Source organism: Canis lupus, chromosome 22, assembly GCF_003254725.2.
Source record: "Canis lupus dingo isolate Sandy chromosome 22, ASM325472v2, whole genome shotgun sequence".
NCBI classification, from domain to species: domain Eukaryota; kingdom Metazoa; phylum Chordata; class Mammalia; order Carnivora; family Canidae; genus Canis; species Canis lupus.
The window spans coordinates 979,034-1,123,212 of NC_064264.1; the positions used below are offsets into that span (position 1 = coordinate 979,034).

Here is a 144,179-nt window from a genome sequence, read left to right on the forward strand (position 1 = left end):
GCAGTTTGTAGTCTGCTGTTTCTGATAGCGTGCTTTTCACAACATCCCTCTAAATAGAGGAATGGCATTCCCATTTTATGGACACGTCCAGGGTGGAGGATTGTGACGGGTCTGGGGAAGGGATCTGGGCTCCCTCGTAGGGCCCCGCACCAGGCACCTTTGGGGAGAGTGGTCTGCTGTAGTTCATTAAAGTGAGAAGGCCCCATCACAGAAAGCTGGGAAAAGCTCTTTTTTCAGCGCTCTCCGCAGGGGGCCTCAGGCATGGGGTATTCAGGGGGGAGCAAGAAAGGAAAATGTGAGAAGAAACGAGTCTGCAGAGGCCATTGTGAGGGAATAGAGCTCAAGGTGTGACTGTTTGGAAAAGAATGAAGTTATTTTAAGGTCAGAGGTTAAGGGGATATGAACTGATTTATAGTTTATGTAGATCGAGGGGTGATTTTGAAGGTGATGAGGGAGGAAAACAACCAAAAATCTTCCTTGTGGATTGTTTGAGAGTTATCTGCATTGTAGAGCCTATGAAGTCGTATTGCATCTTCGACTTTATTATCCATCGCTGTTGGGTTCAGAAAATAAGCTTTGAAATTGACGGTCGGTGCCAGATTCTCTTTTGCCTTCAAGACCTCAGTTTTGATGGGAGTGTTTATTTTCAGTACAAAGCTGAAAAAAAAAAAAGTCAGCTTTTCTTCCCTTTTTGGACTTTGCAGGTGTATTTGCCGTTGCTCAAGGATTCCAGATGTGTGCCTTCCTAATACACACAATGCAGAAAAGTGCAAGCGTGGCAGTTTTTCTGAGAGACTTCCCTTATCCTGGGAAGAGAACAGAGCAGAGGAAGAGAGAGCTCCAGCCAGGAGGTCTCTGACTCGCTAGGGGTTGGCTTTCCATGGGGTGCAGAAGGTTCCATGCCTTGGCTACCTTCCAAGACAGCCAAACCCTCTCAATTATGTTGCAGGGAAGAGGGGCCAACAGACCAATCTGCAGTTTGGATGTGACCAACGCCAATTGGAGCTTCATGACAAGAAAAACAGTGCAAATATGGCCAAAAAAGAAACATTCACTTGTAGACATTTTTGTTCCATCTCAAATCGAGTTTGGTGCCTCCCTTGCTTGCCTTCGTGGTATCCCTGCTCTTCCCACCGAGGCAGCCGAGGTTCCGTCATCCCAGTTCTCCAGTGTGTCTCCGGCCCTGGGTCTCTCGGAGTCATCGTACCCAGCCCAGGCCTAATTTGGGGAGGATCTTCGAAGAACATTTGAGTTTGGGAAGAGAGGGTAATTCCAGCTCTGCCCCTCATTCACTGTGTGCCCCGGGTGTGGCTGGGTTATCTGTCGAGGCCACATGTCTGCATCTGGCATTCACGGACCCTTGTGGGGCCAGACCAGGAGCCTTGCATTGGATCCTGCACCCAGCAGGTTAGGCCAGACCAGCGTCTTTCGAATGCTGGTTTGCCGTGACATGCCCACACTGGGAAGCGCCCATGGACTTTACTGGGGGCACTCGAGGCTCCCACACTAGTTTGCATCCTGGTTCCCATCACTGAGCTCTGCTCTTTGTGGACTGGCCTCGTCCCAGGCTCAGCCCCCACTTGACTCAGGCCTCTGCTTGTGTTAGTCCTTGCCATCGCGAGGGCCATCTCTTCCCAGAGAGGCAAATCCCGCATTCCCAAGCCCCAGCTGTCTCATAACATCTGTACAGCCTTCCCTGATGCCTCATCCTAACCTCCATTCCCTTTTGCAAAGGCTGGTAGCACTTTGATGGTCTTGACCACTTTTTTAAAAAAATTATATAGTGGTTAAGAAAAAGTGCATAACATAAAACTGACCTCTTTTAGCGTATAGTTCAACAGTATTGCGAGCCCTCGCATTATTGTGCGACCGACCTCCGTGATATTTTCATCTCATAAATCTGAAACTCTGTACACGTGGAATTGCTGGAGCATATGATAATTCCATTTTTAAGCTTTTTGAGGAGCGTTTTCCAGAGTAGCTGCAAGATCGTACATTCCTACCAGCAGCACACAAGGGTCCCAGGTTCTCCACATCCTCGCCAACACTTGTTATTTTTTTTAATTTACTGATAGCAGTCATCCTAATGGATATGAAGTGAGCTCGACCATTCTTTTTGATCCTTAATCCTATTCTGTGTGACATCTCTCCTGAACAGCTTAAATAGTTTAATCTCCCCAATTAGATACCCAGCTTCTGTAGAGCATATTTTTCTTTTCTCTTCTGTCCTTCGTTTCCCTTGTCTCCTTCTTCCTGACCTCCCATCTAGCAGAGTACTTTATGCATGACCTTAGATTGATGGAGTGCCTTATAAATTCAGAGTTTGCATGACCATGAGCTTATTTGACCTTCCCAGTCTCTCTCTCCATGTGGTAGCTATTTGTTTCCATTTTACACATTAGAAAATGGAATATTCCATAGGTAAAAGGTCTTATCCACAGATGGCCTGCCAAAGGGGCAGAACCAGGGCCCTGATGGGAAGCCCAGTGCTCAGGAAGGAATAACCCCAGCCTCCGAGGGGTCTTCGTAGGTGCCCGGAGGGCTGCCCATCCTGACTAACATCTGGAAAGTGCCTTTTGCCATATAGGGTAACGTGCTCACAGGTTTTGGGGATTAAGACATGGGCATCTTTGGGAGGCCATTATTCTATCTACTCCAGGGCAGATTTTGGCTAAGAATTAAGACAAAGTGTTCTGGAAACTAGAGCCATGGGTGGTGTCCTAAGCACATGGGTTTCTCCAGTGTGGCAAATAGTGTGTCACCAGGTATGCTCTAGAAAGAGCCTTGTGTGAACCCTCTACAGAGTCTAAATGTCTGTTCTTCTGTAAAATTGTGTTTTTACCATAGCCTTCATTCCATTTCACTGGACATTTGGCCATAGGCTCTATGGTGGCTCCATCCTCCTACTAGGTCATAAGCTTTATAGAGACTGGGTACCCATGTCTTACTGGTTTTTACCCAGTGTGGTCCATCACGTAGTAGGGACTTCACACATTTGAAGTAACTAACTGTTTCATCCACTGAGTCCAACAGGCTGAGGCCATTATCCCAGTAGATTAGTTGAGTCACTACAAAGTGCAAACGCTGGCTATCAATTTGTAGCCATCAGACTGCTGCAATCAATACATTTCATAATGAGTCTGAAATCATACAAGTCTTTGGAAGTTCCAAAACCCATCTTTAGATCACTCACTCATAGTGTTGTAACGCTGACCGTGTGCTCGAAACCCCACATAGGATATTACATCATTTCTGGAAGCATCTGGGGCCTACTAAATAAAAGCTGCTGGGACGATGTGCTCTGTCATTGAATGGAAGGCACCGTATATGAAATCATCATGAATATCGATCATGTGATTTTCTACTGAAAGCCCACGAGCCATTCAACATGCCGCTGCCTCAACACTGAGTTTTGGGCCTCTGCCCGTGCAACAGCATCGGCAGGGGTGTGGTTGGAGGCCATGATCGCTGGATCCACAGTTGGCCTTCAGGCCTTTCAGAAGGAAGGGAAGCAACCACCAGTTTTATTTTTCCATCCCCAGGCTTAAGAGTCCCATGGAAAGCCTCTGCCTATTAATTTGTTTCCTTTGACTGTTAATATATTTGAGAAAGGATTAAAAAGAAATACCGTACTAAAAGAGTAAAATAAAGAGACTTTGCAAAGCTTGCCAGAGATTTGAAGTTTACCCAGGGCCTCAGGGACCAGTACAGCCCAGCAGTGGAATTTTATTATATGTATACTTTCCCCAAACGATGCCTTCTTTGATTCTTTACAGTAAACGTGAAATTGACTTCAGATTTTAGGCCCACAAACATATTTTTAAAGGCATTTTAATCTTATTTGGGTGATGAATGCCTTTGCAGACTGGCTAATAGGCACACGTCAGCACACATTTCAGTGGTTCCCTCAATTTTGAATTTCCCTTAGCATGTTGTCTTTGATCCTTCCACTTTGTACTTAGAGTTGGATTACTTCTATAAAGCAAGCAGACAATTTCCCTTGATGTGGATCTAGGGGAAGTAGTCCAGAGGCATTTTTTTTCCTTCTACTTTCCCGTTCCCAAGCAATCTGCTCCAGGAATATAGGTTACTCCATAAACCATGGGACAGACCATCTAAGTAGCCCCTTGATACCGTCCGAGCAGAAATGAGCAACACACGAGGGCGGGGACCGAGAGTGCCATGAAGGGAAGGAAAACCAGGAGGCTGGTGGCCTGGGAGTGCTTGGGAAGAGAACTGTGGCGCGTTGTGTTGCTCTTTCTACCCCAGCGCCTCACGCGCGGGTCCTGCGGCCTTTGTTGGACGAACTGAATAGACCAGTGTTTGTTTTGTTTCCCAGAAGATGTTCTCGAATAAACACTTTGCCAGAAGCCCAGGTCCTCTGACCCAAGTGCCAGAGTTTTTTGTTAGGGACAAGAATAGCTTCCCTTTCTGTACAGAATTAGGATGAACACTCTGTTCCTAAGCTCTAGTTCAGCTTTTAGTTCTTTCATTTTCTTTTGGATTATCTGTTTTTTTTTTTCCTAAAGTTATTGAGTTGATTTCTTAGCTCACACTTTTTCAGTGATTATTTTCCTTACATAGCATTAAGTGTGTGAATTTCTCAATTCAGCTGCAGCCCGCAAATTTGTAATATAGCAGTGCCATCATTCTTGATCATAAAGTATTGTAAAATTTCAATTATTTTTTCATTGATCCATGAATTATTTAGAGGTAGGTCTTTAAGTCATCCATGTATTGGGAAGGTTATGCTACCGACTTCTAATTTACTTGCTTTGTGATTTGTGTGATATAGATTTCTAGGTATTCATTAAGAATTTGCTTTTGGCAAAAAAAGAAAAAAAGAATTTGCTTTTGGCATATCATAATATAGTCAGCTTTCATAAACATTCCATATATCTTTGGGAATAATTTGTATTTGCTTATCTTTATTGGACCAAGCCTGTGATTCCTGTTTCAGTCTTTCTCTCCATGCTGATCATTTTGTTATTTGATTTATTAGATTCTGAGGAAGCTGGGTAAAAAATCAGTTTTTATGTTTGTAGATTGAATGTAAATTAAGATTATCATGGGCAGCCCGGGTAGCTCAGCAGTTTAGCGCTGCCTTCGGCCCAGGGCCTGATCCTGGAGAACCAGGCTTCCTAGTTTAAAGCAGATGAATCTGCTCTGAGACATTGGCTCATTTTTTCTCCAAAGGTGAAACTAGTTTTTTAAAAAAGAACCAGTGGCAGCCCGGGTGGCTCAGTGGTTCAGCATCTGCCTTTGGCCCTGGGTGTGATCCTGGAGACCCGGAATCGAGTCCCACATCGGGCTCCCTGCATGGAGTCTGTCTCTCTCATGAATAGGTAAATAAAATCTCTAAAAGAAAAGAAAAAGATTATCATATAGGGCACACACAAGTACAAAATTTTTGTATCTTCTTGGGGAATAAAAATAGTTCCTTTAATAATTGTAATTTATTTTATCCCTCATAATGATTTTTCTGGCTTTGTTTTGGCTTCTTTGCTTGCTTTGTATATTATGTTAGCATTCATTTAAGTTTTTAGGTGTTTTTTAGTTTTGAGTGTGTTTCTTGTAAGGAATTTATCAATAGATTTTTTAAAAAAAATCCAATCTGGTAACCATTATATTTCAAAAGGTGTTTTATTTGATACCTTCTATTCACCTGGATTTATGTTTGTATATTTCTTCATTTTTACCTTCTGAAGAATGGATCAATTAAGTTTTAATATTCCTGTTCTGTCTGCTGATTTTGAAGTTTTACATTTTATTTCCGTATTTGAATGATAACTCTTACATGTCTCACATGCATACTTAACCAGTCTGAAATTTATCAGTTTTGCCACCTTTCTGAATTGGTGCAATGACTTAGGATGCTGCTCCTTCCTCTGTGTTTACTCTTCAGCATTCTGGAACCAATCTACTTTCGTAAGCCCCAAGTTAATTGTGATAATTTTAGTTTTGAGCAATAAGTTCTTTAGATTTACATCATACTTCTAAGTTTCTTGGTTCATTACTGATTCCTGATTCTCATTCTTTCCTTTCAAATTGAATTTCTCCTTTCTGAATTATATCTCTAGGAAGATATGACAGTGAGGGTAGCAACCCCTGTTGTCCATTTAAATGAAGCCCTATTTATTTTTCCCTGATGTTTAAATAATAGTTTAGTTGGATTTAAAAAAATTCTGTTGACAATTATTTGAAAAATTATCCCTTTCTTTTCTGTCTTCAATCGTTGCAGCTTAGTCGTTGGCTGTCTGTCCTGTCATCCCTTGAAAGCCATTGTTCCCACACCCACCCAGCTGCTTTTAAGAGTAGTTTTGCCTTAATAAATTTAGATTTGAATCTCATTTAACTTATTCTGTTCTGGGCTCATTTTACTTCCTGACTCTATGTTCATGAACCTGTACTCATGTTTTTGATCAATTTTGAATAATTTTTATCCATTATTCTCTTTGAATATCGTCTCCCTTCCCTTCCCCCAGCCTCTTTCTTCTGCTTCTTTCATCCATATTGTTTAACTTTTCATTCCTATTTCCTATGCCTGGCTTTTTTTTTTTTTTTTTTTTTTATCTTGCATTCTGAGTAGTTTTCTCATAGTCATCATCCAGTTTACTGTTCCTCATTTCGAATGCATTTATTCGGTGTTTAATTTAAATCACAATAGTTATCATTTCTAGAAATGGTAAGCCTGTTCTTACTTAAAATGTTTTTGATTACTTCTTTTATATTTTTAATCACTTTGAACATATTTTATAGTTTCTAGCTGAAATACTTGGAGTTTATTCCTACCAAGTATTGGTATCTGCTGTATCATGGTGGATTGTATTTTAAATTTCATATTCTGAGTTTGTCTTTGACAGAGGGTTATAGGAATACTGCTGTGGGGCAGAGGGGGTTGTGGACGTGTCCCATGGAATAGGCTTTTGTTTGCTTTTACCACGTATCCATGGATATTTCAGCCCAGTTCCAATTTTTAAAATTAACTTCTTAGCATGAATGTTCCCAGAACATGTATATGGCCTAGAGGGCAGCTCCCAACTTAAGCTGTTGGGTAGTACAGGTCCACAGTTCCACATGCTTGGGGCAACTTTATCCTCTACCCCAAACCCAGCTCTAGAGTAAATTTTTTTTAATGAATATTGGTGGGTAGCTAAAATAATCTACTTTTTCTTCATCTTTGGCCCTTAGGGATTTCCATTGCTTTCTTGCAACATCAGAAAGGATGCTTGTTCTATTTTATTTATTTATTCATGAGAGACACAAAGAAAGAGGCAGAAACACAGACAGAGGGAGAAGCAGGCTCCCTGCAGGGAGCCCGATGTGGGACTCGATCCCAGGACCTGGGGTCACGCCCTGAGCTGAAGGCAGATGCTCAACCGCTGAGGCACCCAGGCACCCCTGTTCTATTTTATTTAAAACTCAGTTTCCCCTTTGGGGAAACTAAATGTGCCATGTTACCAGAACCAGAAGTCTATGGAAAGTCATTTACAGTATTTAAAATAAGTTATATATTCAACATTGTCTCTGATATGGAATAATTTTGTTTGTTTCTTGGAATAATCTTAATGTGCCATTTCTATACAATGGATTTTAGAATGTGAAACATTTGGGGATTAAATATCTATTTAATTATTTCATTCTTTTAAACTGCCTGGGAACTCTTCTTTCTAAATTTGCTTTGGAAAGTTCTTGAAACTATGTTCGTTAAATACCAAATCCTGTGTTGGAATTTCGAAGACAGTGAGTATGGAATAATAGGAACAGAGCTATTTGTGTATTCTTAAAGCTCTGTTAGGAACCAATAACAGAAACTCAACTCCAAATGGCTTAAGTAAAAAGGCATATTTACCGACTCAGATACCCAAAAAATCCTGGGGTTTATTGTTCAGGGATAGCTGGATCAGTATGCTTAGCGAATGTAATTAGAATCAAGCTCTTTTAAACCCTTGGTTCTGCTACCACCCCCCCCCCCCCACCCCCCCCCCCCGTGCTGGCTTGTTCTCATTGGATTCTCCCCTTATGGTGGCAGGATGCTTTCCCAAAGCCCCAGTTACAGAGAGCTTCTCTTTTCCAGTCTAACACATTCTAGACCTGTGGCTTATTGGTCTGTATTAGATCATCTGTTCATTCAAACCAGTTCAAGGTGATTGAGGGCTGGTAGTCTCTGATTGGCCCGGTCCCTGAGAGGTCGAGTGGGTGGGGTCAGCTTTGGTCAAATCACAGAGGCTGAAAATGGAGGAGAGTAGTTCTCTGAGAGAAAAATTGAGGTCCTGTGATGAGAAGAGATGGGAATGGAAGCTGGATACACAAAACACGACAAATGTCCCCATAACCTATCTAATTGCTGTTGTTTGCTGTGTATTTCAGGATAGTGTTGAGTTTAGGAACATCTGCAGTCGCTTGGCTCTACAAATTCAAGGACAATAGTTTGACAGAGACCTGAATGCTGCCCATCAGTGTTTGAAGACAATAGTCAAGAAGCTGATTCAGTCACTTGCTAATCTCCCTTCAGACACCCACGTGGTGGCCTGTGCTTCTTTGAGACAGAGCTTACAGGATCTCCCAGACCTATGAATGTTTAAGACACCGGCATCAAAACCACTGCCAGTACGGCTAAGAGAACTGGGTATCTTACGTTCCTTATTGAATCAGCAGACAATGGATGCTTTTATTCCCAGTAAGGAGAGACTCGATGACCTACATAGCAGTCCGACTAGTGGCATCTGTACCCTTTAGAATTATAGCACGTTGGTGAAAAAATTTTAAAGCATACATTTGTAAGTATGTTGACCTATTTGCTTGCTTTTTGATTGGAATATATTCTACTTTGTGGAACTGATTGGATTATATGTGTATATATATTTACTAATTCATATTAAGTATTAGTTTTGATCAAATGATACATTAATCTATACTTATATTAATGTAGGCCAATGAGGCTTAATAGGGTTATTTAATATGGTTATTTATATATGGTTATATGATTAAAGCTTCATGGTTCTTGAAATTATCTTGAATAAATAGGATATTTGATAATTGATATGTTCTACTTACTGAGCATTTCATTTTATGTTATGAAAGTGATCTTTAGATGTCGAAGGACCACATGTGTCAGTAATTATGAGTTCCAGTCCTGGCATTAATAACTTACTGTTGGACGGGAAAAGAGTTGCTTCTAAGCCTTGCGCTTTCATATACTGATTTGTAAATTTATAATGATAATGAGCTATGAAGTATCAAGGATATATGATATGTAAATACAAAGTACAGTATTATTAAAGTCTCATGTGGAAACATGTAGCTCTTCTTACTGTTTCTAAATATTCCAATTGAAGTAGAAGATTCTTGTGAAAAACAGGAGAGAGTGGATATACTGGCAGGTTTCCCTAAATATTTAGAGCTGGGAAAAGAGAAGCTTTTTTTTTTTTTTTTTTTTGCAACAGTGATCTGAACATACTTAGGAAAAACTAAATTTCCTGTTGTTTCATAATGATGATATTGAGAACCAAACGAAATTGAAATGCTAACTTTTCCTTAAAATTTTAATAAAAATGGCATCAGATTTAGGAAAAAAAGAGTATATTTTTTGCAGCTTATTTTCTGAAGGACTTAAAAACTAGATCTGTATGGTGGAAGTAGATCTGCTTTTAAGAAATAAAGTGTTAGTAGTAATCAAAGCCTTTTTAATCCCACATATTCTGATCCTACTTGGTTATAAAGCTTTATTCCAGGATATAATGATGAAAGGTATATATAGTGTTTCTCTCTTTAGATGTAATTGACCATTCCATAGAAGAGAATTACATTTTTGAGACTGAATTCTAAAGGAAAGATGAAAGGTGTTTGTGTGTGTGTGTAAGAGTGAGACAGGCCAGAAAAGAAGGGCATTTATTACTTGGAAACAGTATTTGGTACTTGGTTGTTTCATTCCTAGGAAATGGTGTGTTCTGGGACTATCAATATATTTTATAGTGAAGTCTTTCTTTCCCCAGGGAAGTTACCCCAGGGATGTTCTCTAAAGACCTATCATTATTTATGGGCTGCCTTCCCCACTGTAATCAATAGTCCTCTCAATCAATATTAACATTAAAGCTTTTTTAAAACTATCATCCCCAAGAAATACTGAATATTTTTCCTTCTATCTATTCTTGTGTGTTTTCCTCCCTCATTTTGCAATGTGCTTCCCATCTACCAATTAAAACCGTATTTCATCCTTCAGGTCCTGAATTACTGACCAACTCCTCCTTGAACTCTCCTGGATCATCCTAGTAGGACATGGGTTCTTATTCCTCCAAACTCATATAAAACATATTTTGTGCTACTGCGCTGCTGTTATCACACACCATATTATAGCAAAGCTCTTGGTGTCCCTGTAACCAGCCTCAGCTTGCTGAGGGCAGGGATGGTTTTAAACATATTAGTATATTGCACAGCAACTACAATTCTAAAACTTCTTTGACCCTACTAGAACTTCCGTTGTCTCTACCACCTTTTCACACTGCCCCTGTCTCTTACTTCTGTGGCTTATGATTCTCTGCTTAATTTGTATAATCATTTGGTCGTACGTACGTGCCCTCAGTTCCCTTCTTTTCTTTTCCTTTGGTTGCTGCAGACAGAACTCCATTCTTGGTCCAGACCACCTCTCTGCCTATTGCACATCTCCATATGAGTTCCGAAGGTAGCCTAAGAACAACACATAGCCATGCAAATCTCACTTCAATTCATGGCTCCCAATCTCAAGGGACCTTCATGTTACCCGTTAGCACTACTTCATTTCCTAGACCTGCAATATCCAGTGATAGCCATTGGCTGCACAAGGCCATTGAGCACTTGAATATGGCTAGTCTGAACTAAGATAGGGTTGAAAAGGTAAAATGCACACTGACTTTTAGAAACTTAACACCAGAAAAAAGAATGTAAAAGATCTCAATGTTTTTACACTGATACATGCTGAAATGATAATACTTTGAATATATTTGGTGAAATAAAATATATATCATTACAATTAATTTTACTAGTTTTATTTTACCCTTTTAAGGTGATTACTAGAAAGTCTGAAATTCCATACATGGCTTGCATTGTATTTCTATGGATAACGACATTCTAGAAAATTCACTAGACAATTCAATGCTGTGCTTGACAATTTACTGTCTCAGGAAGGTTGTTCCACACATTTTCACACTTGTCCCTTCTCCATTCTCCTCATTCGCAGGGGATGGCCTTGTTTACCATTGTATAGGGAAAATAAAAGCCTCAAGAACATGTTCATCTTCACCATATACCCTGAGATCAACTATATACCCTGAGTTCCTCCTTTGTTATAAGAAAGACATGTCCTACTGCTACCCAAAGCTCACTGACCACGTAGGGACTGGACCATGTTTCCTCTCAATTATTTGAGCTCTTCCCTCTTGAACTCATTCCTTTGCTTGCAGTATCAATTTTTGCTTCTGAATAGGAGCATTTCTATCGGCAGGCTATTATCTTATAATATCTCCCCCAATGTTTAAAAAAACAATTCCCCCAGCTACTACTTTATTTCTCTCCTCCCCGTATGAGCAAAATTCATTGCAATTGTCCCACTTAGTAGTCTACAGTTCTTTTGTTCCAATTTCCTTCTGAATCCACCCTACCAAAAATGTTCTTGTCACGACTCTCATAAATGTTTTCTTGGTTTAAATGAAGGCCTTTGGAGAATAGAAAACTATAAGATACTTCTTGCATACAAAGCACAGGACTGTGAGGATCAAGGTTTTCACATCTAAAAATTCCCTCCAACAGCCAAGCCAGCACCATTTCCCATTGTCCTTCATGCACCAGTGACTTCCCACTGATAAATTCAATGGTAAATTCTCAATCCTCATCTTACTTGATCTATCAACAGCTTTTGGCACAGCTGACTACTCCCTCTTGAGTCATTTTCTTATTTTGATTTTCAGATCAGCAGACTTTCATGGTTTTACTTCACTAAGTCACTCACAGAATTGTTTCTTATTTTTTCCACATCGCCCATATCCATATTGACTTTTTAATTTTAGAGTTCTTCAGTCTTGGTCTTGGCCCTTTTTCTGTATTATACTTAGTCCACAGTCATGTGATTTTAAATACCAGTGATTCACCAATGATACCAAGACATGTGTCTTTTACTCTAAACTCCAGATTCCTGTAGTCAAATCACCACCAGAGTACCTCTGCTTGAATGTTTGAAAGGCTTTTTCAATTCCAGAACAGAATTCTTGATCCTCAAATCTGCTTCTCCTCCATCTTCAAACTCTTATTGGGTGGTGGCTTAGATCCCTCCAGACATATAGGCAAAAAGATCATTGAAATAATCCCTGACTCTTCTTCTTTTTTTAAGATTTTATTTATTTATTCTCGAGAGACACACAGAGAGAGGCAGAGACACAGGTAGAGGCAGAAGCAGGCTCCCTGTGGGGAGCCCAATGTGGGACTTTTTCCCAGGACCTCAGGATCATGACCTGAGTCGAAGGCAGATGCTCAATCACTGAGCCACCCAGGTGTCTTCATCCTTAACTCTTCTATTACCCTCACATATAGCCACTCAACCAGCAAATCCTAATGGCTCAACCTTCAAAATATATCCCCAATCATATTACTTCTCACCACTTCCATAGCCATTACCCTAGTCCTATTCCCACCTGGAGTACTGCAGTACCTTCCTAAATGGTCACACCACTTTACTGCCCTCTCCTTAGTCTCTATCAGCCACAGTAATACAAATCGACTGATTACTCCTCTACTCTCAATCCACCAATGGCTTCCTGTTTTACTCAGAATAAAATTCAAATTGTCTCTGACCCATCTCCTACCACACTTCTACTCTAACAACATCAATCTCTCTGCTGTTCTCACCTCTTCAAACATAACTAGTTTTGTGTTTGATCTTTGTGTTACTCTTTCCTCTGCCTGAAAGACTCCTCTCTCATCTGCTTCAAGTAGGTCTCCTCTCCAGTGCCCCTCATTAAAGAGGCCCTCTCTCACCCTTATCAAACTTAGCATCCCTGTCACTGTCTTACCCCTTTTCCTTGCTCTGTTGTCTTCATAAGGACATCTTGTAATGGCAAATTTATGTGTTTATTGACTATTGTAGTGGATTGAATGGTGGCCCCCAAAGGGTATGTCCATGTCCTGATCAATAGAATATGTGAATATTACTGTATATCCCCAAAAGGTGAATATGATCTTAGATAGTAACAAAGGTGAGTACATTACAGATCATGAGATTAAATTTTTTCTGAGGTTATCTGAGTGGACCCTAAATGCCATGAGAAATGGCATTTTACTGAGTGATTTGATCCCTCCAGTGTTCTTGAAGTCTTATATCTTTCAGTAACTATCTAAACTCAAAGCAAAAAGTTAAAAAGGACAATTTTAAGGCTTAAATTATTCAGAAAATTTTGGTTAAGTGTTGGGTTAAAAATAGTCATGTAGCTATTATTCAATAAATGCTCATTGTAACAATGATGGGGCCCGTCTAAGTCACCCTGAAGAGTAGTCCTTTGCTCCTCAGCTTTTCCTTACAGCCCTTTTCCTCTTCTCTTTTACCTGAAGTGCTACGTAAGTGTCTGTTTAAAAAGGCACATTTTAAACTTTATGATTGTGGGCTATCTTCTTCCATAGCTATATCATCATCATCATCATCATCATCATCATCATCATCATCATCAACAACAACAACAACAATAATCTTAATAAAAATTCCCACATTTTTGTGGCTCCAGCAATGTTTGGAGAGATTTGGGCATCTTGGAGTTAGGCTATAGTTGTTTGTTGTTTAAGACCATCTAGTGCCTTGAGCAGTATGTGATTCTTGGGTAAGGACAGGTTCTGGATGTCTCTTCAAAATGTTGAGAAAAAGTTGAGTCAGCTGATATTTTCTCTGTTGGCTTTCCTTGGATAATTCTAGACTCATGTTTCAGTGCTCCATAACAGTGGATTTCTGGATGGTGGAAACACATTTGTTTATGGAGTAAAAATAGGGCCATACTGGGAACTTCCTAAGCAGGGGTGGACAAACAATGACAAGATGGTACCTACACACCTTTTATTCCCTTAGATGGTCTCCTCACTGCCTTCTCTACTTCTCTGAAAGTTCCACGAGCTGCCTGATCAATCTCCTCCTACATCTTTTGACTGCATATCTCAGGCTGACATAGAAACTATCTTTAGGTTCCTTTGGCTGTGTTCCATTTTCTTTTGCCTCTTCAGAATCAGTTCTTTTCCCCCGTAGAAGTGCTCTCTCACTCTTCTAACTGGTATGGTTTCTTCCCAAAGTAGATTAATTTTCTTGGTTTAAATGAAGGCCTTTGGAGAGTAGAAAACTGTAAGATACTTCTTGCATACAAGGCACAGGACTGTGAGGATCAAGGTTTTCACATCTAAAAATTCCCTCCAACAGCCAGCACCATTTTCCATTGTCCTTCATGCTCCAGTGCCAGATACTTATGTAATAAATCTATCTGAGAGAAGTATAAATTCCTTGGACCCATGAGTTTCAAGACACATTTAATTCAGCAGAACTTCAAATAAGAAGTGTTCCATATAATCTGAGTAACCGCATCAAGGATCCCAGTATTCCGTTCTACAGCCAAAAAATTTACCACAGTCCTGGTTGCACTTAAATACACAGAAGAACCGAAGGTCTGGGCTGTTAGAGCCCTGGCATGTGTTCCCAGAGAGCTAACCTTTGTCCGAAGTGACTTGTTTACTGCTATGCTCAATATAAGTGATATTTAAAGCTGAGCCATAGTTTATAAGTTTCTCTTCTTCTAGACAAGCTCATATCTGAGCTTTGTCATAAGTCAAGAGACACTTTCAAGGTTGGCAGAAATTTTTCCATTGCAGAAGTAACACTAATTGTTTCCTTTGCCTGGGTGAAGACTTTGATAATCATTATGGCTTCATTTTCCTTTTTCCTTAAAAAAGCATTAGGAAGCGTCTGTGGAGCATAGTGTCTGGTACAGAAGTAAATTCACAGTGATCCTAGAAACAAGTCACAGAAAACCATGTTGACTTAAGTTTGATTCAAAGAGAAAAAAAGAAGTTCTACAGAATCTGCTTCTGTTTCCTGCATGTGTCACTGTAGCTCTGAATGTAGCGTAAGAGTACAGGATATACTTGGAACGATCTGATGTGTGCATTTGTGTGTGTGTGTGTGTGTGACTGGGTTAGTGGGAAGGCAAGGAAGTACACTTGAGGCAAGTTAATCAAATGAATTTGGTTCCTTGCTGATTTGCATAAATGAAAAATACAGTGATTCTCATACATGAAGTGGTTCATGTCACCCTGATAGTTTGGGTGGTGCTGATGTGGTATGGTGTCAGAGAATTCCTTGGTGGTGTGGGGAACCCCTCCCCGCCAAACATACACACATATTGGAATTGGTGCTCAGAATTGTGTAATTTCTCTTGCACTTTTGCTTAATTAAATTTAAATGGTTGCTATGTTCCCTATATTATTCTGTATTATGAAGTTCTGCATTCTATACAGCCACTTTAACAATACTTTCTGTTCTCAAAACCACATTTTTGAGTTTTTTTATAAAAAGGTATTTTTGCTATTTAGTAGTATCAGGAGCTATAAAGTCAATGGGGCCGGAATTACTGTTATGAAGTTGCATTGTTTTGCTCCTGTTCTCAAGGCCTGCTTCAACATTAAGTCACAAAACATTCATAAACTCACATGCAGCCTAAGTGGGCCTGTGGGCAGTTTATTTTAAATTTATTCAACTTGAGTCTAACTCTGTGCAAAACATCATCTGTTCTAGTTGCAAACTGTAGCTGTTCCACTATTCCAAAATGTTTTGATGACTGAACCTGCTCAGTGAGTTGATCTGGTTAGTATGGGAATAACTAAAAAATAATTGACAACAAATCCAATCACGGTCAGTAAGAGTGTTTATGTATGAGTGTATGTGTAGTTTTCTAAATCAATATGCACATAATTTTTCTCATTTTCCTTTACTCATTTCAGTAGGCTAAAAAGAACTTTAAGTGGAGACATTTCTCTATTAGCAATGGGAAACCAATAAAAAAAGAAATTCCAGAGTGATGTCCAGTTCTAAGCAACGGTTACATATCTAACACGTTCCCAAATGAAATTTTTGAGCATTAATTATTACATCACATTTCCCCAAGGTCCCTTAGCTACAGGTTTTTAAACTGTTTATTACAAATAAAATGAGCTCCTGGGAAAATGAGAGGCCCCTAGCAAATCAGTATCACTAGTGAAGAAAAGAATTTGCCAAATAGCTCGGGTGTTTTTATATGTATCCAGGTAACTCTTTGTCTATGCATCTATTTATTTGTTAATCTTTTACTTTGAAATAATTATAGACCTATAGGTTATATTCATAGCTTACCCAGAGACTATAGATTCATAGGAAGCTGCAAAATAAAGCACCTGGGTTTTTGTGAACTCTTCACCCAACTTTCCCCTGTGATGCCATCTTACATGACTGTGGTACAACAGCAAAACTAGGAAACTGCCATTGGTACGATAGTGCTAAAAAGATTACAGAACGTACTCAGTTTATACATATACTCCTGTGTGTGTGTGTGCAGTTCTATGCAATTTGATTCTGTTATAAATTTCTGTCACCATCATCACAATCAAGATACAGAGCTGTTCCATCACTCTCTTGGGCTACCCTTTTATAGTTGAATCCACCCTCTCCACCCACCATATCTCTGTCCTCTGACAATCACTTATCTATTCTCCAACTCTATAATTTTGCCTCTCAAGAATCTTATAAAAATGGAATCATACAGTATGTCATCTTTTGAGACTGGCTTTTTATACTAAACATAATGTCCCTGAGACCCATCCAAACTGTTGCATGTACCAATAGTTTGTTCCTTTAAATTACTGAACAGCATTCCATTTGTATTTATTTTTAATATTGATTTTTGCCACAGTACATTCCAAAAATGGGATGTAAGGGCTCGCTAAGATAGATGCAGTACAGCAAAATAAAAATATGCAAGGAGAAAATCAGAATCAGGAATAAAAAATTAATATGCTCATGGATTGGAAGAATTATTATCATTAAAATGTCCATATTGGCCAAAGCAATCTACAGATTCAATGTAGTCCCTAGAACAAATAATCCTAAAATCTGCAGGAAGCCATTAAAAAACTCAAATGGCCAAAGCAATCTTGAGAAAGAAACACAAAGCTGAAGGTATCAAAATCCCAGATTGTGATATAGAGATACAGAGATATAGAAATCAAAACAGTATGGTATTAGCACAGAAGTAGATAGATCAACAGAACACAATTGATACCTGAAAAATAAACCCATGCCTATATGGCCAATTAATATATGATAAAGGAGGCAAGAATATACAATGTGAAAAGACAGTCTTCTCAGTAAGTATCCAAAATATATAAAGAACATATACAACTAAAAAAAAAAAAAAAAACCTGATTAAAAAGTGGGAAGAGAACCTGAATAGAGATACTTCCAGAGAAGACATCCAGATGGCCAACAGACACATGAAAAGATGTTCAACATCACTCATCATCAGAGAAATGCAAATTGAAACCACAATGAGATATCTCTTACAGCTATCAGAATGGCCAGTGTCCAAAAGATAAGAAATAACAAGTGTTGGCGAGAATGTGGAGAAAAGGGAACCCTCATGCACTATTGGTGGGAGTGTAAATTATTGCAAGCACTGTGGAAAACAGTATGGAGATTCCTCAAAGAATTAAAACTAGAAATACTATATGATCTAATAATTCCTCTACTGGGTATTTACTCAAAGAAAATGAAAACATGAATTCAAAAAGAAATACGTACCCCTGTGTTTATTGCAGCATTATTTATAAGAGCCAAGATATAGAAGAAACCCAAGTGTCTATTCATGGATGAATGGATAAAGAAAATGTGGTGTCTATGTATATACACAATGGGCTATTACTTGGCCATAAAAAAGAAGAAATCTTGCCATTTGTGACACCGTGGATGGCCCTAGAGAGTATTATGCTAAGTGAGGTAAGTTGATCAGAGAGAGACAAATACCAGATGCTTTCACTTAAATGTAAAATATAAAAAACAAAACAAATGAACATACGTACAAACAGACTCTCAAATACGAAGAGCAAAGTGGTGGTTGCCAGATGGAGGGGGGTGGGGGGATGGGTAAAATAGATAAAGGGCATTAAGAGGTACAACCTTCTAGTTATAAGCTATGAGAATGGAAAGAAGAGCATAGGAAATATAGTCAATAATACTGTAATAATTTTGAGCTGTGACAGACGGTGATCATACTTACGCTAGCATCATGGTGAACTTTGAATCATGCACAGAATTGTTAAATCAATACGCCGTACACCTGAAACTGTATGTCAATTATATTTCAGTAATAAACTTACAATTTTACAAGAAAATTAGTACGAAGGCAGGACTGCGTAAGGTAAGCACGCAAAATGCATGTAAACGGTTGCCAGACCATGTGGCTTTCAGCTTCCCGGCCGCCACTGTGGAGAAACAGCCGGTTATGCAGCTCATAGTCTAAAGATGCAGGCAAACAAGTTTCTCAGGGTCGGCTTGGCCACTCCCACTCCTCCAGCTGGAAGGAAGATTCTTTCCCAGGGAGTCCGTCAGGCGACTGTGGCCAGCAGACACTGAATTTAGAAATAAGTTAAGATTCCATCAAAGGATGCGTGTTAATAGCACAAGGAATTTTCTCGCACGATTCAAGAATCTGATCACCCAGCTTTCTCACTCCGCGACCTCAGGGCAGTAAGACTGCAGCTATTCTGTTCTGTGTTCAGAAAAAGCCCTCCGTGTGATTGGATGTGAACTGAAAAGCCGTTATGCTCTCCTCTGAAATCCAGGGTCATTTCCCTTCCCTGGAGGTGCAGAGGAGAGTCCCAAATCATGGTCTGGGTGCCCAGGGTGGATGGTTTCATGGGACCCAGAGAGGGTGTCCGCCACATTTACACACTGAGAGAGTTCACATAACCAGGGCTTCCAGCTTCTTTTGAGACACCGAGGTGGAAACACTGCCCATGCCTTCTGCCCTCCCCACCAACCCCCTCCCGGTCTCCTGCCTTTCAGGGTTGCTCCCTCCTTCCAAGAGGCGAGTGCTTTACATTTTCCCACGGTCAACCCTCAGCCTGCTTCTTTCATTTAATTTATGAGGTTGGCTCCAGAGCTTGCAACTTCTGGTCTAGACAGTGTTGAGTGTTCACCTTATGTTGCTGGGGCCGTGTTACGGGCACTGTAGGCCGTGGGCCCTTCCTTGGGCTGGCAGACTGGCCTTACTACGTCATGCAAGGGGTCTAGAGACCACAAGCCCGGGATTCTCATGAGACAGTCGACAGAGGTCAGTAACTGGGCGACTTTACATCAATGTTTATAGTAGAGTCTAGTTTGAAGCTGACTCAATCTTTTCCTTTATTAACAAAAAATATCTCCCATTATTCACTTGTTATTCACGACGTGCCAGAAACTATGTGCATGGTTTTTAAAAAAATTGTATTTATTTGAGAAGAGATAGGGAGAGACAGAGAGAGCATGAGTGGGGAGGAGGCATGGGGTGGGGGGAGGGAGATGCAGACTTTCCCCTGAGTAGGGAGCCTGACATGGGGCTCGATCCCAGGATCCCGAGATCATGACCTGAGCCGAGGGCAGACACTTAACCGACTGAGCCACCCAGGTGCCCCGAAACTATGTGTATGTTATAAGCACCTCGTTTAGTTATCACTTAAAAGCCTGCAAAAATAGTATTACTATTCTCATTTTAAAGATGGGGAAACTGAGGCTCAGAGAGGTGTAGGAACTTGCCCAAAGTCCTGCTGAAAGCAGTGTTGACACTAAGATAGAAACCTTTTCCTGCCTGGTTCCAATGCTTATGGTCTTCCGACCATGTCATATTGTTTTGCTCATAATGATCCATGGTTAACTTTTCTCCCTCCTCACAAGAGGGCGTAGGAGAGATGACATGGCTTCTTCTGTCTCCCTGAAGTAAAGATAGAAGCCAGGAATCAAAGTAAGAAGTAGACAGTGCCAGGTGTCAGAAAACATGAGTTCTAGCTCTGACTCTAGGGCTGACTTGTAGAGTGACTGTTGATATGTTCCCATAGCTTTTGGCTTTTCAATCTTGTCTGCACAAGGGGATGATAATCACTCCATTTCATTTTATTTTTTTAAGATTTTATTTATTTATTAATGAGAGACACACACACACAGAGAGGTGCAGAGACACAGGCAGAGGGAGAGGCAGGCTCCATGCAGGGAGTCCCATGTGGGACTCGATCCCGGGTCTCCAGGATCACGCCTTGGGCTGAAGGTGGTGCTAAACTGTTGAGCTACCCAGGCTGCCCTAATCACTCCATTTTAGATCCCACTGACACCAAGCATGGATTAGCTGGGATGAGTAGGACCAAAGGCCTTTGAAAAGCCAGCTGTGATTTATTTATATATGTGAGGTATGATTATTCATTATTATTAGTTTGTTGTAATTACAACAACAACCTAATTTGTGGGAATATACATCGTATCAATAAATATTCATTTACTAAATATCACATAATTTATATGAATAAATTAAAACCGAATTCAGTCACCATATTCATTCTCTCAAAAATATTAGCGGATGATTGGATGGTTGGATGGATGGATGGATCCAATGGATGGGGGGATGGATGGAGAATCTGGGTTGCTCAGTGTTCCATCAACGTCAGGCCTAGCTTTTTTTTTTTTTTCTTTTTTTTTAGGCCTAGCTTTTTCTAGGCTGAGTCTAAATTGGGTTGTAGAGGAGATCGAAGGACTCTTGGAGTCAAAAGTGTTTGAAAACACTTTCTTGTTTTCAAAATTAATTCTTAAATGAAAGAGCTTTGTAAAATCCATATAATGCTCCTATCTGGAAATTCTGCTAAGTTGGTAAATCCTGGGTGACAAAAATGACTGCCATCACAATCCTCATCAAAATCGTTAGAGTGAAAGTGTTTTCTTTTCTTGGGCTGGTAGAATGAATTTCCACATGTGGACCACTCTCCCAAAACCCATATGACACATATCATGAACTAAATATTTCCAAGTGTGGCTCTGTCATTTTAAGTGATTTCCCACGTTTTCACTTCACAAGAGACCTCTTAAAATATTATAGTGGTGACAATGACCTTGCTCAAATAGATGCAGAGCCAGCCTTTTACATTTCTAATGCTTTTTTCTGGAGTTTAAATTCAATGGTAAAATACTGCCTGTTTGATCTTACCAGGTGTGGCTGGTAATACTTTGCTAATTTAAAAGCTTTCCATGTTGAGGCTCTATTCAATTTAAAAATACATATTGCTTAAAATGCCATTTTTGTGTTTGTGTTATTCTAGCCATGGAATATAAAAGCTCAGGCTCTTAAGTCGGTATTTCAAAGATCAAAATATGGCATTTGCAATTTCACTGTAAAATAGGTAAGAATGCCTTTATAGACAGAAATACCTTGGAGAAAATGTATTTCAACCTAATCAGAGGGAAATTTGGTGTAATTTATATAAAGTAAGTATATCATGGAAAATAAATGGAACTTACATAAAATAATGTGTATTATCTCATAAGATGGCTGAGCCATAAAACGTAGCACTTGTTTATTTTACCAAAATTCCAGAATCACCACTTTAATATTTAAACTAAAGATTACTATTATTTACCTTAAAATGTTTATATATTGGATATAAAAAATTTCCAAAGAAATTACAGAGACATTTTAGTCATTTAAAGAAAGAATATTTAAACTCTTACTTATCCTTCTTCCTGAGGTTAACAACATTTTTGGTAAAACCCAGATGCAGGGATCCCTGGGTGGCGCAGCGGTTTGGCGCCTGCCTTTGGCCCAGGGCGCGATCCTGGAGACCCTGGATCGAATCCCATATCAGGCTCCCGATGCATGGAGCCTGCTTCTCTCTCTGCCTCTCTCTCTCTCTCTCTCTCTCTGTGACTATCATAAGTAAATAAATAAAAATTAAAAAAAAAAAAAAACCCAGATGCATAAATTTAAGTGTGTATTTTACCTGACCCAGCTATCACATCATCATACTGAAGAGTTCTGATATCTGTAGATGACTCAGGGAAAAGGAGAATAATTTACATCATTTTTATCTTTTCAGAGAATTTGCATATTAAACTTAGAACAGAAGTTTTCATTTTAGACATATTGTTTTTCCATTCATTCTATAGCTTCTATTACATTCCTATCCAGCTTTTCCTCATTACTCTAAATATCTAGATTTATCGACAAAGTAGATTTATGCACATAAAACTAAATATAACTGTTCAGATGTGTCAACAAGTTGCACTCTGAACCCCAACTGTGGTTGATTGAGAGGCATCTTTTACTCAGTAGACTGAAATTTATGCCTTTCTACTGATGTGACTTGTGGTTTGGTCTGTGCTAGGCCTCAGGACCTTCATAACTGTCTTTCTTATGATTATTCAGGAGTAAGCTGTTGCTTTTGCATGGTCTTTCTTGCCCTTTACCCTACATCTCTATGTATGGACTAAAACTCATTTTTGAAACATTAACCACACACACGCGTGCACGCCCCCGCCCCCAAATGGATTCGGCAAACGGAGCATAGCATCAGCTGCCATGGGGGCTGGAAGGATGTCAGACTCCATCCACCCCACAATTTCAACAAGACTTTCTCAGAACGATAAATGGGCTAAGCCCACAGGGGTGCCTCAGATCTGGTTTCCAGAGCCCATCCCCGTGCCATTCTCCACATTATCAGGTTGGCTTCACGGTTATTTCTTTACATCACTTTTCAAATAGCATTTCTAGTGAAAACAGGATTCTGCTACTGAAAAAAAAAAGGGACAGAATAAATACTGTAAATTAATAAAACCCAAACCACTGACAAACACCAGCTTTCTTTGTCTTACAGATTTTTGAACCCAAGCCTAGGGAATTTAAGTGACTTTTCAGAGAGGACGGAGACGGATCCAGCTCTTGTGAGCCCCAATCCAGCCTTCCCTCTGGTAGACCCTATAACCCAAGCCCGTCAGGCTGTCAAGGTGGCTAGTCTCTCCTCACTCAGCGCAGCTTCCTGGCCCCAAGCTGGTGGTGGAAAAGCTGGCCACGGGCAGAAGGGAGCATTAATGTTAACCCCGTCGGATGGGTCCATTTTCTCCCTGGGCCTGACCACAGGGGTCTTTGCTGGGAAATTTTGGTAGATGAGCAGATTTCCCTCTCAGAAACGCCAACCATTACAATCCTTTCTGGGACAGAAGTTTCCGAACAATTATTAGCATTTCTGTTAAACAGGAGTCCTATGTAAAGGCCAGAACTCATGGGGCTCGCCCAGCATAGCCACGCGTCCACGGAGGCCTGCGGACTCAACGCGCGAAGCCTGATGTAGGGTCCACTTCCCCTCGGTGTTCCTCCTCCGTGCACATCTCTGGTTACTTCTTCTAGCTGCTGTCTCTGGGTCCTTAACATTCAGTTTCTGCCTTCACTCCTCCCATCTGCCTCTCCTCTTTCTGTTCAGATGCCTCCGATAAAGGACCAAAAGCAGGGACTTAGTCTACTACGATCGTGGCAACAAGTTTCTGGGGCCTTGACAAAAAAGAACAGAGCACCCCCTGGCAGGTGCTTCCAGCTGCCACACATCTATGCACACACACACACACATACTCACCCTCACACACCTTCCTGTATGAAACCACCAGGAAGTCCATGTCTATCACGGGTACCACAAGTTATCCTAAAAATGTTCAGATCCATTTTCATAGTCATACTACTTTAAAAATTCATTTTCTCAGGTCCAGTCATTAAAAAGAAAACATCTTGATTTAAGTTCTTTGGACTTCCACTGGACTTTAAAGATTTAAAATTTGGGGGGTGTTTAATATACATTTTGCCTTACCTCTACATAAACTAAAAAATTCACGACAGTTGAATCCCCCAAGCTCCCTTCAAACACGTATAAATTGCTGAGATATGGGGGAATGATGGATGACCATGAAAGGGCCAGGTGTGGGCAGCACGCAAGCAAACACCTTCCCTTCCTATAGCACTTGGCACTAGAAGGAGTTCTTTGCGGCCTTTCCCTCACGTAGTGATGTCCAGATGCCAGTCATGGCCTGGGGCCAGTTGTTGACACGGTCTTCAACTTCCAGTAGTGAAACGAGAAGGATCAGGAAAATAGATTGAGTGGTCTCATATAGTTAAATGTATTCGGTGAGAGGCTCCGTCTTTCGTTTTGAGATTTTTTATGCTTGCTTTTCTTGCCTTTCTCTTTCGGTATTAAAGTGTTCATTTCTTAATAAAAAGTGAGGGTTATAGATGATAGAAATATTCAGTTTTGTTTAAATGACCTTTCTTTACAAAATTAAAAGATGGAAACTCGGTATTGGTTTTAAAACCAATTTTAAATCCCCATGAAATTTAGTCTGGAAAATATTGCTCTAAGTCTGGGTCAAATCCCCAGACCAGGAGTGAATGCCTACAACCACTGAAATTCTTAAGAGAATTTTTTTTAAGGAGAACTTCTATTTCAGAAAGTATAGAGAAGGAGGATCGAGAAGGACCCATTACCCTACTCTACTCCCTCTTCCCAACATCCATAGAAGTGTAGGTCTTCTTGAAATGTGAAATAGAAAATGGGTAGGATTAGAAAAAAAAATGCTGCTCCAAAACATTATGAGAAAGTTGTCTCCATTGTTGATGTGTTTCTTGTGTTGGCTGGCTCGAAGGATCACAAAGTGTGACACTGTCACAAACAGTCCCCAACGTGTTTATTTTCTCCTGACAAATACTATAAATTTTCTTCTTGTAGTGAACAAACATTGTTTATGCAGCTGTGCTTTCTTAAGTGAAAACTGACTTTCTACCCAATGTATCTTTGTTTTAAAGACACTTAAAGAGAGCTCTCTCCTGGCATTTGGGGAGGACTTTTCAAGTAAGACCACCTAATTAGGAACAATCACTGTGCATTAGATCCACCAGAAAGAAAGAAAGAAAAAAAAACTTGGCCTCGTTAAGTGTTTCCATCTTGGGTTACAGACCTCATCTAAAGCGGCTTCTCCCTCGGCCCGCGTAGTCTTTGCTGTGGGGACTGAAGGTAAGAGCCAGTGCTGGCTGGCCGGCTGAGATCTAGAACAAACCCACAGGAAATCTCGGCCCCTCTCCTCTGAGACCGGCTGAGATTATTTTACTTCATTTAACTAACCAGATGATAGGTTGACTGATGGGGTCATTATGTCCAGTGCAAGCAATTTTAGAATGAAAATTATGCAACAGGATAGACCGCAGCTCAATTTTTATCACCCCAAATGCATGCTGTGTTCCTAATGTGATTGCCTTTGGGCCAAAACTGAAAGAAATGTTCAGTCTCAAGGTGCCTATATTTTCTGAAATAGATTGAGTGAAACCTCTGTCTCTCTCTCTCTTTTTTATTCAACATGCAAGTGAATTTCTTAGGTTTTACTTTTAAAATATTGGATACAAGATAAAAACTGCAGTGATTAATATTTCCTTCGGGGCCAGCAGTTGGCAAGGAAAAGTCACCAAGTTTTATCTGTCCGTCAAGTCGTTACTATCATTTTCATGCTTGGGTCAGTCAGTCGAGTAAGGGGGGAAGCTTCCTGACATGCAGAATTGCCTGGGAAACTGGAAATTGATTTTTTTTTTTTTAATGTCCTCACAGAAAGGACATTTTGCTTAAGTGCCTCCTAATTGCAAATGCACCTCCAGATACTGTAGTAGTTTCTCTTTGTGGCTTTTGTATTTCCCTTGTTGTTCCTATTGACTTTTCTTTTCTTTCTTTATTTTTTGTTTTGAAATGAAGAAAGAATTTGAATTTTATGATTTGATAGAAAAGCTCAGTTTGCAAAGAATATCAGCAATTTCTCATTTGAATACCTCATGCTATTCCCAGTTGCTAGAGCTTAACCTTTGACTCCTAAACCCAACTTGTAAATCAGTCACTCCTATCCATCCCAAATTGCCTCCTTTTCCTGGAGTTTTTATCTTTTGTCATCCCTACCTACTCACTAGCAAGACCTTGTAGCCGGGGGCTTGCCTTTCCACTTCTTCACTCTGCACACGGATAGTGGGTGCCTACTATGTGCCAGACACTGCTCTTGGTACCGGAGATACAGTTGCGTACAAGCCGAGGTGCATCCCTGTTCTAATACCAATCACGTTCACGTTACAATTCCTCTGGAAATATTCTCACCTTTCATGGACGCCCCCCAACCTCATATAAATGTATATATTTAAATATAAAATGATTCTATCACAGAAATACTAAATTAAGGAGGAAAAAAATCTACATAAATCTAGCACAAAAACATTTAGTACATTAGGATCTCTCTGCATTGACCAAAAACCAACCAACCAAAGGAGCAAAAAACAAAACAAGTCAAAAAACCAATTTCTTGGAATATCATCCGAGAACTTCTAATTTTAATATACAGAGTGAAGTGAGCATTTTCTCATTCGTGTCTCAGAAAAACCACCCAAAAAGCATAAAGGAAAGCAAGAAAAAACAGTAACGCAAACCTATCCTTTATAAATCTAGGAAACAACAGAGACCCCCCAAAACAAAAATGACTTGCAAAATCAGTGAAGGTTGAACAGAAACATAGCAAGCTCCCCAGTGAGGGTGTCCGTGGAAGCCGAGCACAGAAAACGCTGTAAGAGTTTGTAAGGGACACACACTGAAATGTAAACCCAGCTTTTTACAACAGGGGCCAGCAAACTTTCTCTTAAACAGCCAAATAGTAAATATTTTAGGCTTTGTAGACATATGGTCTCTGTCTCAACTACTCAACTCTGCCACTGTGGAGCTCAGACAGCCATGGATAGTATGTGAACACACGGGCATGGCCAAGTTTCAACAAAACTTTATAAAAATGGGCAGCTGGCTTGAGGGATGCTGTTTGCTGATCCTTGTTTTATAGTAATAAAAGTATATCAGCTAGAGTGAGAGCTCCTTTGGTCTGGATCTCAAGGAGGTGAGGTGTCTAGAAAGAAGGAGAAGAGATGGAGCTGCATGAAAAGTTGTACAAAAAAGCCATCCTTGCTGAAAGCCATCTACTGGTGTGCCAGCATGGAGGAAAGTGGCTTTGCTTTATAAATGCTCCAAATCTGCTGGTATCAATTGGCTGGACAAAGTGAAAGTCTAAAATAACCCACTTTTTCATAAGAAAAACTTGCTGGTTGGAACATGGCCCACACCTCTCTCTCTCACAGAAGACTTTTGAAAATAGCTGATTCAGAAAAACTTGCTTTCTTCCAATGTGGTTAATCAAAAAGGAATCAACTCAGGATCTATAAAAAGATACTAAGAGAAGGGGGGTGGGAAGCAGGAGGAAAAAAGGAAAACTAAATGAGGCTCAAGAAATACTAATGAGAGAGATGAAAATTGTGACCAAATATACTCCTGATTATTTAAAACCAAGTGAGCAATCACCTATGTGCAATTTCATGGGAAACAACAACAAAGCAGCAGAAGTGGACTATACATGCAGCGCCAGAATTAAGGGAAGATAGGAGAAATATCTCAGGATGCAGGTCGAGTGCAGCTTGGAAGCTGCACAAAGGTTGGTCACTGATGAAAGCATAGCTAGGGATGGGGAAGACAGGACCAGAAAAAAAGGAGTACAAAGAATCAACACATAAGAAGTTAAAGGGATGATGTGATGATATGGAATATGGTTTCAAAATAAATTAAATCTATACATAATCGATGTCCCTAAAGAAGAAAACCAAAATAATAGACACCATTCTAAGGAGTAATACACAAAAATAATCAATACAAAACATTATTAAACAAGACCCAGTAGCACATTAGAAAACTAACACACCATGACCAAGTGTGATTTATTCCAGGGAGGCAAGGATAGTTCAATATTAGAAAACCTATTAATTTGTTTTCACCATACTGAGATTAAAAGTTAGCTTCTAAGATACCAAGAGGCATTTGATACAAAACCCAACATCTTTCTTCTTTTTTTAAAAAAACTACCAGTAAAATGGCAGTTGATACTTCCTTAACATAATTAAATACATTTATCTCAAGCCAAAGCCTAGTATCATGTTAAGTGAGAAACCTCAGAACTATTCATATTAAACTCGGGAACAGGACAAGGATGTTTCCTATCACAACTACTAGTAAACACTAACCTAGAGATTCTGGCCAATTCAATTACATAAAAGAAAGAAAGAAAATGTATACAATTTAGAAAAGAAAGAGACAAATCATACTTGTTTGTAGATTATAAGATTTAGTATTGAATTACAATAGAAAGCAACCCCACTGAAAAATATTAACAAAAAATAGTGGAATGTAGTTAGGCCCCTGATTACAAAATTAATAGATAAAATCATCATCCTTCATATGTTAAAATAAAATAAGTATTAATAGAATAAAAACTTTCCTTTTAATAGCAATATGACTAGAAAATATTTAGAAATAAGTTTATAGGATGTGGAAGATCTATATGAAGAAACTTTCACCGTGCTATTCATGAACACAAAAAAGCTCTAGCCTGAATGTAAAGACATACAAAATTCTTGGCAAGGGAAACTCAATATCTTGCAGCTTTCATCTCTCTCCAAATTAATGTAAACATTTAATACAGTTACTATAACAATGGAATTTGAAATCTACATATGACTCTAAAGTTCATATAGGAAAATAAACAAGCAAGAATAACCAGGAAAATTCAGAAAAAAAAAAAAGAGAAGATACGTAGTACTAGTCCTACCAGATGCTAACATATAAAGGATATGATAAGTGTGGCATTTCACTTATTCTGATTCAGTTATTCTGCTGGATTGTCTTCCGTACAAAAGTAATATTGGATTATAACTTCACACCTTGCATCAAAATAATTTTCTGATGAATAAAAGATTTCTGTGTAAATAATAAAAATATTATTAAAATTATTATTGATTAAAATTATTAAAAGTGCTAGGACACTCCATGAGAAAGTTTTTACAAAAGTACTACAGTGGAGGAAATCTTTCGAAGTGTATCACAAAACTCAGAAGCCATATCAAACAAGACTGATAAATCTGACAACTTTGAAAGTAGAACTCGGCAAAACTTTGCAACTCCTAATTAGCACTTTCCAATCGAGATACAACACAGAATACCTTTGTGATTTTAAGTTTTCTAGTAGTTATGTCAAAAAAGTAAAAAGAAATGGGTGAAAGTAATTTTCATAGTTTATTACATTTAACTTGACTTTTCCAAAGTATTTTCATTCAATAGTCTATAATAAAATATTATAAATGAGATAATTTCTAATCTTTTTATTTTTATACTGATATATCTGATGTGTATTTTATAACCTATTGTACTTCGTAGTCAATGAGCCACATCAGGGGCTCAAGAGTCACATGTAGCTCTTGGCTATCATATTTGTCAGCATCGCAGTGAGTTAATTTCCTCCACATAGAAAATCTTTTTTTTTTCTTTTTTTTTCCACATAGAAAATCTTAACATAGAAAGAGATCTCAGGGCGTCTGGGGGGCTCAGGGGTTGAGCCTCTGCCTTGGGTTCTGGGATCCAGTCTGGCATCGGACTCCCCACAGGGAGCCAAGCCTGCTTCTCCCTCTGCCTGTGTCTCTGCCTCCCTCTGTGTGTCTCTCATGAATAAATAAATAAAACCTTAAAAAAAATTCTCATAAATCTGTAAGAAAAAGTCTAACAACTTAATTTTTAAAAGGACGGAACACTATTAATTAATTAAAAGAGAATTTCAAGTTAAAATACTGTTAGAAAATAATAGTCCACGGCCCCTGGCTGGCTCAGTAAAGCGTGTGACTTACTTGATCTCAGGGTTGTAAGATCGAGCCTCATGTTGGGTGTAGAGATCACTTAAAAAAAAAAAAAAAAAGAATAATATTCCATTTCGTCTCAGATTGGCAAAGATCAATAAATTTTGTAACATGCTGGGTCCATGAGGAAGAGGAGAATCAGCCATGTTGCACGTTGTTACAGGTTGACGGTAAGAGGGTAAGTCGGTGCAATCTCAGTGGAGGGAGGTTTGACCATAGGTATCGAAATGACCAGTGCATGTACCTTTGGCCTATCGACTCCAATTCCAGGATCTTTTCCTACAGATGGACTTGCAAATGTGACAAGATATTTATGTACCAATGATTTATTGAGATATTGTTTATAAATGTAAAAAATTTCAAAACTGCCTGGACGTTTATCAGTAGAGTACAGGTTAAACACATCATGGAATATTATAAATGAAACACTATGCTGTCAAAACTAAGAAGGAAGTGTTTCCTGGAATCACATGGGAGCCATTCCAGCTGTACGCTTACGTGATCGGGAGTCCCGCGTCGGGCTCCCTGCGTGGAGCCTGCTTCTCCCTCTGCCTGTGGCTCTGCCTCTCTCTCTGAGTCTCTCACGAACAAATAAATAAAATCTTTTTTTTCTTTTTTTTAAAAAAGGTAACTCACCTTTTTTTTTTAAGCACTTAAAAAAAGATTTTATTTATTTATTCGTGAGAATACACAGAGAGAGAGGCAGAGACACAGGCAGAGGGAGAAGCAGGCTCCATGCAGAGAGCCTGATGTGGGACTCGATCCCAGGACCCTGGGGTTGTGCCCTGAGCTGAAGGCAGGTACCCAACCGCCCCAAGAGTTACCTTTTATTGTATATTCTTTTATGGCTTTTAATTCCGTACCACTAATATGTATTTCCTGTTCAACCTTTATATAAAATATTTAAATCTATTAAAAGGAATTGAAGCAATCAGAATATTCACTGAAGCCATTCCACTCAATTTTGTGTGTCTACTGCAAGTGGAGGTTTTCAAATTTTTGGTTAACACTCACCTCAACATAGCAGTTTTAAGGCGACATCCTGTCCCCAAATGCAGGCCCTAACCCGAGTGACACAGTTTAGTCTCTGACAGTTACATTTTTTGGCTCTGGTTTTCTCAACAGTCCCGAACACCTGCTGTCCTGTTTACGCAGAGCCTTCTGTTCAGCGGGACCAAATGGCAGGTGCTTCCGAGTCAGAGTCTCCTCCGCCACTTGCTTCCCTGCCCTTACTGGGAGCTTCTGAGTGGGGAGCTGCCCCAGCTGGGCTTCCCAGTCGCCAGCAAGCACCCACATTTCTGAAGGAACGTTCTGGATTTGAAGGGTTTACAGTAAATATTTCCTGATGTATTTCCAGGAAAGGCGATGAGCTTGCACTGTTTTCAGGGTGCAGAGGCCCCCTTCCCGCGAGGAGGTCACCGCCCGCCCTCGGTGGCACTGGTCCAAGCCGGCCTTCCTTCCACCTCCAGCAGACAGCCAGGCACCTGCGACACCGCACCCGGCGTGGCTTGGCTTCGCAGGTGAGGTCATCACACCAATGGAAAATGGGGTTACAGTGGCCAATCTGAGTTTAAGGCATTTGGAAGGAAAAAAAATACATCCATTGGCAATTGAGGCGTCGTTGAAGGCACCTGGAGAGAGGCTGCCTGCATGTCCCACGTCCCTGTGAATCCCACCTCGAGCCCCCAAACCTGGTGTGGGCGAAGCGGTGGCACGTCCTGTCTGGGTTTGGGCAGACTCCCAAGGTCTGCGGCCCCAGAGCCCGGCGCTGGCCAGGGGGGCCCAGAATCCGCACACATCCCCCTGGGCCGGCGGGGCCTGCAATCCTGCCCGGCTTCGGTCCCGGGAAGCGCCCGCGTCTGGCGCCGGCTCCGTGTCCCGGTCTGGGCGGGAGGGGCTCAGGCTTCCGCGGGCGGCCAGTGGAGGTCAGTGTTGAGTCACCGATCCCGCGCCCCTGGCCGCAGGCCCTCCCGGGTTCCTGCCCTAGAGGAGGCGGGGAAGGGCAGCCCTGGGGCAGGACCCAGTGCCTGTGACCCAATGCAGGTGTGACCCTGTGTGCACTGTGACCCAGTGCAGGTGAGACCCAGGGAGGGTGTGACCCAGTAGGTGTGTGACCCAGAGCAGGTGGGACCCCGTGCACAATGTGACCCAGGGCGGGTGTGACCCTGTGTGTGCTATGACCCAGTGCAGGTGTGACCCCAGTGTGGGTGTGAGCCTGTGTGCACAGTGACCCAGTGCAGGTGTGACCCCCCTTGCACAATGTGACCCAGTGCAGGTGTGACCCTGTGTGCACTGTGACCCAGGGCAGGTGTGACCCAGTGGGTGTGACCCCGGGTGCACTGTGACCCAGTGGGTGCATGACCCCGTATGTACTGTGACCCTGTGTGCATTGTGACCCAGGGTGGATGTGATCCAGGGCAGGTGTGACCCCAGTGTGGGTGTGATTCTGTGTGCACTGTGACCCAGAGCAAGTGTGACCCCAGTGTGGGTGTGACCCAGTGGGTGTGTGACCCCGGGCACGTGTGAGCAGTCCCAGAGCACCAGGAGCCTCTGCCCAGGCCCAGTACCTGAGGCTTCTGGGATCGCCCCCAGCTCTGCGGCACGGTCTCCAGGCCCGTGGTGACCTGGCGGGGGCTCCCAGGGTGCTGGGTGGGGTGGGAGCTATTAATCCCCGCGGAGGACTTTGCAGGATGCCCGTTAGGCCACAGGCCATGCGACTCCCCCTCAAAACTCTGGTGGGCGAGGGGTAGGGTTTTTTTTTTTAAGATGTTATTTACTTATTCCTGAGAGACCCAGAGAGGGAGGCCGAGACCCAGGCGGGGGAGCAGCAGGCTCCTGCGGGGCGCCCGATGAGGGGCTCGACCCCAGGACCTGGGGTCACAGCCTGGGCCAGAGGCAGGCGCTGCACCCCTGGGCTCCCGGGCGCCCCATTTCTTTCAGAATAGCTGGGACAGCGGGGCTTTTACACGGCCGTGTTGGGCAGTGTCTTTCCACACTCAGGTGTTTATGGTTCTTGGAGGGCCCGTCGACCTTCTGCACCTGCCAGCAGGGCCTCGGGGCCGGGGGCTGCTCTTCTTCCCGAGCCCCAGCTCACAGTGCATCCGCGTGTCGCCGCCCCGAGGTTGCCGCGGTGGGCACCCCCCCCCCCCCCGACCTTCCCTGGCCGGTAACTGTCCCGCCTTATCAGGCCTCGCTCGGGGACTTCGACCTCCCCTGCCCCAGGCCAGAGTGTGGCACACGGCTGGGCTTCTGCACACATGAGAGTACTTATGCACACACGGCTGGGCTTGTGCACACATGAGAGTGCTTCTGCACACACCAGAGTGCTTTTGCACACATGGCTGGGTTTGTGCACACACAGCTGGGCTTGTGTACACACGGCTGGGCTTGTGCACACACGAGAGTGCTTCTGCACACATGGCTGGGCTTATGCACACACAAGAGTGTGCACACATGGCTGGGCTTGTGCACACACAGCTAGGCTTCTGCATACACAAGAATGCTTATGCACACACAGCTCGGCTTGTGCACACATGAGAGTGCTTGTGCACACACGGCTGGGCTTCAAACAGTGAAGTGACAGGACTTCTGCTGCCCTCAGGGTGCCCCGACGGCCGACCAGGGAGTGGGCGACTGCAGGGGAGCGCAGGCAGGAGGAGGCGGCCTTGCCAACCGCCTCTAAACAGAGCACCTTCCACTGCCACGCAGGTCCCACCTGCCAGGATGCCGCTGCCAGGGCCCGCCGTGCCGCAGTCGCGCTGGGAGATGGCACATTTTGGTGCAATTGTTCCACAAAATCTGTTTTGGAGGAGACTTGGGCCTCCAGCTTCTGCACTGGCCCCTATCTGTGCAGTGTAGACCCGGACTGCAGCTAGCTGCGTGCTGCAGAAACGGGGTTGTTCAAGACTCTAACGTTCAGAGCCTAAACTGTAAAGTCAGAACATTTTAGTCTTGTGGAGATGTGGAATTCTCTGCAGTTACCAAGAGCCCAGACAATGGCTGGCCTGGCCAACCCGCCGGGTTAAGACCCGACACAGACTGAAGCAGAATGGAGAACAGCGTTGGCAAATAACGCAAAACACAGTAAAACCAAATACAAGACTACAGCCTGGGATGAGGCAAAGTGTCTGGCACAGGCATCTGGGGTGCAGGTTGTGTCCCTGCGCTGTGGAAGCGGGGTGTTCAGAGTCCAGATGGCCGTCATGGCTGTGCTGTTAGGAGGCTGGGTGTGTGTACCTGGCACAAGTTTGCAGTGAATTTTATGGTTACATCTTGACCTGTTTGCTGTCCTACCCCCAATCAAGGAAAGCTGTTTGTGGATTACTGACTTAGGGAAAGGAAGTGTGAGCCAGAAGCAGAGAAAGAGGAGCCTCTTTTGACTTTGAGTCTCCAAAACCAAAGGCCAGAAAAACGCCAGGAAAATGAAAAGCAAGAGCAAAGTTTCTGGGAGAAAGATAAAGCTTTCCCAGCCTGGGTGGAGGAGAAGAGGTGGGGGAGAAGCAAGGAGTACTTGGGGGGTGGGGGATGGCATCTTTTCTAAAAGTGAGGTGAGACCCAAGATCTAACAGGGACCCAGGATCCCAGGATGCAGGACGACTCCAGGGAACCAACGGCCACGTGGCACCAGTGATGGTTCTGCAGAGTGCCCGGCCCTCCTGCACCCAGAGGGAGCCCTAGAATTGTCCCGCTCCCGAGTTCTGCCATGACCTGGGGGTACAGAAGCACTGGATGGCCTCCGAGAGTTTTCATGCCGTGGTGCATATTGGGAGTAGCCAAATATTTCTCAGGAGCTCAAGAAAGGCCCAGACCCAGTGCGAAGGGATCCCGGGCTGGAGGAGACTTTGCATCAGGACAGATGGATGGTGATCATGTTGGTGGAAGCCAGCACCAGGTGTGCTGGTAGAGACCCAGATGGTCCATGCGAGCCCTAACGTTGCACTGGACCCCCTGGCACCACCCGCCCTTGCTGCCCTGACCTTATATGAAATAATGATTTGCTGAGATTTCAGTGCATGTCTCACTGGCTGAAAGGGGACTTAATGTATAAAGAGAGGAGTAAAAAATATAAAAAGTTTTAGTTTTTGCCCAGCTGAGTTTGTGGTGAGGTTTGTGGAGTTTTGTTTTGTTTTGTACAATTGCATAATTCTTCCTCTACTTACCCCATAGACTGAACTTCTTAGTCATCCGTGTTTCCGTAAGCCTGATGAGGGGCTTCATATATTCACTAAGTGAATTAAAGAATCTTCCTAATGATGGGGGCAGCGATTCATCCTGACAATTCTTCTGCACTCACTCAGATTCTGGCAGGTTTGGGGACACGGGATCAGGGCTCAATATTTGTCTAGTGAATGAATAGCTAATTTAAAAAAAAGAGATAAAATATGTGGCACAAAAAGACAACATATTTGGCATCCTCGGCACTTTTCAAAGGAGAGCGAATCGGAAGCTCTGTCCGTTTTGCTTAGTTACAGATCTACAGGTCTCTTCCTGTCTTTTCCTGCCCTGAGGGTAAACAGTTGTTATTGAACTCAAGACCCAACAAGACAAGAAACTGACACTTTATCTTGTTCCATCTCCCATTCCTACTTCAAAATTTTTCTGATTCTTTTTTTGAAATACAAAAACTTGCAAAGAAAACATGCCTACTTAAGAATTGCTCTGCGACTAAAGCCTTGAAAGCCTGATACAAGGCTCCTATGTCTGGAACCCTTACTATATTAGCATCTTTCAGAGAAGGATTAGATTTCTCTCAAGATTGACTTTGGCTGAGTTTCCTCCCCCAAGTCCTACTCCCCCAGCGACCCAGCTTCCTGTCCTGGACTCCAGCCTGGGATTCTCACTACAAAGCCCCAGTTTCCGGGAGGATGAATCCTAGCCCTCTGTTTAATGCCAACGACTTCCCTTGGTTCAAATCTGGGTTCTAGGCCTACTGTCTGGGCCCAGCTTGTCCCAGAGCAACCAGCTCCATCTAATGTGCTCTATGCTTAGGCCTTACGTCTTCTCAAAGCTGATCATGCGTCAGGTCTATATCCAAGCCCCGAATGGATCCCACTGTCAATGGCAGAACTTTCCTTCTGCATGTCCATAGCATGTTGCGGTCAGTGTGTGAGCCAGCGTAGGCTAACTGCATTAGCAACACATCCCACATCCGTAGTGGCTGAACACAGAAAATTTCACTTCTTGCTCACAACACTGTTCGATGCAGGTCAGAAGGAGGGTTGGGGCTCTGCTCCATGTGGTCTCCTGATGACCCACTTCCCCTTCATCCCGCGGCTCTTCTCTGCTGTAGATCTTTACAGATCTCACCACTCGACCAGCAGATGGTGGAAGAACAAGGACCGGACACTGGAGGCTGTCAGCGGCACTCCTCACTTCTACTCAGGTCCACTGACAAGAACTTGGTTATGTAACCACTCTCAAACGGAAGAGGTGTTAATCTGGTTGTACACTGAGAAAGGAGAGGAAAGCCCACGTTGGTGAGTACACGTGGATGCAGTCACAACCGTATAATTTTCACTACAAAAGGCACATAGCTCCAAAACCTTTTAGGCCAAAAGTGTCTATTAATGAATAAGACAAATTGTACCCTACCTGGATGGCTCGGTGATCTAACCTAACTCTTACTTGTAGCCCCCCCACTTTTTTTAACTGTAAGAGTAGAGACATGAGTGAGCACAGATCAATGACAGGAATCCTATCTTCAATTTCCAGTTTATGTATTTGATCTCAATTCTGTAACTTGCTTTAAAATAATTTCAATATGAGTTAACATTTTAGATTGCTGATAACAGCGTGTCAGCGCCATTTGCTGTTCATTAATGAATTTAACAGAAACCCAAATATGTGCAACCTTCTTAGAGAATTGAGTGGTTCAAAGTGGAGAATTTCAGTATTTTAACTATAATTTGAATTAAGAAATACTGAATAAAATCAGGATAAACATTATGCTCCTTTTTAATGTAGCCTCATCACACTTTTCCGCTCTCCCTTCACCGTCAAGCTACATTTGTTGACTAGGAGATCAGGCGTGTTGCTGGGCACCAGTGGAGGGCCCAGGGCAGTATGTGCATAACTTTGAGGTCAATTTTCTTCTTTTATCTCACTGTAGTCCCTACCTTCATAGTCAAGATTCTTGGGAGAAGGCTGCTGGAGCCCAAAAGGATTTTGTTCAAAAAATACACAACCCGTTGACCAGAAGCTGGTTTTCCGACGTAAGCCCCCTTCTCTAGGAGAGCATGTGTCGATAGGTGATATGAGCTCTATCTTTAACTTCAAGTTAACAATGGTAATTCACAAAGAAGCCAATCAAACCACAGGTTGGGACCACTTTGTATTTTTTTGAAGCTAGATCCATGGGTGATAAAATGCTTAATTCTTAATTTGATGGAGATCCTATGTCAGCCGAGCTTTCAACAAATAATTTTATTGTATTTGATAACCATATACTTAATTCCCAACTGAGCCGGTCGGCTGGTAGATGTAGGCTTTTCATCTCAGAGGGGCTCTGTGTGTGAGAGTCATTTGTGGGGGGTAAATCTGAGTTTGAAGTCTATCTGTGACTTCTATCATGTTGTGCAGCAAAGTCACCAATTTGAATCTCAATGAGATGAGACTACGACATAGGATCCACACCAAAGGTCGTAATGGGTTTGGATGAGGACAGTAAGGGACAGCTGCTCTTTCTTTTTGAGCACAAATCCACCACTCTCATCAATTCCTCCTGCAACTCCAGGTACAATTCCAGCTGGTAGCAAGGCAATGCCGTGATCCTTATATAAAAAGAATTAAACATCTTTACCACGTGTCAATGGTAGGTGGGCGGCCTGATGTGGTGGATAAAACACAGGAATAGGGTCAAAATCCCGGGGTTCTGCACCAAACGTGGGTTCCATTCAATTGTGTGCATTTGGGGAAGTCAACCCTTTAGCTCCTCATTTGTAAAACGAAGACCATAATCCCTGCTCCAGTCACCTCCCAGTCACCTCCCAGGGCTTATATAAGACTCAGTGCTTGTAGCTCTGTCATTATCACCGGCCGCCTCATGTTAAACCGGGTCCTTTGAGGCAGCTTTTCAAAACACCCAAACTCTTTTTTTTTTTTAAAGATTTTATTTATTTATTTATTCATGAGAGACACACAGAGAGAGAGGCAGAGACACAGGCAGAGGGAGAAGCAGGCTCCATGCAGGAGCCCAATGTGGGACTCGATCCCAGGACCCTGGGGTCACACCCTGAGCCCAAGGCTCTGTCGCTGAGCCCCCCAGACATCCCCCAAACACCCAAACCATTATGATGAGGGCTGGGGCCATGTAATGTGTTCATTCAACAAATACCCCCTAGCCTAGCTGTGCTGAGTGCCACTGAGACGCTGGGACACTGGTGAACATGCGAGGTGGGTGGAAGTACAGGAACAAAGAGCAGCTAAACAAATGAGTAAGCTCGATGATTTCAAATAGTGATACGCTCAAGGACTGAGCAGTGTGAAGGGTGATTAGGGAGAGAGGGCCCAGCCTACACTGGCGGGTTCAGGAAGACCTTTCCCAGGAGGTGACAGTGAAGCTGAGGTACAAAGGACATAGTTGGGTTTTGGACCTTTATACACAACAGAAGGACAGAAAGTGATTGTGCAAGCACCAGTCACAAACTTTAGTTACCTTCTCTTCTTGGACACAGACAGAGAAGCAGAGTGGGAAAGTGAAGGGAAAAATGGACCGAGGAAGAGGGCAGGAGGGCCAGCGGCAGGGAGGCTGTGGGCCAAGCTCTGAGACTGGGTCCCCCATGTCTTCCTGTGAGATGCAGGCATTTGGAATTGTAGAAGGAGGCCCGGCTCAGCGTCACATTCTGCTGGTTGGGAGAAGGACCCTCCAGGGTTGGTGTGTTCACCCCAGCTCCGCCCAGACAGGCCCTCCACCTGTCAGTGGCCGCTGAGCAAGGGGCCTTGTTTCAGGAGGGGTCCCCCCAACCCAGGCTGTCTGTGCAGCCCAGGTGATGCTTTGCCCAAGACTGTCTCCTCCACCGTATGTGCTAAGCCAGGGAGCCTGCACCCCAAGGCCGCCCAGACAGGGCACGTCCAAGACCTGGGAGGCGGACCCGTGTTCACAGGCTCTTACGTGTGAGTTGAATTTGCAGAGCACCAGCTGCAAGGTGGCCAGTGGAGACCGCCATCCGTCCCCGGGGTGTCTCCCCAACAATTGCTCCATGCCCAGGGCAGCTGCGGCGGCTGTGGAAGCTCCGGGCGGCAGCCAAGGGAAGGAACTCCGGGGATTTGTTAACTTCAGGTTCCGTGAGGTTCAGCGATCTGCACTCGGCTGCTTCCCCGCGTACTTATTGAGCCCGTACGTGTCCTGTGTAGAAATATCCCACAGGATGAACTCTAAACAGAAGTGATGGGCGGATACTTGTATTATTTGATAATTCAGTTAACGAAGAGGAGTAAATCGTTGGTGCGATTTCTCAGGCACATTGTAAAGGTTTTCATTTCTTGCCTATTCAACGTAAAATATGGACACTGATGAAGAAAACAGGAAACGTAGGCACCACCGCGACAGGATGTACAATACCCGGGTTAATGAGTGTTATAGTCGAAGGATATTTAGGATTAGCCACTGTGCAAGAAGCCTCGAAATGACCTTAAATCCTGCGGCTCACACAGGAAAGAAACTGAATGGATGTTTCCCCACATTTGGCAATTCTAAACACAAAACAAAACAAAACAAAAATGCAAGACACTGCCAATAAGTTGAAGTTTTCAGCTAGAAAGGAAAGGTTACAACTGAATCATCTTTCCTTCCTCTGCACAGAAAACGCTATTACAATGTCGTTGTCATTGGAAAAAGGGATCCAACAGCAGCCGAGAAAATGCAGGAGGTGTCAGGCTGTTAACTAATATCTGTTTCTAGGTTTTGTGACGTTTCCGGTGTGGTCAGATGTTTACACTTGACATCTGTTGTAATTTTGTTTCTCATGCTCAATAAATACTTATTTGCAAACAAATTGCTATTCGTGATATTGTATTTCTTCTTAATGAGAGCCCCCCACCGCCATTGTGTAAATTGTAGGCTCCGCAGAGCTTGAATCCACCCCTGCAGCTGGGCCCCTGGGGCGTTCAGGGGAGATTCAGGGGTGCCTGGGGCGGCCGAGCAAGGACACACACTCCCTAGCACTCACACGTGCGCCCTGCTCCAGCCTGTCCCAGCCATCCCCTAGGTGGCCCTGGGGTTGCTTCTTCCAGGAGGTACAGGCTCACTGCCCATGTGCCCTGGACCCCACGAGGTCACCTCCTGTGGGGAGCTGGGGTGGGCTGGGAGCCCAGGGCAGGTGCTGGCTATGTGATGGAAGAGAGCGTAGGTGCTCCTGGGTATGCGCAGCCTGCTGGTCCCCACCGACGGCTCAGGGGGGAGCCTGGCCAAGCCCGAGATGTGTCTGTGTGGCTGACATTGTCTTGAATCCCAATGGAACTCGTATGTTGACTTAATAAAAAGAGTGACTCACGGGGGTGCCTGATGATTCCGCTGGTTGATCAGCTGATTCTTGGTTTTGGCTTAAGTCATGATCTCAGGGTCTCGAGATGGAACACGTCGGGCTCTGCGCTGAGGGTGGAGCCTGCTTAGGATCCTTTCGCTCCCTCCGCCCCTTCCCCCTTCCCCACGACTCCTGGGTGTGTGCTCTATGGCATTCTTTCTGAATGAATGAATGACTGTGAGTGGGTGAGGGAACCAGAGGTTGGGGACACTGCTCGTGAAAGTTATTGCTGAGGCCCTAGAGCCACGGCACCCGCCCGGTTCTCCTTCTGTGTCCTTGCTCCCCACCTGTTCCCTGCTCTCCTCCCACTCGCAGGCCAGGGTCCAGAGCCACTAACTCAGGGGGCGGCCCGCCTCCACCATCTCTCATGCTTGTCCTCATGCACAGCACAGATCAGTGTGTCAGGTTGGCCCTAACATGCTAAACAATCCTTTTTTTTTTTTTTAATTTTTTTATTTATTTATGTTAGTCACAGAGAGAGAGAGAGGCGCAGAGACACAGGCAGAGGGAGAAGCAGGCTCCACGCAAGGAGCCCGATGTGGGACTTGATCCCGGGACTCCAGGATCGTGCCCTGGGCCAAAGGCAGGCGCCAAACCGCTGCACCACCCAGGGATCCCCAATCCGTTTTTTTTGACTTGTGAAGGGAACACCTTTTTTCTGCTAAGTACAGAGGGCCAGGCCTGGCCACTCCTCCCAGGATGCAGCACGACCTAGAGAGCTCATCTGTTGCAGATCTCTGTGGGTGGCCTCTTGGGCTGCGATGGCCTCATCTGTAACCTGGGGGTGGTGACAGTGTCCCCCTGGTTAGCTGAACAACGGGGGGCAGAGTCCACTTCTTCCCCTAGCCGGCAGGCCTACACCCCGACGCCGACCACCCCGGCCCCACCACAGCCTGGCCGCCCCAATTTTCCACACTCCCTGCCATTCCCAATTTTCCCCAAATGCGTTTCCTTCCCACCAATGTCTGCAAGGCCCAAACTCTGTCAGAGCTGAGTCCGAATGAGAATGACAGCAGACTTCATGGCCAATACCTCAGAGACAAGAACAAGCAGCAGGGGGCTCCGTAAAGGAGGAGGTGATTGGGTTCGCAGGCCATCCCTGTGGGCTGCTGAGGGACCCTCGACGTCCACACTGCGTAGAAGCAACAAAAGAGGATCTGAAAGGAGAAAACCCAACTTCCCTCCCAAATCGCTCCAAATCGCCCCCCATTCGGACCTTGACTTTTTTTCTTCCAGCAAAAGGAAGAGATAGTAATGGTAGTGGACACACAAGAGTCGTGGAAGAGAGTTCTGGAAAACAGATCGAAAGGAGCGCTTGCTCCTCCACGTCGCGTGTGTCAGCGCCTCTTGGCAGCGGGGTGACAGTGACGAACGTCGTGAAGGACTCCGTATACGCGCGTGTCCTGAGACACCAGACTGGGCCGTGAGTCACCCTCCAGGGTTTCGGTTTCCTGGGCTGCCGAGAGCTCCTAGAATCACAGGGCGCCCCAGGCCTTTCCGGGGCTCACACCCCGAGGTCTCCTGGTAAGAACCGTCATGTCGTCTCTGTATTTGGCTGACGCTCCTTCTGTTTTCTTATTTTCAAGCACCTTCTAGTCGAGGCACCAGGCGCTGATTGGGCACTAACGGGGCCCATAACTCAGAAGAAGTGCTTTTCTGTAGGAGACGCTCGTGCTCTGGAAAATGTGAGTGAAGCGTGTATTTTAAAAGGCTGAACCTCGCTGTTGTGCGTCGGGCTTTCCGCTCTCCACCATCTCAGGCTGAAACTCTGCATCATTTGTCCAGCAGGTCAGGCTCCGTTCCCGTCCTGGGTGGGGCACCACACTGCCTGGCGCTTCCTGAGATGGGGACAGGGACAGATGGGGACACGGATGGGGACGGGGACGGATGGGGACAGACGGAGATGGGGATGGACAGGGACGGACAGAGACTGGGACAGACGGGGAAGGGGACAGACGGGAACGGGGATGGGGACAGATAGGGATGGGTGAGGACGGGGACTGGGACAGACGGTGATGGAGACAGGGATGGATGGGGATGGGGATGGGGATGGGGATGGGGATGGGGACAGACGGGGACTAGGAGAGATGGGGACGGGGACAGGAACGGGGACGGGGACAGATGGGTACTGACGGGGACTGGGACAGACAGGGAAGGGGAAAGGGATGGTTATGGGGACGGATGGGGAGGTGACGGATAGGGACGGATGGGGACGGGGACGGGGACGGACAGGGATGGATGGGGATGAACGGGGACGGACGGGGATGGATGGGGACAGGGACTGATGGGTTGGGAACGGGGACGGTCGGGAATGGGGACGGCTGGGAATGGGGACGGCCGGGGATGGGGACGGACGGGGCCGGCCGCAGCTGAGGCTCAGGGAGGGCAGTGGGAGGCCGCGAGCAGGGGCAGCTCTGAATCTGGAGCGGCTCCGACAGCTCCTGGCCCCACACTGTGTCCCCAACACCCGATGAGCCCCCGCCCCCGCCTCCCAGAGATGAGGCGTCCAGGTGCCCTCGGCAGCCCCTGCCCGGCCAGCTCTGGGCACCAACCGCACCGAGAAGCCCCCTCCCTGCCCCTCCGGATGCCAGGCTTGCGTGGTGACAGGGCCCCGTCTGCTGCCGGTGGCCGGCGCTCCAGGCGTGTGGCCCCCAGGGGAGACCATTTACCCAAAGACGGCCGCCGGGGTCACGGGGTCCTCTGCTGCGGCCCCTGGGTAGCGCCCTACTCCCACAGCGGCCATCACCCCCACCCCCTCCAGCTGACCTGGGATCCGAGAGGGCTTGGGCCGCCCCCCCCCCCCAGCGGGTCCTCAGCGTCACAAGAGGTGCGGATCCCCCACTCGGCATCACCCCCGAGGGGGTACCCCTGCCCCCCTCCGCCCTCTCTCCCCCCTCCCCTCCCCAGGGCATTCTGTTTCCACGTCTGGAAAACCAGTCCCAGGGCCCTTGATGCTCTCCTCTCAGGAGGTGAGTCTTCCTTTACCCTGTTTGCACTGCTGGGCCCCTGGAAAGTGCAGCAGCAGTGGCCGAGCCCCTGGGTTGGGGTGGGGAGCAGCTCTGGGGCTGCAGGAGTCGGACTCTTTCTTTTCTTTTTAAAAATTTTATTTATTTATTCCTGAGTGACCCAGAAAGAGAGGCAGAGATCCAGGCGGAGGGAGAAGCAGGCTCCATGCAGGGAGCCCGGTGCAGGACTCGATCTCAGGACCCGGGGTCATGGCTTGGGCCGCAGGCAGGCGCCCCACCGCAGAGCCCCTGGGCCCCTAGGCTTCCTCTTCAAGGCCTCGGCCTCCCTTCCCCCCGCTTTGCTATTACTAGGTTCCAGCACCTTCTCAAGCACAGCCCCTGGGGGGCCCAAGGGCGAAGCAGACGCCATGGACACTCATCTGTGCTGGTGCTGCCTGGGGAGCCAGGCGCCCCGAAAGGGGATGGAGGAGGGGCGCTAAGCCTGCCCCCACACCCCCCAAGGTGCGGGAACTGAGCGCCAGCTGCTGGGTCAGTGAGCCCCTACCGTGGGCCGCGGGCGCCCCTGGGCCGTGAGTGGAGGCAGAGTCGGGGCTGGGGGCGTGTGCTGGGGAAGTGAGCCCCTACTGTGGGCCGCGGGCGCCCCTGGGCCACGGGCGGAGGCAGAGTCGGGGCTGGGATGGGTGCTCGGCGGCAGAGGACCACCCTACTCCTGGGCCCAGCGAGGGGTCCCCAGGGGAGCTTTCCTGCGAGTCCCCGCGGGGTGACAGCACAGGAGGAGAGGAGGGCGGGCCTGCAGCCGCAGGTGGGTGCGCGGGGCGCCCGGGGTTGGGCCGGGGCGGGGTGGCGGGGTGGCGGGATGCGCGCCGTGGGCAGAGTTTGGGGTCTTGTGGGGGGGGTGGAGGGCAGGTGGGAGGGGCAGCGGGCCCGGGGCTTGGGGGACCGCACAGCCCTCGGGCCAGGGCCTCGGAGCGTGGGCCAGCCGCCCTTCCACACTCCTCCCGGGATCTGCTGGCAGAGGCCTTGCCCTTTGATTCTCTAGGTTGGGCCCCTCCCTGCTCACCCTCCACACCCCCTGGTGCTCTGTTTCAGTCCCGCCTCTAAAATGCTAATTTTAATATCGGTAATTAGGATGGATAATGCCATCCCTTGCTCCTCTGATTCAGCAGTGGGGAGTCTCTCGGGTGAAGGGAAGGCGCTATAGCCACTGATAAGGCGCTGTAGCCACTGATAAAGTTCGGAGCTTTGCGCTAAGTGCCGTCCAGGGCCTTATTCAGTGAACCTAACTTAAGGGGGCAAACGCATAGTTAGAATAACTTTAACAGCTGCGTAAATGCCAGGCACTGTTTCAAGGACTGCACGTATATTAACTCATTTAATCCCCTCAAACTTCTGATCCTAATAACCCAATAAAGGAGGTGCTGTCAGAAAAATTATCCAAACGTTAGAATGAAGGCAAAAAGATGGACGACACATCCTTTCAGTGTTAGAGTGAAAAGGCTACCCACAGATTTTTTTTTTTTTTTTCCAGGAATGTCCTTAGTTTGCCCCATTGCTTCATCTCAATTAAAGTTCCCAGACTTAGGGAAGTCGTTTGTTCATTTGAAGACTTCAATCCAGGAGATTTCCAAGTAATTTATCATGAGTGAAACTCATAACCCCATGATTTATGATATGTTGGGCATTACTCAGGTCATATCTAATCCAACGAACTTATCCTAATATCTCTGCATTAAATTCTAAGTATCCTCGCTTCTTAGCTGCTCATTGAACTGATCTTAACGGCTTATTATTATTTCATTATTAATGAATGTAAAATAATGATTTTATATTTTTTGAAGACTACTTTTTGAAAATCGTCATCACCATTTTACAGATGATTAAACTGAGGCACAGAAAAGTTATGGAATGTGCCCAAGGTTAATGAGATATAAGTACTAGAGTTGAGATTTAAGCTCAGGTAATCTAGTTCCAGAAACATCTCCTTATTCACTCCCCATGTATTTAGTGAACACTTTTCTCCATTCTTGACTTTTTGCAGATTTCCCCTCCTACTGAATCCAAGGGTTCTTTATTTCATTTAGCAAATATTTATGGAGCTGCTTCTATGTGGCAGGTTCTGAATTGATCCACTTCATAGTATATTGTATTCATATACTTGTTTTCAAGCACAAGCTTAAAAACAACCTCTGGCACAAGCCAGGCAAGGAGTCTTCTGGGCATTCATGTGATTTGCATTGTCCTCTGTTGGCATTTTATGGTTGTCCCTGCAGATGGGGAGTATCATTGCCATTGGTAGAGGGAGGAGCCAGAAGAAGTAAAAACCAGGCTCCCTGGTGATGGGACGAGTGCCTATGAAAATGTCAAGAACTAGGTGTCTTCCAGAACTCTGGGCCCACAGAATTCATACCCATAAAGCTGGACATGCAAAATGATGTTATATCAAGATTCCCTTTTGCCAATTCCTGCATCCATGCTCTCCTTCAAAACCACCTAGTAGCCGGCTTCCGTTGCCTCACCGGACTCTTGTAGTAATGGTGGGCCTCAGGCTACAATCTTTCCAAGCAATTATAATTGGTAGTTTCCTTCTATTTCAGCTGTCAGTATGTTCTGTTGAGGTTTCAACTGTGTTTTAACCTTTAGGCTATGGAAGCATGGGGTAAAGGGACGTGGGATAGCTGTGGCCATGCCTAAACTGCCAGCAGACTGTCCCCCGAAAACTTCCAGCAAGTGTTGGTGATACATGTTCTGCTCTTGGAGAAAATAGGTTCTTCCCACTTGGACTTTGAGACGCTTATCTCCATTTCAAGGTTGACAACTTAAACTCAAAGTCAGAAAATTCACCTGTAGCCCAGAGAGGAAAAAAGTGATGCTTCAGGGGTGTTTCCCTGCTCAGCCTGTCTGACAGGGACAAAACGCCTAATTTGCTATTTAGCTTTGCAGCCTCCTGGTCAAGTTGCCGGAAGTGATCCTTTCTACGGCTGGAGGTGGAGGAGGAGGAGGAGCTGTAATGACTCTTCAGCACTCTGATCTCCAGATTCCAATTTCCAGTGTCCAGTGGGTTATGTTGAGGGAAGCACTTACTGCCATATTTGGCTTCTAACACAGCAAAACTCTAGGAGACCTCCACCAACAAATGATCAATAACATTTAAGGAAACAATAACATTACAATAGCTGCTATTATTATTAACTGTCACCTCTTCTGACTTGAGCTATATTCTTCAGATGCTCACTAACAGAAATGCTAGTGAGTGAGTGTCTCGTTCCTGATTCCTGGTGCCTCCCTCTTTGTGTCTCACTTGTTCCAATCTAAAGCACCCAGGGAATGTGAGTTTCCTCCAAATCGTCCGCTATCACATCTGGATGAGTGATTCCCCACCTTGAGTCAGCGGGAGGAGTGTTAGCCCAGGCTACCTGGGAGACTACCCCCTGGCAAACTGTGGCTACAGTGAACCAAATGGTGTGCTGGTGACATCAAAGGGTCATGCACTTCTATTGTGTAGGATGTTAACTGAGGGATCGTTCCTTCTCCTCCTGTAACTGGTCTAAGTAGAAGCACATCATGTTAAATGTGGAGAAGAACAAGGAATCCCAGACTGTCCTCCACTAAGGAAGTGCCGCCGATCTGCACATCTGAAGACTGCCAGCTTCAGGTCGGGGACTGACAGCTCTAGGGGGACAATGGTTTACCCAGAGCTACAGGGCAGGTAGGAATATGAATCCCTTTCTTTTATAGAGCGCTTAACTGTTTACACAGATAACAAGGGAGGAATTATATGGCAGGGATCCAGGGAGGGATGCTGAACAGTGAGGTTGGTGCCCTGCTGCATATCAGAGAAAAGAAGTTCAGATGACTCAAGTGGTTTATCTGAGGTCCCCTCTAGGGAGAATGGGGCAGATCAGGGATGAATGTGCAGGTTCTCAAATGCTTTGGTGATCTAATCTAGCTGTGAGCATCCACAGGACTGGCCGCCATTTGTGCCCATATGAAAATATCCCTGCACACTTCTCTGGGTTGTGACATGCTCTGTGGAAGGAAATGCCCATTATCTACTTGGGGCACACATGTCTTTCTTGAAGAAAATGTGCTTGAAAATTCCCATTGCTCCTCCTCCTTTGAGATGGAAAGAAGCTAAGGGAGACTAGCAAAGGTGTGAGGTAAGCACCTCAAGAGAATCAATAACCAGGCTAAATTAAGGCACATATGCAAATGGAATTCCAGTATGTCTGATTTCCATGTGAGATGCCCAGCTGCATTTTTCCATCACCCCTGAAAGGCCTCCAAGGAGCTGTGAAAAGCACCTGGTCTATAGGGAACAATATTCTAAAGCAAGCAGCTAGGAAAAATCCTTCCTTAATGCGTCTTGAAATGAACTCATGATTGGACCAGAAATATATCTTCATTCAACACAAGCACATCGATAAACCAGAAAGCAGAGGTGCTTCCAAAGCACTTAAAGTGGGTGTTTGATTAATATCTCAGAGCCCACAGCAGCTCAAGAGCATGTTTGGAAATTCTCTGGGTCCAATTTGGACAGAAATCCACATGCTGGGCGACATGAGAGTGGGTCTCTGAACTGCGGTTGAAGCTATGGCTTCGCAAGGAGACTTGACAGCAGGGGGTGGCAATTTCTGAAAAGCAAGGAGTGGTAGGTGTGTGATGCAATCCTTATTCTGGCAGGGACAGTTATGGCAGAGGCCCAGGGGCCTCCAATGCCTGCACACGGGCTCACTTGGGCAAAGTCTGGGCCAGCATCAGGAGGGGCCTATGGCACAGAACAGGGAGGTGGCCAGTGGGGATGGGCCTGGGTCTGTAGGCACCTAAAAGGTGCCCGTTCCTGTTATAAAGTCAGTTACTTGCCTCAGCCCACTCATGCATCTCCATCATCTTGTCCTGAATTTGGTGACCACCTATTTTCTTTCCATTCTCCCTTCCTGCTACCTGTTCAGGGCAGACACTATCAACTGTTGACCCATCAGTGATCACCTCCATTTTCTTTTGCCTTTAGGACCACAGGAGTTTACCCTCCTCTGAGAGCCCCCCTTTCCGAGAGGCTGGGGAGAGAAGCTCTATTGGCCCAATGGAATCGTAGTGACCTCAGTCCATTACTGATGAATGAAAGCGTAGAATGAATACAACTTGGAGGAAGACAGTTCGGGAACACTTGGGCCAGGGGATGGCTTGTGTGTAGAGGGTAGATGACGTAGCCTACACAGGTAGGTTAGAATCAAGGTGCGCGATGTTTTCAATGGCAGGCAAGAAGCTTAAATTTTGTTCAGTGTCATTGTTTGGATTTAGATAGTTTATCTGGAAGGCGTTAATAAGAGGCATAGAGGAAGGAGGGCGGTGAGACCAGGAAGGGAGAGAAGCCAATGAAATGTTTGTTAGTGACTGATTTAGTGCTGTGCCAACTGGAGCTCAGTTCTGCTGGAGAAGCTGAGGAGCATGCTTTAGAGTTGACCTATTGAACGATGGGGAGAATAAGACATTTAGGCAGTGACCCCACAAATCATGTTGGCTAAGGGTTGCCCCAGGGGTGTCAAGTTTTCCCAAATCTTGGTTTATACCTTTAGCGGCACAAACACCCTTGATGCTGAAGAAAACTTCAGGGAAAATAAGAGATGAAGCCTTTAAGGTAGAGAATTATCCTGGGAAATGTACCCCATGGGTCCAGGAGACCTCGAGGGTGAGGGGGTGTGGGCCTAGGAAGTCAACAGTATCCCCTACATTGGGTCATTAATGGAATCCACAGAAAAATTTTAAATTGGTAAAAGACATAATTAGAAGTTTCTTTGGAAAGGTTTTTTTTTTTTTTTTTTTTTTTTTTTTTTTTTTTTTTTTTTTTTTTTTTTCCCATGGAGACAGTGTATACGGTAGGTGGGATTTCACATTTTATTCAAAAGACATTTCAAAAATGTGCAAAATGCCAAGAGTATGTTAAAGAATTAAATCTTCTGCCCTCAAGAAGCTCCCTGTTGGGAAGCCGGGGTGGCTCAGCTGGTTAAGCATCTGCCTTTGGCTCAGGTCATAATCTCAGAGTCCTGGGATGAAGCCAGGTGATGAGGACTCCCTACTCAGGGAGGAGTCTGCTTCTCCCTCTCACTCTGCCCGTCCCTCAGCTCCTCCTCTCCCTCTCTCAAATAAATAAGTAAAATCTTAAAGAAAAAAAACAAAACAAAAACTCATTGTCTGGGAACTGTGGCTATTGCTGGCAGAAGACAAGGAAGCTATGCTACGGGTCAAGTGAGATCATGAGGATGTAAATGGAGCCAGTTCAGAGGAGACAATGGTCATAGGAGACACGACAGGTAAACTGAAGAGGTCTCAGGAGTTAACTGGATGAAAGTGTTGAGAGAAGAAGGATTCACAGACGACCCAAGTTTTGGTAATAACTCTTGGAGAGCACTGTGTTGCTGGGAACAGGATGTGGATATGAAGGAGCAGAGCGGTGTTGGAAGATGGCACGGCGGCGGGAATAGGACCGCCACGGACAACTCATTTCAGGGCTGACTTCCGTTAGCCGTTTGTCACCCAGCATGTTTCAAGAGTATCGGGGCCAGGCCAGTCACTATGGGGAAGTCAAGTTGCAGGGACGAATGAAAAATGCCTTCAAGGGGCTGACAGACTGGACCCTTTGGGAAGGAGGCCAACTAGACCCCATGGGTATGTGAGCAGCTCGTGGGAAGACTCCCTGAGGGAGGGGAAGACATTGGAAGAAGGCGTCAGATGACAGTTGGGTGAAGGGTGTTTTTGGTTTTGGGACAGATATCAGGCTTTCACCCTAGAAGGAAGCCGTATGGACGTAAATACAACCACTGTTTGGATGTATATGGAGGAGGACTGACCGAAGGCTAAAGGGTACAGAGGTCTGACGGGGTCTTAAGTGGAAGTACATAATGGGCATCTGGTGTCAAATTTAGAAGCTTTCTGACCCCGATAAAAAATCTTCACAACAAACCCATCCATTTCTTTTTTTTTTTTATAATAAATTTATTTTTTATTGGTGTTCAATTTGCCAACATACAGAATAACACCCAGTGCTCATCCCGTCAGGTGCCCCCCTCAGTGCCCGTCACCCACTCACCCACACCCCCCGCCCTCCTCCCCTTCCACCACCCCTAGTTCGTTTGCCAGAGTTAGGAGTCTTTATGTTCCGTCTCCCTTTCTGATATTTCCTACCCATTTCTTCTCCCTTCCCTTATATTCCCTTTCACTATTATTTATATTCCCCAAATGAATGAGAACATACACTGTTTGTCCTTCTCCGATTGACTCATTTCACTCAGCATAATACCCTCCAGTTCCATCCACGTTGAAGCAAATGGTGGTAAACCCATCCATTTCTTATGCTCAAAGCATCTGCACCTAAAACAGTTATCATGATTTCCTAGTCATCTGAGCTGAGACTTCAAGAACAGGTCGGAGTTTTTGAGGCAAAACAGGCCTGGCCCGGATCAAGGTTGCTGTTGTTTACCAAGCTTAGGCTTCTGATTGATCCTCTAGATGATGAGAAGCTATAAAAAGAACTGTAGGCAGGGAAGAGTCCCGATGTGATGTGTGTTTTAGGAAGATTAGTGAGGCCATTGCGGGGGAACGGGGTCCCAGGGAGGGAGGCAGGAAGGTCATTTGCAGATGCTGTAGAGAAATAGTTTTCAAAGTGTCTGGGGATCCTGGGAGTCTCCACGACCTTCCTGGAGATCTTTGAGGACAGAACTGGACTCCTAGTAACATTAAGATGGTATTTTCCTCCTCGCTCTTATTTTGTCACTCCTGCACCTTGGAGTTCCCAGAAACGAAAAGATATGTCGTGAGATACTTTCTCAGGGGCAGGCAAAATGTGCTTTTTAATTCTTGTGTTTTAAAACATTTCTTTTGGGAGACGCCTGGGTGACTCAGCAGTTGAGTGTCTGCCTTTCGCTCAGGGTGTGATCCCAGGTCCTGGGATGGAGTCCCGCATCGGGATCCCCACAGGGCGCCTGCTTCTCCCTCTGTCTGTGTCTCTGCCTCTCTGTGTGTCTCTCATGAATAAATAAATAAAATCTTTAAAACAAAGAAAAACAAAACAAAACATTTCTTTTGGGCCACCACGGTGGCTCAGTTGGTTAAGCATCTGCCTTCAGTTCAGGTCATTATCTTGGGGGTCCTGGGATCGAGCCCCGTTGGGCTCCCTGCTCATTGGGGAGCCAGCTTCTCATTCTCCCTCTGCTGCTTTCCCTGCTTGTTCTCTTTCTCTCTCTCAAATAGATGAATAAGATCTTTTTGAATTTTTTTTAAGTTAAAAAAAATTTAAAGATCTTTTTTAAAAAAATTCTTTCTTCTAATTAATTTCTAAGATGGTATATATACTATATGATAAATATTTATTGGTATAGCCCACATAAACAAAAAATTTGTGGGATTCTCAACAATTATTAAGAGTATATAGAAGTCCTGGGAGCAAAAAGTATGAGAATCATTGCTTTGTAGATATTTATTGACTTGATTGGGAAAATACAGCCAAAGAACGTGCATTAGGAACGTAGTTAAATGTCCCAATTATTTGGAGAAGGAAACTAATGCAGAAATCAGAGCATGATTAATTGAGTGACAATCTCAAGGTGGAAAAATGGATGGCCTGGGAAATCATTTGAAGAAATCCAGCTTTGGGTGCTGTATTAGTCAGGGCTCTCTAGAGAAACAGAGCCAACCACGTGAAAGAGAGGGTGTTCTCCTTTCCTCAGCCTTTTTACTCTGTTCAAGCTTTCAACGGTTAGGATAAGGCCCACCCACACTGGGGAGAACGATCTGGTTTATTCGGTGCACTGATTCAAATGTTAACCTCATCCAAAAACACCCTCACAGACACACCCAGAATAATGTCTGACCAAGTGTCCACGGAGCCAAGTGGCCCAGTCAGGTGCTGACTCCGGGTGGGGAACTAGAGAACCAACAGCAAGAACACGGGAGGGCTAGAGTGGAGAGGAAGCCAAGGCACCGCGTCCACGCACCCACTGACTCGCTCACTATTTTCTGCCTGGCCGCAGATTTTCATTGCTCTGTCTTCATGCTCACAGATTCCATTTTCATGAGGTCACCCTTCTCAGCCTCCCCGTCTTGTGTCTTATCTCTTTCCTGCAAAGAGTCCTTTTGGGCGAGGATCAAGGCTAATTCTACTTTTTGGACTGAGCTTACTTTATCTCAGCAACCCTGAAGCATCAAGATGGTGTTCTCCCCCCACCCCAAACCCACATAAAGCCTATCACCTCATCCTTACAGACGCAAAGAACACATACATTTCTCCAGAAATGTAGTAAATGCTAAAGCTTGTTTTATGAGGGAATCCTTAGCTGGAATCAGATCCCTATATGATAATGTATCGCAAATGACCAGTAAATGCTCTTGTCAGTAATCTGAGCGCTAATGCTGGCTTTCAACAAGTGAGTCATTGGTAGAAAAGAGAATGACCCTTCACACCTGGGAGTGCCATTTAAATAAAAAAGTACTTTATGGAATACATTTGGTGGACTCAACTCACTCATCCTCACAGAGCAATAATTCACGGTGTGCAGAAACCGCTACCTGGGAACGACAAAGCCCACGTCCGCCTTTATCCCCAGGAAACACAACTGGGTCATATTGTCCTGGGTGACCCAGAGCTGCTCGGAGTCCCCACCACGGCTGAACGCCCAAGTCCACCCTCTCGAAGACCCTACCCGCCTAGTCCTCCTCGCTGTCTGTCAAAATCCACCAAGGCCTCAGGCCTTCGCAGGGAAGTGGTTGTTGCCACCAACAGACAAACTCATAGTAGATGTACTATTGGCATAACTGTGTTCCACGGAACATGCTAGCTCTGGAAGGTTAGATAAAAGTGTTTTATGGTAACATACCCTAAAAACAAAACCTTCTTTGGAGAGTCAGAATAATACTAGCATTTTAAAAGCTCTGAGAAGACTTCCGCAAAGATGGCTATTTAGCATAAACTAATTTGATCCGGTGGCAGATACTGTGGGTTGGCTCACTCACCTCCCGCCCCACTGCCCCTTTCGGTGTGCACGCCTCCGTCTCCTAGGAATTATATTTCCCAGGACCCCCCTGGAGATCGGTTGCAGGCACATAACCTAGGTGTGACCAATGAGATGCGTGCCTGTGGGACACCTGCTAGAAGAAGTCAGCACAGTAGAAGAAAATTGCATCTCTTGACGAGCACAGAGCTGCAAATGTCTGGTTTTCCTGAGAGGGTCGTGGTACAGCGCCTGGGGGCTGCCTCAAGTGTGCCGTTGGCAGGCGGTAGCAATAGGAGTGGTGTTTGTGCTAGAAAACTGCCACGGTGTGGCTGGGCATTGTCCTCTGTCTGGTGTTGGCCACGGCTGCATGGTTTCTGGCCGAGTAACTACCAGTCTGGCTGCCCAGGGCATAGTAATAACAATAGGAATCATAATAATTATTCTGCTACTTAAGCTAGCTAGAGTGAATCCAGGTTGCAAGTAAACCCTGCCTGTTCCAACCACAGAAACTACTGAATACTTAAGAATATCCCGTAAAACTAGTGGTTCAAGGAATACACGTTTGGAAATGCGATTTTTGGAAGAGAACTTGGGGAGATTCCAACGTGAATCCAAGGGAATTTCACCCCAAGGCTGGGAACTTCAGGTACTGGGCCAGGCGCCGTCTGTCATGGGGCTAGGGTCGCTGTGTGGGCTCTGTTACTTGGCGTCTCTGGGCCAGAAGCTCTTGAGGGAACTTCCGACACGAGATCTACAGTTTCACGGAAACATTGCCCGGACTAAGCATCTGTTCTCTATCTCACATCCTGCTGGGTCCTCGTGAGGAAAAACAAATAAGTGAATGGCTGGATTTCCCACTGGGACTAACAAAACACTGAAGATTTATGTATGAAATCATTAGGGAATGTAACATGGAGCACAACATTTTGAGGTTTAATGCATCCAACTTATTAAACACATAAATTATAAAGCGATTCTCCCATTATTTAGGGTTTCCTTCTCTAAATTAGTCACTCACAAGCCAAACTGGGTTCATAGAAATGTTTTACTTTGCCCACGCAAAGTAGTGGCGTTTATTTAAGTGAATTCATTGACAATATTTACAAAACTGGGAGGTTTTCTTACCTTAAAAGTTAAAAATGCTGGCAACGAAGGGCAGAGGTAATTGTGCTATTTTCTGATACGAACACTGGTTTTTGTCTGTTCAGTTGTCTGATCTCTAGAATTATTCCTTACAAGGAACATTGGCAATCTGGTTAGTTTTTCTGATTTTGTAAGTCCCCTAAATGCAATTGTGGCCTAGAAAGAAATTCAGTGGATTGACGGAAGATCACCCACTGGGTTTCCCGTACATGTAGGATGGAAGGAAGAAAGAGGCAGCACGTGGATGATGAAGTCAGCGGTGGACCCTGAGAGATTGGGCTTGTCCCTTGGTCTTTCTGGGAACAATGTCCCCATCTAGCAAAAAAACGGGTGTTCCAATTGCCAGGGTGGTGGTCTATATGCTACAATATTGCCTAATACATGAAAGGCAAAAGGTTAGAAGAGTAAAGGCAGGTCCATGGAATGATGGAGGTTGCAAAGACTAAAAAGCTCCCTCCTTGCTCAAAACTCTGTGACACCTCATTGCTTCTTGGGGACATCTTCAGACTTCCAGTTCTGTTAGGTAACAAGAAGAGGGGACTTTCAAGAATGGATTATGGGCTTGACGAAAAAAAAAAGGCTTCTTAAAAGAAGAAATTATTTACTTGGTTGCCACACATACAAATCTGATAGAGTGCTTTCAGTCCTGTGGTTGTAAACTTTAATAATTTTAGAAGCCAGGAATGCAAGACAGGGCACTTGTTTGTGTGTCAGGTACTGTGGTGACTGTGGCAATATCCCAAGAGCAGTTATCCTATCTCAGAGGGGAGGTCACTACTTAGCTTCAGCTTGCCACCACCAGCTAAGAATGTTGCCCAATATGGTTCAAGATTCCAAATTTCCAAGAGAAGATGGAAACCTGGCATTTTTTGTGAAATGTCCAGATAAGAAACAAACAAAATAAAATGTGTAAGCCACTAATTTGCAGCCTTTGTTTAAAATCCTCTCTTGACTCGGCTTCTTATGAACAAACATAAAAATAACAGAAACTTCCCTTTAACAAAACATCTAGTAAATGTAGATAAAATGTGGAAGAAAATCATGTTTAAATGTGTAGTTAAGCTCTTTAAAGAGTAAATCAATAAGGTAGCGAGCACTTGAGCTGACAGTGTGCCTCCCCTCGATCTGGGAGTAGGTTCCAGTCCTAGAAGCAAAGAGACTTGATTTTTTAAAAATGTTACTGTGGTAAAATATAAATAACATGAATTTTACCATCTTTTATCACGTGAAGTGTGTGATTCAGTAGTGCTAAGTACCTGCGACCATCACCACCGCCTATCTCTAGACCTTCTTCATCATCCCAAACTGAACCTTTGTCCCATTAAACAATGACTCCTCCTCCTCCTCCCCTTGCCCAGACCTGGGCAACCACCATTCTACTTTCCATCTTCAGGTACTTCACATACGTGGAATCATGTAGTATTTTTCTTGTTGTGACTGATTGGCTGTTTTCACTCCGCATAAAATCTTCAAAGTTCATCCATGTTGGAGCATGTGCCAGAGTTTCATTTCCTTTTAAAGGCTAGATCACATTTTCTTTATGCATTCACCCATCAGTGGACATCTGGATGGTTTCTACCTTTTGGGCCTTGTGAATGCCGCTGCTATAAATGAATATAGGTGTACAAATATCACTTCAACTCTCTGGTTTCAACTATTTTGGGTATATGCTCAGAGAGGGAATTGCTGGACTAAGTGGTAATTCTATTTTTAATTTGTTGAGGAACGACCATACTGCTTTCTACAGTAGCTGCATTATTTTACATTCTCACCAATAATGCATGAGGTTCCCAGTTTCTATGCATCCATGTCAACACTTGCTATTTTCTGTTTTGGTTGTGACAGTCACCTTAATGGATGTGAAATGAAGAGGCTTGAGTTTTAATGATCACTTAGGAACAGGAATTGAGATCTTGTACCCATAAGAGGCTCAAAACCTTCTATAGAACCAGCATTCTTAAACGGCTAATCCCTTCTTAAGAAGGAAAGCTATAAATTAATCTACCCATCCACATAAGGCTATGTCAAGGAAAATCGTCTATTTCTCTTTGGTTGGAAAAAGCTTTGCTAACGTATAAGAGCCCTGAAGCTTAGGAATGAGTTTAAAAGTGTACCTAGGCCAGCAATAGCTCTGGGATATCTGGCAATTCAGTAGAAAATCTCTTTGCATGGATATACCCTTTACCAAGGATTGTTTCCACAGATGAAACTCAGCTGAACATAAATTCAAAAGCCAAATTTGAGCCAAAAACTCAAGTACATAATGATGCAATCCACCATGAATAGAAGTCAACGGATCAAATGAGTAACTTGATTTGATCCCCCATGATATGCAGATAATACAACTCCCAGATAGAGGTTATAAAACAAGTATGGTTGAAATGACGAGGAACTTAAAAAGGAATTAAAAACATAAGAAAGAACAAGGCCCTTGGGAAAAAAAAAGGGCTGATGTAAAAAAGATAGAATTTCTATAAATGAAAAACACAGTCATCGAAATTAAAAACTCAATTGACAGATTAAATAGTCACTGAAACAAAGCCAGAGAGAAATTTAATGCATGGAAAGATATATGTGATGAAATTACCCAGACCATAACCCAGAGAGAAAACAGATGAAAAGTATGAAAGAGAGAGAGTAATGGCAGAGTGGAACATTCAGACACCCTCCTGCCCGTCGCAGTTAGACACTCTGGGGGAAAAAAGCAAACAGACAACTGGGAGAAGAACAAAAGCTGGCAGGAACTGATGAGGATTTGATCCTTACAGAGTGAGACACACATCTATATGGTTCTTGTCTCTAAGGCACTCCCACGCCCCTTCGAGTGTGGCAGCCCGAGAGGGAGCAGAGAGAGGTCAGCTCACGGGACCACGGGATCGGAAGATGGAGTTTGGGGCCCCTGGAGAGGCCTGCAATTGAGGGCGAGGGTAGGCTTCTAGAAAGGAGGACGTCACGTAGGACAGACCAAAAAAATCCATGTGGAAATTCCACTCAGATCATTGGGCAACCCCTGGACTACCCATGCCTGGGAGGAAACTCAGGTGTCCAGGGAGACGCAACAGTGGGGAGGCCGAGAGCCGAGTAGAGATTTCGGAGTCACCTGCTAACAGATACCGCTTGGAATTCAAGTTACACAGATGTGAAAAATGTCTCTAGCTTTTAAAACTAAAACCCAGAAGCCAGGCCTTAGGTCTTAAGACTGAAGATTCACCCTAGGCTAGTCGCAAAACTGAAACAGAACCGCTTTGCCAAAACCTAAAGCCAAGCCTTCGTAAATCAAGGTCACTGCCAGTAACTTCACTGGCTTCTAAAACAAAGTCAATACTTTTCAAAGGAAAATGAATCCAGAGTCTCTATAAAGTGTCATTTATTTCACCTACTAAAAAATAAGAATTTACTGGTCGTGCAAAGATACGGGGAAATGTGCCACATAGTCCAGAGAAAAGTTAGTCATAAAAAGGCCCACAGGGCAACTAACTGGTGAAATTAACAGACAAGAATTTTAACGTAATTATAGTAGGTATGTTAATGAATTTCAAAAAAAAAAAAAAAACATGGTTATAATGAGTGAAGAGATGGGAAGTTGTCAGCAGTGATATGTAAATTGAAGAAGGAATCAGATTTAAGTCCTAAAGTGGAAAAACACAATATCTGAAAAAAAAAATCATTTCCTAGGATTGACAGTATCTTAAACACAACAAAAGAAATGAGTAGTGATCATGAAGAACAGTCACTAGAGGTCATCTAAGCTGAACGACAGAGACAGAGACTTTTTTTAAATGAGTTGATCTTCATTGAGCTGAGGATCTGTCTCAGGAAATCTAAAACAGGGCGCCTGGATGGCTCCGTTGCTTGGGCATCTCCTTCAGCTCAGGTCATGATCTCCGGGTCATGGGATCGCGTCTGCATCAGGCTCTCTGCTCCGCGGGGAGTCTGCTTCTCCCTTGGCCCCTCTTCCCAGTTTGTGCTCTCTCTCTCAAATAAATGAATAAAATCCTAAAAAAAAAAGAAAAGAAAAAAATCTAATGCATATGTAAGAAGGAGAGGAGAGAGAGACTGCACAGGAAAAAAAAATTGCAACCCAACTGCCTGAAAATTTTGAAAATTTGATTCAAAACAGCAACCCAGATATCCATAAGCCCAGCAAACCCCAAACAGGTAAGTGCAAATAAAACCGTGCCTAATCACGTCACGGCCAAACTGCTGGAAACCAAAGAGCAAACCTTAAAAGCATCCAAATAAAGAAGATACATTATATAAGAGAGAATAAATATACTTATGATGCCTAACTTCCTGTAAGAAAAAAATGGGGCTAGGAGAAATAGAACTCTATCTTTTTAAAGTGATGAAAGAAAAACAGTGCCAACGTGACATTCTATACATAGCAAAAATATTTTTCTTAAATGCAAGTGAAATAAAGACATTTTTAGATAAACAAAAGCTGAAAGAATTTGTTGCCAGCAGACCTCACACTGTATGAAATTCTCAAATATGTTCTTCCGGCTAAAGAAAAATAATACCAGATGGAAATTCAGAGCTGCAGGAAGAAATGAAGAACATTACAAATGATAAATATTTGAGTAAATATGAAGGATATAGAGGATCTTGTCACAACGCTTGTCCTTTAAAAACACACCAGCAGGAAAATGGGAGCGGGTCACAGAAGGGCAGAGGCAGCTGCACTGTGGGGCCTCCTGCTGCGACCTGCGTGTCCCCCCCACTGGAGGGCCAGCTCGGGCTTGGCCAGGGCTGGGGTAGAAGGGGGGAAAGCACGGGGGCGTGCTCTCAGGAACTGCCTTTCCCGCTCTTCAAGTGGCCCACGGGTGTCCGCGGGGCTCTGTGTGCATCCTGGCTCCTGCTTCCAGCTTGGCGGGTGCGGGACGTGCAGGACAAATGGGAAACTGGCCCTGCCTCAGTGGCGCTCTGGGTTCTGGTCGTTCCCAGCCACCTGCTTCTCCGTGGAGTCCCCAGGGAGCTGGTGCAGGGTTTAGAGCCGTGGTAGCAAGAGAGCCGGGTGGGGGGACTGGGGACCCGCTGCCCAGGGTCATCAGGCCCACGCCACTGCTGGGCACCCTGTGCAGGACACAGGACTGAGCCCGCTCGGGCCCCTGGAGAAGCGTCCTGGACTCGGCCGGCAGGTGCACAGGTCCAGCCAGCTGGCGCTGCCCAGCGCGGTCCCGGGCTTCTTAGCAACCTGGGGGCTTCGGCCTCCCTCAGCGTCTGCCTGCCTTTGGGGTGCAGTCGCCGGGGAGCACTGAGGCTGCCCATCAGCTGCCCTGTCAGATCCCCAGGAGCAAAACCCACGAGTTGCCTTTTGAGCGAGGTACCCGTGGGGCAACTAAGGCAAAAATCTGTCTGAAGCCCTGAAGCGAGGTCCAGGCGAGAACAACTGTCCCAATCTTGGGCTGCAGATGCCGGCGGCGGGCTGCGGAGAGCCTCCCAGGGGGAGCACAAAGTAGGCCAGTGGGACCAAGAACAGAGCCCCGGACCAGCGACGGCCACCAGGCGGCGGGAAGGGGGGCTACCGCACAGGGTCCCACCCGGGGCTGCAAATCCAGTGGAGTCCTGACCCGCCCTGTCCCCGTCTGTGCAAAGCCGCAGAGCCCAGGGTGCTGCCAGTGTTCCCACCTGTGTCAGCATCACCTGGGGTAAGGGGTGGGGGCGGGGGTGTTAAACACGCTGGTTCTCAGGCCATAGGCCACACTCATTCAATTAGAAGCACACGTGGTGGGGCCTGCCCGCCTGAGTTTTTAATTAGCTTCCCAGGGATTTCTCATGAACAGTTAGAGAACCCGGGCCTGGGGCCTAAAGGATGTGGGAACCTCTGCGTCTGTCCTCGGCATAAGGACCAGGCGCTGAACAAGGGGAAAGGTAGGAGAAAAGGGGGAGAGGGGAAAGAGAGAGATTGCCAAAGTTTGTAGGTGATGTGGGAGGAGGAGGAGGGGGAAGAAGGAGGAGGGAGGAGGAGGAAGGAGGGGGAGGGAGGAGGGAGGAGGGGGAGGGCGGAAGGAAGAGGAGGGAGGAGGGATGGAGAGGGAGGAAGAGGAGGGAGGAGGGAGGGGAGAGGAGGGAAAGAGGGGGAGGGAGGGGGTGGGAGGAGGAGGAGGGATGAGGGGGAGGGAGGGGGGTGGGAGGAGGGAGATCTTTCCCGGTCACCATCCAAGGCCCAGGCGGCCCCGTGGAGCAGCGCGTGGGGCCCACCCCCGGCCCTGCGAGGCCCCGAGGCCCCGGGAGCCCCAACGCTGCGGCGGGCGGGCCTGTCCCCTCGCAGCGGGGCCCGCAGCCGATGCAGCCGCTGGATACTCTGACTCAGCCGGCCTGGCTCACGTGGCCCAGGTGGCGCGGAAGCCCCTTGTCCTGGTTCCTTCCGTGCTGGACGCCAGGTGTGGGGGTGCAGGTGCGGGCCCCGTGTAAGGAGGAGCACACGCAAGCTCCTCTGAAACCCACGGGAAGGCGCTGGCATGGAGCCACCGGAGGGGCCGTCCCGCCACGGCCCGGGGAGGGCGCACAGCACCTGTCTCGGCTTTGGGGTCGCTCCGCCAGGTACTCCTCCAGGTGCCCACCAGGTGCCCGCCAGGGGCCCCACTAGGTGCTCCTCCAGGTGCCCGCCAGGTGCCCCGCCAGGTGTCCTTCCAGGTGCCCGCCAGGTGCCCCAGGTGCCCGCCAGGTGCCCCACAGCCTCTCCGAGCGACGATCCTTCGGGCCGAGAGCTGCCGGCAGCCGGAGCCAGAGCCGGGAGCCGCCCCAGAGCAAGGCTGAGCCTCACCCCTGCGGCCCCGCCGCTGCCGTCGCGGGCGGCTCTTAGGTGCGAGACGCTCCCCGGCGGGTCCTCGGCTGCGCGACCCGGGGCACCCAGGGCCCCACCCAGGGATACGCAGGCAGCTCTGCGGCCGCAGCGGCAGGTGTCCCGAGTCCCTGGCACCTGTGACCACAGCCCCGAGCGGCCGACCCTGCCCCACCTGCGGGCGCCGCGCACCTGCCGGACCACGCGCTGCACCTGCAGCCCCGCCGCTGCCCCTGGCTCTGCCGCCCCCGCTGCCCCCGGCTCTGCTCCCCCGCTGCCCCCACTGCCCCCCGCCCTGGCCTTGCCGCCTGGGGCCACCTGGAGATGGTGCGGGTGGCGGCGGCAAGGGGAGGCCGAGAGTCCAGGCCGGCCTCCGTCCCTCGCTGGACGCAGCTCTCAGGAAGGCCGAGCTCGGGCGGGAGCCACGTTTATTACTTTGCACGAAGAAGAGATGTCAGGAGTGGGAGGAGGCCCACGCGGTTGAGCCCTTCCTGTCCACCTCCAGCTCCTAGTTGTTCACTTTTAATTTTTTTAAATATTTATTTATTTATTTATTTATTTATTTATTTATTTATTTATTTATTTATTTATTTATTTATTTATGATAGTCACAGAGAGAGAGAGAGAGAGGCAGAGACACAGGCTCCATGCACTGGGATCCCGACGTGGGATTCGATCCCGGGTCTCCAGGATCGCGCCCTGGGCCAAAGGCAGGTGCTAAACCGCTGCGCCACCCAGGGATCCCCACTTTTAATTCTTAAACAAGCTCGAAAACACCAGGAGAGGAAGGGGGAATGATCCTCACATCGCAGATAAAGGAACGAGAGCTCAGAGGGGTTAGGTCGCCAGCGGGAGGCGGCAGAGCCCAGGGTAGTTAAGCTGGGATTCGAACCCAAGCCCACGGAGGCCAAAGCCCGTCTGCCCTCCAGCACCTTCTCCTCCTCGGTGCTCTCATCTCACAGCAGGCCCTTGGGCGAGTCTGTGGGTGGCTCCTCTGCAAGAATGGTGCAAAGTGAGGGACCCAGCAATGTCTCCCCCTCCCTTCTCCTGTCCCGCTGCCTCCCCAGTAGCCTTGCTTCTCCCTCAGTAGCCAGGGCTCTCCTCTGTCCAGGAGTTCGGGGCACTCACCAGGTGCTTTCCCCGCACTCCTGGAAGCACTGTCTCTAGGTTCGCAGTCTGTAGACCGGGAACCTGGCCTCTGGGGGCAAGATGGAATGGGCTGTCTGCGGGGAGCGAGTCGGCGTCCCAGCTGATTGTGGAAGGAAGATGGGCAGCGGGCCTGGTCGCTGGGGGCCCCGGGCAGCTCGGGGAGGCAGGTGGAAAGGAAAATGGGGCAGGCAGGGCAATATGGGCAGACGAGCACGTCCCTGCCAGGCTGGACTCTGTTGGCTGGGATTACAGAATTTTCCGGTAGTTCCACTTCCCATTTTGCCATTTAGGGCACTTGCGTGATCCCCTAATCCTGACTCTGAAAGTTCTTGCTTCACCCAAAGAATTGCTTTTCTTTTGATATTCATCTTCTAAACGCACTTCTCCTTTCTTCTTCCCTGTGCACACGCACGGTTTCCGAGCAGGCCCCCACCCGCCTCCACGGACAAGCGCGCAGCTTTCTGACTCGCTTCCCCGTCTTGGGCCAGATGCCCCTACCCAGTGGTTAACGCTCGGCTGATGTGCTTTATTTTTTTTTTTAATTTTTTTTATTTATTTATGTATGATAGTCACACACAGAGAGAGAGAGAGAGAGAGGCAGAGACACAGGCAGAGGGAGAAGCAGGCTCCATGCACCGGGAGCCTGATGTGGGATTCGATCCCGGGTCTCCAGGATCGCGCCCTGGGCCAAAGGCAGGCGCCAAACCGCTGTGCCACCCAGGGATCCCCTCGGCTGATGTGCTTTAAATGAAAATGTAGTCATGTTATTTCTCTACCTCACATGGGTTAGTGCCCCCCAACCACCCTTGGGACTCAATCCAGACTCCCTATTACGACGCTCGACGTCCTTCACGACCTGCCCCCCGCCCGTCTCCGCAGGACCGGTCCACGGCCACCCCGAACTGAGCCTGTTCTCACGCGCCTGTGCATCCCTCCACGTCGCTGCCCTGCCTCCTGCCTGCAGCTGGCTCGCTCTCTCCCTCTACCCAGGTAACTGCCAGGAAGATGCTCCCTCGCTTCTCCTCACCTGGCACTGTCTCCTTTCCCGCTGGCCCTGGAAGACCCGGGTTCCCTTGCCCGCACTCCCATCACAGGTGTACCTGTCGGGCCACACACCTGTCTCCCCTCCCCAGTCCCAGACACGTTTGTGGGAAGGCCTTTCCCTTCTCATCTTTGATCTGTTGCTCTCCCCAATCCAACGTCCTCTCTTGGATGTGGATCTTTCCTGGGGTAGCGGGACTTTTGGTAACAATGGGGAGGTAACTGATACTTCTTTTTTTTAAAGTAAAGGGGTTAAGCTCTACAGTGTGAAAGTATGTTTTTGTTGTTGGTTGGTTTGTTTTGTGGGTGGTGGGGGAGGGGTTTCACTCTTAAACCACCTCCATAGGATCTTCCCTCTTTATCCTCCACCTTGAAGATGAATACACCTTCTTTCTCCTCCATTTTACATTTTAATACTTATAACTGCTGGTGAAAAGCATGCAGATTTCCATGAGCTTCAGAAGGTTCAAATTCAAATTAGGTGAAAAAGATATTGTCTTAAGAGTTGAAGAAATGCTAAGTCCAAATAAGTGATATAGCAGCCAGGGGAGGTTATGACCCAGGTTCTGTCCTGTTCCGTGAGCACTGCAGGGACATGTGCCATGTAGGTTTTGAGGGTGACAAGGCTGTTTTTAAATTATAATGCTTCAGTTACAAGCATGAATTCATACAGTTAGCTCCCTGGCTAGAATTTCCAGTTGGGATACAGTCTCAGAAAGTAACCCTTCAAATTCCTAATACTAGATGGTCAGAAACCCTGGGATGACACAAACAGAATGCAGAGATATTTTAAAGAATCAAATTTTGTCATTTATATTTTCACGTTAAGAAATCTCTGCCTATTTTGTATTTACTTCTGGGTAGAAGCTGTCAATTTAGGCATATCTTTCCCCTCTTTCTTTCTTTGTAGAGGTGACCTTGTAAGCATGTGGCCTGGCTGGTACCAGACGGAGGAGGACTATGTGAATGACACCAGTCCCACTTGAAGGAGAAATAAACCTATACTGTGTTGCGAGAGACCATGAAAGAGAATTGTCCACCGTAACTCTCACGTATCTCGTCTCTCATAGTTCTGGCCTACCCCTTTCTTGCACATAACCTTAGCCCCTAACTGTTCCTCTCTATCCTTTCTGATAAAATTCAAGTTGCCCAAACCATGGCTGCTGATTCGTGAAACTGGCTGAACTTCAACAGATCTCCTATTGCTAAAGTCCTATAAAACATCCTGCCCTCCTCCAAATGAGAAATCCCATTTGGAAACTTATGTCTGGAATTTTTGAATCAAGACATGTGCTAATGACGTCTGGTTGACAGTTTTTCATAGTTTCAAGTCATCAAGATTGCAAGTCTCGTTTGTTATCACATCACAGCCTAGCCTATACTGACAAAATTATTTACTAAATTTACAAATAAGAAAGTACTTAAATGTATAGGAAAGTTTGTCATTAACTTAAGTACTTAAAGAATGTACATTCATAAATTAATTAAAAATATTCACAGGTAAAAAAAAAATATTCACAGGTGTTTGATTTAATTTGGCTTATAAAATGAGACCAAATATTATTCAAGGGATCCTTAACTGTGATCGCTAAAATTTGGTAGACTTATAAATAAAATAATGATTTATAAGACACACCCAAAAGCTTCAGGATGAATTGCAGTTTTTAAAATATGACCCTTAAAAATCTAATAGTGTCTTTTATAAACATGCAAACCCTGGAAGGTCTTTTCTGCGTGTAAAACCTACACTCAAAGCTATTTAAATGCTTTCATATTTAGCAGTTTGCTGTGGAAAGAGGTTTAGTTGACACTAATGATGCACATTGGATCTACCCTAAGGACAGGAGATCTCACAGAGAAGGAGTCTAAAGGACAGAGAGCAGAGTAGGGGGGACCCAGGGGGCCCAGTGTTGATCGTCTGCCTTCAGTTCAGGCAGTGACCCCGGGGTCCTGGGATTGAGTCCCCCATCGGGCTCCCCGCAGGGAGCTTACTTCTCCCTCTGACTGTGTCTCTGCCTCTCTCTCTCTCTGTGTCTCTCATGAATAAATAAATATCTAAAAAAAAAAAAGATGGAAAATAAAGAGAATAAATAAATATCTAAATGAAAATGAATAAATAAATAAATAAAATAAAAATAAATGAATAAATATCTAAAAAAGAAAATAAAGAGAATAAATAAATATCTAAATGAAAATGAATAAATATATAAAATGAAAATAAATAAATAAATAAAATGAATAAATAAATATCTAAAAAAAAAGACAGAAAATAAAGAGACAGTAGAGGGCAGAGAGAATCTGCAGGAGAGAGTCCAAGAGAAAAGCTCTTGGTGTGGAGGAGGCAGCCAGGGAAACCTGAACAGAGGTCGGGGCAAGACAGATAAGTCAGAGAACCCTCCTGAGTGCCCAGGGAACACACTGCGAATTCGCTATATTGAAATAAAAAATGATATCTTGAGTTTTAGTGTGAGGGAAGGAGTCAGGTCAGTTTCTCCCCGTTACCACCTACTAATGCTGATGTTTCTTCATCATGAACGAAATGGGCCCAAAGGAGCGACATCTGCTCTCGTTACAGCCTGTCCCGCCCTGACCCATTCGTGATGAAGCCTAAGCAATAATAAGCCCTTACATGTGCACGGCGCTTTACAATGAACAAAGTGCTTTATAAGAATCCCCAAAGCCCAACCATTTAACCTACACTGTAGACCCTTGAGATCCTCATTTCCGTCATGCATTTTATTTCATCCCAAGTTTTCACACATAATCTCAGATGCTTCTCAGTCTTTAAGACACTTGAGAGACCAGTGAGTTCAAACCATTGTCAGCTAACGAAGGGGCTGAGACGTGTAACTGTTAAAGGATTTTTCTAAAGCCATATAGCCAGTTGGGATAAAGTTGGTCAGGTTTTCTAAATTCGGTTGATTTGTTGTTTTTTACTTCCGAACGATGCTAACCCCAGTTAAAAGACTGGGTTTTAAACAGAAGGTATGTAAATAGGGGAAAGTGAGACAGGAAGAAAGAGGGGATGGGGATTAAACCGACCTGTGTCTAAAAGCATGTATTTGCAGGTTGGTTGAGCAACTCTGATATAATAAATTCCCAAAGGAACTTGGATTTGCTTGTGGCATCTAATTACTGCATAAGTTTCCGGGCCCTCGTAGAAGACATTCTCCATCATGGATTACAGATTATAATATCAGAAATAAGAGCTGTGGTAGGAAGCCTCTAAGACGACCTCCAATGATCCCTGATTCCTTGTGCAATCTTGTCCTCGTGAGTACGGGTTGGACTTAGTACTCGCTTCCAATGAATAGAAAACAGCAGAAGTAATGGAGTGTTACTTCTAAGATTTAAGTTATTAAAAAAAAGAATGGGTTCTGTCTTGAGTGTTCTCTCTGTCTCTGCCTCTTTCTCTCATCACTCACTCTGCAGGAAGCTAGCTGCTATGTTTTTTGTTAGCCCTGTGGAGGAGTTCATGTGGCAGGGAACTGAGGGAGGCCATCAGCGACAGCCAGTAGCAAACAGGGACCCTTAGTCCAATTGCCCATGAGGAATTGAGACCTGACAACAACCAGGTGAATAGGCTTGGAACTGGGCCCTGCCCACTGGAGTCTACAAGTGAGAGCTTGACTGCAGCCTCATTAAAGCCCGTGAGCCAAAGGCTCTCAGATGATGGCACGGAGATTCTTGAGTAATAGAAACTGTGACACAATCATTGTTTTGAACTGCTGAATTTCGGGCAATTTGTTTTCATCAAGAGGTAACTACCACAAGGGTGAAATAAAGACAAAAGAAATCTTAGTTAATTATTTTTTCCCTTTGTTCAGTGTATACCAAAGTCTTGCAAACACACTTTGGATTGTTTTTAAGCTTCCTTCAATGCTGTTAATAATAAGCTTGCAAATCACAAAATTGAAAAGCTTATCCATTCATCCCTTCACATGTGTTACCTCAAATCGTGGTTAAAATTACGTCCTGGTTGGACAACATAGAAGAAGTGAATGAATTCCTAGAAATATAATTATCTAAAACTGAGGAAGAAATAGAAAATTTGACAATGAGATTGAATCAGTTATCAAAACACCCCCAACAGAGGGCCAGATGGCTTAATACGTGAATGCTACCAAACATTTATTTATTGTTTAAAGATTTTTTATTTATTTATTCATGAAAGACACAGAGGAGAGAGAGAGGCAGAGACACAGGCAGAGGGAGAAGCAGGCTCCAGGCAGGGAGCCCAATGCAGGACTTGATCCCGGGACTCCAGGATCACACCCTGGGCCAAAGGCAGGTGCCAAACCACTGAGCCACCCAGGGATTCCCAACTACCAAACATTTAAAGAAGAGTTAATACCTATTCTTCTCAAATGGTTATACAAAATAGAAGAGAAAGAAAAGCTTCCAAATTCATTCTATGAGACCAGCATCGCTCTGATACTAAAACTTGATAAAGACAAGAAAGAGAGAGGGAAAGAGAGAGAGAGAGAGAGAGAGAGAGAGAGGAAACTGCAGGCCAATATCTCTGATGAACGTAGATACAAAAATCCTCAACAAAACATTAACAAACTGTATCTAGCAATACATTGAAGAAAACATTCACTATGATCAAGAAGAACTTATTCCAGGGATGCAAAGGTGGTTCAATATTCACAAATTAATCAACACGACACATCACATTAACAAGAGAAAGAATATAAACCATATGATCATCTCAATAGAAGCAGAAAAGCATTTAACAAAGTATGACATCCATTCCATGATAAAGATTCTCAACAAAGTAGGTTTAGAACGAACATACCTCAACATGATAAAGGCCACTTGCGACAGACCCACAGCTACCATCATACTCAGCGTTTCCTCTAAGATCAGGAACAAGACAAGGATCTCCACTCAGCATTTTTTTTATTTTTATAAATTTTTTTTTGTGTTCAATTTTCTAACATATAGAATAACACCCAGTGCTCATCCTATCAAGTGCCCCCCTCAGTGCCCGTTACCCAGTCACCCCCACCCCCTGCCCTCCTCCCCTTCCATCACCCCTAGTTCGTTTCCCAGATAGGAGTCTTTCATGTTCTGTCTCCCTTTCTGATATTTCCCACTCAGCACTTTTATGCAGCATGGTACTAGCAGTCCTAGCCATAGCAATTAGGCAGCAAAAGGAAATAAAAGGCATCCAAATTGGTGAGGAAAAGTAAAACTGTTACTATTTGCAGAAGGCATGATACTATATATAGATTACCCCAAGACTCCACCAAAAAACTACGAGACTGATAAACAAATTCAGTAAATTTGTAGGATACAAATATACAGAAATCTGTTGCATTTCTATACAATAATAATGAAGTAGCAGAAAGAGGAATTAAGAAAACAACCCCATTTGCAATTGCACCAAAAAGAATAAAATACCTAGGAATAAACTTATCCAAGGAGGTGAAAGACCTGTACCCTGAGAACTATAAAATACTGATGGAACAAGTTGAAGAAGACACAAATAATGGAAAGACATTCAGTGCTCATGGATTGGGAGAACCAGTATTGTTAAAATGTCCATACTGCCCAAAGCAATCTACACATTTAATGCCATCCCTATCAACATAGCAACAACATTTTTCACAGAACTAGAAAAGATGCTAAAATTTGTATGGGATCACAAAAGATCCTAAACAGCCAAAGCAATTGAGAAAGAACAAAGTTGGACGTATCACAATTCCAGATTTCAAGATATACTGCAAAGCTGTACTAATGAAAACACTATGATAATGGCACAAAAACAAACACATAGATCAATGGAACAGGATAGAAAGGTCAGAAATAAACCCCCACTCATATGGTCAATTGGTCTATGACAAAGGAGCAAGAATATGCAATAGGGAAAAACAGTCACTTCAATAAATGGTGTTGGGGAAACTGGATAGCTACCTGTAAAGGAATCAAACCAGACTACTTCCTTACACCACACACACACAAAATTTCAAAGTAAATTTATTTATTTATTTTTTAAAAGATTTATTTATTTATTCATTCAGAGAGAGTGAAGAAAGAGGCAGAGACACAGGCAGAGGGAGAAGCAGGCTCCCTGCAGGAAGCTGATATGGAACTCGATCCTGGGTCTCCAGAATCACACCCCACGCTAAACCGCTGCACCACCGGGGCTGCCCCAAAGTAAATTTAAAACACAACTGTGAGATCTAAAGCCATAAATCTCCTAGAAGAAAACACGGACAGGAATTTTCTGAACATCAGCCATAGGAACATTTTTCTAGATCCGTCTCCTCAGGCAAGGGGAACAAAAGCAAAATTAAACTGTTGGGACTTCATTAAAATGAAAAGCTTTTGCACAGTGAGGGAAGCCGTCAACAAAACAAAAAAAAGCAACTTCCTGAACAGGAGAAGATGCTTGCAAATGATATATCTGATAAAGGGTTAATATCCAAAATATATTTTAAAAACTTTGACAAGTTGTCACCAAAGAAACAATCTCATTTAAAAATGGACAGAGGAACCGAACAGATATTTTTCCAGAGAAGACCTACAAGGGATCAACAGACACATGAAAAGATGCTCAACATCACTCATCATCAGGGAAATGCAAATCCAAACCACCATGAGATATCACCTGACACCTGTCAGAAGGGCTAACATCAAAAACACAAGAAAGAATGAGTGTTGGCGAGGGATGTAGAAAAAAAAGAAACCCTCATGCACTGTTGGTGGGAACGTAAATTGGTGCGGTCACTGCAGAAAACAGTACGGAGCTTCCTCAAAAGATTAAAAATAGAATTACCCTAGGATCCAGTAATTCCCATACTAGCAATTTACCCAAAGAAAATGAAATCACTAATCTGAAAAGACGCGTGCACCCCGGTATTTACTGCAGCGTTATTTACAACAGCCAAGATACGGGCACGACTCAAGTGTCTTTCCACCGACGAACGGCTGGAGAAGATGCCGGACATACACACAGGATGGAATATTACTCAGCTGTGAAAAAAGAACGAGCTTTTGCCGTTTACAAAAACATGGATGGATCTGGAGGATGTAATGCTGAGTCAAATAAGCCCGCCAGAGGCAAATACTTCATGATTTCGTTCATATGTGGAATTTAGGAAACAAAACAAATGAGCAAACAATGAAAAAAGACAAACAAAAAAAGACTCCTAAATACGGAGAACAAACTAAAGGTCGCCAAAAAGGAGGCGGATAGGGAGGTGGGTGGACTGATAAAGGGAGTGAAGAGAAGGGTTACCTTAGTGCGTGCTTAGCGATGTGTAGACCTGTGGAATCATTATATGGTCCCCCCGAAACTCTCTCTTCCCTTTTCCTCCAGGTGCCCCTTCCCAGCAACTGGTCAGTTCTGGAAGGCGCTCGAGGCCTCCTGCGCTTTTGCTGACGTTGCACTTCTGGTTTCCAGAGCTGAAGATACGCCTCCAAAAGGCATAACAATTCCTAGTGTATAATCGCATCTAGAGAGAGAAATAGGGCCATGCTCTCCCTCCCACCTGCCCAGCTTGAAAGACCAGAGGTTTAGAGGGAAATGGAAGGTGCTTGCGGAGGCAAGAAGGTGCGATCTCTCAGGTTTGGAAAGTAAAATTCTGTGCAAGCAGGTGGGGAGACTCCAAAGCGCCACGGAGCCGGAGGATAGGGAACGGTGTCACCCTGGGTGTCTAGAGTCCAGGAGAGCTGTGCCCCAGGAGACTCACTGAATTCAGGGTCCTGTGAGCAGAGAGCACCTGCGTGCCTGCGAGTGTCGGTCTGGAAGCCCCCCCACCCCCCGCCTTGTGTTGCTGGTTCCCCGTAAGGAAAGCATTTAGATGAAGCAGCGCAAAGACATGAAGGAGGCATCCGGGCCTCGGGTCGCAGGCCCGAGCAGCATCTCTGAGCGCCCCTGCCCCAGGCTGTCCTCTCCTCTCCTTCCTTCCTCTCTCCCTGGTCTCCACTTTCCCTTCATTTTCCTTTCATCTTACCTTCGCTGGCCTCCTGCCCCAGCCCCTTCTGCGTCCTAACAGGGAAGCCAGCAGCCCCTCCAAAGGTGGGCGTGCGGACCGAGGACCCACGGCCACGAGGGGACCTTTTGCATCTCTTGTGAGGCTTCCTGGTTTTGGTTGCACCGAAACCATCCTTCTGCTGCTTTTTTTTTTTTTTTTTTTTTAATTGACAGGCTCATTATTTCTAGACACGCACGTTTCAAAATTCATTTTCCCCTCCGGTAGAGTCACGCCAGGAGACTCACGGCATCCATCGCCAAGGAAGGGAACACTCACATGTTCAAAAAGTATGATCTTAATGATCCAGGGTGGCTTTTAAATAAAGAAGTGCTATTGGAGCCCTGTTGTGGGAGAGGAGCCGCCAGGACGCCTGTCCTGCCAGCTGCGAACCCTGTGATTGGTCTTTAAAAAACCTATACCAAAATAAAAAAAAAAAAAAAAAAGGAGAGAGAGAAAGAAAAGAAGCTAAAGGACACCATGTAAAAAGTAAAAGAAATAAATTGAACACACATGTGCAATCATCATTCGTGTGCATTCTCTGTATTACTTCATAACACAGCTGTATACACACCGGAAAGTGCCCTCGCCGCTTCCTCTTGCAGTCTTATTAATTTCTGTTTAATGAAACAAACGTGTGTGTGCCTGGTCCTGAGGACGGCGGTGCCGTCGGGTGTTTGTCGCCGCCCGGCCGCGGCCATCTAGCACTACCGTCTGTAGGCCTTTCACAGCCCTGACAGGGCGGCCTTTGAGCATGCCAGTTGCCATGGTCACCAGCGCGCTGATTTGCAAGGAAAATTGGAAGCCAGGCTCATTACGTCAAAAACTACATTGGGGAATAAAGGGAACATGTTTGTTTCGAGAGCTGGCACTTGGGGCTTGTTAGCCTCCCACCCACACGCTCCCACCGCACAATGTCTCATTCAACTGCACAAGTCAAAGTTGACAACGCCCATCCTTCCCGCTGGAACAGGCCCGGGCGGTGCCGAGGGAGGGGGCATCACTTAGGGGCCCACGGCCACCGCTCCGGGGACTGGGGCACAGTAGCCAGGAGGGTGCGTGGTCCACTGGCAAGCAGCGGCCCGGGGGGCAGGGGGGACACCGTCCAGCACCAAGGACGGTGTGACCTGGGCCTGTGACGTTTGGGGTTTTCTTCGTCTGCAAAACCAAGTGGGTGGGAGACAGCGTCTGCAGGGTCCCTCTCATCTCCCAAATCCTGTGATTCTAAAGCACACTTCTCTTGCGTCCTCAGGCAGCTGTACTTGTGGTCTGTTTCTCTCTCTCTCTTTTTTTTTAATTTATTTTTTATTTTTGTTTGCTTTTTTCTTAATGCTTAATGGTTTAAGAGCAGAAATGCTAGGCCCTCATAATTTTCTATGAAGTATGTTGTCAGGATCAATGCCCTCCCCCAACACATTTGTCCAACCTGCAGGTGGCATAGCGACGGTGGCGTAAGGACTCACCTCAGAAAGCACGGATTTCATCACTTATTCCCTTAGCAGTGATTATAATCCTCTCTGAAATAATCAAAATACCACCCGTAACGCATTCGGATTCTTATTTTCATTTCCTTTTGGTCATGTTACGTGAAAATTTACGTCTGGGGGAATTCTAAAGTCTATATTCTACAAGTAGAGGCTTGTATAAATTATAATTATATAAATTTTATGTCTATATTAGGAGAGGCGAGCTTAGGTAATTCTCCTCAAAGTCTCACAGTTAAGTGGCAAAGCTTAGGTTGGAGGATAGATCCTTTTGATGTCAAAACTCTTTCTTTTCCTATCTACCAGGCTACCTCTTGTCTCCTTCCTGCCAATCAATTTTCACTTAATTGAACACCAATAAAAAAATAAATTCATAAAAAAAATCGCAAAAAAAAAAAAAACATCGGGGGGAAAAAAGGCTCTGGAAATCAGGGTGAAAACAGAGAGGTAAAGGAACGAATCCAACGAAAATGTAGAAGGCCCTAATAAAATTTTTCCAGGAAAGGTAAAATTACGCTGATTAAAGAGGTCTGTGTATACACTGACAAGTGGCTAACTTCTAGAGAGGGAAAGACATGCCAAAAGGTTACTAATTTTTGTTTCCATTTTATTGATTAAACTGATTATTCAAATAAAGCTATTAAATTTTGAAAGCTTGCATATTGTACCAGGAAACTAAATTTACACATTGACACTGGTGATGAAGGAATAAAAGCACATTACAGCTGATTTGGAATAAAAAAAAATATATTAAGGTTCAGTGAGGCCAATGAAGTCACACTGCTTCAGCTGAGTGGCATGGCTTAATTTTTGCACTTGAGGATTTGATTTTCTTTCACTGTAAGATTACTTGAGCATCGGATGAGTTAATGAATATGAAATTGGGTTGTAAAATGAAACGCTTAACCAACGTTAATTGCTATTTAAACAAAAGTTTGCTTGTTTTAACACGTGTTCATGTAGTCGTGTGCGCCAGGGACTGTTCTGAAGCCTGATTATCCTCTGACACTAAAAGGTATTTGCTGCTATTATCTCCATCTCATAAATAAGGAAACTGAAGCCCACAGATCCGAAATGACTTGATGGAGCATAGCCCTCTATGACCTTGATATAGAAAACTGGTAAGTGTTACAGACCCTTAATGTCTCCTACAGGTGACCTCATCGTGGGTTCCAAAATACTTAATAAATTGCCTCAGTTTTATTCCCTCTACAAAATTTGCCTCATTGTAACTACAATCAAAGTTTTGATTTCCCTTCTCTTCTAATTCCTTTTGATTCCGTATACTCTGTTGCCCGTGAATTTGACCGAAGAAAACAGGAAACCTATTGCTGTTGGGAGAGCAACAAACAGGTGTTGACAAATATCCCCCCTGACAACCACTCTTCTACTTTCTGTCTCTATAAGCGTGGATACTAGAGATACCTCACCGAAATGACATCACAGGGTATTTGTCTTTTGGGCTTATTTCACTTAGCATCCTGTCCTCGAGGTTCATCCATGTTGTAGTAAGTGTCTGAAGCTCTTTCCCTTTCTGGCTGAATAACATTCCATCGTGTGTATCGACCATATTTCATTTATCCATTCACCTATTGATGATGGAAACTTGAATTATTTCTGTCTTTTGGCTATTGTAAATAATGTTGCAAGAAATACGAGTGTACAAATTTGGTTTTGAGTCCCTGCTTTCAATTCTTTGGGGCATATACCCATGAGTGGAATTGCTGGATCATTTGATAATTCTATTTTTACCTTTTTGAGAAACCCTTATACTGTCTTCCATAGCAGCTGTGTTACTTTACATTCCCACCAACAGTGCATAAAAAAAATCCAATTTCTCCACACCCTCACCAACACTTGATACTCTCTACTTTTGGATCATAGTCATCTAATTAGATGTGAAGAAAGAAGTTATCTCATTATGGTTTTGATTTGCATTTTCCTAGTGATTAGTGATCTAATCACTGAGTATCTTTTCATGTGCTTATTAGCTATTTTTATAGCTTTTGGAGAAAGGTCTGTTCATTTTCATGCGCTTATTGGCTATTTTTATAGCTTTCTGGAGACATGTCTATTCAAATCCTTTGTCCATTTTCTAATCAGTTTGTTTGCTATTGTTGTTCTTGAGTTGTAGAAGTTCTTTATATATTCTGGATATTAATCCCTTGCCGGCAAAGGATTTTCACGTATTTTCTCTTGTTCCATGGATTGCCTTTTTACTCTGTTTGTATTTGTCTTTACACTAGCTTTTTATTATTACAGCATTGTATTTAAAGCAGTTTCCTTCCTTGCTTGAGGCTTTTCACCTGAAAGTATACTTACCGAGCCTGTTCCCTGGGTGTCATGCACAATTTGTGAAATTGTTACTAGACCTTTGTGAGCTAGACTTTAATCGCCATATACGGTCGGGGTTCCATCAAGAGACAGAAACCACAGCAGTGATTATAACACAGTGAACCTAATATAAAGAATCATTACATGGGTGTTGGAAAACTGAAAAGGCAAAAGGAGGGAAACAGAAAACACTGAAACAGTAGCTGCAAGAAGCAGCTACCATCCCCAGGGCAGGTGGAAGGAGTGGCCTGTGAGGTTGACTCATGTCTCTGCTGGTGTCTTGGAGGGGCAGTGATGAACTTGGACCTCGGAGAATGGGGACACCGAAAATGAATCGCTGCTGCTCTGGCAAAGAAGCCCTGTGGAGGTGCTGCTATTTGACACGAAGCAAGTAGGAAAAAAGCACATGTGCCTTCTCTTTCCTGTCACCTTCTAGTCTCCCTCTAGCACATCCACCGGCGGAGCCTAATGGGAGGTGACTGGCCGAGGAGAAAAGTGGTTTCGTGAGTGTCTCGCCTAGGATTGGTAGCCGAGTACAGGAGGGTGGATTTACAGCTCAAAGGAAATAGCTTAATAACATGTCACAGCACCAAAACCTTTTCAACTTTCTATTGTGAGACACGAGGAACCTTTGTCCATGTCTGTAACCCCAGGAACTAGCACAGCGCCAGGATTATAAGTATTGGAAAGCATTTGCCAAATGAGAACTGTATGAATCTAGAAAACAGATCCCTAGAAAGGAAATATCATGCTTGGGCTTACTGCTATGTTCTTCCCTCACCTCGGACTGTAATCGCATTTTAATATTTAGTTGTTCTCAGTGAAAGTTTCCTGCTTACAACCTCATTTATTACAGCGGTTTCCATGTGCTGGGCAATTTTGTTGTGTTAAAGGTCCAACGTATTTTTTGTTCCTTCCAGACACCCTGCAAGTTAAGGTATCCTCATTCCCATTTTACAGATGAAAAAGCTGAGACGTGGAGGTGAAACAGTGGGTTCAAGATTCGCCAGCGAGGCAATAGTAGAATCAGGAGGTAAACCTCGGGCCTGTTTGCAGAGCCCGCGCGCTTAGCAGCCAACCTCTCACGCTCTGTCCTCCCGTTGCACTGACGACCGTTCTCAGCACGCACCTGGGCAATACTCAGCCTTCTTTTCTCTCTTAACTGCCCTGTTAGAAAACTTGACACTGAAAAAAGTCACTCTGTGGGGCTCCTGGGTGGCTCAGTGGTTGGGGGGCTGCCATAGGCCCAGAGCGTGACCCTGGGGTCCCGGGATCGAGGCCCACGTCGGGCTCCCTGCATGGAGCCTGCTTCTCCCTCTGCCTGTGTCTCTGCCTCTCTCTGTGTCTCATGAATAAATAAATAAAATCTTAAAAAAAAAAAGAAAAGAAAAAGCCACTCTGCCTTCCTGTACAGTGGACCCATCTGCCACCTTTTACAGAAGGGCGCTGCTACAGGGGGCGCGTCCTATGCTGCACCTGCAAACATAGGTTAGCCAGTGTTGGCGTTCTGCTCACGCCAAGAAGCTGTCACAGTGGAGATGATGGCTGGCCAGCTTCAGTCTGTGGGCTGCCTGCGGGTGACGTCTTGTGAGTGACGCTTTACTGGGACACAGCTTGATGCACTTCTCTGTGTACCGTCTGTGGTGCTTTCACACAACCCCAGGGTTGACTGGTGACAACAGACACGGTGACCCACCAAGCCCAATGTAGCTCCCCCCGGGCCCTTTTTAAAAAAAATTTTTTTTTAATTTTTATTTATTTATGATAGTCACACACATAGAGAGAGAGAGAGGCAGAGACATAAGCAGAGGGAGAAGCAGGCTCCATGCACTGGGAGCCCGACGTGGGATTCGATCCCAGGTCTCCAGGATCGCGCCCTGGGCCAAAGGCAGGTGCTAAACCACTGCGCCACCCAGGGATCCTCCCCACCCCCCGGGCCCTTTACAGAGAACTTAGGTGTGCTGGGTCTATGCGGACCAATGAGCCAGCTGATCTTCCGTCCACCTCATCAGTGTCTGCAATGGCCTCACCTCAGTGTGCTGGGGCTGGGAGGTTTCCTTCAGCCATCACCCACGTCACCCACGTCGGGAAAACAGGGCTGCAAACCACACTAAACGCAAACCCTAGACTTTGAATCCTGAGTGTGGCTTCCTGTGTTAGCCTTAAAATAGTGTTCCCCTCTCCAAGACATACGCACTCCTAGGACAAGTGGAAAGTGTTGCCTGATTGTTAAAGCATCTGGGGTAATTATTTAAGTTGTTTTAGGCTTTCTTTAAAATTTAAAAAAAGAAAAAAAAAGGAGCAAGGGCCAAGGTCTTTAGTTTCAAAGAGGATCATTCACACAGGAGAACAATAAACTTCCCACCAAAGGCTTTTCTACACCACGCAAAAGGCAAGTCATTTTTAATCTTGCTCTTTTATGAGTTCATTGATTGCATTTCTTTTTTTTTTCCAGATGATCTTGAAAACACAAATATATCTGCATTCCTCTTCTAAAACCTTAAAAATCCCTAAACCTTAACTTCCCTGCCAATTGGGCAAAGGGACAAGCATTATTTTACACATTTTACCAATGCAGAAAAAGGGAGCCTCTAAGAAAATAAATAATTGTAAAGTATATTGAGTACATTTCTTTGAACTTTTTAGGGCAAAGTAAATACTGCTTAAATTTACTTAACTAAGTGGATGTTCTCATGAAATTGTGTGGAAAATAAACATCTATATGTGAGATCATGATTTCCAATTTTGAAGAGAATGACTTTGGCTCCAATATATAGTGAAATCACAGTAATGCACCAAAGAACATGCTACGTTTGACAACTTGCATGTACTGTGCATTTGGCTCTCCCACAAAAACACATGAAGAAAAAGGTCACGAAATGGACAAAGGATAATGAATTGCTGGGTTTTGGATGCTTGCTTGGTTCACACATAATTCGAATATCTGATTAATGCCCATTTCGTTGAATTTTCATGGTCTCCAATGAGATAATTCTATTTCTTATATGACACTAATTGGGAAAGCAATGCTCAAAATAAAAAAATTGTTAAAATTATGAGTTAAGAACAGCTTTGGGGAATTCTTAAAAATGTGGGTATGGACTTTGCTCTCAGGCAGTTTATAATCTTACTGAGAAATAACCACAAAATAGGAAAAGTGTAAATGTTGGTGTAGCCAGATTTGCTGAGCCTTTGCTTTGAAATACTTGGCCTCAGATTCATCTGTGGATAGGAATTCCCCTGGTGGGATAGGGGAACTTGATGACCTGAACATTTCTGGAATCTACCCCAAAAGATTGATTTTTAGTTTAGTGGCAGAACTCAATTGTCTGCATATTTGCTGGCTTGCTTCACCCATGGCTTGCTTCTTTAGGTGGTTCATAAGCCATACCTTCGGGAAAGATACTCCAGATATTTTTAGGAACAATTGTAGGTGGAAGTAAAGCTGGCACTTGAGGAGTCAAGTTGAAGTTTAGGCGTCGTCTTTACGAGATAATTTATAGGCACTGAGAGGACCTTTCCCGTTGCTGCTCTTCCCAGATAACTTTCTGATGCGTCCCTCTGGCTTAGAATACTGTTCCTAAAAAAGCACCAGCACGTTAAAAGGAGGAGATCATTTGGACCTTAGCTATTACCTACACCTCAGTTGGACCCATGGTATCAGGTCTTCCCTGAGGCAGATTTTGAAGGGAGAGCAGGTGGTGCTAGAGACACTGCTGCCCAGAGTTCAGAGAGGGGAGGGGCTTAAGGTGGACAAGGCTATTCTAAGTATTTCTCTCATTTCAGGAAGAATCGAGGAAATGGAGAGGAAAATGGAAAGAAAAAGTGAGGTGTACTCAGCCATTAGAAACGACAAATACCCACCATTTGCTTCGATGTGGATGGAGCTGGAGGGTATTATGCTGAGTGAAGTAAGTCAATCGGAGAAGGACAAACATTATATGGTCTCATTCATTTGGGGAATATAAAAATAGTGAAAGGGAACAAAGGGAAAAGGAGAAAAAAATGAGTGGGAAATATCAGAAAGGGAGACAGAACAGGAGAGACTCCTAACTCTGGGAAACGAACTAGGGGTGGTGGAAGGGGAGGTGGGCGGGGGTGGGGGTGACTGGGTGACGGGCACTGAGCGGGGAACCTGATGGGATGAACACTGGGTGTTATTCTATATGTTGGCAAATTGAACACCAATAAAAAATAAATTTATAAAAAAATAAAATAAAACGTGTGAAACAAAAGAAAAAGAAAAAGAAAAGAAAAAAAAGAAAAAGTGAGGTGTATATATCAGGCTCTCCCTTTATTAGTAGGTTAGGTACAAAGAGGTCAGGATGTCCATTTTCTCATAAGCTCAAAGTCCTGTTATAGGATGCTCAAGAGAATTGACACATTTTTACTCTGGTTCATTGGTTTGTAATAGGAAAGTTCTTAGGCTGAAAGTTGGAAATTTGTGTGCTTCCGTAGCTGGGAATATGGCTTTGTGTGGGCGTACACAGAATCATAGATTTCAGACATTAAGTATAAGAAGCTTCTAATTCCAGGACAGCGCGTAGATCTCACTTTCTGTGTGATCTCTAATGGATTGGTAGTGACCGTGCGGCCTACTGCATTGCAGAAGAGTCTGTGGGTGATCTGCAATGTCCGCTCTGTCTGTCGTGGGAGGAGCCAAGACTCCATTAGCCTCATATCCTAATTTTATGCACACCAGGAAATTGAAATTCAGATTTAGTCACAGACAAACGTCAGAAAAGTTTGAGAGCAGTAAGTCTATGGTTTGTCAATCTTTGTATGGATGTGGGCTTGCAATTGGCTTCTTTTTTTCCTCTATTGGTAAAGGAGCACATAGACGTGCAGACATTGAAAGAAGAGCACACTGTTGCATGATTATGGTCTGGGGTTGTTGTGCATACTATTTGGATTCCATCCTTTTCTTACTTGTGCATCATTACAGGATCCAAGGGATCAATAAATGGAAGTACAGGAAAAAAAATAAACAATATGTGACACCTTTTTTGAAATAAAAAACTATTTTTTATATATACATCTTCAAGCTCTTTTAGGAACATTTAAATTGCTGGGTGTGCCTCCACGCTCCCAGGACTAGGAGCAGAAATCAAAAATAATAATAAAAATAATAATATAATAATAATAATCAGAATGGTCTCTCTCCATACCAGACCATTAGCTAGTTGGTGATTTAACACAAACTTTTAGACATCTAAAAGTATTTCATTGAGAAGCTTAATATGCCCCAAAGAGGGAGTCAAGTACCACCACTTATCTAAGCATTTGGCCAGAAGAGTCTAGGTAGGATTGGACTATGTTTGCTAATAAAAAAAAAAGTGACGATTCACAGGAATCTGACCAGATCCCGGTTTGGGTCCTTCTGGAGTTGTGAGATACAGCAGAAAAGGATCATTCCCCAGCAACTGTAAAGACAGAACTGATGAGAACTTTTTCAGACTCTCCTAAATTCCTCTAATCTGTTTCTTACAAAATGTAATTCATATCCAGTCCCCACATAGGACAACACAGGAGGCTCTTGAGAGTTGATTTTTTTTTAAATTAAAACTCAGAAAGTACCTAACACTTCACTCATGTCCTTACATCGATCTTCATTCCTCCTCGCTCTGGAATTGGGCTCAAGGTTTTGTGTCTCTCTGAACTCTCTCTCCATCTCTATTCGGTAACCGTGTTAAGGTCCTGCTCTTCATTCACTCATTCATTCATGGATTCATTGACTGGGTTATTCAATTCTAATCACTCAACAAATATTTATCAAAACAAGTTAAATGTGGTTCCAGGTGACACTAATCTTAACATCCATAAAACACCCAAATTGACACAATAAATTGTTTAATTCCAACTGTCCTGTGCCTCAGGGGAAGGGAGACAATGTGGCCTGAGAGTCAGGGAAGGCTTCACTGAAGAAGCAGCCTTTTATCTGAGCCTTAAAGACGGAATTAGATTGGGCTGGGTGACATGGGAGGTGGGAGGAAGGGAGGAAATAAGGGAGGAGCATTTCTAGAAAGAAGGAAGCACTGTCTGGGTAAGGCTCCAAGGCAGGAAGGAACATGGTGCAGAGGACAGAAAGTGCATGTGTGTGTGTGTGCGTGTGTGTGAATTTTGGAGGGTTGCCCTCTGGGAGAGCCCCAAAGGGAGGATAGAGAAATGAGAAAGGGGCCAGATGTTGTAGGATCTTGTAGGCCGTGTTAAGGATTTTGGACCTGAGCTTATGGACTATAGGAAGGCACAAGTGTAAAGGTTTAGGGAGGGAAGAAAGTACCCATGAGACACCCATCCTTCTAAGACACTTTCCCATTTTCCTCTGACATGTTTGTTGAAATCTGTGATACTCACTTATATTAGAAACATGAGTTTGGGGGCACCAGGGTGGCTCAGTCGGTTATGTATCTGCCTTCAGCTCAGGGCCCGACCCCGGGGTACTGGGATCCAGCCCCAGTGGGGAGCCTGCTTCTCCCTCTCCCTCCGCCCCTCCTGCTGCTCGTGCTCTCTGGCTCGCAAAAGAATGGATATACAAACAAACAAACAAACAAACAAATAGCTAAGTTTTTTTTTTTGTTTTGTGTGTGTGTGTGTGTGTTTTTTTTTTTTTAAGAAACCTACAAGTATGGATCTGTCTCCATGGTACAACGATCTCTTCGGAGGCAAGAATTTTATGCCTTCTTCGTCTTTGCATCATTTGCAGCAGAGCTAGCAGGATGATGTAGAAAGAGGTTATTGGCCTGGAAGGAGCTTCGGAATCAGGCGGATCTGGCTTTGATTCCTGTCGCCGCACTAGTCCAGTCCTATGACACTAACCATGGGCCCAGGGCACTCCAGCCAGAGGGCCCACCCTGGGTGCAGGCAATAAGGGCATATGCATTGCTGCTGAGAGTTTAAAAACAATAATAAACCTGACTGAAAGTCAATCTGCTTTTTATTATCACCATGTGCTGGTAATTTCAAACAATGTCAGTGATAAAATACTCCTCCCCAAAAGAATCTCTCATGGGTCCAGGTTCTAAACAATTAGAGTGGTTACCATTGAGGTCTTTCCCAACATTTTATTATGAAAAATGTCAGACCTATAGAAAAGTTGAAACGTTTTACAGTGAAAACTCACTATCTAGATTCCAAAATGAACATTTTTTTTTTTTGCTTCATCTACATCTATATGATCCATCTATCAATCCTTTGCTTCATCTATCCATCAGTTTGTTGGGCACCTTTCAAAGTCAGATGTACTCATGAGTACATGGCCCCCTAAATATTTCCATATACGTATCATTTACTAGAGTTATTATTTATTTATGGGAGTTCTACATTTGTTTAAGGATATTTTTTTCCTACTCAGGTAAACTTTGCATAGCATGAAATACATAAATCCTAATGGCACCATTTCATGAGTCTTTTTCTTTTTTGTGCTAATGTCCTTCCACTAAATGGATCCTTTTTAAGAAATTGAAGCATGATGGACATACCATATACCACGTTATATTAATTTCATGCGTACAACACAGTGATTTGACATTTATAAACACTGTGGACTGACCAGCCCAAGTCTAGTTACCATCTGTCACCATACGATCTGGGTGCAGTATTTCACATGTTGTGCATGACATCCCATGACTTATTTATTTTATTACTGGATGTTTATACGTCTCGATCCCCTTCATCCATTTTGCCCCTTGCTGATACTCTGCTCTGTGGCAAACACCACTCTGTTCTCTCTGTGAGTCTGGATTTTGTTTTGTTTGTTTCGTTTTTTTATATTACACATATGAGCAAAATGGCATTTGTCTTTCTTCATCTGACTTATTTCCCTTAGCATAATAATCCCGATGTCCGTCCGTGTTGCCGCAAATGGCAAGATACCATCCTCTTCCACGGCTGAGTTCTATTTCATTGTCTGTGCACTCACCACCTCTCCTTCAGCCGTCCGTCCGCCAGCGGACGCTTGGGTTGCTTCCGTATCTTGGCTCTAGTAAAGAGTGCTGCAGTAGACAGTGGGGTGCATCTATCTCTTCAAACGAGTGCTTTTGTTTTCTTGCCGTCAATAATCGGGAATTCCTGCATCATACATTCATTCTACTTTTTAATTTTTGGAGGAACCTCCATGTTGTTTTCCACGCGACTACACCAGTTTGGATTCCCAGCAGTACGTGAGGGTTCCTTTTGCTCCACACCCTTGTCAACACTTGTTATTTTGTCTTTTTGATTTTAGCCCTTCTGACAGGTGTGCGGTGATATCTCATTGTAGTTTTGATTCGCATTTCCCTGATGATGAGTGATGTTGAGCATCTTTTCATGTGTCTGTTGGCCATCCGGATGTTTTCTTTGGGAAAATGTCTATTCTGATCCTCTTCCTATTTTATTTTATTATTTTATTTTATCTTACTTTTATTTTATTTATTTTAAATATTTATTTATTTATTATCTATGATAGATGTAGAGAGAGAAAGAGGCAGAGACACAGGAGGAGGGAGAAGCAGGCTCCATGCCAGGAGTCTGATGTGGGACTCGATCCCGGGACTCCAGGATCGCACCCTGGGCCAAAGGCAGGCGCTAAACCACTGAGCCACCCAGGGATCCCCCGTCTTCCCATTTTAAATCAGATTTTGTTGGGCAGCCTGGGTGGCTCAGTGGTTTAGCGCTGCCTTTGGCCCAGGGCATGATCCTGGAGTCCTGGGATCGAGTCCCACATCGGGCTCCCCGCATGGAGCCTGCTTCTCCCTCTGCCTGTGTCTCTGCCTCTCTCTGTGTGTCTCTCATGAATAAATAATAAAATCTTTAAATTAAGAGATTTTTTTTGTTGTTATTGAGTTAGAGGAGTTCTTTATGTGTTTTGGACATTAACCCCTAATTAGATACGTGATTTGCAAATATCTTCTCCCAGACTCTAGGTTGCCTTTTCCTTTTGTTGATGGTTTCCTTCACTCTGCAGAAGCTTTTTAGTTTGATATGGTCCTACTTGTTTATTTTAGCTTTTATTCCCTTGCCTCTGGAGTAAGATTAAAAAAAAAAAACACATCACAAGACTGGTATCAAGAAGCTTACCACTTAATTTTCTTCTAGGAGTTTTATGGTTTCAGGCCTTACATTCAAGTCTTTAATCCATTTTGAATTCATTTTTGTATATGGTGCAAAACAATGATCCAGTTCCAATCTTTTGCATGTAGCTGTCCAGTTTTTCCAACACCATTTAAAGACTGTCCTTTCCCCATTGTATGTTCTTGCCTCCCTTGTCAGAAATTATTTGACCATATATGCATGGGTTCATTTCTGGGCCGTCTATTCTGTTCTATTGGCCTATAGGTCTCTCTCTCTCTCTCTCTCTCTCTCTCTCTGTCTCTCTCTTTTTGCAAATATCATACTGTATTGATTATTATAGATTTGTAGTATAGTTTGAAATTAGGGAGTATGGTCCCCCCTCTGGCTTTGTTCTTCTTTCTCAAGATTGTTTTGATTATTTGGGGTATTTTGTAGTTCCATAAAAATTTTAGAATTATTTGCTGTAGTTCTGTGGAAAATACCATTGGAATTTTAATAGGAATTGCACTGAATCTGTAGAGTGCTTTGGGTAGTAGGGACATTTTAACAATATTAATTCTTCGAATCCATGAGTATGGAATAACTTCCCATTATTTGTGTCTTCTTAAATCAGTATCTTACAGTTTTCAGAGTATAGGTCTTTTGCCTCCTTGGTTAAATTTATTCTTGGTATTTTATTCTTTTTGAGGCAATTGTAAATGGGACCGTTTCCTTGGTTTCTCTTTCTTATGCTTTGTCATTAGTGTATGGAAATACAATAGATTGTCAATTATTTTTGTATCCTTCAACTTTACCAAATTCATTTATTAGCTCTAACAGTTTTCTGGTGGAGTCTTTTAGGTTTGTTGTGTATACCGTCATGTCATCTGAAAATAGTGATAGTTTTACTTCTTTCTTTCCAATTTGGATGTCATTTCTCTACTTTTCTTGCCTAATCACTGTGGCTAGGAATCTCAATACTGTGTTGAATAAAAGTGGGGCTAGTGGGCATCTTTATCTTGTTCCTTATCTTGAGGAAACATTTTCAGTTTTCACCATTGAGTATGATATTAGCTATGGGTCTGTGGCCTTTGTTATATTGAGGTACATTCTTTCTATACCCATTTTGTTAAGGATTTTTATCATAAATGGATGTTGAATTTTGTCAAATGCTTTTTCTGCATCTCCTGAGAGGTCATATGGTTGTTATCTACCATTTTGCTAATGTGGTCTATCAGATTGACTGATTTACAGATGTTGAACCATCCTTGTATCTCTGGAATAAATCTCTTCAACATGGTGTATGATCTTTTTAATGTACCGTTGAATCCAGTTTGCTAATATTTTGTTTAGGATTTTTGCATCGATTTTCATCAGGGATATTGCCCTGTGGTTTTTTGTTTGTTTTAGGACAGTTTCTGTTGTTTTGTTTTGCAGTGTCTTTGTCAGGTTTTGGTAGCAGGGTGACATTTTGCTTGAAATACGAGTTGGAAGCATTCTGTCTTCTTTAATTTTTTGAGAGAGTTAAAGAAGGATAAATACTCAATCTCTGAATGTTTGGTAGAGTTCATCAGTGAAGCTATCTGGTCCTGGACTTTTGTTTTTGATTACTGATTCAATATTCTTACTAGTAATTGGTCAATTTAGATTTTGTCTTTCTTCATGATTCAGTTGGGGAAGATTATATGTTTCTAGGAATTTATGCATTTCTTCTAAGTTGTCCAGTTTGTTGGCATATACGTGTTCATGGTAGTCTCTTACGACACTTTGTATTTCTGTTATATCAGTTAAAACTTCTCTTCCATTTCTAGTTTCTGATTTTATTTATTTGTGCCCTCTCTTTTTTCTTGGTGAGTCTAGGTGAGATTTGTCTGTTTTGTTTATCTTTTCCAGGAGCTGCTCTTAGTTTCATTGATTTTTTCTATTGTCCTTTTCATTTCTGTTTCATTTATTTCTGGTCTGATTTTTATTATTTCCTTCCTTCTACTACCTTGGGTTTTATTTGTTCTTTTTCTAGTTCCTTTAGGTGTAAAGCGAGGTTGTTGGAGATTTTTCTTGTCTCTTGTGGGAAGTCTCTATTGCTATGTGCTTCCCTCTTTTAACTGTGTTTGCTGCATACTGCAGATTCCGATATTCTGTATTTCTGTTTCCATTTGTATCCAGGTATTTTTAAAAATTTCTCTTCTGATCTCTTTGATAGTTGTTCAGTAGCATTTTGTTTAATCTCCATATTTTGTGTCATTTCCAGTTTTCTTTTTGTAATTGATTTTCTTATCACTGTGGTCAGAAAAGATGTTTGCTGTGACTTCAATCTTCTAAATTTATTGAGACTTGTTTTGTGGCCTAATGTGATCTCTCTTAGAGAATATTCCAATTACCCTTAAGAAGAATGTATTCTATTGCTTTTGAATGGAATGTTCTGTTAATGTCTGTTAAGTCCCATCTGGTGTAATATGTCATTTAAGGTCAATGTTTCCTTATTGGTTTTCTGTTTGGTTTATCTATCTATTGATGTAAATGGGGTGTTAAAGTCCCCTGCTTTGTCTGGGTGAGTTCCATTGCTTTTTCTTCTAGCTCACTGATCTGTTCTGCTTCATTTGGTTTACTGTTGCACCCCTCAGCGATTATATTCTCTAGTTCTTTTTGATACTTTTGGACTTCTTTTTGGTATTTTATATTTTCTATCTCTTCATTGAATGTCTCATTGTGTTCATCCATTCTTCTCCCAAGTTGGATAACTATCTTTATGACCATTACTTTAGAATCCTTATCAGGTTGATGATTCTCTCTATATTCATAGGGTCTTTTTCTGAGGTTTTGTCATTCCTTTTTTTTTTTTTTTAATTTGGAACATATTTTGCTGACTTTTTGTATTTATTTCTAAGTATTGGGCAAAATAGCTACCTGTCCCAGTCTTGAAGGAGTGGCCTTGCATAAAAGATGACCCATGGGGCCCAGAAGTGCAATCCTTCCGGCCAGGTGCCCAAGAAGCATCTCTCATGTGGGTTGCACATGCCTGCTGGCTGTGGCAGGGCCACGGATGTGATGTGGATGGGAGGGGGGTGTGCTTGCCCATCTAGCTGTTGCACAGAGAGGCAGGGGATACTTACCTACACCAGCAAGTTAGAAGGAGATTGCCAAAATAGTGTCTGCCAATGCCAGCGTTAGCAAGGTAGAATAAGATTGCAAAAACAGTACCAGCCAGCCCTCCATCCCAACAGGTTCCTGCTTCTCCAGCAGTTGCTTTTAGATGAGTAAGTAGATCTCCTACACATAGGGTCTAGATACTTCAAAATGCTATTTTTGTGTTCAGTCCTGGGGGTAGTGGGTCCGTGTGTGAGCCCTTTAAGAGTGAGTTCTTTGTTCCCTACAGTTCTATGATTCCTCTGGACATAATTCCTGTTAATTTTATGTTTACGGGTCTGCCTCTCTTGTGCAGAACCCAAGGGTTACACTGCCCATCATGGAGCAAAAACTTCTCATTCTTCAGGGAAAACTCCATGTTTTTGAAATCTTCCGAGTTGTGGGTCTCTGCCTGCTGCGGTGGGGTTTTTGGCAAAAGACCTATTCTTCTCAATGCGACCCTTTTTTAAGAAATATTTTATTTATTTATTCATGAGAGAAATGGAGAGAGAGAGAGAGAGGCAGAGACACAGGCAGAGGGAGAATCAAGGTCCATGCAGGGAGCCGACGTGGGACTCGATCCTGGGTCTCCAGGATCACGCCCTGGGCCGAAGGCAGGCGCTAAACCGCCGAGCCACCCGGGCTGCCCTCAATGCGACCCTTTTATCATTTGTTGTAGAGGTGCTGTTCACCTAGTTTTTAGGAGATTTTCAGATGAAATTATTCCATAGGTTAGCTGTCGAGTTGTTATGTTGTGAAGGAAACATCTTCCTACACTGCCATCTTGAACCCCTTGGATTCCATTTGATGAGTTTTGCCCATTGCATACCCCTGTGTAAACCAAAACACCATTAAGACACAGAAAACTATCATTATCTCAATAAGCGCTTTCATGCCCCTTCCCAGGCAATCTCCCTCCCCATGTCTCCCGAGGAAAGTTCTGTTCTGATTTTCTTCACAACAGATTAGTTTTGCCTGTTCTAGAACTTCACGTCAATGGAACTGTACCATATGTACTCTTGCATAAGGCTTCTTTCTCTCACCATGTTTCAGATTCAACCACATTGTTGCATTTATCTGTATTTTTCCTTTTTAGTTGTTCAGTAGGATTCCTTTGTATGGATATGCCACAGTTTATCCATCACCCTGTTGATGGACACCTAGGTTGTTTTCTGGGTTATATCTGTTTTTTTGGGGGGGTGGTTATATCTGTTATGAATAAAGTTGAGATTAACTTTTGTGTACAAGATGTTTTGTAAATTTATGTTTTCATTTTCTTGAGAAAACGCCTATAAGTGGAATTACTGGTTGCCGGGCAGGTATCTGCTTCGGTTTAGCAGAAACTGTGAGATCTTTTTTTCAAAGTGGTTATACCTTTTTGCATCTTTTTACCATCTCATTGACGATCTATGAGAATATCAGCCAATTATACTCTTGTACATATTTGCTGTTTTCAGGTGTTATTTTTAAATTTTTAGTCATTCTTATTGAGTTTGTAGTGGTTATGGTTTCAATTTGAATTTTCCCTAATGACTAATGATGTTGAACACTTTTTCACATTCTTATTTGTCCTTGTTAGTCCTTCATATGTCTCCTTTTATGTGATATCTGTGAAAATCTGTTATGCATTTTTATTAAGCTGTCTGCTTTATTACTATGTTGTAGGAGATAGATATATTTCCTGTATGTCAATTCTTTGTCAGATATACATTTGAAAAATATTTTCTGCCACTCTGTGGCTTGCCTGTTCATCTTTGAATGGTTTCTTTCAGTGAAACATTATTTTTAATTTTGATGAAGTCTAACAAAACAATATTTTTTCTTTAATGGCTATTGTTCTGCTTGCCTTATCTTAGAAATCTTTGCCTGCCCTCAAGTCATGAAATTATTCTTTGTTTCAAAAGCTTTGTGATCTCAGTTTTGTTTATGATTATCTCTAATTTTTCTGAACATTGTGAGATTGAATTAGAGCCTCTTCCCCGCCCCCCTTCTCCCTTGTAGATGCCCAGTTTTTCCAGAATCATTTGTGAGAGACTTCCATTTCCCCACTGATTGCCTTGGAATGCTTATTGAAAAGTAAATGGCCACATAAACTCTCGATTTTGTTACATGTATCTATTTGTCAATCCTTATGCCAATCCCATAGTAGTTTTTGGTAATTTTGGAGTCAATTAGTTTAAATCCTCTAATTTTGCCCTTCCTTTAAAAGATTACTTTGGCTATTCCAGGTACTTTGTATTTCCATGTAAGTTTTAGGACAAATTTGTTATTTTCTACAACAAATCTTGCTGGAATTATGAATGGGGTTGCATTCAATCTATAGATTCATTTGAGGAGAATTAACGATTTAATATTGAATTTCCCAATACCTGAATATGATATATTTCTCCATTTACTTAGTCTTGATTTATCTTAGAATTATCTATAGCTCTAAACTATGGTCTTAAAGGACTTTTGTCAAATTTATTCCCAAGTGCTTTTTTAATGTTATTGCACTAGAATGGCTTTTCCAAAGGTCTGCTGCTAGTTAAAAAAAAAAAAAACAATAGACAAAAGTCAATTACATTTAGCCTTTCCTTCCCTTGAAAATTTGTTAAATTAAAAAAAAAGGAAATTTGTTAAATTAATTTATTGGTTTTCTAGATTTATTAGGATTTTCTATATAAACAACCATATCATCTGCAAACAGACACAGTTGTACTACTGCATTTCCAATTTTTATGCCTTATTTTCTTTCTTTTATCTTATTTCATCAACTAAGACCTCTAGTACAATATCAAATGGAAGTTGTGAGAAGTGGGCACTATTTCCTTTATGAGTGTGTGTTTGTGTGTGTGTGTGTGTGTTTTCACTTTAATTGGGGCTTATGCTTTTTTTTTGGGGGGGGGGGCTTATGCTTGAGCAGAAGGGAGACAGCACAAAGGAAAGTGTCCTCCAGGATGGTTATATTTCATTATTCTTGATATGACAGAGGAAAAAAAATTATGATTTTACTATTATGATGTTAGCTATAGGTTTTTAAAGAGATAACCTTTATCAGACTGAGGAAGTTCCCATCTATTCCTTGTTTGATAAGAACTTGTATTATGAATGAGTATTGAATTCTTTTTTTAGTATTGAATTTTTTGAAATGTTTTTATGTATCTATTGAATTGGTCATTTGGGTTTTCTCCTTTATTTTGTTATTATAGTGAATTGCATTGATGAGATTTTGAATGTTAAAGTAACCATGAATTACTAGGAGAAGCCCCATGTGGTCACAATGTATTATCTTTTGGATATTCACAATTTTAATTTGTTAATGTTTTGTTAAATATTTTTGCTTTGTGAGTATCAGGAATATTGGTTTAGTAGTTGTTTTAAAAATGTTTTTGAAAGATTTTTGTATCAACATTTCTGGCTTCATAAAATGAATTGGAAAAGTGATCTCTCCTCTATTTTCTGAGAGTGTATGTAAGGCTGAAGATTTTTCTCCCATCCTTTAAATGTCCAATAGAATTGTCCAGCAAAATTATCTGGCCTAGAAGTTTTCTTTGTGAGAGTATTTTTAATGACAACTTTGAATTTTAAACTGGATATTAGGCTATTTGAAATTCAGTTTCAACTTCTCTTATATTTGGTAAGTTGTATTTTTCAAGAAATTTTTCCACCTTGTCTAAATTGTTAAATATGGTGTATAAAGTTGTTCTTATTTCCCATTTAATAGCTGTGGGATCTGTAGTGATAATTCCTCATTCATTCCTGATAATAATAATATGTGTTCTCTATTTCTCTTTCTTTTTCTCTCTTCCCCCTCCTCCTCTGGCTTACTAGGTGTGATGGTAATTTCCAGTTTCTTGGGTTTTTTTTACATTTCTCTAATGTCTGTTTACTGATTTCTGATCTATTATTAGTTCATTTCTTCTACTTATTTTGAGTTTATTCTCTCTCCTTTTCTGTCTTCTTGAAGTAGAATCTCAAGTCATTAATTTTAAACCATTCTTCTTTGGTAATATAAACATTCAAAGCTACAAATTTTCATCTAAGAACTGCTTTAGGGGCACCTGGGGGGCTCAGTCAGTTAAGCGTCTGCTTTCAGGTCAGTTCAGGATCTCAGGTTCCTGGGATTCAGTCCCACATTGGGCTCCCTGCTCTGCGGAGAGTCTGCTTCTCCTTCTGCCCCACTCCTCCACTCACGCGTGCTCTCTCTCAAAGAAAGAAAGAAAGAAAGAAAGAAAAGAAGAACTGCTTTAGATACATTTCACAAATTTCAATATATTATGTCTTCATTTTCATTTAGTTTTAGATATTTTTAATTTTTCTTATAATTTCTTTTCTGATCCCTACATTACTTAGAAATGTCTTACTTAATTTCCAATTAAATTTGAGGTTTTCCAGATATCCTATCATTACTAATTTCTAGTTTAATTCCATAGTAATTAAAGAATATACTCTACATGATTTCAATGCTGTTTAACTTACAGAGACTCATTTTATGACCAACCAGATCATCTTTCTTGGTCAACATGTGCTCTTAAACACAAAGACTATTCTCTTTTATTTTAAATGAAGTGCTTTATAAATATTAATGAAGCCTAGTTAATAATGCTATTCATATCGTTTAAGTCTTTACTAAACTACGTTGTCTAATTGGTCTATCAATGTCTGAGAAAGGAGTGTAAAACCCTCCAACTGTGTTTGTGAGATTGTTTTTTTTTTCCTTTTAGTTGTCAATATTTTTCTATGTATTTTGAAGCTCTGTTATTTAAAGATATACATATTCATAACTAAAAATCTTACTGATGAATCGGATATTTTATCATTCATTAAAATATTTTTATTGATATCCTTGCTTTGGCACCTGTCTTTGTCTCGAAGTCTACTTCATCTGATAATAATATAGCTACTCCAGCTTTCTTAGTTTTGCTATTTGCATGATATGTATTTTCCTACCCACTTACTTTGACTTTACCATCTTTACATATAAAGTTTATTTCTTGCAGATAGGGTTGTAGTATTTTTTATTTATTTTGTGTGAAGTTTATTAAACATATTTAAGTTGTAAGTGCATCTTTTACCAAATTTTACACTTTTTTTTGCATATTGTCTCTTCAAGTAATTCTTCTGCTCCATTCTCTTCTCTCCTGTACCTTTTCATTTGGACTGCAGGTTCCTGGGGCACTACTGTTCATCTGTTGTTCTTCATCTTTTTCTTCCTTTTCTTTTGTCTTGTTTTTATTTCTTTTTTTTAAACCTTTAAAAAAATTTTTTTTTATTTATTTATGATAGTCACACACAGAGAGAGAGAGAGGCAGAGACATAGGCAGAGGGAGAGGGAGAAGCAGGCTCCATGCACCGGGAACCCGACGTGGGATTTGATCCCGGGTCTCCAGGATCACGCCCTGGGCCAAAGGCAGGCGCCAAACCGCTGCGCCACCCAGGGATCCCTTTTTTTTTAATTTCTATTCTTCAGATTGGGTAATTTTGATCTTCAAGTTCACAGACTTGTTTTAAATTTGAATTTTCTTTTTTCTTAAATGATTATGATTTGAGTATGTTTTGATTACCAAAGGAAATGGGGTGACAGGTGTTTATCTTTAATAGGAGTCAGGGAGAAGGAATGGCTACATAATTTGTGGGGCCCAGTGCAAAATGAAAATGTGGGGCTCCTCCTTGTTTCAAAATTATTAACAGTTTCGAGACAGTGACAGAAAGCACAAACAAGGCATAAGGGGCCATGTGTAACTGTACAAGATGCATGTCAATGGAACTAGAGTGTATGGCAATAATAGGGTTCAGAGCTTCCAGTCATATATATCAGAACTTGAATCCCAGATCTACCACTTGCTACCTGGGTAATCTTGGGCCGTTTACTTTCTTTTCTCTAAGCTTTATGTTCTTTTTTTTTTTTTTTTTTTTAAACGAAGAGTACTTTTTTTTTTTTAATTTTTATTTATTCATGATAGGCACACAGTGAGAGAGAGAGGCAGAGACACAGGCAGAGGGAGAAGCAGGCTCCATGCACCGGGAGCCTGACGTGGGATTCGATCCCGGATCTCCAGGATCGCGCCTTGGGCCAAAGGCAGGCGCCATACCGCTGCGCCACCCAGGGATCCCTCTAAGCTTTATGTTCTTATCTGCAAAATGAGTCTTCCCTACGTTCATCATGAGGCATACACAACAGCTTTGTGAAGTGCCTCGTACAACATACAATACAGAATATGGTAAAAAAAAAAAAAAAAAAAAAAAAAAAGGAAGCTCTTATTATTTTGTTATGTGAACGTCCTGGAAGAAAAATGTGGAAGGAAAATTGTTACATGAGAAAGAGAATGTCTTGGGATGCCTGGGTGGCTCAGTGGTTGAGCATCTGCCTTGGGCCCAGGGCGTGACCCCCGGGGTCCTGGGATCGAGTCTCACATTGGGCTCCCCGCAGGGAGCCTGCTTCTCCCTCTGCCTTTGTCTCTGCTTCTCTCTCAGTGTCTCAGGAATAAGTAAATAAAATCTTAAAAAAAGAAAGAAAGACAATATCTCTAGTGTTATGAACTCAAAACTGGAAGATACAAGATAAGAAGTAGGAGTGTAGACCAGCAGGGGACAGAGTTGAGGAATTGGGGGTGCACCCCCTAGTGAGTGGGAAGGAGGCTGGTAGGGAAGTAAATTCCCTGCACCAATCTCTGGGTGGTGCTATTAGTCCAGGAGAAGTTGGTAGCAGTCTAAGTGCACAGGTGAGGTGGGTGTTTTAAAGGATGGGGCAACGAAAGAATGGAAGCACAAGCAGGAAAACAAGGTGCTAACCAGGCATTCATATAAAGAGAACTTTTGAAAATCTGCAGAAAACTGGAAGAGCATAGTGAGAACTTCCCACCTCCCTACTTAGAGCTACTAGGACGTTTGTTTTATCCAGGTCAATCTAGGAGGACATTTGGTTCGCATCTAATAATCCAAAACTTTGGTTCTTGATCTGGCTATAAATTAGAATCACCTGTGGAACTTTAAAAATTTTTGATGCTCTGACTCTACCCTAGAGACTCTGCTTTCGTCGTTCTGGGGTGAGGCCTGGGGATCATCAGTGTGTTCAGAAAGGTGCTTAGATGATTCTACTGTGCAGACAGGGCTCAGAACCACTAATCTAAAACAATGGCGTGCTGTTGTTAAGGTCTCGTCTTTGTAGTTCCCTCTGGGAAGATGAGACGATGGCCATTTTCTCTGTGTGGGTGGGTGGGTGGGAGGGTGTGTTTGGTAACCCAGTGATGAAGCGGCAGTAGTGCACACACAAGTGGAAGGCGTTCAACAGCCTCAGCACACAACAGGGTGCTGCTGCTGCCGGGTCCACAGCCGTATCTGCTCAGGAAGCCTCGACGGCCGTCCTCTGGGACCATTCCCATGCCCCGCGTGTTTAAGCAGAGCGCCGCACGTGGTAAGGGCTCAGGAAGCGGGGCTCTCGTTCCTAACACTATTGTGTTAGGCCATCTGATGGAATAAGCTTAATTCAATAAAAGAGGAGTCAAAGAAATTTAACAGAGTCAATTGTCTTTCCTTTGGGTGGTTTGACCTCATCTTTACAAGTCTTGGACGTCACTGTAACTAAGCTTTTTAAAAAGGCAATACAGCAAGTGGTCGTATCATTTCTAAACCATAAATAATGACTTGCAAAGAGAAAACGGGTCCTGACATCGTGGAAATGGGTACTTGTGGTCTGGAATACAATTTTCTGAGATGGCATCACATTTGGGCCTAACAGTAACTGTGCTGTCAAAGTTTGGATAGCAGAGAAGACAGCGTTTTTTGGGAAAATCATTAAAAAATCAGAAAGAACTTCTAGTGATGGCAAAGTTGCTGATAACCGAGACACACGTGATGCATTTAAATCACATTGCTTCATGAGACGTCAGAGTAGAATAAAGTGACATCTCCAAATTAATGAGTGTACATAATTTTATTTTCAGTTTTATGCAATTATTCTACATATGTACACATTAATAAGTATCATAAGTAGATTTTTGATTACTTCATTTAGATGCCTAAGGGTTTACATGTTCAAGTTAGCAAATAAATTTTTTTCCTGACTTTACATTTTGGGGAATGGACATTGACTTTGTAATTGGGAGTGCCTTGTGTTCACGGTGTGGAGAGGATCGGGGAAAGGGTATTGTGTGAGGACAGGCAGGAAGGAAAGATAAGCACAAATAGCCTCCTTCCTTCTATTTAGGACTCCTAGCAATTATCATTGCAATATTTTAGAACAAGAGAGCGCTCATAAGCCACTGAGCTGTGGACTTGCCTGGGCTTGTTCTTGGGCCAGTGAAGTTTCTGGAGGAAAGCTCCCTCGCTGCGGTTGCCGTGGCAACCTCCACAATACAGGCCCTCCCCTGCCAGCCCTGATATGTCCAACAGAATCCCAGGGGGGTAGAAATATGCTATCGCAGTGGAGAGATGACTTTCCACTTCTACTATTTTTAAGCACGATATTTATTGTTTTGTTCAATTCATAAATCCACCCATCTCCAATCCCAGCTACCTGCCACGCCAGACACACACACACCCACACATGCACACGCGCGGACACATGCACACACACACCCCACTTCATTGGCTCCGTACGTATCCGTATCGTCTGTCCGGTTCCTCCCAAGGATTACAACAGAATTTTGGTGGAGAATGTAGCTAAAAGGCAAACCGGATGCTCCCTCTTCATACAGTGGTGGCTGTGACCATATGAATTGCCTCTCCCTGCCTGCTTGCAGCAGAACCACAGAAATTCCAGTTGCATGTCTCACTCTAAGAAAAAGGGGGGTGGGGAGACTCCCCAGAGAGTCTCTCAACTTTTCCATGCCACTAGACGCTCACCAGGATGCAGGCCCCTCAGCAAAATCTGGAGGAGCCATTGCTCTCGGGGTTCGCTTGTATTTTCCTGAAATCTGCTCAGACTCTTGAACCTCAAGGAGCAATTCCGAAGCTTCACTCAAACATGTTTAAGTTTGAGAGTCTAGGCTTTTTAAATCATTGGTGATGTGCGCTGAGAGACACGTATTCCTTTCATGAGAGTAAATACCGTTCCTCTGACCTCTCCTCTGCTCCCCTCCTCGGCCCTTCACGGTGGGAGTAGTGAGGAAGGGATGCGTTTCAGGCCCCACGTAACACGTAGACGAGCACAGGTCGTGATTTTTTACATTCCAGCCTCAGTGTTTAAATGGGTGACGTTTGTCTAAAAAATTAAGTAGCAATAGCCAAATGCTTATGGACCCATAGGCGGCCTGAGCAGTGACTAAGTTATCAGCAAACACGTCTGAGAAAACAAGCACTTTTCCATTTTGTAATCTGTCGGGCGGGAGAAGGAGCAAGTGAGAAGGTTGATGGAGTTGATGCTGGCATGTGCTTTCCCAAGGGCGATCCGTGGGGCTTTGGCCTTACTAGCCTCCCTGCAGGGAAAAACAAGGGGGGGGGGAGGGGGATTTCCTTGGAAAATACTTTGGGGGAATGATGCATGTTTTATGTCCTTTTTGGAGATCCACAATGCACATTAACTTATAAAAGCCTCTGAAAAGTAAAGAAACCCATTAAACTTTGTTTAACCCAGTGAGTGTTTAGATTCTAGATTCTAGAACTCATGTGAGCACAGAAACTTCTTTTGCTCACAGTTCTTGTTAACATCCCACAGGACCAGTATTTCTTAGAATATATCTAGGGAACTACAATTTTAGTCTATTACATTTCTTTTTTCCTCTTTAAAATAACTAGTTTCTTATCTGTAATTAGAAAAAGCTGTATTTTTCCCGTTTTTTTTTTTTTTTTTTTTTTTCCCCTTGTAAATCCCAGCCTAATGTGAATCCTTTTCAGGACCAGCGTCTTCCCATCTCCGGAGAGCAGTGCCTGTAACCAGAGCCGCCTAGAGGCCGGTGGGACAGCTTTGCCAGGTAGTAACAGCTGCAGCCTCAGGTGTGCTTTGGAAGCCTTGCTCTCAGGGGATGGTCCCAGGCCAGACTGCAAACATTTCACCTGGGAGCGTGTTGGAAATGCAGGATCTCAGGCTCCATAACAGGCATCCAGGAGCTTGCTGGAAGGCTCACTGCAGTAAGGGAGGGCCCAGGAGGCTTAAAGCCCGGAGAAGACCCCCATCCCAGAAGAGAGTAGGGCGTGGGGAAGTCACCCAGGCAGCTTGGCTGGCTTTGGCGCCCAGAGAGACTCCAGAGCAGAGCATGGCTCTGAGTATGCTGGTGGGGGGTGTGGGGGGGGTGTGGGGAGTCATGGTAGGGGTGGGCTGGGGAAGAGCCAGCAAGGTAACTTCAGATCTTCCCAGATGCACGGAAGAGGACTGGCCTACGGAAGCGAGACCAACAGACAACAGGAGCCCTGGGGGTACCAGGAGCCCAGTCCTCCGAGAAAGCCCCTTGGGAGTCCAGCAAGCACATTTAAGCAGCGCTTCCCCGGCCTGGAACCCAAGAGCAGCTGGGTGTCAGTGACCCCAGGCTCCCAGATGAACAGCTCAGCGGAAAAGAAGATACTGTGACTCCATGCAGATGTGAAATCGGGCCTCATCCTGAATTACTTTCAAGCTGACTTAGTGTTCAGTTGAGGGTTTTGTGGATTCTTTAGCTCTCATGCGCATGTGCGCACATACATACTCACTTAAAAAAAAAGAGAAGAAAAACAACAACAACAACCCTGGACCTCAGGCTTGTGAATGTCGCAGAATTCTTTCTTGATCTATTTTCATAGAGACCTCGGTGCTGGTGCTTACACACACGTGCGCGTGCACATACACACATATACACAAAGCGCTTACTCTCCTTCAGGTAGCGCTTAGCACGTATTAACATATTAAGGGCAACCAAAAAAAAAAAAAATCACAGGGTTTGTAGGATTTTGGTCGTCGCACGGCGATAATTCCAACCCCTGCCCTCAGAGGGCCCCGGCCTTCATTGTACAGCTCAGGGAGGAAGGTCTTGATCCTAGTGGCTCCCATGAATTTTGCCCCCCCTCCCTTGCTGGGCACGGCTACAATGCAGAAGGCCGGGCTGAAAACATCACCTTGCAAAACCTAGTTCAGTGTTTGAATGAGCCTCTGCAATTAGGGATGTGGGTAATTCCACCTCTCACCCCCGTCTTCCCTCCTGATAAGGAGGAAGAATCGGGATGTCCGTGTATTATCCGAGAATCTCGGGGTCCCCTGGGACATGAAGTTTCCAGGCTCCGTTATGGTTAATCTGGTGCCATCCCCATTTCCTGAGACCCAGGGAGCTGGGGAGTATGTTCAAGGGCACAGCCCTCCTTAGGAACTGCCGCCCAGGCTCACAGGTCCTCAGCGCACCCCCATGGTGCTCTACCCTTGCCTGGAGAAATAAAAGGCGCGGCCAGCAGGCTCTTGGAACGACGACATCCACACATGAAAGGGCCTCACATGTGATCTACAAATCTAACCACAGATGGGAAAACCTGACGCTTTAAGAAAGCCTCTTGACCTATTTTCTCAAACATTTTGGATTTTGGCAAAAACTTTTGTGATTTGAAAATGCAATTTTTGCCCTAATTTAAACCCTTGTGTATTTTCAAGGGAAATTTAAGTAAAAAAACATGTCTTTCTAGTTAAATGGAAGCCTTTGCTATATACAAACAGGGAAGGGGAAAGTACTGAGGCTGCTACTGGCTGGTTCCCAGCTAGATTCTGGAAAAGCTGTTGGAGAGGTGGATTGTCTACAGAGGAGGAGGTGGGTGGGGGTGTTAGAAGAGTAGGAAAAGGGATGGGAATGTGGCCCAGGGGGATGGTAAAAGGAGGCAAATAAAAAGAGTGCTGAGCAGTGGGGAGGGTGGGCTGAGCTGGGGACCTCACAGGTTTAACTGCACCCCCGAGGTTGGCAGGGCGGCGTCACCTCATCGCAGGCCACGGGACGGTGGGGTGAGGCCTGGCTGTCGGGCTGCTTGTTGACCACCTCTTCCAGCGCCTTCCCCTGGAAGACAACTGCCCCTTGAAGTCAGGAATCACACTGCATTGATCTCGGTATCCCCGGGGCCTAACGTAATGCTAGCACATACTTGATGCTAGAAAAATGCTTAGAAAATACAGGATAAATAAATGAGAGGAAAGCATATCCAGCCCAAACCACCCCGAAGGAACACGCCTAGACCAAGACCTTGGTGATTACGCTTACCTGTTCCTATCTGTGGGTGACATCCCGAACTGGCACAATGATTGTTTGACCCGGTAAATTAAAATCGAATCTACCGGTTGCTGTAGTACAGAAAAAAATAAAATAAAATGAAAAATTAGTCAAATTCTGTTCAGTTCAACCTCGTCAGATTAGTTCCAGCAGCTGAACGGGAAGCTCTGAGTAGATGAAGCATAGGACCCTCCTTCCTCCTCCTCCTGACCACTGCTCGATTCCCTCCCTTCTCTTTGATGCTTCTTAAATTTACAACAAACAAACAAACAAACAAACAACAACAAAAAAAAACACATTATGCTACATGGGCTTTACCTAAAAACCCCGGGGGTGGAGGGGCCACTGCCTGGGGCTGAGGCCCAGCCTCAGGGCAGAAGCCCTACAGATCACAACAGTGTAGAGCAGGAAGAGATGTGAGAGACTCCTCATTCTGTGGGTGAGCTCATCACCTGTGGGTGCTAGGCGGCTCGCTCAAGGCCCTGGAGCCAAGACGGGCACCTGGATTCCCTCCTTCCCACTTCCTTCCTATTCGGAGTGCTTCCCTTTGCATAGACTTTGCACGGAGAGGCCCTGGAGGCGGGGTGGCTCAATGCTGGCGCCAGGCGGTTGTACATAAGGGAGCTGACAACGGTGTTGAACAATTTAGGCTTCCGTACACCAATCAGCCCAGACCGTCCCTGTTGCACAGGTGAGCACTGATTGGAGAATATTTTCAGGGCTTCTCCTCTTTTCGGTCTGCGGCAGGATGGCCTTCTACATCCCCTTCTTGTTGAGTGGGGCGGGTAGGGTCATGTGCGAAGCTCTAGTCAATAGGTCACAAGTAGAAATGACGTATGTCGCTTCTATACCACAGCATTTAATCGCTGGCATGAGGCCCCCGAGAATTTGTCTCCTCCCGGCCTGGCTTGGAGATGGGTTGAGATGATGCCTGCTGCTGCCGCATGGGCTCCGGAGTGATTACGGCGAGCGGAACCCGCGTGCATAGGAACACCGCACACCGCACACCGCACACCGCGGGGACGGGCGTGGAGGAAGCTGCTAAGATGTGGCAGTTGTTCGTTACTGCAGCAAAACTGAACATAAACCTCCTTTCCGAGCCATCAACTCTTTCTCGGCACCTTATCAACTTCCCCTTCTAGGTACTTTCACCCAGTGAGGGTAGTCCGTTAAGTTTTTCTTGTCTTGTTTTTTCTTTTTTCCCACCCCCCGACCAGGTTTCACCAGCAGGAGCCGGGGAAGAGGAACTGAAATATTGTGTGCTCCCACGTCCGTCCTGCCGACGGCTTCTTCTCAACAATCCTGAGAGCACTGGGCAAAATCCAGTTCTGATTTCCCCTTGGAGCCCCATGGATAAAATAGAAGTACGGCATGCATTCAGAAAAGAGCAAAGGTGATTACAATGTGAATTAATAAATAGGGCAGTGGTAGAAAGGAATTAAAGCTTTGATAGTTATTTGGGAAAAAATAGATGAAGAGTAAAAGTGACTGTCATCCTGTACTGTAGACTTGCACTCGTTTTTTGCTGGTTTGTTTTAGTTCAAGAATGTGTGATTCGAAACTATTTCCTCAAGACCACGTGCCGCTCCAACTTCTGATTAAACCTACCGATGGGCCGTCTGTACCTCCTAAGTTAAAACATTCCTTTCTCTGTGAAAGAAAAGTAAAGGGGCCTTCTCAGCAAAACTCTTCCGATTGGTTGACTTTACTTCTTAGCTTTATTCCTTCTCTTCCTCTTTTTCTTGAACCCACTGCGACCAGGCTTCCTTCACCGCCAGTGCACTGAGCCTGCTCTTCCAGGGACCTCCCCGAAGGCCAATCCGGTGGCCAGGGCCTTGGCCTCACCTTCACCCGAGCCACCAGCAGCTCCTGACCCTGGGCTCACCCTCGCCGTCGCAGAGCACGCGTCACCTTGCCGTTGGAACACCAGCCTCTCCGCCTTCCCCTTCTCTGGCTGCCTCTGCCTCTTGATTCCACTGCTGGTCCTTTCCAGGCTCCTCAGCTCCACCCTCTTCATATTCCTAACTCGTGGGAACCCGTGAGTTCAGACCTCAGTTTGCCCTCACTCTCGAGCCAGCTCCTCCAGTGCCAAGGCTCAAAGTAAGCATTTCCGGCCGCTGATGAGCAAGTTCCTTTGTCTACTCCGGACCTAGCTTCTGAATCCCAGGCTGCCCACCCAGCATCCTGTCTGAAGTGTCTCAGAAGCGTCTCAAGCTCAGCAAGCCCAAACCCAAGCTCCTGATTCTATGTCCCCCCACCCCGTCCGATCACAATCATAACCACAGCCGCAACGTAAACTTTAGACTCTCCTTCCACAGTCTTCCCATCTGAGTATGTGGCAACTCCATTCTTCCAGTTGCTCAGGCCCAAAATCTCGTGACTGTCCTTGACTCTTCCACACCACGGCCAATCCACTGTCATATCCGATTGGCTCAACCTTTAACAGAATCGGACCACCTCTTACTTCCTTCACCACCACCTTCACTTCATGCCGCTTACCCCGGTCTTTTGCCTCGATTATTTCAAGTCTCCAGACTGGTGTCTCTGCTCTTGGCCTTGCTCCCCCAAACCTATGTCCCAAAGCAGAAGTCGGGGATCCTCATCCAACACAAGGCAGACTCTATCATCTCCCTTCTTGGAACGCTCCGCTTGCTCCTGGTCTCATGCAAAATCAAAGCCAAAGTCTTTATCTCGGTCTGGAAGGCTGCACACGTGAGCTGGCCCCGAGGCTGCCCCTCTGATCTCATCTCCTGCCACTCTTGCCCACATTTTGTGGCTCCAGGGACCTGGGCCCACTTCGTCTTCTTGGGCAGGCCAAACCCTGTCCCTCCTCTGAGTCTTGGCACCTGCTCTTCCTTCTGCCTGGAGTTCTCTTCTCCCAGACAGCTGTGGGGTAATCTCCCCACTTTCTCAGGTCTCTTCTGCTTAAAGGAAGAGGACTTCCGTGACCACAGCACAGAAAGTAGGAATCCCCTTCCCTTGTTCTAACTAGTATCTGCTGTCACCTGACATCTGATATATTTGTTCTCCCGTCTCCTCCCACTCAGATGGAAGCTCTATCTTCTTCTCACTTTCTCTTTAATTAAAGCCTGCTCTTGGATAAGCTCACGAACATTGTGTTCAAAATGCCCAATCATGGCACCATGCACTATTATTTGACTCTCCGGGTGCCAGGTCAGAGCCATCTGGGTCACCCCCCACCCCACCCCGCCCCGGGTGCCAGGGCTTAGGGCATGGTCTGCATTGTCATGCAGTAAGGGATGACTGATACGCTTTATTGCTGAAAGGGGAAGCTCACCCAAACCAAGAGTGAAAGCGAAAGGAAGGCTTAGGTCCTGCTGGTCTTTCCCCTCACGCCCCAGTGGGCCTGCCAGGGCCAGGCCGCTCACTGTTTACCTTGCAGGGTGCACCTGTGTTGTACAGGGATACTATTGTTACTTTATCTGGAAGACCCAGGAGACTACTGGGGGTACAGTTTAGATCCTGGTTTATATTTGGTAAATGAATGAACAAATGCTGAATTTTATATTTTAAACCTTTGCCTTAGGATATCAATCCCCCTCTTTATTTGTATTTCTTTCCTAGAGGTTTTGAATCATTGATCATATTATTGGATGTTACACTTTTCTCGTAGAGTATTTTGCCTTCCTTGCTAGCCGAGATGATACTTCCCGTTCCCGAGAACTTTCTCATGTTGCCTTATAGGGACTGGCTCACTTCTCATTGGAATTTCCTTTGTGGATATTTGATGTTCAGATTTTTCAGCTCTGCTGACTTCCCATCTGCTCTCTGTCTTTCAAAAGTTTGTGGTTATCCCTTGTCTGCTCTTGTCTCTTCTGTTCTCTTGGTAATTTTATATTATTTTTATCCCTGAAACCTCATTTTAGTGACATTTTGGTGGTAAAGGACAAATACAGCAAATAAGTAACAAGATTTTTTTTTTTAAATCTAAGTTGCAAATATTATTTTCCGGCTTATAATTTGTGCTTGGCTCTCCTGGTGGTCTTTAATATATAAATGTATCAAATTTATAAACAGCTCATCTATGAATCTTTTAAGGTTCCTGCCTTTGGCTTATGTCACTTAGAAATTGCTTCCCTATCTTGATTCGTGTGGTTGATTGCTCTTTTTTTTTTTCTAGACTTTTTTAGGAAGTTTCTTCTTTTCATATTAAAAAAAAATCCCTGGGATCCCTGGGTGGCGCAGCGGTTTGGTGCCTGCCTTTGGCCCAGGGCGCGATCCTGGAGACCCGGGATCGAATCCCACGTCGGGCTCCCAGTGCATGGAGCCTGCTTCTCCCTCTGCCTATGTCTCTGCCTCTCTCTATCTCTCTCTCTCTCTCTGTGACTATCATAAAAAAAAAATTAAAAAAAAATAAATAAAAAAAATCCCTTATGTCAAATTACGTAGGTTTCATTATGCAGAGAGGACTGTGACTGGCTCTTCTCTCTTTTAGGAAATGAATGAGGAAATGGTCCAATATATTTAGAGGATGGATTTAGAATTTATTTTAAGCTACCAAGGAAACGAAATCACCCCTTTCTATGAGACTGGAAAAAAATAATCAAACTTTCTAATAATCTGGGATGCTCTAGGGCCGTACTCATAAAAATAACAAATGTGTATCTTTACACAAGCTTGCCTCTTACGTTTTAGTGGTGCTCTCACACACATCATCACATTTGATTCTCATGAGTCCTGAGATGTCAGGCAGCAAGAGACAAAGCTCTAGACCTGACTCACTCAAAGGGCTCCCTTTCCAGCCCAATTTTTCCCCGATTTAGTCATTAGGTTTGCAAGAGTCCCGTTTTTAATGATCTTACCAAATTTAGCTGACTTATAAAGAAGCAAAGGAAGAGGACAGAAAACACACAGACATTTGAGGCTGACACTTCGAATTGTGCCTACTGCACAGAGTGAGCACGAGAAGAATTTCACTTTCTGCTCCGCTCGGTCTAGCACGCTTCTCCAGGTTTGTCGTCAGTTCCGAGGGAACACAGAATATATAAAAGATATTTTAGTTCAAGTGACTGTATTCAATTCATTCCACTCTCCTTATAAAGCGGTCTGCCGTAAAGGCCCGTTAATATGAAACGGTTCCAACTTGCCGACCAAAGTGCACATTAGTTCCTGTTAGCCCAGAACCACGGAGCACACCCACCCGGTGCTTGTGACCCACGGACGCCGCACGCAGGACTCAGATCTGAGGTGACCGCACCTCGACCTGCGCATATAACACAAATTTAAAGGACTGTTCTCTGCTGAAGCTGTTCCCAACGAATCATCCACACGTAACAGCCGCTCCACTGCTCTCCGCCCTTACCAACACAGATCTTCCCTTTCATTTAGTTTCCATACCTATGGAAGTTACCCCGTTGAGACAGAGTTTCTTATTTCAATTTTTCCCATTTTATTTTATTTTATTATTTTATTTTATTTTATTTTATATTTTTTTTGTCTTTCTCTGATTTATTTTTTTTAATTTATTTTTTATTGGTGTTCAATTTGCCAACATATAGAATAACACGCAGTGCTCATCCCATCAAGTGTCCCCCTCAGTGCCGGTCACCCAGTCACCCCCACCCCCGCCCACCTCCCTTTCTACCACCCCTTGTCCGTTTCCCAGAGTTAGGAGAGACAGAGTTTCTTAATTTTCGCTCATTGAAAGCCTCACTAAAGATCTGGGTTCTGAAACGCTGGAGACGGCTTTGTACCCCTGCCAACGGAGAAGTCACTCAAGAGGTTAAGACTTCAGGTCCGTGTGAGTAAATGACCACGATCAGAAATGTCATCTGCTGTAACAAATTTCTCCAATCGTCAGAAATGTAACCCAAAGCTGGCTAGTGTCCTGAGAGTCTGGTTGATTACATGGGGACTTTCCACGAGAAAATATTCATTGTAACGGATTATGACTTGGTCCCCTATAATTAGAATGATGAGGGCCTTCCACATTGAAAACGATATGTCAGATTTTTTTTTCCCATTAAGTTACCATGAGTCAAAATAAAGAGCCACCTGCTGATTGCTGGTGTCTACTGTTTGTGTGATTTGTTTTTATGTGGTCCAGGTCTGAGCTTCCCATGTATGTTTATACATTTATTCCTATTTCCTTTCACTGAGTCCTGTAACTGGAAGTCCTCATGGCAGAAATAGTAAAGCTTCTTAACTGTGTCTTCATTGTTGTCCTCAGTTCTTCTTCCCTTAGGCCCTGGGAACTTTGACTCGGGTCAGCCCTGGATTCGTCTTCACTTTCACATTTAGGGTAAGCCCTTGAGTTCTTTCCTCATCAACATCATATAAAGGAAACTTCATATACAAATTAAATTGTAAAGTTTGTTTACTTTTGTCTGGAATCATAGCAAACTTCCTGGTAACACACGTTATCTCTCATTGCTCACCAGCATGTTTATGAATAAAAATGAGAAAAGTAGGGGATCCCTGGGTGGCTCAGCGGTTTAGCGCCTGCCTTTGGCCCAGGGTGTGATCCTAGAGACCCGGGATCGAGTCCCACGTCGGGCTCCTGGCATGGAGCCTGCTTCTCCCTCTGCCTGAGACACACTCTGCCTCTCTCTCTATGTCTATCATAAATAAATAAAAATAAATCTTTAAAAAAATGAGAAAAGTATTCTTAATTAACAAATGGAGCGCAAAAGATGAAGCCTTTTAAATCAAGGGTCCATGGAGGGGAAAAACAGTGAAAGCAACGCTTGGTCTCAAACAGAGTCACTGGTTCAAAGAAAAGACAACCCCATAGAGAAAAAGTCCTAGGATTTAAGTGTCTCAGGTTGTAAATTGAGGCTTCACTCATTAGCATCTTCCTAGTTTGTAGATTCCCTTCTTCAACTAATAGTTTCCTCGCTCACCTGGTCACCGGAACAGCCTGCAGTCTTCCCTGGGCTCCACATTCAGCAGGTTACCAACACGTAGAACCTCCAACTTTGAGCTTATTCTTTTCCCATCTATTTCCTTCTTTCAATGATTTCACTGTCCCAAAGCCTAGAAAAGTGCCCCCATGTTATATTTTTTAGCTGGATTTATTTACTAATATTTCTTCTCAAGGAACAATCGAAAGCTGACCACTTCTCCTACTAGGGTAGAATGAGTGCTGCCTTTCAATTCGTATATTTTTACCTAAAGTGCCTTGATACATTTAAATGAGTGCTTCTCAAATTTTGATGTTCATAAAAATCGCCTAAGGATCTTGTGAAACTAGAGGTTCTGATTTGGTGGATCTTGGGAGAGGGCCTGAAGTTCTGCTTTGGGGACAATCTCCTACGTGATACCGGTGATGCTTTACGGGAACCACACGTTGAGCGGCAAGATTCTAAACTGTGCCGTGGTCTTCTCAACAATACCAATCATGTCTAACATTGGTGATGATTCCTGCACGGGAAAGTTCCTCCTATTTTTGTTGTGTTTTCATTTTGCCTGCTTTCTAAGTGACTTTCTGGATGCTTGCTCTATAACAGAACAGCAGAATTGATAAAACTGTATTAAAACAAAAAGGGAGACACAGTGTCTGGTTGCTTGGGGCATTCCTGTTAGCAGGAATTACAGTCTTTCAGGGGTCTTAATTTTTAATAGCTATGCTATCAGATTCTCAGTCTTGGCATTAGGGCTAGGTGTTACAGCTTCCCATAAAGCATTCTGATTTATAGACTCACTGCTCCTTACCATAAAATGAAGAGAAATCATAAATTAGAAAGAAAAAGTTCCACGGTCTAATGAGATTTCAAGCTATTTGTTATTTAATGAGCATTTAATACCATGAAAATCAGAATAACTGCGATTGCAAAACGCACTTAACATTTTGTGAACATCAGCAACTGAAAAGCAGGCTACATGATATAATGAGCAGAGTTGCCTTTCTCCAGACCTGGTTGTTTTCTTGTCCTCTCTGGCCTGTTTCTGGCTCCACGCACCTTTTCCACTAGTTTACCAGATGACTCATCAACTTGCTGGCATTCCCAGTTGCCATCTGTATCCAACATCCCTGTAAAATCCAATAAACCTTCTAATACCCACATCCCGTTAGCTATATCCTTGTATATAGTCATCATGATGACCTCAAGAGAAAGGGCGCTACTGCTTTGTGAACACCTACTATGTGCCGGGTTCCGCTTTAGTTGCACCAACTAAATTGTCTCCTTTAATCCTGACACATTAAAGATCCTAAAAAGTCCTTTTAGGGGCAGCGAGGTGGCTCAGTCCATTGTCTGCCTTTGGTTCAGGTCATGATCCCAGGATCCTGGGATCGAGCCGTGCATCAGGCTCCCTGCTCAGCAAAGAGTCTGCTTCTCCCTCTGCCCCTCCCCACCCATGTTCTCTCTCTCTCTCTCAAATAAATAAATAAAATCTTTTAAAAAGGTCCTCTTACAGAAAGATCATATTATATTCAATTTATTATCATTAAGAATAAACATATCTTCTTTCTTCAGTTTCTCAAATTATTAAATGTTGTCTGAATACATAACATATGTTAATTAAAAATATTTAATAAGGAATTGAGTGAAGAATGAGTCTCTCTCCTCCCCATCAATCTCATCGAGTCTGCCTGAAAGCAGTTATCAGTTTCTTATGTGACCTTTAAGAATTAGTCCATTAAGCATGGACAATTAAGCAATGGGCTAGTAATTGGTAAGCAATCTTAGATTTCTTAAAAATTCATAATTTTTCTTCAGAACATAGAGAAATGCTCAGTTGCTAATAATGCCTTATTATATATACAGATTACAATTTAGAAATATGTCTTCATGGCTCTTATGACATTTGATTTTCCTGACAACACTATGAGATGGATAAGACAGACATTCCTGTTAACCATTTTACACATGAAGAAACTGAGGCTCACAGAGGTGAGATGCTCTGTCCGTGTGTATATAGGCAGAAGATCCAGTTCTAGAACAAATTAGTCCAATATTTTTTTCTGTGAGATCACGAAAAGGGTAACTCAGGGATCAAAGACCAAAAAATGGTAGCCCTTCTGAACCAGTCAAAATATTCTTTATAATGTCAGTTCTCAGAGAATTTACTGTGTAATATGACAGCAACATGGCATTATTTTACATGAATAATGTATCCTATAAAAATGCAATATTCTGGCTTTGCAGTTGCAATCATTAAGCTGCAACCAAACATTTTAACTCAACGAGTGTCCAAGTTCCTGTTAATGGAGATACAGGCCCCTCCCCTGTGATACTGTAGGTGATCAGAATTGAGAGGTTGCTGGGGAAGGGATGGGTGGTCTATGAAGTCTGCTCTATTAAACAAAAAAGAGTGAGCCAAAATCACAATATTCTTCATTACAACCGAGCGATGAACTTGTTTTCCCGTTTGGGGATCCTCGGCAGACCCAGAGAGCTCTGAGCCACTGTCGGGTGTTAAGCAGGACTCGGTGCGCAAGATCTTGAAGGTCCAGTTCAGCATAACACAGAAAGGGCAGTGCTCACCCCACTCAGGCCTCTTCCCTGCCCAGCTGAGACCCGCCTCACTTGCACACCTGGGGGCACGCTGAGCCCCCTGGGCTCCTCCCTCCGCACTCTGCTTTCCCACTACTCTTCCTGGCTCCTCTCGCAGCCTTTGTGCCCAGCAGCCCTGCAGCCGCTGTAGGGAGGAAAGGCTCGGGTGGGCTGAGAGGGCTTTCTGGGTGTGCAGTCATCTGAAGGCTGACGCTGCCTCTCACCAGGTGCCTTCAGAGCTCCTAACACCCCCACGGGGCCTCCCAGGACAGGCCACCACCACTCCTCCAGCCCTGGCTGCTCACAGGCTGCCTCTAGCTTTGTCCTGCAGGGTGACCCATGGGCCCTGGGGCTCCTCTTGGAAGGAACCCTGTGGACTCTGCTCCGACGTGGAGCCTCTTGGGTGGGCCTTTCCCCGGAGTCCTCACAGAGGATAAGCTGTGTTACCTGTGGAGGTGCAGCTTGCTGTCCCTATGGCCCCCTTGCTTACGTAGCTGCCACCAACTGGTCTGTTCAGCTTCTCCCCCTCTGGCTTTTTTAGGGGCTGAGCTCTGTATGCTCCGCTAAATAACACCCCCGCCCAAAGAGGTCCACACTCAAATCCCCAGGACCTGTGAATAGTTTATATTATGTGGCAAAGGGATTTTGCAGATGTGATTGCAGTTCTAGATTCTGCGATGAGATTATCCTGCGGTATCAGCGTGAGCTCAGTATAATGACATGAGCCTTTCAAAGCACAGAAGATGTCCTGGCTCAACTGTGAACACACGGGAGAAGGTTCCACAGGCGCTGGTTGGCTCGGAGATGTGGGAGCCCTCGTGCAAGAACCTGCTGAAAACCAGCAGGGCAACCGGCCCTCAGTGCAAGAGCTGAAGGGAACTGCATTCCACCAAAGACCTGAATGAGCCTGAAAACAGATTCTCCCCCAGAGCCTCCCGCAGGGCAAGTGGCCCAACCAACACCTTGGTTGAGGCTCCAACAGAGAAGCCAGCTGCGCCCACTGGCTCTCCGACCCATGGAGCTTTGAGATGATAGATTTGTTGTTTAAGGTCATTAGATTTGTGGCAATTTGCTAAGGCAGTGATAGGAAACGAATACAGTCTACACAGGTCAGCTTTTCAAGTGGGTCTCTGAAGCCTCCTGTCACTTGCTTAGGATGAGGACAAAACACGAAAAAGAGGAGAGGAAACATTTCAACAGCCTAGAAATGGTCTCTGATGAAATCCTTGCTTTCCTCTTCAACTCACACGTCACCCCCTTTTATATCAGAGATTGGAGAAAAGACTAAGTGTTCCTGGACCATTTTTTGGTCGCCCCTTAACAAATTACATCTCTTTAGAACAGACAGGCAGGCATTTAACCACATTTGTTCTCAGCTCTAGGGCCTCAGCTAACACTGAGGCAACAGGAAAGCCTTATTTGAGTTTCCTGTAACATGTACATGTCAACAGAATCGCTTTCCCTTTCAGGTTTAACATTCTTTATATATGTTGTAGAGATTGGGGTTGCTCTGATAAAGAAGGGTCACAGGAGAGGGAGATGAGATACCAGAGATGGAAATTCACTGCCAGGATGGGAAGAGAGACAAGTTAGAAAAAAAACCCCACAAAGTTGCCGAAGACGTGAGTTAGTGTAGATGAGACTATGCTTTCGTTCAGTGCTAGGCTTTGGGCTTGGTGAGACCCAAGGTAGAGACATCAGCAGGAGAGGGAGTTAGTGTGTGATGGTTCCAAGTGAGGAATGGCTCATTGGTAAGTGTAATTCTTACATCTTCCTAGAAGAGTGACTGCAAGAAGGGAACAAACTGGAACTATGTAACTTGAGTTAAGGACAATCATTGACCCTTTCCTCTCTGGGTTTTATGATTTTAAATTTCTTGACTTTCCAACAGAGCATAGGGATGAGGGAAGCAAGGGGCAAAGGCAGGGGGTGGGACCAGCAGGACCCTACTGCCCAGTATGGAAGGCTGCAGGCTGGCCAGAGGCGGGCTGTTTCACACCTGCAGATTCGTGTGCAACTGAGGAGGGAGGCAGGTGGGAGGTAGTTTCCTTAGAGTTTCCATCCCATGGTTCTGCCCTTAAAGAACATTTTGAAGCCGTGATTTCACAGCCTCTGAGAAACTAGCTTCCTCTGTTTGGCCAGTTGATATCTACTCACGGAACACCTACCATGTGCAGGGCTATGGCCTCCGCTTTGGCGGCTGATACGTTTACAGAGCTATTGCATGGATAGAATCCTCTTCCCACCAAGGACTCATTATTCCACAGAGTGAAGTTCAGCTAGGTGGTAATTTCTAGAATTCTGTTTCCTTTCCATACTCATTTCAGGAAGAAAAAGAGGAATATAAAGGATAAGGATTGATAGAAAAATCTTCCTTGGGGGTTGCTTGAGCTGAAACATCTCAGCGTAGATCCATTCTATGCATTTTATGCTTCACATTTAATTATTTACAATAGACAGCCAAGAGATGCTTATGATCCATATCCCCAACACCTAATGCCATTCCTGACATACAATGTAGTGCTTAATAAATATTTGTTGAATCGATGGAGATGGAGAAATGAAACCAAGCATTTGAAATATTATGCTACATTTCTTTCAGCTCTGACTCCAGACTAATGAGTCAGGGAGGTCACTGGAAGAGTGTGAGGGCCATCATGGGTTTCATATTTCAACAACCAGTGCCAAATCCTTAATGCCAGATGGGACAAGATGGGATGTTAAACCGCTTCTTATTTCCACGTTGTTGGCCTCGATTGCCTCGGTATTATTCTCCAATTGCTTCGTCTCTGTGGATCTCTGGCTCTTTATTACCTCCAATTGGAACGCCCCACAAATCATCCTGCTTGCTTTATCCTCTCTCACCTCAAATTAATCCTGCCATCTTGCTCCAGTTAGAGCCGTTTCCATTAAGAAGATCGTGGCAAATTCTCTCCCTACCCCTGTTTGCTCTTCAGGAAAATTATCCTCAGGTTAAGTGGATGTTACAGACACTTTTCAGAATGTATTTAGCCTGAATTTTTCTGGCCTCCCAACATTCTCCTAAGCCAGTTACCTTTGCATTTGAGCAGAATTAAATTTAAGGAGATAGAGGATCTGAATTTCTTCCTTTGAGCAGATGGAAATCGTTACATTAGAATGCTGATGACTGCAAAATCTTGGACATATTGTTTTCACAATTAGGAAATGGCAAACACAAAGTTCTCCAGTGCAAAGCCAGCATGCAAGTTCAGCTTCCATTTGCTGCTATAAATTTTGTTCTTGTTGCTGCCAGTAAACACCAACTGTTCAAGTAAAATAGTAAATCCAAATGTGCTTGTTGGATGAGAGTAAAAAATATTATATGCTGCATAAATGCTGATGCGAATGGATTTTTCAATGCACTAAACCAGGGAAGGGAAAGGAACAGAGAGAGAAGTTGAACTGAATACGACTCACACTAAGAACTTTTTGGTTGAAAGCACTAAAAAAGCTCCCGAGGAAATGTTGATCCAACGTACTGCTTAAACATCAAGGGGAAAATAAATACAGAATTGGGATCTCAGCCTTAGGGTGGACATACTTGGAGCACGTGCACAGGTTACCAGAGAAAGCATATACCGGTTGTGTCAATCAGGGAAAAGAAAATCCTAAAGTTTACTCAAAACCAATGGGAGCGCACGGCCCAGAAATTATTTGCTAGTGATCAATATAACAGTTGAAAGTCAAAGCCAGTAGCTAGTCCAACCTGTAATACAAGGATTTGGTTACTTTCTACTTCACAGATTTACTTTTAGGCTAACCAACAGATTTTTTTGTACTCTTATCTCTCTAAAGTTTAATTTAATGTGCAATAGAATTATGGTTCAAGGGGATAGCTTCATAAATGATTTCCTGAAGTTTAGCTTTGAATTACCTAATTTTATAATGGATTTATCTTTTTCCTTTCTCCCATCGTTTTTCTTTGATGCCAAACCCTAGACCCTAGTCTAATCCTTATACCCCTGAGTCTACTTTCTCATGTGATCAGTAGGTTCACCCCACTGTATTGTTGTGAGGATTAAATGAGATGATACATGTTAAATGCCTGGCACAAGCCTTGAACATAAAAGGTCCTTAAAAATATTAGTTCCACTCCCAGATTAGACTTTGCAAACAAACAATTTGAAAAACAGAACGTTTAAATCAATCCTTTAGCGTGATGAGGCTCCAGGCCAAGAACCAAGAAGTAAAGATGTTCCAAACCAGAATATTTCAGCATCTGAGAATGGCGAGGGCTTATCTTCATGGCTAAAATAAGCAGTTTAATGTAAAGCAGTCTTCCCCCCGCCTCCTTTTTCTTCTTCATTTTCTTATGGAAGAGAAAGCATTTTCAGAATAATGGTTAAAATCTGTCCTTTGTAGATCTGAAAACATGGGCAAGTTTCATACTGAAGTCAAGATCTACTGAAAGTGATGGATATATGAGGACCAGACGCTGCTCTCAAAAATAAAACAGACGTTAATGTCTTGAATGCATGGGAAGCCAAACATGGCGATGGGAGGCCAAAGCTGAATGTTTATTTGTGTCATTGAATAAATCGATGTATTTGGTTTAACTGGTCAAATTATTTTTATTTAAATGTTCACATATTTCAGCATTGTATTAATAGAGGCGATGTTTTCAAGAGCAGAGAAAATACCAGTGGTAGCAAATATATGTGTTCAGAGGAAAAGAAACTATTTATTTCCAGACCCCAGATTTATAGCAATTTTTATACATACAGGAAAGTGTTCATTTCTCCTTATGGTTGCTTTGGACATGTGTAAATTATCAGAGTCTGCGTTCATTTATTTCCACACACACAAAAAATAATACCAGCAGAGACTCAACTAAGCCAAGTTGGGCCTTACTGGGTGGGTTTGGGGAAACTCGGGCCAACTCAGGGCAAGGCAAACCCATGAGATAGGAAGTATAAAATAGTAAGAAATAGCCTTAGAGGCTTTTGCCTTTGGGAAAGACATCCCAATCACATCCTGCATTAATAGACAAGAAGGGACACGTGTGCTCCATGTATGACCCAGTGAGCAAACCAAGAGGATCACTTGGAATGACTAATCCAGCTTGAACTGAAACCTTAATGAAAGAAACAGTGGTTTCAATTCAGAAAAGTTTAGGATTAAGAGGGAAATGTAAAATCTAATGCCCCATGCCTAGACTTCCTTTTTACTGTTCTGGCAGAGAGATCATCTAATAGACGCTTGAAATGAGCAATTCTCCCCTTCACATCAGATTATTCTATCTTTGAAAAACATTATTAAAAAATGCTTTCTTATTTTGGATCAAGACCTATTTTGCTGTAAATTCCACTTATTGGCCCATTTTCTATTAGGGTCACACTTCAGCAGAACCCCACTTTCAGTGGCAATTAGGCTTAAAGATATTAAGGCAAGGGTCACAGGGGTGCCCAGCTGGCTCAGTTGGTAGAGCAGGAGACTCTTCTTGATCTCAGGGTTGTAGAATTTCTTTAAAAACTAATAATAATAAAAGAGGCAAGGGTCAAAAATTAGCCCATGTAGTAATCATAAATTAGCTACTGACATTTAAGAAATGGGAAATTATCTATAAAATAATCCATATTTTCAACTCTCTTCAAATTTTGGAACCCCCGGAAGCCATGAGCCTGCATTCCTGGATGGTCATAACTGGCTAAGTTGAGGAGCAGATGCTGCTTTTAGACAAGGAACGTGCTTGCCTGTTCACCACAGTCCTTCCTACTCCCTATTGCATGGGATTTGGGATCCCATATAACGTACTTGGACCAGTGGACTCAGTTCCCAGGGCAGGAGTATCCATTGCCCCCATCATGTACCATATTATCACTGCAAAGCTTCCAATCCCATAGGAAACTGGGATGGCTTTTTAAAGGCACAAGTAAGGTGCCAGCCTGAAGACGACATCTGCAGGGCTTGAGCGCCGTCGTTCCAAATGCAATACGTAGTCTGAACCAATAGCCACTGGAATGACAATGTCCTTGAGAGAAAGACTTCATGAGGTCAGGAAACAAGGGGTGGGTATAAAAATGGCTCCTGATACTGTCATTTCCCATGATCCACGTAGGGAAATTTGTTTTTTGTTGCACAATGTCAGGGTCTGCTGGACTAGAGGTTCTAGTTTCTAGCTGGGAGATGGAGAGACCTTCCACCACGGGCCGCAGTACTGGGTGGGAGAGGGCATTACATTAGTCCTAACGTGCTGGCTGCTATCTGGTCCTTTTGGGTTCTTCACTCCAGTAAAGTAACTACTTCACTATCATGGAGAGGTAGGCTTCTTGCTCCATTACAGAGGTGTGAGGGAGCCTTCGTGGACCTTACAGGGATTTACTGGGATGTCTCCAGGTGCTTCCTTATGTGATGATAACGGAATGAACATTTGCAGAAACCATGTGGTGTTTGTTCTGGAACAAGACTCAGCTTGTCTACAGGGATCCTCGAGGCAGAGTTACTTGGGATCTCAGATCCCTCGGACATGCAGGTCTGGCGTCATCAGTATCAGTTATGACCTAGGGACCCGCTTCTGTGTAGGGACTAAGCCCAGGTCACCAACACTTCTGCTGTTAAATGTCTTCCTTTTTAAAATGTAAATAGCCCCCACCCCCGGTAAGAATCGGTGACAAAACAGATGGAACCTAAATGGGATGTGAGTGGATTTGAGGGGAGCCAAGGTGAACTACTGCAGATGCTGTCGATGCCTCATTCATCTCCCCTCAGCCCTTTGCTAGTTCAACTTCCAGCAGCTTCTAGAACTTACCACACTTCAGTCTTAAGGCTCGGCCGGAGAGAAACCAGAAACAGATCGTATTTTTCCCCTTTGCTCAACCTGTGCACTGGCCGCTCTAGTTTTCAGCCTAGGGCCAGGCCACGGGTACAAGGGCTTACCAAGAGACCAAGCCCATCACTTCTGTGGAACCCACACAGTCAGGTGTAGACCCACCGGAGCAGCAAGGGTCAGTCTCTGAACGCCATCCCGGCAGTCACTCGGTCAGCCCAGCTTAGACAATGCCCCAGTCTTCTGGTTTTCCAGAGACAACCTTAAATGAGCCTGGGTACCTCTTGGAAAGGAGAGCAGAGGGCTGAATCCCACTGGTTAAAGGACAATACGCGAGGTCACGAGGCCCTGGCCCGGGTCCATGTCTGGGAGGGCCAACCGAGGCAGGGTGCTTGAGGGCGGCTGTGCAAAGGCCAGGCATCGTGCCCACGGCCCACAGAAGCTGCAGCTCATCCCGTAACAAGCAGCACATTCACTTCAGAAAAGGTGATTATTCTTGGTGGACTTTGCAGACATTTTGAGAAATTAGAGCACTAAGCATATGCAGAAAGGAAGGGAGACCGCTTAGGGGAGGGGCGCTTCCTCCAATATGACCCCTGTCTTCTACATTATCTGATGCCACCTTGACCTGCCGGAACAGGGCCACGAAGAGAGAGTCTTCAGGAGTCAGGGGCAGCGTGGTGTGAGAGCCGCCACGAACGTGTCGCTGGTGCTCAGTGGGGAGAGCGTCCCGGTGATTTCTGGGCCTTGCTGGTAAGCGTGCTGGGATTTACTCTGAGCGTTTGACGTTTAGTGACTAATTAAATACCTATTACAGTCTTAGGATCCCTGCTGCACAAATGAGGAAACTGAGGCACAGGGAGCTTTAGGTCACTTAGCACTCCAATAGCCTCACTTCAGGTCCTGTGCTGCTAAGGCTTCTTCTTTTTGTGCTGTTTACTTCTATCAACAATCCCAGGAGAAGAAGGATTGATTTGCATTGTCTAATATTGGGTGTGTTGTCTTTTTCTCTATGGGGAGTGTGTGTGTGTGTGTGTGTGTGTGTGTGTGTGTATCTGTGTTTCTTGGCAAATTCTTATTCTTATGCCAAAGACTCGGTTTGAATGGAGCTAGCTGGGGGGAAATGGGGCACATAACTGGGTATCATGAAGTTTAATTAGTGACACCACTTGTGACTGAAGTGGCTACAGCCCTGAGAACAGCCCGCTCTCGAGGGCTCATTTGCTCACGTACGAAGGAAACACACGGACCAATAGCTTCTCATTTTCTTTTTTCCTAGACAGCGTGTCGTTCTGTCCCAAGCCTCTAAGGTGTCCTCCGAAAACACAATTACAAACCTTGGCCTTCCTTAGAGTGAGGGGGCATCCATTCTGGGGGAACCCACAGCTTCCAGTGGACCAGAGAGCGTAGGAAATGAGGTGGCCCCTACACACACACCTAGCACTGTCACCGATTATCTGCTTCGAAGCCAAATTTCAACTAAGGGTAAACTCTTGGTGGTTATGGTGGCGTGAGAGGCAGAGACTAGACACCCTGAACTCCCTCCCTGGGAGTCTGGGAGGGTCACTGTTTCTTGTCCGGTGAACTAGCAGCCATACTGGGTGGCTTCTATTCAATGAGAAGGATGTGTCTTAGTAGTTTCAGAAAGTTAACTACGCTCTTCTCTTTAGTATGTGACTTTATTTGAGCGCAAGTTTCCAAAAGGCAGCCCCTAAGCTGTAGTCAGCCTTCTGTGCACAAAGCCTGCACCACAAGATGCTGATGCAGACTGAGGTGGCTTAGCCAGGCTGGTGTGGAACGTCGTATAAGCATCTCAGTAGGCAAGTCCCCGATGGGCCCAAAGATCCCGACTCCAGGTGGGGTGTGGAATGCTCAGCCAGGCCAACCAGCTCAGAGCAAGGACTTCATGCAAATCCCCTATATCACGGAAGATGGAGCAACAGGGAAGATGCATGACCCAGCAGCTGAAGGAGGGAGCGCTTGCTACGCTTACTGATGGGAAGAACTGCACCACAGACGTCATTGGCGCTTCCCAGTCATGGAGAAGACCAAATCTTCCCTGTTTCCAGAAGACTTCAAAGAGTGCCTTATGTGTTCTCATAGGCCTGTCCACCACCGTTCCCACATACCTTCTGCCCTCATCTCCCTGTTCCTCTTGGGCAGCCCCAGCTCAGGCCAGGGCTTGCAAAGCCTCAAACACAATGAAACCGTTGGCTTTGCTAATAGGACCATCAAGAAAATACCAATGCTCACGGAGGCTGCTGTGTCTCAAAGGGCCCAAAGCCACTGCTCCTCAAGAAGCCAGAGCAACGTGGAGGTCCCCAGAGGGTGGGGGATTGCATCTCTGTCCAGCGTGGCTCTTGGTCACATGGATCCCACAGCAGTATCCCCAATGCACAGAGGACAGATGATCTCAAAGCCCAGTCGTTTCCTGGCCTTAACCTTTCTTTCAACACAGAGTCAATAACGGAATGTAGTGAATCCCAGGAAAATAGACCACTTCCTCCTTCCATCCTCTGTTTCTCCTTCCATCACAGAAGATAAAACACAAGAAAAATACCCCTCCTCCTTCAGGCCACACGAAAGCTTTGATGCTCATTAGCTCATATAAATGGACACGATTAGCTCCTGTGAGCCTTAGTGAAATTCACACTGGTCTGGGTTCAGTGACTTATCCCCTAAAAATCCCGGAAAACTGGAGGACGGTGGATTCTTAGAGACTTCCTGGTGCAACAGTTTTCATCTTTCAGATAGAAGCCAGAGAGCTAAGGATCTTGCCTGATGTCACATAGGCCTTTCCCGGGTTTCTTCACTCTTGCTTAACGCTAACGTATCACTTCTCTAACAGCTGAGTATTAGGTTTTAAAGAGCTAGTTTACCAGCTGCACACCACAGCGGAAGTCTTTTTTGGTTCATGAGTCCATCTCGTCGCACCTGGTTTTCTTAGTAGGCCTTCACATTCTCTGCGGACAGAGCAGGGCTCAAAGATTCTTGAAGGGGTCACACAGAGGCTCAGCTGGCCATTAGGATTCAGGTTTTGTGTTTGGTTTGGTTTGGGTTTTGGTAATAAATATTTAGCTTATTTTTTTCTTGTTTTATTGAGATAGAATTGATGTACAGCGCTGTATAAGTTTAGGTGTACCACATGAATACTTGACTCCCACATATTGTGAAATGGGTTCTGCAATAAGGGGTTCAGCTTTTTAACTGTTTGGCCCCAATGAAGGCTACACGGATTTTAGGACATCTGTGAAGACCAAGTGTGATAAGATGGATTCTTGGCTTAAAAATATCTATGAATACCTTTGAAAAATAACTCATAAGGTTATTTTGTTCTTTAATATCAGAGAAATATATGTTCACCATGGAGATTTAGAAAATCTAGGGAAAAAATTGTCCACAATCTCACTGCCACTAGATAAAAATAGTCATTAGCATCTTGGCATATTGACCCTTACCAGTTTTGAATCTCTCTCTCTCTCTCATCACACATTTCCAGAAAGGTGTCATGCCATAAATAGTCTTGTTATCTGACATTCTTACTATATGATGATCATATTGCCGTATCATCAAATATTCTGTTACAGCAAGATAGTGTTCCATTGCTTGGATGCACCAAAGCCTATTTAATATTAGCACCTTTAGTCCTTCTATTACCAGCAGTACTGGTGAGCATTAAAGCCATTTCCAATTTTTCAGAATTTTCAACTTTGTGGCCAATAATTTCTTTCTGGGAAAATGACTTAAGATTCTTTCCTTAGGATGAATTCCTAGAAATGGAAGCCGAGTCAAGGAAGACTAAAAATTCTAAGACTGTGGTCCGAGGTGTGTCTTCTGACAATAGTTGTTGACCGAAAAGGCCAAGGGATAATGAACAGATACTGGCTTCTCTTGGCGGCTGGATTTGAGGCTACAGCTGTACACCTGTTCATGTAGGAGGGCTCTACCTTTTGTTTCCTTAACTCCCTCCTTTTTTTTTTAATTTTTATTTATTTGTGATAGTCACACAGAGAGAGAGAGAATGAGGCAGAGACACAGGCAGAGGGAGAAGCAGGCTCCATGCACCGGGTGCCCGACGTGGGATTCAATCCCGGGTCTCCAGGATCGCGCCTTGGGCCAAAGGCAGGCGCCAAACCGCTGCGCCACCCAGGGATCCCAGCTCCCTCCTTTTTTAAGTTGGGTTTGTTGAGGTATAATTTACAGACAGTAAAATGTACCGTTCCTTGGCGTACAGTTTCATGAATTCGGAAAAACACATAGGTTATGTAAGCACCACTGCAGTCGAGATGCAGAACATTTCCAGCCCCAGAAAGTTCTCTCATCCCACCCCAGCTTCTGGAAGCCGCTCTTCCATTCCTAGTTTTCCCTTTTCCAGTATGTGATTTAAGTGGAGTAACAAAGCAGTTAGCCTTTTAAGTCTGACTTTTTTCACTTCCCATAATGCATTTGAGTTCACCCTTGTTGTTACCTTAATTGCTAGTATATCCTGTTGTATCAACGTACCAGAGTCTATTTGTCCATTTACCAGGCAGTGGTTATTTGAGTTGCTTCTAGTTTGGAGAGATTATGAATTAAGCTGTTGTAAGCATTCACATATAATTTTTTGTGTGGGTACAGTTCCACTTCTCTCGGGTAAATACTCAAATGCTCAGCCATATAAGTGACTTTTAACTTACACGCAAGTGTCAAATATTTTCCAAAGTGGCTGTACCATTTTGCATTACTACACGACATGCCTGAGAATTATGATGGCTCTAATTCTTATCAACTCTAGATCTTGCAGTGTTTACATTTTAGTCAGCAAATAGCTGTGTATTAGTATTTTATTGTGATTTTAATTTGCATTTTCCTAATGATTAATCTGTTAGTATCTTTTCCTTTGTTCATTAACCAGTCACATATCTTCTTTAGTGAAGTGTCCAATTGTTTTGCCCATTTTTACTGGGTTATTATTATTATTATTATTATTATTATTATTTGTCAGGCTTCTTTATATATTCTGGATGCAAGTATTTTATAATAAATGTGTTTTGCAAATATCCTCCCCCAGTCTGTGGCTTGCCTGTTCATTTTCCTTTCTTAACCATGCCTTTCAAAGAGCAGAACTTTTTAATTTGGTGAAGTCCCGCTTATCATTTTTCCTTTTCTAATTCATCATTTTTGTGTCCCAGCTAAGAAATATTTGCCTTATTCATGGTTGCAAAGACATTTTCCCTATATTTTCTTCTAGATTTTCATAATGTTATGTCTTAAATGCAGATCTAGGTTTAATTTTGAATTTTTTTTTAATATGTGCAAGGTATGGGTCAAGACCCAAGATTTCACAGATGGGTATCCAAATTCCAATGCACTCTGTTACAAAAAACTGTCCTTTCTTTATTGAATTTCCTTGGTTTCTTAGTGTTTGGAGATTGTGAATAAAGTTGCCATATATTTGTGCATCTCCTTTGGTTTTTTTTTTTAAAGATTTTATTTATTTATTCATGAGCAACAGAGAGAAAGAGAGAGAGAGAGAGAGGCAGAGACACAGGCAGAGGGAGAAGCAGGCTCCATGCAGGGAGCCCGACGTGGGACTCGATCCTGAGTCCCTAGGATCACACTCTGGGCTGCAGGCAGCGCTAAACCACTGCGCCAAAGGGGCTGCCCTGTGCATCTCCTTTGGATTCTGTTCTGTACCATTAGTATTTTATCCTTTCTTAAATACACACTCTTCCTGATTAATGTAGCTTTATAGCAAATCCTGAAGTCAACTTTGTCCTTTTTCAAAATTGTTTTCACTGCTGTTCCTTTGAGTTCCCATAAAAGTTTTAGAATCAGTGTGGTGATTTCTAAATAACAGCTTGCTGGGAATTTGATTGGGATTACTTTGAATCTACAGATTGATTTGGGAAGGACTGACATCTTGATAATATTGACTCAGGTCACATTTTTTTTGAGTTTTATGTCATTTTATTTTGAAAATGCATTTTATTTATATTTACTAACTTCCATAATAACACAATAACTTTGACATGACAGTTATATTGTATGGAAACAAATGTGATTTGACTGAAATAACGTTGTACTAGCTTTGAACAAAGCAAGCAGTTGACAAAAGATGGAGGAAAGGGAAAACCTTTTTTTTTTGTTGCTTCACATAAATCATAGCATATTGGAAATAGAAAATGTCATTACTGAGAGAGTTATAAATTAATAAATGAATAAAAAATCCCCATTGAACCATAAGATCTTTTATGAATATAAGTATTTCAAGGATGAGAATTTTGTCTAAGCTCTTATTTTCTACACAAAAGTGCCTAGTTTTGTTGTGTATTCAATCAATACTTTTGAATGAGTAAACTACATTCTAAAGTCTTAATGACAGTTTACTTATTCAGAGGGAATTTTTCAAAACAAATGCCTTTCACATTCCCAAAGGGAGATTGGGAAGCAGATTACAGTGTGCAATGGAACTGAGGTCAACCTTTTAATGCCGAATCATTTCTTCTACCTTGGATTATGAAACCAGTCACCCAAGTGACCACTTTTCTTGAAAACTTGGCCTCATGATTGAATCTGTACTGGATCTTGACTATCGGCAAATAATTCATACTGACTCTAACCCTATAGGGCATAGCATCACCTGCTATGTATGGTACATTGAAATTATGGGCCTATGTTTTCAGTTCTCCCTTTAACCAACCTATACCATATAACTCTGAAGTGCCCTCCTACTGTGGATAAGGGTAACTTGCTCCACTTCTTGAGACTGGGCTCAACCAGTCTTTGTGAATTCCTTCTGTCCCATGGAATTTAGCAGATGTGATACAAAGACTTGAAATGGTTTCGAACATTAGGGCTTGTTTTCTGGTTCCTTTGCTATTGCCTTGAGAATATGTCTGCCAGAGAACAAGAGGCACGTGTGGCAAAATCAAATTGCTCCAGTCATCCAGCCAGGGGCAGCCTCGATCAGCCTAGATCAGCCAACTGACTCCCAGATGTGTGAACATGCATAGTCAAGATGTACATAACTGTCTAGCACGTCACTCCAAATGCACTTCCAATCCCAGAATCAAGTAAAACTACAGAACTATGGAGAACTCCATTTCACTTCATTTTTATTTTTAATCACAAAGAGGTTATATTGTCTTAACCCTGTTGGTAAATGATTGAGCATCCTGAGTGTGTTATGAGGACAGGTCTAGAAAAGGTCAAAAGAAAGACAAGCAACCAAAAATGATTAATCAACCTTTTTTTAAAAATCTAAGTTCGTAGAACTATTTGCTGAATTGTGCTTTTTCTTTAATAGCTATCCTTTGAGGTAGGAATGCCATAGCATAAAGATAAGAATCATAACATTTAAGACATGTTTATGAAGTTTAAACCACTAACTTGGCTGCAGTTGAAATGCATTCAGCTCCTCCCTGCTGTGTTCAGAGCCGTCCCAAAGGCCGGGCTGGCAAAGGTTCCTGCTACTGCTGCCTCTTCCCCAGCTGGCACTGCAGGCTACGAGACAAATGTAGGCATTTAACCCACATTAAAGTGCACTTGGAAGTATTAGAATTTGTGTTTTTCAGGGTTTTGACATGGGACACATTTCTAATCTGTGGGGTGTGTTTAGATCAGGGGCTCTTAACAACAGGATGATTTTTAATGCAGCTTAAATTCCAGAGTCTCCTAATGGAGCCAAAGAGAAGACAAATGCCCCACAACCATGCTGCTGTCAAGGGCAATCTCCACCCCTCCGGGGTCCAGGACAGAACCCACCACAGTCTGTCCATCTTTCGGAAAGCTCAAGGTGGCCTGGAGTACTTGAGCCTCTAGCTCTCGGCAGTTGACTCATTTGGTTTATTTTGTTCGCTCTCTCCTGACCCAAGTCTCTCCATGGTTTCGTCATTTACCTATAAATTACATTGCCTCCTTGGTGAGTGAGAATAGACTTTGGGAAAGCCAAATTTGGTTTAGATTACATTCTTGGGGGACAAATAGAAAGCACTAGTCTCTGAGGCCAGTCTGAGGCTATGCACATAATTTAAAAGGGGTGGTCAAAAAAGTCAAGCCTTTTGAAATATTCTGAAAAGCAAGGCAGGCTTAAGTTGATAGTGTCTACAAGTGTGTTTACATGAAAAGAATAAATCAAAGCATATTCAATAAAAGCGATAGGAGACAGATGATGTGATGGAGTCACATATACTTGGTTCAAATCTCTCCTTTACCCCTTACCAGCTGTGGGATGGAGTCTCAGTTTCCTCTATTCTAAAATGGGGACAGTAAAAGAACTTACTTCAAAGGATTGTCATAAACTTTAAAAGAAATAGTATATAGAGAGTGACTGATACTGCCTGCAACTGGACGTATACTCAATAAAAAGTAGTTAGTATTGTTAGCATCATTGCCATTATTTCTAGTGAAAGTGCTTTGATGTGATGTGATGTCAAAAACGACCAGAATAAAAAGTTTTATCTGCACTATATTTACAACTGTGCTAAAAACAGTAATAGGGAAATGTTGGCAATACATCGAAAGCTCTTGTGTGAGTTAGGATGATGGGATTATTGGTGGCTTCCTTCTTTCTGCTTTGGTATTATACTATATTTATGATTAAAATACTTAAAATGAAAAAAAAAAATACTTAAAATGAAAATTATTTCATTTATGAACAATATCACTTATGTAGTACCCTTATATGGTATTCTTACTAAATAATGTAACCTGAATCCAGTCATGAAGAAACAATCATATCCTGGAAGATAATTTCTCTGACCTCTTCAGAAAGATAAATGTCGTTTAAAAAAAAAAAAAGGTAAAGGCAAGAGAATGGAGAACTGTATTATGGTATAAGAGACCCCAAAGATATAAACACCAAATATAGTGTGTGAATCTTGATTGGATCTTGAATTAGGGTTTAAAAAATATAAGTCAATTTTGGGGAAATTGGGAAATTTAAATAGGGCCTATTTAAATGACGTGTCATGATATTGGCTATATATCTGTATATCTAGCCATCTTATCTCTTGAGAGAAATAAAGCAAATACAAATAATAAATATTTCAAAGCTGCAGGGAAATTCAGAGGTTTAATCAAAATGACACACAGAGAAATCAAGTGAGTTACAGGTCAAAGTGGACAAGATTAAACCCACAGGTAAACAAAACAGCCTTAGTCTGGTTAGTCAAGTTACATCTTTTCAGAATATTAGGTCTTTTGAAGGGATAGAAAATTCTACTACTACAGTCCCCAGGATGCCTGGTGCCGAAAATCTCCCACCTCTGAGAGAAACAGGATAAGGTCTTGAAAGTCATATTAGTTATTGTATTAATAACATATCATCTACGGGTTAAAAATTTTTAAATTTTTAACATGATTTCATATCTGTTAAGTGCTCTGGGTCTCACAAGAAGCCAATTGGAAATGGCTGTAGAGTCTTACGACATACTTTCACTTGATTTATTTTACACGGATCCATTTCTTACTTCTACACACAATTCCCAGCGGACTGAAACCATGTAATTCAAACACACATCTGCAAGTTTGCTCTTATATACTTTATGCTCTGATTCCCTGAAGTGCTCAGCACCCAGTTTGATTCTGGTCATTCTCACTACTGCTTATTTGATTCAGCAGATGATTCGAGGATGCTAAGATACAGTCCTGCCCTGAGGCGTGTACGGTGTCTTGGGAGACCGATATGTAAGTGAGCAGTTAGATGGAGATCAGCTCAGAGTGTCATAGGAGAAGAGAGCAGAGGGGTCTCGTTCCAGGTTCGGGGCCGGGGAGGCCCACAGGGCAACACACTGAGGTGGTGACCTTTCCCCTGAGCTGCTAAGAAATGGCTGCCATTCCTGAATCAGGGGACATGGGTGGAGAAGTGTCTTTTCCTCATTACCTTGGGGTCCCAATGAGGAGATAAGAGGCAAAGGGGCAACAACCAAAGTCTGAGTCCCTTTGATTCTCTTGTGGGCCCTCAAGGTCTTTTGTGCAGACTGGAAAGAAGCACCAAAATACATGGTCCCTGAGTAGTAATTCATTTTGTAGAAGGGCCAACAAGACAGGACATTTCTTCTACAAGAAGGAGAAGAAAAGGACCAGGGGGACTTCCTTTCCACCTACCCACCCACTCCCAACAGCTGGCACAGGGTGAAAAATGAGAATGGAACTACTCAAATCTCCCTCCAGTTATCCCTAAGCTCCTAGCATGCCTCGCCAGAGGAATGTCTGGAGGATTTCAGAGGATTGGAGTGGGCATTCCAAACAATGCAGTGATTTTATCACTTCAAAGTAAAGTGCCCATTTTGAATATGTTGTTTGAATTGTTTATAGACCATTTCCAGCAATTGTCCTTCAGTGAGCTCCCAGCTCTATGGCCCGAGGACATCATAAACACTCCAGCATGTCCCTAACATTTGTATCTGTACACTCCGGACTCCAATGAAATGAATATTGCTGACCTGGGGATGCTTGGTTCAGTTCCTTTACCAGAATTGGAATCATTATTAGCTCACCCAGACCGAAAGAGCCACTTGCAAGAATTCTGATGTTGGAAGCCTGTGAACAAAAATTGTGAGTACAGGGACAGGTATCATTTTGTCATATGGATTCACAATGAGAGTGAAAGCCGAGGTGATTGCTTTCAATGTGCACGTGTTCATATACTTTACACTTGTCCAAAACTGATCTCTGTGTAGACACCGAGGTACTGTTCCCAGCGTCAGATGAAAGCAAACACAAAAGAGCCTACCTCTTGAGTGTGTCAAGGGAATAAGGATACACCATCTGCTTTTCCAGCAAGAAAGAGTCTACCCTCCCAACTCTGGTCTACACATTGGTAGTGTCTTCCATCTGAGGAAGGACATGGTGGAGGATGGACTGAGAAAGGACCGGGGCAAAGCAACATGTATTAAATGTTTACCCTTGTGCCCTGGAACCGCAAAATGCAAAGACAGGAAATCTGTGACAAGTCTCTCAGATGGCAAAATCTTGAGTCACTCCTTAAAATATCATTTTGGTAAATAACAAACGCTTGTGTGGCAGTGGGCCAATTAAAAAATCTTTTTGGAGACAGGGTTGGTGAATAAAATGGTTAACATTAACACTAGTAGAAGGCATATTCTAGGCTGGCAATAATGAGATGAGGTGGGCATGTGTGTGTGGACGAGATGGAGTGGGAGTGAGCCTACCACACGATGCTATGCCCTTATCATATTGGCTCCTAATTCAATAAAAGAGGAGTGGCAAAAATTTGATTAATGATGGTATCATTGACACAGATCCTAATTCTCCAAAGAGACTATTTGAAAAGAGCAGCACTAGTTAGATGTGTAGATTCTGGGACGTTTGTCTACACACGTCTTCGTACGTCTACTACAGATCTGTGGAAATAAACAAAGATGACTCCAACGGAAACACACAAGGTTATTTGTTCAGCTTGTTGGAGCACAGGAGTCATCGTTTGTGTTTGGCAGAAATCCGTAGGCAGAGGGGTGGAGATGCTGCAGAATGGAAAAACAGAAGGCTTCAGGTATGCTCTGGAGGTTGTCCGGGAACCTGGAAGTGGTACCTCCGATGTGGTTGCTTTGGGGAACACATTGGTCCCAAGCTGGAAACAGAGGATAAAACATAGGGAAGCTGGACAGCATTGAGCTCCTGACCATCCTGGAGCAATTGCTGCAGAGCTCATGGGCCAGAGCGCTGTCTACATGGATGGGTTGCCCATTGTCCGTCCACATATTCCCCTGGGCTGAGGCAGGTCTCCAAAATTGGTACCGGTGCCTGGAGATGCCCATTTTCTTTAGTGCCTTTCATTATTCCACCCATTTGTTCTTGAGGCAATGGGTACCACATTAAAAGCCCCTGGAAGACATAGCATGATCCAGGAAGTTTCTTCAACTCTCAACTTGACCCTTCATTCTGATTTCACTTTATGCTTTGACTTCATGGCTCCGATTTGGGGCTGATGCTCTCGGACAGCCCTATTGAGGTTGGAAACCTCACCGCCTAATCCTGGGCTTTGATCTGATAGTGGAACTCAGAGGAAACATCTGGTAGACTCTTCTACCTTACCTCTAACTATGCTAGCCCTCCAGGACCTCAGCAACTGGACTTCCCAATCCAGCCATCCAGGAGAATCTATCATAATATCCTTTATTATATCCTTATAATATCAGGGCTATTTTATAAGGCTAAATGGAAGGCCTGCCTTCTGAACTATTATTTAAGATATGATGCATGCTTAAAAATCCACTTTTAAAGTATGGAGTCCAGGGGCGTCTGGGTGGCTCAGTCAGTTAAGTGTCTGCCTTCAGCTCAGGTCATGATCCCAAGGTCCCAGGATTGAGCCCTGCTTTGGGATCCCTGCTCAGCAGGGAGCTTGCTTCTTCCTCTCACTCTGCCGTCCGCCCCCATCCCCTGGTTGTGCTCGCTCGCTCTCTCTCATGCTCTCTCTTAAATAAATAAGATCTTCAAAAAAATAAATAAAGTATGGACTCCATGGAGATAAAAACGGAGAACAAACTCTCAGAGAGCAAAAGAAGAAAATGAGCTAGGGACTGAGGGATCTATCAGGATCATGACAAAATTGCCCTGTGGTTATGACATAATTAGAAACACCAAATCCACACTTCATCCATTTTCTCTAACAATGGAAAACTCAAATCTACAAAGTAATTGCGTTCTTTATTTAAAGTTCCACGCAAACTTCCTAATGAAAAGCCAGGCTGCCAAACCCAGGAGGGATTCCTAAAGCTGGCCTGAGGAAGAAGGAATGTGGTTAGTGAGGCCCCCTCTCTGCTGTGCTTTTGGAGGTTGTATTGCCTTCCTGTGAAGTTTCATATTGGTTTTTTAAATGGTATCACTTATAAGCAGGTCCCCATGCAGCCTAGCGCCCAGCTACTCTCAAGACTTGTTGACATCTTATTCCCTATGATAAACTCTCCACCAAGGACAGAAGAGTATTTTTGCTTTGCCTTAAAAAATAAATAAATAAATAAACAGAACAAAGGAGAAGAGGAAAAGAAAGCCTGGCTTAGAGGGAACCTCTTTGCGGATTGCTTAATCATCAAGATGCTTAGGGCCAGATGACTCCACTGCAGGCCCCAACCCTCCTTTCCTTGGGAGTCATTTTACAAATGAATTGTCTTCTTCCCCTTTGTAGAAATGCAGGCACTGGATGGTTTCACAACAGGCTTGCCCTGGGCCAGGTTATGAGAGAGGACAGTGGGCAAGCCGGGCTTGCGAGGCTTCCTCACCAGCAGTGCCTTCTGCGGAGCCACTCGACGATGAGCTGCCAAGGAACAGCAGCGATGAGAAGAGACCCTTGCTTTTTTTTTTTTTTTTTTTTTTGCCAATGTAAATAGAATTTGAATTGAATGGTCTACAAATGAAAGGAGAAAGTAGAAGTAAACATAGGCTGCAAGGGGAAAATAGAGCTCTGCACAAAGCTGTGTTCATTAGCCAGCATGACTCACGGACGAGGTCTTTGGTAAGGGTCAAGAGGGCAGGCTGCTCCCCACCGCCACAGAGCACTCCGGCCCAAGCATGTGTCACAGGCCCTGTGCTGAAGCAGCAGCACCCCGGGCTCGGGGCTCCGGGGAGAGTAGAGCTGTGGGTGCAGGAGCATACACCTCCTTGTGTTCCTCTCCTCTTCTGAGGCTCCCGACTCAGCAGATGAAGGCAGTGGAGTCACTGGTTTTAGTTCCACCTCTATGACTAGCCAGGGGTCTGTGGGATCATATATGGTCTCAGTAGCCAGCCGTCCACTTCCCCGTCCATCTGTCATCCCATACTTTTTTTTTTAAAGATTTTATTTATTTATTCATGAGACACAGAGAGAGAGAGGCAGAGACGCAGGCAGAGGGAGAAGCAAGCTCCATGCAGGGAGCCCGACTCGGGACTCGATCCCGGGACCCCGGGGTCATGCCCTGGGCCGAAGGCAGGTGCTAAACCACTGAGCCCCCCGGGCTGCCCTCATCCCATACTTTTAATACTTATTGCTGATCCAGGCCGGAGTCGATTATTCACTACAAAATGGCAATTCTTTGATCCTGTCATTCCTCCAACATGTATTAAATGGTATTCCCCTGTAAAAAAATTTTTTTTCCCCTTTTAAAATTTTTAACATGCATTCTCTTTGCAACTAGTAAGTAATCTGTGGGCTGATTTTTGACATTTGCCACAAGTCAGTGGAATAAAACTTTGAACATATTATATATTCAAGTCAGTCTCTTGCCCTACCTCTTTGGCCCCTTGTTTGTTTGTTTGTTTGTTTGTTTAAACCAAAGGCACAGTGCTAAGTGTTTTAACAGTGTTTATAATATTAATTCATCTAACAGATATTTAGTGTCTACTATATGCCAGATGCTGCTCTGAGGGCTTGGAATCCAGCAATGAACAAATAAAAACCCCTACCTCATAAGCTTCATTCAGGAGGAGAAAGGCAGACAAGCATAAATGAACAAAATATATATGTTAGGTGGTGGTGGGTATGATGGAGAAGAATAAAGTTGGGGCAGGGAAGGAGGAGAATTTGTAATCTTGAATAGGATCAGTAGGATCCCTAAGAGGAGGATATTTGAGTAAAGACCCTAAGATCTAAGCCATACCAACATCTGGTGGGGAGAGCCCTCCATGCAGAAGAAACAACATGTGCAAAGGCCCCGAGGCAGGCATATGCATGGCCTGCTTAAGAAATAACAAGGAGACCAGCAGAGTTACAGGGGGACTTAATAGGGAAAGAGGTCAGAGAGGAGGATGGGGCAGCCTGCAGGGTCTTTCTTGTGGGCCACCGTCAAGACTTCAGCGTTTACTCAAAGTGACATGGGTAGCCTTTGCAGGATTTTGAGTATAAGTGACATTAAGTGACTTACTTTTCAAGAGGGTCTCTCTAGCTGCCAGTTATCCCCCACACGAAAAGAGAAGCCTGTTACCATCCCCTTTTTACACCAGAAGAAATCAAGACTCACAGAGGTTAATAAATGATGTGCTCCAGGCCACCACCTATTAAGGAGTAAAGCCATGATTCAATCCAGCCTGTCATCTATCAGTTTATAAAATAAAACAGACTAGCAGACTTTGTCATTAAGGACAAAGTGGGGTTGGGGGTTATCTGTGCTGAGGGAAGGCACAGCTCCCCAGTCCAGGGGCCTCTGGAAGCTTGTTCTCCATCCTTCTCTCTGTTGGGCAACACATGCTAAGATGCTTAGCCCAGGGCAAGGAGACACTATTAATCTCCTCTTTTCTCATTGAGGCTCCTTATCTTTCCAAAAGATGACATTTCCAAAATCGTGAGTGCAATAAACTGAAGGCCACGGAGCATGACTCTTTAGAAGACAGTTTCATGAGCTGTAAAAAGTAATCACGGTTTGTCAAGTCAGCAAACCTCTCCCCTTCAGCCTTCCAGTCGTCACTAATTGCCTGTTTTGGAAAGAGCACACTTTTGCTATTTTATTTCTCAAAGCTGCTGATGGGGAGAACTCTCTCTTAACCAGAGGACCCTGCGTGTCAGCTCTGACCACTTGAGGCTGATAAGAAAATTCTACTCAAAAGTTTTTGTCTTGGCCTCTCTGCTAGAGAGACAGGCTGCCGACCAAAGAATTGTAATCGCTGTTGGAAGACGTAAGTTCCAAAGGGCAATCCAAGGGAAGTCCAGTTTGTCCAATAAGCAAATGACAGCTTTGGTAAGAATAGTTCTGTAATTTTTTTTTTTTTTTGCATTGCACGGGGCTAGTTATTCAGCTTGCTGGCATAATTAATACAAAAATAAGCATGTTGTCTTTTTCTAAAAGAATGCCGTATAAGCAGTGCTATATTTGACAGGGTACTAGAAACATAACCATACCTGTTCTACTCAAATTACATAAGTCTGAATGTGAATGATATCTATTAATTGAGTTTTCAATGCTTAATGCTTCGGCTGAAGCAAGAATCCTTTATGATACGGGGAAGGGCCGTGATCTCTCATCGAGGCGTAACGACAGCGTGGCTCTCGGGCTCCTGCATTGCCAAGATAGCTGTTTGGGTAAGGACCGTGAGCATGTGGCTCATGCCAGTGCGACTTTCCCTGTGGTCAGAGCCAAGGCTACGAAGTGTGCTCATCACAGGGCCTCATTTGAGGCTCATAGTGAGCCGGTGGAGTGGCTATCACCTCCGCGGTCTTAGAGGCAGGGCAACAGGTTTAGAGAAGTAAGCAACTCATCTGACGCTGCTCAGCAAATAAGAGTTTACATTCCAGGGGATCCCTGGGTGGCTCAGCGGTTTAGCGCCTGCCTTTGGCCCAGGGCACGATCCTGGAGTCCCAGGATCAAGTCCCACATCGGGCTCCCGGCATGGAGCCTGCTTCTCCCTCTGCCTGTGTCTCTGCCTCTCTCTCTCTCTATATCATCAATCAATCAATCAATCAATCTTTAAAAAAAAAAAAAGAGTTTACATTCCAAACCAGGCCTTCTGAGTGCAAGGCCGGGTAACCTTGGGTGCCCTGCACTGTGGGTATGGCATTGCTACAGCTCTGATTTGACAAAGCAAACTTCCCATCAGCCTCTATGATCCCTCTTGGGTATTTTTTTGGTTGTTGACGATGACCAAGCACAAGCTGTGCATTCAGTGGCCTGCTCAACCATTTTGTATGCCTAGGATGTTGTCTAGGGCTAACGCCCACCCTGGGGAGACTAGTGAATTGAACAATCTGTTGGACTCTAACCTAAGGAATGTACTAGGTCTCTGTCTCGATGAGTTAATCTATTGCCCATTTGTAAAGGTTTTTTTTTTGTTTTTTTTTTCTACCAAACTGTTGTTCCTTTTCAACATAGCTTTAATCATCTTCGTAAAGTCTTCTATGGGGGAAAGTGTTCGGTGATCAAAAGGGTTTATTTCATGCTGCCTACTATATTCTGATCTTGGAAATTCACAATGTACTTGGCAATTGAAAAATTCTGGAAATCCCACATGAATAAACAAACAAAATTTTAATTCTTTTTTTTTTTTTTTCAGCACACAATCTCCTACCCTTATTTGAGCATAGTCTTTGTTTGCCTGTGTAATCTCTACTAACATCTTGGAAACTCCATGGAACATGCTTTGGAGACCTTATCAGAGACTCCCCTCTAGAATAGAAGCTCCTTCAGAAGGGAGCTTTTTGTTTCTCTTGTTTATTGCTGAGTGCTCACCTTCTCCATGAGTGCCTGCCACAGAAAAAGTGGTCATTAAATATCATTTGAATGAACACATAGAGCATTCTCCTTAATTTTATCCCTGGTGTTCTAGTATTCTAGATAAACTCCCCAAATGAAAATATCCCATAATTACTCATTTGAACAAGTACCACACTGACGGACACATTTATCCCCCAACCCCCAAATGAAATGACTAAAACAATTTTGTCTATGTTGCATATAATATTGAAAAGTAAAGGCCACAGTACACTAGCTAAAGATCAAACCCAAATACTAAACTAAGTATTTTTCACATTGTAAATCTATAAGACACCCAAATTTTTGGAAGAAAAGTAAAAACTTTGATCATTCTGATACTCTGCACACAGACGCCAAGAATCTTTATATTGAAAACAGCTGCTTGACTGGCCATTTTTCACACATCTTCCAAACGTTGGGTGCAGGGAGGATTCCATGGCTGCAAACCTTTCATGGAAAGAAAAATGGCAATAAGTTTCCCCTTCCTTGAATGGGTATTGTGAGAATTCAGAATGTTTTCAAAGAAAACAGTATAGACTACACAGTACCAAAATTGGGTTTATTCAAGCTCATTAGCAAGGGCTATTTTTAAAAGTCAGTAACATTTTAGAACTTCAGAGCAAAGCAGGCCTTGGAGATCATTCAGCTCAGTGCCGTCATTTGATGAATGAGTAGAGACTCAAAGTAATTGAGTGACTTCTCCTGAGGTATGTAGCTTGAACTGAAGGAACTGGGATGAAGTTTGAGTTCTGTGGCTTCCACTATGTTTTCTCTGCAACAGTGCTGCCTTTCTCACCGTATGGCCTCCTCGAGAGTTGTCATGCACACGTGGCTCCCAAGTACCAGGAAAGTGCTTGGGGTAAGAATCTCAGAAATAGGAGAATCCTAGAGACTGGGTAATCCCATCTCCTTATTTTCTGGGTAAGAGCATGTAGAGAACAAGTATGGAAGGCTGGGATGATCACCCAGTGAATTCAGGATTCTTTAGAGCAAGACTTTCTAAAAGAACTCTCTGCAATGACAGAAATATCTACCACAGTAGCTATTAAGCACTTGAAATATGGCTAGTACAACTGGAGAACTGAGTTTTCAAGTTTAATTTTAATTTAATTAAGCCTAGATGGCTAGTAGCTACCATAATGGACAGCACAGCTTTAGGTGGCGAGGCTAGATGTGTAACATTTCCTGGGCTTGTTATATCACCCCTACCAGGATCTGGTCACGCCCAAACTCCTCGAATGTGCCACTTCTTATAGTGTTGCATTACATATGTTTTATAAACATGAGAAAATCGATATAAGGAAATGAGGAGAAAAACCGTCTGCATTTGTGATTGCACAAGTAACACCAGACCCAACATAGAAGTCATCAAAAATAGTCATTTTGTTTCTAACGGATCTATCTTCTCTGTAATCTTGGGAAAGAAATAAAAGCATGAGACTGTATAGAAGCTTATATATAACCCTCCTACATCCTTTTATTTTTCAAATGTTCAGATGATCTCTAAAATGAATACAGATTATTTATTTCTAAGTACAACCTCTATATATTTTGTAAAGGCCAATCTCTTAGCCCCTTTCCAGCTAAATAACTTCGTACAGAGACACACGCTAATCACATCATTTAAAAAAAAAAATAGGCAGAGAGTTTTGCTTTCTTCTGCCATGGATTGTCTCAGAAGCTAACTGAAACATCTCAACTTGCCCACCAGCTAGCTGCGTCCTGTATCCAATTAGTTTCAGTAAATTATTAGAAAAAGAAGAGTATTATTGAACCAAGAGCTGCATGCAATATTTAGATTTACAAACTAATACAGTATAAAGGCTTCCTAAGAAGCTTTCATACTTCCTTCTGAAAGACTGGCTCCTTCAAATGATACCATTGATCCCAACTTCAGACAGTTGGCCACAGAGAAGTAAGGCAGTGGACACTCAGAGAACTAATTCAAAGGGCGGGGGGAGGGTGTTAGTTCCACGGCATATTAATGCTTTATGGACTCAAAAGGCCAATGTTCTTGTATCTTCACATACTTTACCAGATAATCTGGCTTTCTTGTCCTGATAAAGTCTGGCCTCGAAGACTTGTTTTTCAATGTCCATCTTCCAAGAGAAAATAAAAAGTTTTAACCAGATGAAACTCGCCTATATGAATATTTTCTCCCTTTTTGGGTAGCCGAATCTCCTCTTCTTAAAATATCTTTGGTGTCTGCAGAAGTGGAGAATGGTCTACTGCTAGGATGCTGTTTGCCACATTTGTCGCAAGAGAAAGTCAGTATGGATTGAAACAGGAATTTCAAGATTTTTCCTGCTTTCTAATTTTGTCTAAGATTCTGCTGGGTAATGGGGAGGGTCACAGGCAGGGAATCAGAAGGGAAGCTGCAGACTTTGTCTCCAGAGAATTTGTGGTGAACACTGTCTCAGAAAGTACTCTGACCACAGAGAAGATTAGGAGACCAAATGAATCTCATGGGCCCATGAGCCCAGAAAACTGTTTATGAACCTTTTTTTGGACATACATGAAAGAGGCCAAAGCAAATTTTAACAAAGCTTCTCAAAGTTGAGACACTCTTTGATGTGACTCATTAATTCAAGGAAAGGAGAAAATAATACAGAATTTTTTTTTTTTAAATCTTGGTCACATTATGAACATCTTTTGATCCAAATCAAGATCCCTAATGGTAAACTAAATATGTCTGTGTGTGCGTAGGCTATATTTTACGTCAGTAGAGGAGTACAAATATCTGAAAACTGGCACGTCAAAGTGTCCAGTTCAAACCTGTAGGTATTCCTGTAGGGAATACTATTTTCCCAAATCAGGCAACCGAGAAGATAGATACTTGAGTTTTTTTTACTGACTTGTGAGCGTAGATCATCACTTCTAACAACCAGGCAGAAAAGAGCATCTTGGTTCAATGTAATGCCACATGGTATATAATAACAAGCTGCTTTGAAAACGTAATTACTTTTATAGAAATATAATTCTTTCACATTCTGTTTTGTTGACAAATAGACCAAGCAGCCGCCAGAGAAGTGTCGATGGGACACTTTTCTCAGAAGCATACGCCTCACTTTAGCCAAGAAAAAGGGGAAAAACGTGATCAATGTGTATGTGTGTATCATGAAACACTTAATCAGAAAGATATACAGATCTTTCTTCTCCATAATCATGAGACCTGAGATTTTCTCGAGGGAAATGTTCCAACATGAGAAAGAAAATACATAGTTCAAAAAGCCCATGTTTTCAATTTGCCACCACATGGTTTAAATTATCTATGTATTTATTAAGGGCGCTAAATAGGCAGCTTAATTTAGGGAGAGGGGTCATTCAAGTAGAGAAAAATCATGTTTAATCCCTTAGCTCACTACAGGTTGATTGTGCTTTTTAAATGCATACAGCCTCAGCTAACAAAATTCCCCTTGATAAGAAGGTCCCCTGTCTGCTTCTAAATTTGTCGGCTGCCAATAACAATGGGAACTTGTTAAGCTCCTGGCTCCCGGCCCAGCCTCTCTGGGCATCTTCCAGAATTAGGGATTTGTCGGTTATTTTCTCTTTATGTTGCCAATGTGCTTGCCTCCAATTTGGGGGTCTCCCTCTCTGTTCCTGGCATACTACGTATTTGTTCAATTACGATAGGGTGGAAACAAAAGGACCAGGGCATCATGGCTTCTTTCTCTGCATGATAAGTCTGCCTTGGTTTTCTCTCTGGATCAGGGCAGAGTAGGTCCTAGGGGAACAAAGAGCAAGACGTGATTACACGTCAGGTGTCAGAAATTTGAACACCTACTGGACATTTGGTGACATTACAGAATTCTAACTTCCTCAGGCATTGTAATGGTCTGTTATGTTTTTTTATAAAGAGTACTTAGGTTTTAGAAACAGAAACATGTATTTTAGGTGAGATTTATATGTAATTTGCCTCCAAATAACATGGAGTGGGAAAATAGATGAAGATAAAGATAAAACAAAATTGGCCTTGAGTTGATAATTATTAAAGGTAGTGGATGGGTATTTGTGGCTTCATTGGATCATGTCTGTTTTTGGACACATGGTTGACATTCTCTGTAACATCAACTGAAATCAACCAACCAAATAAAAACTGTAGGAAAAAAAAAAAGTGCCAGAGAAGAATACAAGATCCCCAAGTAGTCCTCTTTGGACAAATTTTAGGGAAACAGAATGATGGTCTAAGAAGCCTTTAGGACCTGGCTTTCACCCTTGGTTCAGTATTTACGAAACAGTCCTTTGAGTCCTGTGTGCTTTGTCCTGTTGTATCAGACCCCAGTGTTTTGTATGGCATGGTTCTCTGTTCTCTGATAGAACACTGTCAATGGTGGGGGCATGGCTAGGATTTATTAGCCTCTCTCCTTGGGTCTCTGACCTCCACGTCCCATAGTCACAGGGCTCGAATGCTCTGGGTCATTTCTCCACATCCCCAAGTACAGCAGAAACAGATTCTCTGTGTGGACCTGGGTCCAGATACAGCCTTCAAGTTCCACCTATTTTTATTTTCAACCCACCCATGTGGCCAGACAATGGCAGGAAGCGTTTCTCCCAGTGACCCCACAGCAGCCTTCCTTCCTCCTAGGCTTGTTACTGTGGCTTCGGTTGTCTCAGTCCCCTCCTCATGCTAAAAGCAGCCCTTTCAGGACTTCCCAAGACTCTGGCCCATGTCCTTCCCCACCCAGAGTAGTTATTTTGACTGCCAGAGTATAGACTCCATTCTTAAGCTGGTGGTAGTATCAGGGGAACACCCGAGTGGCAGCCCTAGGCATAGGCCTCGTGGTCTCGTACCTAATTCTGAGGGCATGAGCCTTATGGCAGCTTCTTCTTGGTAGAAGCTTTACTTCTGCTTCAGCTTCATTTTGGAGTGGTTACCCTCAGCAGATTTTGTGGACTTCAGATTTCGACATAAAATTCTCCTACAAAGTGCTCTGGGCCCCAGCGCTTCCTGGTTTATCTTCCTCCCTGGTTTGGCCTGAGGCATCTCTACCTGACCACCCTATGCAGAGGTTCTGGAGGAATTAGGAAGAGAGACGTGTGTTATAAAAAGAAATGGTCATTAAGGATCACAAAACTAAAATAGCAGAATAAGCCTGAGCAAAGGAAACCATTCATCTCCTGCACCAAGCTCTCTAGTTCTCAATCTCTGGTAGGAGACCTCGAAATCTCTTGCATTTGATACCACATTTCATCCTTATTCTCAAGGGTGGGGAAAAGCTGATTATGAAAGAGATTGGTGTGGGAGAATGAAACTTGCCCTGGTCCTACCCAGCTATTAGCCAGCTCCTGGCCAACCATCACACTCTGGGTGTACGTTATTTCATTCATTTATCCAATATCAAGTACCTATTATGAGCCGACCATAGCACGAAGCTATGCTGAAGGTACAACATAGATAAGAAATGGGCTCCGCTTTCAAGAACCCAAGGGAGAGCAGACCCACAAATTACAAGCCACCAGCTATTGTAGTAGAGCGTGCTAGCATGCAGGGGCCCGGGTTCTCTGAGAAGGGAATGGTTCATTTCACCTGGTTCATGAAGTGGGGGATGATCAGCTAGGACCTGCGGCTCCTCAGTCTTCTTGTGATTATCACAAGGAAGCCACACTGGAGAATCCATAAAAATCATTCTTCTAGAAGTATAAGAATCTCTGAATTTACGTAATTGGGAAAGGCACAGAAATGGTGGTGGTTCGCCCGTGATCCTACAAAGAATTAGTGGCAAGGCCAAGACTAGGACAGGGGTTTTGTGATTCCTGGCTCAGTGCTCCTTTTATCATCAGGTACTAGCTCAGTTTCAGTACTAAGAGTCGCCTTACAATGTTAATTAATTCAAATCTGTCTGCTTATTTCATCCAAAACAGGCCTAAAGAAATCACCAGTGGTTCTCAGCTTGTACCTAATTTTGAATGAAGGGAATGAACTGGCCTGCAAACTCTCTCCATTTTCCTTGCAGCACATGATGAGCACTGGGGCTCTTTGCAGAAGTCCCTTATGGTAAAAACAAAACAAAATGTAGTGCTCATTCCAATAAACTTGCAGTCAACCCTAGCCCAGAAGCAAAATCCCATGCAGAGAATATAACCCCTTGTTCCTCACAAATCTAAAAGAGAAAGAGATTTATGAGTAGAGCTTTCAGCTGTGCGAATAGACCATTGTTCATTAGGTGTCTTGTTGAAAATTCTACTTTAAAACTTGTTTTTTTCACTGAAAGCCAGAATTTTTTTCTTATGTACCTATCAGTAGCAAAAAAAAAAAAAAAAAAAAAAAAAAAAAAAAAAAAAAAAAGCAGAGTTCCAAAAACAGAAAGGAAATGTAGCAGATGAGAGAGAGAGAGAGAGAGAGAAAGAGAGAGAGAAGAAGAAAGAGAGGCAGGGAGAGGGATAAAGGAAGGGGGGAAGGGATGGAGGAAAAACACACTATGGAGCTCAAATGAACCCATAGCTAATGACGTCTGCACTAAGCCAACTCCAGTTTGGCCATACTCTATAAAAATGCCACATTTAGGAGTTTAATGAACCTTGATTCCTCATCAGATTAGCAAAGGTTTCACTACCTGACTCTAACTTACGCTTCTATGTCAGAGACTCAAGGTTGAGCAAGCTGGGGGTCATAAAAGAAAGGAGAAATTACACCGTGCCCTACTGGATTGCTTACCTTCTGGATTCCAAGACCTTGACTGGAGACTGGGGCAGATTGCTAATCGCGTCCCTATCTCTCTTCTCCCAGTTTTAGCTGAGCCCTTGGCTGTCCAGGTAACTCCTTCAATCCTAATCTTTCTTGCAGGTAGGTGAAAGCAGGGACTAGGCCCCAGCCAATGGGATGTGTCGGAAATGGTATGCGCCACTTTCAGATCTGGCATTTAAGACAATGGATTCACCCTCCAAGATTGTTTTCTTCCCCCACCGCATTGTCTGTAAAACAATGAGGGATCCCTGGGTGGCGCAGTGGTTTGGTGCCTGCCTTTGGCCCAGAGCACGATCCTGGAGACCCGGGATCGAATCCCACGTTGGGCTCCTGGTGCATGGAGCCTGCTTCTCCCTCTGCCTATGTCTCTGCCTCTCTCTCTCTCTCTCTGTGTGACTATCATAAATAAATAAAAATTAAAAAACAAAACAAAACAAAAAAACAAAAAAAAAAACAATGAGAACAGAGTTCTCATTTGAACCCCGAAATGGAAGCCACATGCTAAGAATGTCGGAGTCTCCCCACGTGCTAAGAATGTCAGAGTCTCCCCACGTTTGGGAGATGGCACGTTTGTGGTGTCGGCACAACTCAGACGGCCCCTCATCACGGCCCTGAGTGGCCCTAAACCACTCCTATCTGAGCAGTAACGTGAGAGGGAGATACATGCCCATCTGCTGTAGACTACGTGATTGTGGAAGCTTGCCTCCATCCTAACTAATCACCCCATGGGGTGGGGTCAGAGCCCGTCTGTATCTGCTAACCTAGTGACATAAACCCCCTCTTAGTCTCTGAGAGTGGACAAAGCAGAACTGAGCCAACTTTGAGAGAAGTGGCCACAGGAAGTATTCACTGCTAGAGGCCTGTCAAGGAAATGCTGAAACAACCCCAAACTCAGCATGGTCTTCTTTAGGAAACTAAGAATTAAACTTGCTTCACTGGAGCAACAGGAGTGGGCTGATTAATTAAAATATGAGTTCTCTGCTTACATCCGTTACTCTGAAAGAATATGAAGTGTGACCAGTGGGGGGGGGGGGGGAGAGGAAGGAGGGAGGGAAAGACACGTCTCTGTAGAATGTGTGTGGAGGCAGAGACTACACGCTCTTAGCACGTACGTACAGGTTTGAAGACCGCTATCTTGGGCCCTCGTTTCCATTCCAAAGAGAAGGGAAATGAGCCCTGCGTGGAATCCCCACTTGTCTTCTCAGCCCAACCTGATATCAGAGGTATTCAGCAAAGGCTCCCCGGATGACTGGATGAACATCCATTCCCAGGACTTGTGAACCCTCCCTCGCCACCATCGATGACCACGCGGAACTACACAAGTGCCGCTCAAGCTATTGAACGCTAAGCCAGTGGCTATCAATTTTAATATGCCCAAGAATTGCCTACGGGGCAAAAAAACAAAAAAACAAAAAAACCCTCTTATTTCTTAAATGCATCTCCCTAGGTCTACCTCCAGGGAGTCTTACTGAGTAGGTTTAGAGTGGGTACCAGGAATCTGCATTTTGACCTGCACTTTGGATGATTTTCTTCCAGGAACATCTTTTGAGAAGCACTGGACCCAAATCACGGGTACGAAACACTGTGGCATGGCTAGTTGGAAAGGAACCCTACCGTAATCAAAATGTATGATTTTCGGGGCCCCTGAGGGGCTCAGTGGTGGAGCATTTGCCTTCGGCTCAGGTAGTGATCTTGGGTCCTGGGATCGAGTCCTGCATCAGGTTCCCTGCAGGGAGCCTGCCTCTCCCTTTGCCTGTGTCTCTGCCTCTCTCTCCGTGTGTCTCTCATGAATAAATAAATAAAATCTTTTAAAAACGGGATCATTTCATTAATAGATGTGGTCACAATAATTAAAATTTTGCCAAGAGTTCTGCTGAACGTAAAGAGTCTGGGAAGCTGGCTCAGTTGATGTTATGATTGGTCCTTGGGGGGTTCCAATGGGCACTTATTCTACTATCAATTACCACTTCTATCAATTAGTCACTGGGACTGTGGTTAAGTCGGGTGACTTCAAAAGAATGTAAGTCAACTCAGGTAGCTGCAGCCAGACATTCAGTGTAAAGGAAGAAGTAAAAAGGAATTTTTCTTTTTGCAAGATATACGTAGTCCTGTATCTGTCCCCCAAAGCAGGATGAAGATAGGAAAACATCAATACAATGGTAGGATGAGATTATTCAGACTTGAACATGACTCATGCTGGATCAAAAGTCAAAACAGGAAGAAAATAGGAATAAAAAAAAAAAAAGAGCAACTCCAAAATAAATTAATGACAGGAATTCATGTCCCACATTATAAAGCAGTAAAAACTTGAGAGTCGACATTGTTACTCCATCCTGGTTTTCTTTGGTAGCTCTGCTTGAACATTTTTATGAAGTTTCTCAGGCCGAATGATAGCCTTTTTGTTTCCTGCTGTCTGCCGGCATGAAAAATGTAGCTTTTCTCATATAACAGGAAATAAACTTCTGCGTCTGATTTCAAGTCTTGTCTGATGTTGGTATCACAACCCAACACAAGGGCCGGTGGTGTGGGCACAGCTCGGACGGCCCCTCGACACGGCCCTGAGCGTCAGCCACACAGGTTAGGCTGCAGGGTGACCAGAAGCTGGCCGGCCCTCTGCATACCATGGGGGGCCGGGGACCCAAGTGGGGGCCCGCCGTGGCCACCGCGTCGTTGTGTGCCCCCAGGTCACCTGGGATCCCTTGGGGGGCGGTAGGAGGCTTCTCGGCAAGGGCTGCAGCCACTGATGATATGCCTGAAAGCTGATCGCAGTTTCCAGCTTTTGCTGGATCTGCCTCGCATCCTACAAGGTGCTCGGCAGCCCTTGCCCCAAAGCTGGGGGGACATCACGGGGACTAATACTCCCCCGGGGCCGCTGAGACGGCACCACGGCTTGTAATCCAGGAGGAGAAAGCCACCGCTCGTCTTCACGGCTCCTCCGCTTGGTAGCCGGCTTGCCTGTGAGGGCACCCCGTACCCCCACCCCTACCCCCCTCCATCCCATCCCGACCCCTGCGCCCGCTCATCGTCCTGGGTAGGCTGCCTGGAAGTGGGGCGACTCTTCCACTCCCTCTACTTTCCTCTTGGGACACTAAGCCCCATCCGCTCACGCGTACCACCAAACCAAAGGAACCAAAGGAGCAGGATGGAAGTGGATGACACACACGTGGATGAGTGAAGAACTCAGATTCTGGAGTCAGACGGCCCCGGGTTCTAGTCCTGCCTGGTCGCCTACCACCGTCTGACCCTGGGCCGCGCATGTCTACCATTCCAGGCCTCAGTTTCCTCATCGGCTTTGAGACTTAAACAAGGGAAATATATTCAAGGCCCGCAGTGCAGGTCTAGCGTGCTCTCCATACAAAGCTTCCACAAAATGGAAACGATGAGCCTCAGGACTAGTAGTAAAGGCGGATCCTGGTAAACTGATTTATCGTGCGTGGTCTCCCGGGCTCTCCGTAAAGAACACGGAAAACCCTCATTACCTGGAGATGTGCATCAAGCCAAGACCTAGTAAGCAGGTCTCCAGGTGTCTGGGGCCCAGCGAGCCCACAGAATGAACCCCTGACCTACTTGCCGCACCTGCTCTTTCAGACTTTTCCTTTTCACTGACGTTCCTCTGAAGAACGGGTCGTCAACGAGTTTCTAACATTGTCTCCACAGCCACTTGTCAAAGGGGCGAAGACTGGCCGATAATCCTGGACTCCCTCGCAGGGCCCGTGAGTCTCATCTGTCCCCTGGCTGCCTGTGGGGTCACCGGTGACGTCCGCCAGATGGCTGCCACCACTCACAACCCCCAGGCTGCTGAAAATGTAAAGGGTCCCTGCGTTCTGTCCCTTGGCTGCAGATGGAAAATGCGGAGTCTCCGGGGGCTGGGGGTACGGGGAGGAGGACCCAGCTCCGAAAAGGAGGCAGCAGAGGCGGGAGGCAGCAGTGCCAGCTATTCATGTGCCTGTGACTTACCACGGACAGTGTGGGCATTGTTCAGAATCACACAGAAATTGTCCTATATGGCCCTCGATCTTACTAGCTGCCCAGCCACTTTTCCACATTAATCATTCAACCTGACGTGAGTAAATAATACCACATGTGGTGGTGATGACAGTTGTCTCCATAATGTATTTGTCTCAAGGTACTCATGGTTTTGCTTAAAATAAAAATAAAAAATAAAAAAAATAAAAAAAGAGAAAGTGTCAGCGAATGACTTTGGAAAACTCCACAGTCAGGACAGCTGGCTATCTTCATGAGGAATTTTAGAAAAATTCAAAAACTTGTGTTCGGAGAGGCTGAGGGCAGGCAAGAGTGGCGAGCTGTGCTCTAAGCACGATGCCTTATGACTTTGATGAGACACAGGAGAAATTAGTGACACTCAGAGTGACTCCGAGTCACCGCCTCTTGCACACTCCGCACGCACAGACACGGCTCTGCTCCTAACTGGGTCTGTCACTTGCATTTTTGCATAAGACTCAAGCACTCTTGTGGAGGCTAGACATGGTCTTTGGGACAACATCCTTCCTTCTCATCTTCCCTCCTTCCTTCCCCAAACGCTGAGTGCATGGTTTGTGCCTCATATAGTGTTAATGTAAGAAATCCCAAGATGAAGA

At 43.9% G+C, this 144,179-nt stretch overlaps 2 long non-coding RNA genes across 2 annotated transcripts; one reads left to right on the forward strand and one right to left on the reverse strand.

Moving 5' to 3' along the window:
• Positions 1 to 11,002: 11,002 nt before the first annotated feature.
• Positions 11,003 to 31,711, reverse strand: LOC125753358 (uncharacterized). The gene is made up of 2 exons (XR_007404997.1): positions 30,837 to 31,711; positions 11,003 to 15,006 (listed from the first exon to the last, which is right to left on the reverse strand). It is a non-coding gene; the product is annotated as an uncharacterized LOC125753358 (long non-coding RNA).
• A 5,221-nt stretch (positions 31,712 to 36,932) lies between these two features.
• LOC125753334 (uncharacterized) lies at positions 36,933 to 39,482 on the forward strand. The gene is made up of 2 exons (XR_007404907.1): positions 36,933 to 38,254; positions 38,951 to 39,482. It is a non-coding gene; the product is annotated as an uncharacterized LOC125753334 (long non-coding RNA).
• Positions 39,483 to 144,179: the final 104,697 nt, after the last annotated feature.